Source organism: Nuphar pumila, chromosome 4 (assembly GCF_984573655.1).
Source record: "Nuphar pumila chromosome 4, dmNupPumi1.hap1.1, whole genome shotgun sequence".
NCBI lineage: Eukaryota > Viridiplantae > Streptophyta > Magnoliopsida > Nymphaeales > Nymphaeaceae > Nuphar > Nuphar pumila.
The window spans coordinates 123,897,199-124,041,377 of NC_143252.1; the positions used below are offsets into that span (position 1 = coordinate 123,897,199).

The window sequence follows — 144,179 nt, forward strand, 5'->3', positions numbered from 1 at the left end:
TCCTCTCTATTTTCTGTTTGGCTTGTACTAACACATTTCTTTCTTTATACTAGGCTTAGAAATGTGAAGTCTTAAGGGTTCGCCTTCTGGTGGATTCACCTGTGTGAAATGCGAGGTCTCTAAGATTCGTCATTTGGTAGACTCATCTATACTATAACTACACATCTTGTAACCCACCTAGAGGACTTTACTAGACAATTTTGCTACCGACATGAGTTGAACTCAGAGAACATCGAGGCCTTTCTCCTTTTTTGATCATTCATCAACTCATTAGGAATGTCAGTATCAACCCTCTCTTCTGGATCCTCATCGAATATGATGTTTTGCATCATATGAGGTGGCACCTCATACGTGGGATTCTCCAAAGGTGGTTCCTCTGGGATGGGTTGGATTTAGTATTTTTGGGTTTTTGATTGGGTATTTATTATACCCCAAGCTATTGGTTCACACATGCCTGAACAAGTAATGAGAGATTTTCAAAATTGATGGGTATCCTAATTTAACTCAAAAGATGTATCTATGAATCTGTGAGGTCTCTTTGAGTTTTATGGTTTAGGGTTTCTTCTCAAATCCAGGCTGATATACCCAAGCTAACAACTTAAGGGTACTAATGCAGATTATCTGGCTCCAATGGTACCACCACCGATGTACCCAAGCTAACAACTTAAAGGTATTGGTAGAGGATGCAAAGATCCAAATGATAGGATAAGAGATTTTTTTATGAAAAATCAAAATAAAAGAGAGGGTCTAACTTAAAAGAGGAGGGGATAAAAAAATAGATAGAGCATACAATGAATCAAACAATGTATCAATCAAAACCCTAACTTGCTGGAGGTGATATTTTCCTAATTTCTAATTGACATGGATTTTCTACAACAAGGATTTCTAAAATTATGATAAAACCTAAACATATTATTTATGCATGCACCTAATGCAAAAGGTCATATACTCGAGGCAAAAAAAAGAAAACCCTAAAATAAATAAAATTTATTGAAGAAACAAATGCAACAACCATATAGAGATAGCAACAGAAAGGTTGTCGGGTGGCAAGGCTAACAAACAATAAAGTACCAAACGACAAAGCCTGTGAACGGTTCTACCTGGGACAATACAGTCTAGGGCAGTCCTTCTTGGGATGACAAAGTCTATGATGGGGAAACCTAGCAGACGACAATGCTACCGAATAATAGTGCTAGTAGACAACAATGCTATTATACGATAGTGCGACCAGATGGCAAAACCCTAAAATTAGGGGGTTTTGTTAGATAGAATCTGCAAGTTAGAGGCTTTCAGATAAAAAAACCTTGCAGATCAGGGGTATGCAGACCGCATAAGTGTCAGACAACAAAGTGGCCAGGCGACAAAAGTGTCAAACGACAAAGGGGCTAGTCGACAAAAGTGTCGGACGACAAAAACCAACAGTCGACAAGGTATGGATGGCAAAAGGGTTTTTTGTCGTCCAAACCGAAGAAACCAAAATTTGGGGGTTTTGGGTTCGTTAGGACCCAAATTCTCTTGAAAATACAATTCTAACTATGAAAAATAAAAAAAATACAACGTCCCATCATGATCGCCAAAAAATTATCGATTAAAAATTGGAAGCTTGGAAAAGATCTGACTTGCCCATGTTTTGTGAATCCTCTTTGAAATATGTGGGGACATCGTATGCGAGTCTTGACCATCCTTTGTGTAATGCCTTAAAATTTCACCATAAATTTTCAATAAATTTTTTTATAGTAAACACAACAAAAATAATTTTAAAAGGAATGGTGAACATCTTGGGTGAGATACATGTGTTACCATCTAAATAAGACATTGAATAAAATAAATAAAAAACCGAGATTTATAACATTCAAATTTAAAGGAGTTATTACAATGAATGTATTCAAATGAGACAGACAATTGTTTAATTAAATAATCATTAGCTAGGATCCTCAGAGATTGTGTGACACATAAAAAATTTAGAATCATATCGATAATAAATTGATCGCATACCATATCAGTCATGTGTAGGCAAGATAATAAGATTTTGGATTAAAGATCAATATCTATGACAGGATCTCATGACTATCGTGCAATATAACTTCTCATGAACTAATAATCATAAATATTTAGATATGAAATCAACTTTCAAAACTTCAATAAGTTAAAAATTGATACACATAAAAATCAGTTATACTGTGACCCAACAAATTCATGACTTACTCTATCACACTCACAAAACATCCACATCTTCATAATGAATTATTTGGGATGGATCATCAACGTACTTCCGCAACATGGATATGTGAAATATGTCGTGTATCTGTGAATATTGGGGAGGTAATTCTACTCTATATATTGTCTCACTAGTACGTTTCAGTATCGCGAATAGTCCAACATACATGGGACTGAGCTTTCTCTTTTTGCCAAACCGAAAAACACTCTAGGTAGGAGATATTTTGAGAAAAATAAAATCTTCCACAACAAAAATGAGTTCCGTCCATCTCTAATCCGCGTAACTCTTTTGCTAACTCTGGGTTGTATGCAGTTTGTCTTCAATCATCTACACATGTTGTGTATAGTGTTAAGCACTATTGGTGACTCCAATATCCTTTCACCAACTTTCTCCCAATAAACTGGGGATCAACATGGTCGTTCATACAAAACTTTATAGGGTGTCATTACGATACTCACATGGTAGTTGTTGTTGTATGCGAATTTGGCTAGTGCTACATGCGTATCTTAATCACCCTTCTAGTCTAGAACACAAGCTCACAACATATCCTCGAGCATTTGTGTCATTCCTTTTAACTGTCCATCCATCTATGGATGAAAGGTGGTTCTGAATTTTAGCTTTGTACCCAAAGATTTCTGTAGTTGTCCCCAAAAATATGATGTGAATCGAGGATCCCAATTTGATATAATTGAGACTGATTCCCCAAGCAATGCACAATCTCTTGAATGTATAATTATGCGAGACTTTTCAGTAGTTGGTTGGCCCAAATAGGTAAGAAATGTGCCAATTTGGTGAGTCGATCGATGACCACCCAAATTGTATTACATTATCGTTGGGTCCTAAGTAAACCTGTCATGAAATCCAGTGTGATATCCTCCCATTTTCACTATAAAATGTTCATTTGTTGCATCATACCACCTGGTCTCTGATGCTCAATCTTGACCTGTTGATAGGCTAGACATTTTGAAACATACCTAATGATATCAAGACAATAAGCAATGTTATAATATTCCCAAAAATATTATAAAAATGTTCAAAAATCTACCCAACACGACTCACCTTGCAATCCCTCATTTTATTTTGTTCCACCAATACCTCCATTGTAGGTTCTTGTACATCTTTATACTCCCTGGATGTATGGTGTATTTGGATCAATGAGCCTCATCCAACAAATATTCTAACATCTTCCAGTCTTACCTCAATAGACTGGACAAGTTGCTTTCTCTCTTTCAACTTAAAGCATCAGCCATAACGTTGGCTTCCCAGGATGATATAAGATAGTGAACTCATAATCCTTTATAAACTCCAACCAACATTGTTGTTACATGTTCAATTCCTCTTGAGAGAATAGGTATTTTAGACTCTTGTGTTCTTTGAAAACCCCAAATTGCTCCTCTTATAGATAATGTCAACATATCTTCAGACCAAATACAATAACTGCCAATTCTAGATCATGTGCAATGTAGTTTCTCTCATGTGTCTTCAATTATCTTATTGCATATGTATGACCTTTTCGTATTGCATCAAAACACAACCCAATCCAGTTCTAGAGGCATCTGTAAAGAGTACAAATCTGCTATGTTCAGATGGTAATGTCACTACTGGGGTTGTGGTGAGTTTCTGCTTCAGAGTCTGAAAATGCTCCTCACATTTGTTATTCCATTCAAACTTGACGTCTTTCCGTAGTAGCTTAGTCTTGGGCAAAGTTATTCATGAAAACCTGGATGAATCATCTATAATAGCCTGCCAATCCTAGAAAACTTTTGATATCACTAACATTTTTTGGTTGTTTACAGTTCAACATTGCCTCTAACTATTACATTAGTCGAGGTTTATTCATTGGAGTTGAATAATTACAAATTGTTTTTGTACATAGTTTCAAGAGTTTATTAAGTACTATATTACCTTTGTAGGGTGTAGTAAAACACCATCCTTTGAGATCACGTGACCTAAAAACATGACTTGCTGAAGGCAAAATTCATGCTTGGAAAACTTTGTATACAACTGATGTTACTGAAGTGTTTCCAATACGGGTTGTAGATGGTCTCAATGTTTCTTCTTGTCTTTTGAGTATATCAAGATATCATTGATGAATATGATTATGAATGAATCAAGATATGGGTAGAATATTTGATTCATCAGATCCACAAATATAGTCAGAGCATTCGTCAGAACAGTATGACTACAAACTTATAGGTTCTATATCTAGTTCAAAAAACTATTTTTTGGATATCATCATCCTTGACTCAAAGTTGATGATATCTCAATTTGAGGTCGATCTTTGAGAACAACTTTGCATTTTGCAATTGGTCGAACAAATCCTCAATATATGGCAGTGGGTACTTGTTCTTGATGGTGGCCATATTTAACATTTGATAGTTAATGCATAGACTCATCGACCCATCCTTCTTTACAAACAATACAGGTGCACTCCAAGGTAATACACTAGGTCGTATGAAACCTTTGCCCTTTAACTCCTGCAGTTGTTTCTTCAATTCTTCAAGCTCAGTTGGCGCCATCTGATAGGATATGTTAAAAATATGTGCAGTTTTCTGCTACCGGTTTGGTAACGAACTCTACTTCTCATGTTAGAGGAAGTCCATGCAGATCTTTCGTAAATACTTTTGGAAATTCTTGGATAATCTCCACCTCATTGACCGGTAAGAGTTTTGGATCTATAATGGTCACACTGATATACTTTTGGGCCTTTAATATAGAGATGACTCGACTTCTCAAAATATATCTTGAGAGTTTGAACTCAATTCTAAGGCATCCAGGTCAGGACAATACATTCTTTCCTTCTTGTCACATAACACACGCATAGTGTTCGTATAACTTGTCTATACCCAATATCACATCATACTAAGTCATGTCGAGCATGATTAGATTAGTAGGTAGACTATGGCTCTCTAATTCAATATTTATATCGGGTACATAGGTCACACATATCGAATTAAAGTCTATAGGATTATCTACATCTAGTGTATGATTCAGTGGCTCTATGTGTACCCTAAGTTGTTTTGTAAAATCAAAAGTTATGAATGAATGTGTAGCTCTGCAGTCAAATGAGGCAAGTGACAGAGATTGTACCTTGCATCAAGTCACCCTTTTTCAATTGATTGACAAAAAATATTTTTAAGTAGAGCTTTTGATATTTAATATGATTAGGGCTTTCTTTTGATTTGATTATGTTTTTATTTCTTTGATTTTCTTTTATTAGGGTTTTGAATCAAATATCTTTAACTAGAGCTTTTGATATTTAATTTGATTAAAACTTTTTTTTTATTTGATTATGGCTTTTCTTCTTTGATTTTCTTTGATTAAGGTTTTGAATCAAGTTTCTTTAATTAGAGATTTTGATAAATATTTTGATTAGGGATTTTTTTATATTTGATTAGGATTATTTTTCTTTGATTTTCTTTGATTATTTTTTGAATTAGAGCTTTTTATATTTAATTTTACAGTTTTATTTGTGATTTCTTTGACTTAATGATTTGTTTTTTTATAGTTTAGGTTTTTTGGTTTATTTATGATTTATTTTCTTATATTTTAGGATTTTATGATTTATTTATATTTTTTGCATTTATATATAAAAAATAAATTTTTTATTTCTTCTCAAATTACCCAAAATTTAAACATTTTTTGGTACTTGGATTCAATTTGAGATCCATAATTGGGGTTAAAATCCATAATTTTGTTTATAAATTTTTATGATATATATTAAAGAATTTATATATAAATAATATCAATTATTGTTTTTTTAATTATTCAAATTTTAAATATTTTTTAGTATTTAGATTGATCCAAAATCCACACCTTAGACTAAAATCCATGATAAACATGTATAAAAACCAATACGGCTGACATAAGTAAAAAAAACTTCTTGTCAAATCCAAACAAACACTGAATGTAGTACAATTGTTAACATAATACGTACTTTGTTTGTTGTGTAATGTTGTTCCATCCAATATGAATCAGAACACCCTTAGGTTGAACCTTATCGCAAGAGATACTCAATTGCAAAGCAAGTTATATGCCCCCCCGAACACGCATGTGCATCTTTGGGGGTTCGAATGAGCGCCACATATGTAAGCATGTGGGGCTCGTATCTCCATGTGTGTCGGCATCAGTTAGCATCGGAGTCTGGTGTTGTTGTAAAGACTTAAGCACCCTTTCTCGCCATTCCCGCCATGAAACGACCATTCTAGAAATGGACAAAAATATCCTCCATCCAGAAAAAAGAGGATGATTTTAACTCTTTAAAGTTCAAATGTTTTGTTTTCACTTTAAGTAGTAAACTCCTCTGTTGTACCTGGAGCTCATCACAATATTTTGCCCTAAACGTTTTGGATCACCTTTTGACAACACACCATCTGCTGTAATAGGAGCTCCCTTTGACGACACACTCTTTGTCGTCATCTGCTGCCGTCGAAGCACCCTTTGTCATCGTCTGTTGCCGTCAGAGCATCCTTTTCCATCGTCTATTGCAGTTGGAGCACCCTTTGTCGTCGTTTGCTCATGAAAAATAATTGAACTACCAGATGAATCAACATTTTGTCTATTATTCATCATGATACCAGGGTGCAAGTGTCAAACTAAGTAGACAAAGAATAGTGATTTACAAAAGAGATAATGATGGTAGTGTCAAACTGAGTAGACAGAGAGTAACAATTAACAAAAGAGATCAGATCAAAGAGTAGTGATTTACAATAGAAATCAAATCAGAGAGTAATGAGTTACAATAGAAATCAGATCAAAGAGTAACGATTTACAGTAAAAAATGGATTAGAGAGTAGCGATTTACAGTAAAAATCATATCAGAGAGTAGCGATTTACAGTGGAAATCAGATTAGAGAGTAGCAATTTACAGTGGAAATCAGATAAGAGAGTAGCGATTTATAGTAGAAATCAGATAAGAGAGTATCAATTTACAGTAGAAATCAGATCAGAGAGTAGCGATTTACAGTGAAAATAAGATCAAAGAGCAACAATTTATAAAAGAGATGAGATTAGAGAGTAAAGATTTGCAGTAGAAATCAGATCAGAGAGTATCAATTTACAGTAAAAATCAAATCAGAGAGTAGCGATTTACAGTGAAAATCAGATCATAGAGTAGCGATTTATAATAAAAATCAGATCACAGAGTAACGATTTATAGTAGAAATTAGATTAGAAAGTAGCGATTTACAGTGAAAATCAGATCAGAGAGTAACGATTTACAGTAGAAATCCCTACTCTCTGATCTCATTTCTACTGTAAATCAATACTCTTTAATCTGATTTTCACTGTAAATCGCTACTCTCTGATCTGATTTCTACTATAAATCGCTACTTTTCGATCTGATTTTCACTATAAATCGCTACTTTATGATCTGATTTCTACTGTAAATTGCTACTCTCTGATCTAATTTTTACTGTAAATTATTACTCTTTCATTAGATTTCTACTGTAAATCGCTACTTTTTGATCTGATTTTCACTATAAATCGCTACTTTCTGATCTGATTTTCAGTGTAAATCGCTACTCTCTGATCTGATTTATATTGTAAATCGCTACTCTCTAATCTGATTTTCACTGTAAATCGCTACTCTCTCGTCTGATTTATACTGTAAATCGCTACTCTCTGATCTGATTTTTACTCTAAATCGCTACTCTCTGATCTGATTTTTACTGTAAATCGATACTTTTTGATCTAATTTTCATTATAAATTGTTACTCGTTGATCAGATTTTTAATATAAATCGCTACTCTCTGATCTGATTTATATTATAAATCGCTACTTTCAGATTTGATTTTAACTGTAAATCGCTACTCTCTGATCTGATTTCTATTGTAAATCGCTACTTTCTAATATGATCTCTTTTATAAATTGTTGCTCTCTGTCTACTTAGTTTGACGCTGCCATTATTATCTTTTTTGTAAATCACTATTTTTTGTCTACTCAGTTCGATGCTTGCACCTTGGTATCATGATGAATAATAGACAGAATGCCGATTCTTCTGGTAGTTCAATTATTTTTCATGAGCAAACGACGACAAAGGGTGCTCCAACTGCAATAGACGATGGAAAAGGATGCTCCGACGGCAGCAGGCGATGACAAAGGGTGCTCCGACGACAGCAGATGACGACAAAGAGTGTGTCGTCAAAGAAAGCTCTTGTTATAGCAGATGGTGCGTTGTCAAAGGGTGATTCACAACGTTTATCGTCGAGTTCATATACTGTTGCAAACCGATTTTATGTGCAACTGAGGATACATCATCTCCAAGTAAACGAGCTCATTAGTAATGGTAGCCCACTGCACTATTTTCTTCAGACTGAGGCTGATTCTTAGAGACTCTAGCAATGATGCCCTCTTGAAAATATGCTTCACAAACTTCAGCTAAGGCAATGTCCCTTTGAAGGATTCGATGAGCTCCGATTCAGGCAATAATAAAAGTTGCGAGAATATGCAAAACTATTAACGGGAGGATATTTTCGTCAAATGAATATCTATTTTATGAGAGGACATTTTTGTCAAATACATATCTACCTTTTTTATATGTTATTTTATTAAAAAATCATCTAAGTTAACATTAACATACGAACTATTGTGGGTCCCAAGATATTTTCGGGAAGAACACGCAACACCCTCACATTCAATTGTGTGTTTTTAATTTGTGACTTAGGGTTTTAGATTTGTTTTAAATGTGGAACTTCTTTATGGTCAGCTAGAGCATTTACCTTTCAAAGACCAACTATTAACGTTAAATTAGCCATCATAAAAGTTAAAATGAATATGGATGTGATTACACTGGATAATCAAGTCATTTTAACCGGGAAAAAAATGCGTCACAGAGAAGAAAATTCCTCTGGACACAAAAAAAAGGCATATATAGAATGGTAGATTTCCGAAGGAAAAAATGATCCTTGACAAGAAGCAAACCCACAAAATAAGCCGTTCCAGTTTGGAACACTAAAATGAGGAGAGTTTCGTAAAAAAGGCCTCAATATTTGTAGTTGGCGTCATTTCCTTTGAGGACTTGACATTAAAATTTCTGACCAATTATCCTACTAACAACCAGTACCAGATGATAGGGGTTTCTTGGTAATTCTCTAATCCACTTTTACTGCATATAAATGCGTCCTCGCGTGAGCCAACGAGAGGAAGGAGGGGGCAGGAGAGAAGGAAAACCCCGCGATCCCGTCGGTTTTCCGTCGAATCTCTGCAAATCCCTGGGAATTCCTCCGCATTGCCTCCGATCGATCCCTTCTTTCTCTGTTTCCCAGGATTCATCGCACTCTCCTCCGGATTCCGATCCCTCTCTCTCCCGATTTGCCCCCCTACTTGAGGGAACGTTCTCCTCTCTCGGGGATTTCTGGGGCTTTGGGTTCCGTTTCGCGGGAGGGGGTGAGTAGATGGATTCGGAGGACGACATTCACGACGAGACGGAGGTGGAGTCCCTCGATGACTTCTACAGTGAAGACACGGCGATGGCGAGCGAGGACGGCGAGGCGGACTACGAGTTCCTGGACAACGATAGCGATGATTCTGATGCTGCGGCAATCCGTAGGTCTCAGGTAGAGGGTTTCTTTCGATTATTAATTGTGATTTCCTTTTTTTCTTCAGAATTTTCTTGTTTCGATTAGACAGTGTTCGTTTATTGAAGCGATGCTCCCTAAAAAATTATCCTTTTTTGTTTTGTTTTTTGGGGTCTCGGTTGCTGAATTTTGTTAATTTGGGCCTGGACGACATAATTGAACTCTTCCCTTTTGTTCATAAATATTTGGAGTTTCTCTTGTAAAATTTGAAAATTTTCGCATGGCTGTACTATGGTCGGTGGACTAATGCTTCCATTAACTTATTGATGTGTGGCAAAGAACCCCATCTCTTATCCTATACGACTCCTCTTTGATCTTCTAGTTAATTAGGACATGTTTTGTCCATCACTGTAATAGTATGGTGCGTTCTAGTGCTTACTGTTATTAGGATTTGATAGAAGAATCCGGGACACTCTCGTTGGCTTTTAAATAAATGCTTTGAGAGTTGGAAACTTCGTACCTTAATGATTGAGTAGTGGTTGCTTTCTGAATTTTGATCCGCTAGTACGGTATGCGACGGATTAATTTTAGAGTTTATGTAGAGGCTGATGTTTTTTCACCACCTGGGTATTATGGGTTTCTTGATGTTCTAAACGTAGAAATATGAAGTGGTTCTGTGGTAGATGCCGCTTGTGTAAGTGTGAAATCAAAACTTGTGGAAACTTCAATGAGGTGCACAGGAGAGAGAGAGAGAGAGAGAGAGAGAGAGAGAGAGAGAGAGAGAGAGAGAGAGAGAGAGAGAGAGAGAGAGAGAGAGAGGTTAACACTCATTAGGGCTAATCTCCTCTAAGTTAAATAGAGAAAAGCCTAAATGAAAAATTACATACAAGTCCCTCCTTATATATAAAATATCAAATAACCCTCTTTTAAGAAAAATAAAGCTTAAAACCTCTAAAGGTCAATAAATCTTAATACTCCCCCTCAAGCTGGAGTATAGATATCAATCATGCTCGGCTTGCCACAACATTTTGAGAAACTGGGTCTAGCAAGAGGCTTTGTAAAAATATCTGCAACTTGGTCCTCCGACTTTAGATATTTGGTAGCGATATGACCAGCTTGAACCATTGAACCATATCTCTTACGTAGTGACAATCAACCTTAATATGTTTTGTCCTCTTATGAAAAACAAAATTATTCACTATATATGTAGCTGCCTTGTTATCACACATCATTATCATAGGAGATGAAACCTTCACCTGAAGATCATTTAGTGCGGTTCGAACCCACATTAATTCAGTAGCTGTTTGGGCCATAGCCCTATATTCTGATTCAACACGACCTAACAACCACATTTTGCTTCTTACTTATCCATGAAATTATGGTTATCTCTCATAAACACACAGAATCTTGTGGTAAATTTTCTATCCACTACAGATCCCGCATAGTCAGCATCAGAGTAAGCCACTATTTCCAGGGTTTCACCTTTCTTGAATAATAACCCTTTTCCAGGAGAAGATTTTAAGTACCTGAGTATCATTATTACAGCATTCTAGTGTACTTCAATTGGTTTGTCCATAAATTGGCTAACCTTGCTTACTCGTAAAGCAATATCAGGTCTGGTCACAATTACATATAATAGCTTTCCTACCAGTGAGCGATAGCTTTTGCTATCAACAGGTTTTGACTCCTCTGCAAACAACTGAACTTTATGATCCATGGGAATATTTGTTGGTTTAGCTCCCAACATTCCAGTCTCTTTTAATAAGTCAAGAACGTACTTTCGTTGAGACAAAACCACCCCTTCACGGCTCCTGACGACTTCTATACTCAGAAAATATCTAAGTGAACCAAGGTCTTTTGTAACAAAATGTTTTTAAAGATGAGCCTTTGTAGTTCAATATCTTTCATATCATCTCCTGTAAGGATGATGTCATCCACATATACCACCATAACAACTAGACCTGAGTTAGTTTTCCTAATAAATAATGTATGGTCTGCCGCCGACCTATTAAAGCCAAATCTTGACATCACTTCAAACAACTTTTGAAACCATGCACGAGGACTTTGTTTCAAACCATATATCACCTTTCTTAATCTGCACACCTTCTGACACTCCCCCTCAACCTCGAACCCAGGAGGTTGTTGCATGTATACTATCTCAGACAGATCCCCATATATAAATGCATTTTTCACATCTAGTTGACACAAACTCCATCCATGGTGAACAACTACGGAGAGAACAAGACGAATGGTACCCATCCATGCAACAGGAGACAAGGTTTCAAAGAAATCAATACCATATGCCTGAGTATACCCTTTTGCTACTAATCTGGCCTTGTATCTTTCAATTGAACCATCTTATTTGTACTTTATGATATATACCCATTTGCATCCAACAATGTCAGCATCCACTGGGGAATCAACTAGATCCCATGCATTATGTTGAGACAATAAAGCATCAATTTCTTCTTGCATAGCCTGCTTCCACCTGTTATCAAGTTCTGCCTGTTGATAGTTCAGAGGAATAGTTTCAGCAGATAAAGCTGAAATAAATGCTTTCATCTGACTTCCAATTCTGGCATCGAACACAAAATGAGATATAGGATATAAGGTATATTGTCGTGTCCCTTTTCGTAGAGCGATTGGCCTGTTATCATCAACATGAATGTCACTGTTGTCAGTAGCACTTACCTCAGGAGAAGAAGATGAAGGCACGGGAGGAGGTGGAGCTCTACGCACATATACCAATGGAGGATTATGAATCCGTGAGGAAGATAGAGTTTGGTCCGGTAATTGGGCCACATATTCTAAAGCAAAAGGAGGTACATGAAGTAGAAAAGAATCATCTAGATCAACTTGCATCTGAGTACCAGTACTAGAATAATATGGAATGAACTCCAAGAAAGATACATCCGCACTGACATACTCTCGCCGAGAAATCGGATCATAACATCGATACCCCTTTTGATTTTTGGATAACCTATAAACATACATTTTGTTGCTTGAGCAACTAATTTATCATGGTCAGGTCCAAGTTTATGCACAAAACAGACACACCCAAATACTTTGGGTGAGAAAGAGAAAAGTGGAGCATTAGGATTTAGGATATGTAGCGGAATTTGATCTCCCACGGAAGATGAAGGCATGCGGTTGATCAGATAACAAGCAGTGATAACCGCATCACCCCAATATAAAGCAGGAACAGTAGATTGAATCATAAGGGTACGTGCTACATCAAGGAGCTGCTTGTGTTTTCGTTCAGCCATACCATTTTGTTGAGAAGAATAGGCACAAGTGGTTTGGGGTTGAATGCCATGGTCTTGATAAAATTGCAACAAGGCTTTGGTTTTGAACTCAAGAGCATTATCAGTGCGAACAATCTTGACAACAGATTCAAAATAAGTTTTTATTTCAAGAATTAATGATTTGATAATACTGGAAACTTTAGATCTTTCTTTTATTAAGAATACCCAAAACAACTTAGAAAAATCATCAACAATAACAAGATAATATCGACACTGAGTTCTGGTAGGAATCTTACTAGGACCCCATACATCTGCATGAAGAAGTTCAAAGACCTTATGACTGGACTGACTCTGACTAGAAGGGAACGAACTCCGATGATGCTTGCTCAACTGACATGCTTCACACTGAAATGACGTAGTAGACGGAATTTGAGGAAAGACATAACGAAGCTTTGACAATGAAGGATGACCAAGACGACGATGACACTGAACATGACTGAATGAGTGATCTATTACAACATAAACATTGCCCACTGGATGATGTAGGTAGTAGACTCCATTTTCTTCGTAGCCTCCACCAATCTTCTTCCCTGTCAACAAATCCTGAAAATGACAACCCACCGGGTCAAATATCACTCTACAGTTTAGTTCTTTGGTAAGACAACTCACAGAGAGTAAACTTTGAGGAAATGAGGGAGCATGAAAAACATTTTTCAACTGCAAGAAAGAAGATATAAAAATATTTCCCTGACCAACAACTCATGAGGAACTCCCATCTGCTAATGAGATTCCACGATAAACAATAATATCCTTTAGATCTGAAAAGAAAAGCGAATTTCCGCACAGATGTCTGGATGCACCAGAGTTAATAATCCACTTACTATCATTTAGATGAAGATGATCCCCTGTTGAGTAGGCCACACCATCTACAGGAGAAGAGGAGCTTGAAGGACGACAAGCTATCAACTCATCATATTCTGCTCGACTAAGAGTGATACTGTCACTTGCAGAAGAATTATCATTTGCATTTGCTACCTCTAGTGTTGTAACATTAGCTTTTGGAACATTAGGCTTTGATGCAGAAGAGGTTGGCCGTCCATGCTTATCCCAGCAACGATCTTCTAAATGTCCAGATTTTCCACAGAAAGTACATTGAAGTTTGCCTCTGCCTCCCATACCTCTTCCACGACCTCATCCTCTAATATTCTGAATATTTCAACGTCCATAACCAGATGGGACAGCTAGAGCAGATGACTGGGACATAGGATGAGATTGTGGAAGAGAAATCACAAGTCTACTCAAACGATTGTATGCATCAACAAGAGTAGTTACATCAGATCTAGTCAACATTTGGACTTTTGCAACAGAGAATTATGAAGATAAACCTGTGAGAAACCGAGCAACCATAGTCTGTTCTTGATGATCCTTTTGCTTCGAACAACAAAGAGGCCTATGAGCATTGAGTCTTTCAAACGCTGCTTTGACGGAGGCATAATACTGGGCCAAGGTTTGATCTCCTTGCTGCAAATTATATCTCCTGTTCAACTTGCAGGATACGACTCACATTAGTCTCTTGTGAGTACGTATCTCGAAGATTATCCCATATCTGTTTGGTTGTATTATAGTAAATTAGACCATCTGCAATATGAGGTTCGACACTATTCATGATCCATGACATAACAATGTCATTATCTTCGTCCCAAGTAATATATTTTTCCACTTTTTCATTTGGTTCAGTTTTCAACAAAATATGTTTTCTACGATGTCCAGATACCGACATCATAAAATTTCTGGACCACCTGGCATAGTTTGTTTCATTCAATGTCACAGAAGAACCATACGAGAAGGGATTTGCAAATGCCTTATTGATGCAGGGCAGGTGGTACCAGTACCAGTACCATGTGACCCTGGCACGGCCAGGGAACCCGACCCACCAGTTGGAATGGACCATCGGACCCAGCAGCAGGGTCCGACCCCAAGTGAGTTGGCTCGATGCAGGAAGATAACGCACACCTACTCCAGAAAAGGGAAGACCCAGCTCAGCACCGATCCAGTCCCGAATTGAAAAGCCTTCTTGGGTCTAGGTCTGGGTCCGGGTCCGGACCCGGATCCAGTGACCATCTTTAAAAAGCACGACTTAGGGCTGCGTGAGAGGGGTCTTTGGAGAATCACTACAGTTTATTTTTCTTTTCTCAGCAGCCTTGTTTTCTTTTTCCCTGTCATTCGTTCTTTTTTCATTACAGTTCGTTGTTTACATTTTTTATTCAACTTGTTTATCAACAATCTGCCAGTGACATTGGGTATTTAATAAAATAAGTTTCAACTCACCATTTGGGTGAGATTTATTGCTTTTAAGCCTGTTCAACATCCGACTATACACAGTCGTGCCAGCCCAGCCTTCATCAAGGTTACGCGAGAACTGGAGTGCGCATCGACAAGCCGTGTCTTCACTGCTCTTATCACAGCCCTTTGAAGGCTGCATCAACTTGGTATCAGAGCCCAAGCCTCCTCCTTCAGCAGCCGCATGGCTCAAGAGGCGAGGGACGACCCGGCACGCGGCAAGGAATGGGAAAAAGTCGCTACCGAGGACCCAATGATGCGCATGATGGAGATGATGACAAAGATGCAGGAAAATATGCTGCGCATGAACAGAGAGATGGCTGGAATCACAAAAAAGATGGATGGGATTGACTGTCGACTCGTTGCCATCGAATCGACCGTAGGATCGAACCCAGCAACGACCCAACCAGTGGATACCACCGTGGGCGATGCTGGTATCCTCACAGCTGCAATGATCGACCCAGCCCAAGTGGGTCCTCAGCCTGCGGTATCTTAGGAGGGTTTTGGGGAAGGCCTGCGCCGGACTGTCTGTCGAGAGGCGCGTCAGCAAGGTATGCCCCCCCTGAACTTTGGTGCGACTGCGATGCAGCCGACCCCGGGGCCTTTTGGAGATCCTCCCCTCACTGGCGCAAACCCGCAGGCCTGGCATCGACCCACACACTTGGGAATGCAGGCTGGACCTGGCCTGCATGACCCGAGTTTGACGTCGAATCAGGCAGTGGGTGTGCCAGCGTTTGCCCGTGCAGGGAAGGGTCTGTCAACCCTCCCGGCACCTGTGCGCGGGGTTGTGGTTGCCGGCAGCTCGAAGACTAAGGGGACCGATCCCCTGTGGTCCGGACCTGAACCCTCAGGGACCGGTCAGGAGATTATTTTATTCGGGTCCAGACCCGATTACCGAGGACCACCCTTTGGGTTCTCAGGAGTGGGTCCGGGTCTGGCAGCCCCATACCCAGCCTACCCAGTTGGGTTTGGTTCGCAGTTCGCTCCGAACCCGACCCAACCCGTGATTTTTGAACCCCAAAATGGATCCCATACCGACCCGAACTTGTATCGGACCCGGACGGAACTCCAGCTTGATCTTGAGCGGGGTCAAAACCATACCCATACTCATATGGACAGTGGATCGAGTTCGAACAAAACCTTTTATCCCCACAACTCAATCCCCGATCCGACCTACCCAATTCTGGGTCTGACGAGTAGTTTAGGATTAGGCCCGATCCATATCCAGTCGGGTGAACCATCCCAGTCCTACCCCAACCCAACTAGATACCCGAACTCTAACCAACCCAATAACCCCTTCCCGATCTAAAACCCAGTACCTCGCCCGACCCTACACCCTTATCATAACCCAAACCCTTACTACCCCTTTCCTACCCACTTAGAGCCAGAGACCCAACACAACCCCCCACCTTTAGTAGGACCCCCTTACATACCAGTGCCACAACGACAACCACAGACGGCCCCTGCCCGCGGGCAAACCCGACCGCGACAATTTCAGCAGGGAGCGGCGCGACCTGAGCGTCGACCACCCCTCGGTGGAGTTTGTCAGCACCAGCATCCAGGCGAGCAGTACTGCATAAAGGACAATGAAGCAGCGTGGGACGACAACGCGTTCTGGAGCGAGTATCCTGCAGGAATGGTGGAGGCTCGTCAACAGAGAGTAGTGGAGCATCCCTCCACTTATGGGGTGAAACTAGACCTTCCGGAGTTTGCAGGTCGGTTCGACGCAGAGCAGTTCTTCGACTGGTCTTATGCCGTGCAGTTTTTCTTTGACTACCACACCGTAGCCGAGCACCGTCGTGTCTCTTTAGCGTCTACTCGGTTGAAAGGATTAGCACAGACATGGTGGGTGGAGCTGCAACAATCGAGGGAGCGGCAGGGGCTAGAGCGTATACAGTCGTGGGAGGAGATGCAAAGATTGATGCAATCAAAATTCGTGCCTTTAGATCATGTTGAGAGAGCCTACAAGGAGTATCTAACCCTGCGTCAAGGCACTCGTACTGTGGCGGAGTACACTGCCGAGTTCCATCGTCTTTCTCTACGGGTGCAGATCGAGGAAACTGCCCGCCAACAGGTCACGAGGTATATCTCTGGTCTCCGTCCTGTTATTTCTGACGACTTTAGTTGTATCACGGTTGAGACATTAGATCAGGCCAACAGTTATGCCATGAACGTCGAGGAAAAGTTGAAACGGAGGCAGAAATATAGGACCTCCCGTAGTGAACAGTCCAGTCGACTCAAGTCGAGTTTTCCAACCAGGGGAGCGAGCTCCCCTAGGAAGGAGGACTCAAAGTCTACCCCTAGAGCAGAAGTTAGTAGACCTGACCCATCCGGACTCATATTCAATACCCGGTCTAAAACCAAACCAAGTGAGTCTACCATCCGTTGTTTTAGGTGTCAGGAGCTAGGGCATGTCGCGTCTAGGTGCCCCACTGTGGGCAAAAACACCCATCTCGTCGAAGGTATTGTGGAGTCAGCATCCGAGAGTGAGTCTTTGGTCGATGAGGAGGATGAGAGGGAAGTCGTAGAGTTCGACGACAATGTCGATAATCTATTATCCATCCGCCATGTTTTGACAGCACCCCGAGAGTCGACCCCTGCCGAATGGCTACAAAACAACATCTTTAGAACCCGATGCAACTGTGAGGGTCACGCATGTGATGTTATTATCGACACCGGTGCTTGTGAGAACATGGTGTCCGAGAGTGTTGTGTCTACCTTGAATCTGAGAACCGAGAAACTGTCTCACCCCTACAAGATGGCGTGGTTCAAGAAAGGAAATCAGGTTCCCATCACCCAGCGTTGTTTAGTCCGATTCTCCATGGGGGAGCACTACCACGACGAGGTGTGGTGTGATGTAGCCCCTATGAGTGCGTGTCACATCCTGTTGGGACGTCCTTGGCAGTTTGATCGCAAAACCATTCATGATGGCCGTAGGAACACGTACTCGTTCATCTTTAAGGGTCATAAGATAATCCTTCTCCACATCAAGGAGACGGGGTTTCCCACGGTAGATAAGCCTGAGCGAGTTCCCCGGCTGGCCGGACTATCCTACCGGTCTTTCTTGAACCAGTGTCAGGAGGATGATTATTGTTATGCTGTGGTGGCTAAACCCTCAGTGAGTACGTCGTTACCAGTTCCTACGGACATCAAACCCCTTATTGAAGAGTTTAGCGACATTATGCCAAATGACCTTCCAGATGGTCTTCCTTCCATGCGTGTCGTGCAACATGCTATTGATTTTGTGCCAGGGTCGAGTCTCCCCAATCTCCTCGCATATCGTATGAACCCTTCCGAGCATGCCGAGTTGTTGAGACAGGTCCAGGAGTTACTGCAAAAGGGCTTTATACGTGAAAGCGTGAGCCCTTGAGCGGTACCCGCCTTGCTCACCCCTAAGAAAGATGGGTCCATGCGCATGTGTGTAGATAGTCGAGCCATAAACCGTATCACTGTCAAATACCGTTTTCCCATCCCTCGTTTGGATGATATGTTCGATATGTTGATTGGTGCTTCCATTTTCTCCAAAAATGATTTAAAAAGTGGGTATCACCAGATTCGTATCCGAGAGGGGGATGAGTGGAAAACGACATTCAAGACACGTGATGGGTTGTATAAGTGGTTAGTCATGCCATTTGGACTATCCAATGCCCCAAGTACTTTCATGAATATGATGACTCAAGTGCTACGCCCTTGTATAGGAAAGTTTGTCGTGGTATATTTTGATGATATTTTGATTTATAGTTCATCTTTGTCTGACCATTTGAGTCACGTGCGTCAGGTCTTAGAAATTTTAAGGAGAGAAAAATTGTATGTCAATGCGAAGAAGTGTGAGTTCATGACGTCGTATTCTATTCCTAGGCTTTATTGTGTCATCTGATGGAGTTGAGGCAGACCGCGCGAAAGTTCGTGCGATTGTCGATTGGCCTATCCCAAAGACTATTGGAGAGATCCGTAGTTTTCACGGATTAGCCATTTTTTACCGACGTTTCGTGAGAAACTTCAGCACCCTCATGGCCCCCATCACGGAGTGCCTCAAGGGTACTAGTTTTCAATGGACGCCTGCTGCGGGAAAAGCCTTTATGATCATCAAAGAGAAAATGACCAGTGCCCCTGTCTTAGCCCTTCCTGATTTTAGTGCAGTCTTTGAGGTTGAGTGCGATGCCTCCAAGGTGGGAATTGGCGCAGTCTTGAGTCAGAATCGCAGACCTGTTGCCTTCTTTAGTGAGAAGTTGATGCATGCCAGGTGTCAGTATTCCACTTATGATGTTGAGTTTTATGCCGTTGTACAAGCCCTTCGTTATTGGAGACATTATCTCATTTATAAGGAATTTGTCTTGTACACGGACCATGAGGCATTGAAGTATCTGAATAGTCAAAAGAAGTTGAGTGCTCGTCATGCTAAGTGGGTCAGCTTCTTGCAAGAGTACACCTTTTCAATTCGCCATCAATCTGGTACCCTGAACAAGGTGGCTGACGCTCTTAGTAGGAAGAACAACCTCCTGATGACCATGTCAGTGCAGGTTGTTGGGTTCGAACAGTGCAAAGAATTATATCCCACGGACTCGGATTTTCAACAAGTCTGGGAGGGGTGCATCTTTTCAGATCGCACCCTCGACCCCCGTTTTAGTATTCATAATGGTTACCTCTTCCGTAGGAACAAATTATGTGTGCCCGATTTCTCCCTTAGGCTTCAGTTGATTTCTGAATTACATGAAGGAGGGTTAGTAGGGCATTTCAGGCATGATTAGATGTTCGCTCTGTTAGATGAACGATACTTTTGGCCCAAAATGCGCAAAGATGTTGTCAAGTTCATCCAAGGGTGTCATGTGTGTCAAGTGTCCAAGGGTCATCGTCAGAACAATGGTCTGTATACTCCGTTACCCATTCCTGAACGGTCGTGGGAGCACGTATCCATGGATTTTATCATGGGCCTCCCAAGAACGCCACGTCGTTTTGATTCAATTTTAGTCGTTGTTGATCGGTTCTTCAAAATGGCTATTTTTGTCCCGTGTAAGCGAACCACCGATGCCTCTTTAGTAGCGTCCTATTATTTCAAGGACGTCGCTCGCTTCCATGGTCTACCCCACACAATCGCCTCTGATCGTGACACGCGTTTTATGAGCCACTTTTGGAAATCGTTATGGGTTTTATTGAAGACCAAGCTTCAGTTCAGTAGCGCGTACCACCCCCAGACTGATGGCCAAACCGAAGTTGTGAACCACACCTTAGGAATTAAAACCTGGGATCTAGTCTTGCCTCAAGCCGAGTTTGCGTATAATAGTTCCATCAATAGGTCCACGGGCAAGTCTCCTTTTTAAGTGGTTTATGGTCGGTCACCCACTCATGTCGTCGATCTAGCTCCAGTGTCCAATCTCCCTGACCCCGCCCCAGACTTCTTTGATGCCGTTGAATACATGCGTGATATACATAGGCAAGTCCGGGCCAAACTCATTGAGATTTACGAAGCGTACAAAGCCTTCGTTGACCAAGGTCGTCGCGACATTCAGTTTCAAGTTGGTCAGTTTGTTTGGGTTTACCTGCGTCCTGAGCGTTTTCCTGTGGGCACTTATAATAAACTGAGTCCTAAGAAATATGGTCCCTTCCAGGTCCTACGACGTTTAGGTTCGAATGCCTACCTCATAGAACTGCCTCACGATTGGAACATTTCCCCGATTTTCAATGTGTCTGATCTATATGCTTACTGTGGAGACAATAAGTCGTTGGAGCCGACTTCTTCCCAACCAGGGGAGAATGTACCAGTACCAGTACCATGTGACCCTATCACGGCCAGGGAACCTGACCCACCAGTTGGAATGGACGATCGGACCCAGCAGCGGGGTCCGATCCCAGGTGAGTTGACTCGATGCAGGAAGATAACGCGCACCTACTCCAGAAAAGGGAAGACCCGGCTCAACACCGATCCAGTCCCGAATTGAAGCCTTCTCGGGTCTGGGTCCGGGTCCGGATCCAGTGACCATCTTTAAAAAGCACGACTTAGGGCTGCGTGAGAGGGGTCTTTGGAGAATCACTACAGTTTATTTTTCTTTTCTCAGCAGCCTTGTTTTCCTTTTCCCTGTCATTCGTTCTTTTTTCATTACAGTTCGTTGTTTACATTTTTTATTCAACTTGTTTATCAACAATCTGCCAGTGACATTGGGTATTTAATAAAATAAGTTTCAACTCACCATTTGGGTGAGATTTATTGCTTTTAAGCCTGTTCAACATCCGACTATACACAGTCGTGCCAGCCCAGCCTTCATCAAGGTTACGCGAGAACTGGAGTGCGCAGCGACAAGCCGTGTCTTCACTGCTCTTATCACAGCCCTTTGAAGGCTGCATCACTTATATTCCCCAATAGTCTTATTTTTTGAATCAAATTTCGGAGCTTCACCCGTAATGAATAATACTAACAAGGTATGAGAGATATTTGATGCTAATACTGCTGCAATAAACCAGAAAAAAAATCAGATTCACTCTCTTGCTCACTCAGAATTAGAATATGGGATGTTCATCAACCACACACCAGCTGACACAGGAGCAGCGTATTTCATGATCACGCGTCAGCCAATTTCACGACCACACAAAGCTATTCAACCAACATTAGAAACAAATTTACGTCCACACAAGGCTGTCACGATCACACAACAGCCTATTTCACGACTACACAAGGTTATTCAACCCACATCAGAAACAATGATAGATCAGATCCGAAAAATAAATCTGAGAAAACCAGAACCGTGTCAAACACGACATCCAAGTTCACGACCAAAGATAAGATCATTTTGTTTATGATCTGATATGAGCAAAAAAAAAATCCCACGACACAGAAATCACGACAGCTTCATATATAAAAAAACTGCTTCCCACAACACAGGATTTATGGCAAGACAACAAATTTCGACATTCAGATCTGCTAGACTGCTACTGATCAATATAGGTTTTCTTCACTTCCACAAAAAAAATTCCTTTTTTTTTTTGCATCACCCAACTCTGCCGTAACCCGATCTTGTTTACAAGCTGTCACCGTGACCTTTAGATTTAATTACATATCTGTGTCATGACATTAGTCAGACATCAGATCTGTTATCAGATCTATGCAATTAGAAAAAGAACAGAATAAGCACACCTGTTTTCAATTTTTTTCGAGCCTTTTGGTGTAGATCGATCACGTGCTCACGCTCCCGAGATCTACTGCTCTGATACCATGTGGAAACTTCAATGAGGTGCACAAAGAGAGAGAGAGAGAGAGAGAGAGAGAGAGAGAAACTCATTAACACTCATTAGGGCTAATCTCCTCTAAGTTAAATAGAGAGAAGCCTAAATGAAAAATTACATACAAGTCCCTCCTTATATATGAAATATCAAATAACCCTCTTTTAAGAAAAATAAAGCTTAAAACCTCTAAAGGTCAACAAATCTTGACAAAACTGAAAAACAAAAAGACGAGGGAAGTTGTTGGTTGCATATAATGAATTTCATTGATACTTTAAATATCTTAAAGCACATTTTTTAATTTTCTTGTCCTATGAAAATTATCAGTTAAACAACATTGCATCCTTATTCTCAATGTTTATGCATTTTCTTTTGCATCCATGGTGCTGTTTTTAGTATTGATCAATCATAATTCTTCTCTTCTGGATGTTTTGCCTCCTTTTACATGCATCCACACAAAGACATGCACGGAACGATATTATACATGCACATAATATCTGGAATTGTGGTTACTGTTCATGTAATATATAGTACTTCTTTAGCTTGTTGCTTAATTTGATTTTTCCCTTCATTCCAGCAAAACTATACCATCTTGAGTGAAGTGGATATACGTCTGCATCAAGAGGATGACATAACAAGGGTATCTACTGTGCTTTCAATTTCAAGAGATTCAGCTAGTATTCTCTTGCGCCACTATAACTGGTAATAAGTTTACACTGCTGTGACACTTTGACTATATGCTTTCCATGTCTTGAGTAAGGGCAGGCAGATGCTTTGTCCTTGAGAAAGAAAAACTATATGACTTATCCACAAAGTGTAAAGGAGATTGTGCCAATCAAGCCAAGAAGAGTTCAATTAAAAAACCCTTTAGCTGAAAGTGTTGCGTTCTTTAGCTACAAGCTAACAATACCAAATCCCTTGAGGTGTATATATTGTCATGACGAGACTTATAACACTATTATGCCCATTCTCATGCATGCGTGAATGAATCTGTCTTCCATCATGGATTTTGGTTATCGGATGCATCATTTTTTTTGTTTGATAGGTGGTAACTTCACTATTTACATTTCTAACAGTTGTCTCATTTAGTGAATGCATCATAATTATGAACCACTGTTTGTGGGAAATACTGCTGAATTACAATCCATAGCCCCAAAGTTCTATTCAGTGAATCTACCTGTTTCACTTCAAATGTCTTCCAGGAGATACTTATATTTATAATTATCTGTTCTTTTATGATTTGAAGTGTATGTACTCAATGAGATGCTGGTAAAAATTTGATAGGTTCTTCCTGTGCCTAGGATCTCTAAAATGACTTGCAAGACTCTTATGTTTTTTCTTGGATTTTTGAATATGCAGGAGTGTCAATAAAGTCAATGATGAGTGGTTTGCAGATGAAGATAAAGTTCGGAGAACTGTAGGCTTGCTGGAGAAGCCAGTTGTTGAGATACAGCTGAATGCTGCCGAAGTAAAAAAAATACTTTCCCTTATATATATATATATATATATATATATATATATAGAGAGAGAGAGAGAGAGAGAGAGAGAGAGAGAGAGAGAGAGAGAGAGAGAGAGAGCTGAACATATTAGGCCCCATTTCTCGTTCTGCCCCATTCTGCTTCATAGGTTTTATGATAGATCTGAACCGTTAGATGTGTTTAGCATGCTCGATTTAGTGGGAATCGACTCTTGGATCATGTTTTTTGACGAAAAAACATATTTTTATGAGCCGGAAAAAACTGGTACCTTCATAGCCATTGATATTAGATCACCAGAAAAACCTGTATACAGGTCAGATTCCGGCGATCCAAAAGCCGGTTCCCACTGAACAAAACCTATAGATCACATCTACGGTGTTAGACGTGAGAAAAAATACTTAAAACTATGATTTTTGAAGGGGCCTAACGAGACCGAACAAAAAAGGGTTCCTAAGAACACATTACTCATATATATATATATATATATATATCGCCAACCCCAATTGTTTTGGGATGCTTTGAACCTCACCGAGGACATGGCATTGGATAAAAATGATTGGAGGAGAAGGATTCATGTGGAAGACCCAGAATGATTTTCTTTTTTGGTTCATATCACCGACCCCAATTGTTTTGGGATGAAGGCGTAGTTGTTGTTGTATATATATATATACCCTCACTTTTCTTATATATATATATATATCCCCACACTTTTCTTCCTTCTTTTTGTGTCATTTGAATTTATCATATTGTGGCTTTGGCAGCTTAGCTGTGGGATTTGTTTTGAAACTTATCCTCATGGAGTAATGCGTGCTGCTGTTTGTGGTCATGAATTTTGCACTGCCTGTTGGAGAGGTCTGTCTTTTGTCTCCCGTGTTTCTATAAGAGTAAATGTTCAATTGTTTATAATGCAAATATTTCCTGTTCCTAGGTATAAACAACAACAGTCTCAGTACAAAGTCCACATAAATAAAAAGTTCTCATGAATCTAAGCTAATTTAACATTCTGAGTCTTTTCTTGCTCATCTTTGAAAACAATCTGAGTCTTTAGAATTCAAAAGCATTGCATCACACTCTTTACCTTTCCCAATCGCATCTTGCCATAAATAGGTATTCACTGTAGGAAATGAGTTGGACATCTTGTACGAGTCATGGTTCCATCTTTTATTCCTTGTCTGGAGTTTAAATATTTCATTTAAAAATTGTACATTTGTACTAGAAACCAACATATTTGGTTATCCTGATCCAGAAAAAATATTATGTTTGTATGTCTGTGCTCACGCCAATGCCAAAGATTGTAATGAAACAATAACAAGAACAAGAAAGTGCCTCTTATGGGCTTACAATAACACAATATTCAAAAGCGCAAAGACCACTTATTGGCTCAATCACATAAACACATACACATAGGCCACTTAGGGGCCAAGAACACAATAGAAAATATAAGGATTTTTATATCTAAAATACTTGAGAAAACATAGGCTTACAAGAGGGGAAGCACCCCTATATATACACAAAGAGACACTCAAAGAGCCATTCAGACTCTCCTCAGCGGCTAGAAATAGAGCCGTTGGGGAGGTCCCAACGACTCTAATTCCCTTTTACATAAAAGCCCTCAACCCCAATCCTATTTACTAAGTTACAAAAAACAATAATAAAAAATATAAAAGGCTGTTGTACTCCTAATGGGCACAACCTATTACAACATTGTGAAAAGACTAAAATACCCCTATTGGGTATTTAACTATTACAATGATATATATATATATATATATACATTATATATATTTATATACATACATGTATATGCAAATATGCATATCTTAACAAAGATGGGAAAAAAGATAAGTCAACCATTTAATTTTTATGATTGTAATGTCTATTTATGATTACCTTCAAATGCTTACCTATTTTCAATGGTTTTGATCAAAGATAGCATATAAGAGTGCCAAGATCAGATTTTGTTCGATATCCAATCGAGTCCAACTCCCCATTTAGTTGGCTTGGTATGCCAAAACCATATCTGGTTATAATTGGATGCGGATATGGTTTTGATTTTTTGCTACTGAATCCGATGAACATTCGGATTTGACAAACATCCGAATCCGATTACATATAAAAAATCAGATTTGGTATGAACTTTTCACCATCCGAATTCGAATATGTTTAGCTAACATCCAACAGATCTGGTATTGGCCACATTCAACCAGAATCCAAACCATTTACATCCCTAGTAGCATATCTTAGGTTCCAATTTTCAGATGAGGGAAAATATAAGTCCTCCAAGTGGCATCAATGTGACCATTGTGCAAAATGCTTCTGAATATTCTATGTAGCTGAGTCTTTTGGTAATGGAAGCTTCATCCTGCCTGCAACTTCATAAGAGAGTAATATGCTGTTTTTTTTTTCTGCATCTCCTCGATAAAAGAGAGTTCCAAAGCAAGACAAAATAAATGGCAGTAGAATGTAGATCTGACATATCAATTCCACAACTTTGGTGCTAGGTAAGGAACTGTCAATAGTTAGGATAAGGCTTGATGATGATGAACATGTGAGCAATTCAGCGAGAATAGAAGAGATAGAGAATAAAGTGCTGAAGGTGACTGGCAGCTGACATTTTTCATAACCCATAACATGGTTGCTATTTTAGGAGCATCTTAAAGCTGACTATCCAAGTGATCTTGTGAGCTATACTTGGCCAAGTAGTCCAACTTAGCGCTCTAATTTTCGCCTGTATGGTTTAAATTCATAGACTATCTCATGACCTGTAGCTTTTGTTTTGACATTTAGTTGCTCTGGTGTATCACACTTAATGAGCAACATGTGTTACCTTGATATTGAATTAAGGCTACACAGACTCACTTGCAATAGAAGGTAATCATATGGAAAGCAAACGTTCTAGGCATCAAATGGCTTATGAGATGCGTGATGGACCTATTGACTCAAGCTCTCGATCACGTTCGCTTTGCTCTTGCAGGCAGAGTCTACACTCTAAGCTCTCAGTCTACTCTGTTGTTGGAAATCCAAAAGGCTAATAGATCCGTATACGCCGGAAGTCAAAGGGGACTCCAAACTCGTTACTGACTGGTTGCTCGTGGCAAACCAAACAAAAAGATGTCAATCAGAATAATGTAGTCTATAGGTTCGCTGAAGCATAACTCTATGCTGATCTACCCCACGTGCCTAGGCGGTTCAATGTCTGGGAGGACTGCCTGACACTCTAGCCTCTTTGGGAGTTATTTCTTCCTTGGTAGCTCATCACATGTACTCTTTTCCTGCTCATTTAGTATGGCAGATAACTTTGAAGAAAGCAAGAGTCTTAATTACCAAGAATCAAAGAAATCTCAAGTTAGTAACTTCAAATTGGCTATGAAGTTGCTTCGTCACATAAGGCAAAAACAGATTCATATTAAGAAATACTAAGGGCAATATAATTAGCCATTGTTGGGAAAATTTCGTATCCATTGTTTGGTACACCTGACAATTATCATGTCAATAAAGCAGATTCATTGTTTTTAAATGACGTCTTATAGAGTCTTGCCTAGCTTTTATAAATTGGAGTTCTTATCTGCGTAGAAACAAAATCTGAATAACATTACATGCCTGCTCTTATTTGTTGTACCTATGGTTGTAAATCAAATTCTAGTTACAGTTTAATTTTACAGGTTATATGAGTACATCAATAAATGATGGTCCTGGATGCCTGATGTTACGGTGTCCTGATCCTGCTTGTGGTGCGGCTGTTGGTCAAGATATGATCAAGTTGTTGGCATATGAAGAGGATAAAGAGAAGTACTCACGCTATCTTCTTAGATCCTACATTGAAGACAATAGAACGGTATATTATGTAATGAACTTGCTGCTGATGCTTTATTTTATATGCATAGTAATTAACTGTCATATTAGGTGTTATTTTAATTGGCTTTATTTTTCATAAATTGACGGGCATAACAAAGACATTTTTTTCTGGATATTCTTACAGGTTTTCCCATTCATACAACTTCCCCTTGAAAATTGGTTGCATTTGCTTCATATTCGAACATTACACTTATCACTTATCCCTCTAAAATCCCACTGCATTTTAGAAGGTGGTCTTGCTACTTGGATTGTACAGGGATGTGAACCTATATGAAGATCCATTAGAAAACTTTTGAGATTCTGAAACTTTGTTTTAGTTGAAATGAAAGTCATCCTGCATGCATGGAATATGGAGGGTTTTAGCCATGACACAAAGTTCATTGTTCCTTTAGGTGGCATTTGTTTCACCCCCTTCCATGCGAAAGTGGCCCCTTTTCGTATGAAATGGGGGTTCTTTCCCATAAGGGCTTAAACTAATGCCCCTGTAGGAGTTGGTGTGGGGCCCACAAATTAAATGGGTGTCCTCTGTTTTCAGATGAAAACAACATCACACTACTCTCCTGGGGACCCACTTTGGAGTGGTAGTGCTTCCCATGCACCATCCTGTAACTAATGCCTTTAATTTCTTTTGATTTTCTTGTTTCATTGTGGGATTCTAGTATTTTGTCATATGCTCAGTGTTTGGCTGAAGGTGGTTTCTGACTGATTATATTGTTTACTTAATTATTTCCATGTGTTCTCCTTAGAGTCCGGATGCGGTGCAATCACATGACACAAAATTTGTGCATTAAACACCTGATTGCCCTCCATCAGGCCTTGGGCCCCACAACTGACAGGCCCAGTCTTCAAGATGGAGGGTGATCAGATGCTTAATGCACAAATATTTGTGCAATCATATTGCACCTGATCTTTGTTTTTCCCCTTAACAGAGTTGCAGCTTTCTAATGAGTTTATTTGACTGTGTACTGTAGACATGGATTCAAGTTGCATGTTACACGCCCCAAGGGGGGTTGGCGCAGTGGGGTGGACCTTGGCTGCTAGACAGGTAGTCAAGGTTCGATTCTCATGAGTGTCGTCCCTCTGTGTACGCCAACACGTAGCATTGGTCCCGGGGGCTGGGGTCCTAGCCTCGGAGTTTTACACTGCTGGCACAACGACTGTAGGTATGGCAGGCTTAGCCAGCACGACCAGGTCTTCGTGCCAGGTGCAGTTTCTTCGGGTTATAAATTAAAAAAAAAGGTTGCATGTTACACTCTTGGTCGTATTGGTTTCTTCTAAGGCGAATATTTTGGTTGAGAACTTTTTGTGCATTTATGTTTGATTGGTTACTCTGTTCAATTACCTTTTTTCTTTTTCTCATTTAGTTTTTAAATTCTTATTTTGCTTATGCTGGGAGCTGTGAACATGGAGGGTTCTTTGGAGTTGTCTGAAATGTACATGGAAGCTAAAATGCCGGGGCATTTTTTACTTTTTGGCTAAAATTAAGTATACATAAATATGTCAATAGTATGTTCCGTTACTGTGTGTATTTACAAGTTTGCTGCTAACACAGACATGTTTTTTCCTTGGGGCATAACCTATGCAAAGTTACTAGGTGGTGGCAGTGAAAAAGTTATGGAACAATTTTTTTTTCTTAATCTCAAAAGACCTTTTACTTGGTTAAGTTTCACAGTGGAAACCCTTTAATCTGTTTTCCCAGTATTTCTTATTGTCCTAGTTGTAAATGCAGATGTTTTCTTTGTCGGAACTTTGATGACATAAATAAATTGCTTCAAAAACCTTAGAAAATAATTATTCATGTTTTTTTTATGTTTTTGATGGAGAAGAAAACTGAAACATCATTCCAAGTGAGGTTTCTTTCTGTTTTTTGTAACCTTTGATTTTCTCTTTTTGTTTGCATAGACCAAATGGTGTCCTGCTCCAGGCTGTGAGTATGCTGTGGATTTTGTTGCTGGCAGCACAAATTATGATGTTACTTGCAGCTGTTCTTATAATTTCTGTTGGAATGTAAGCGTGTTCTTGACATCATTTATGCAAGTTTTTTATACTCATTATTTGTAAATTAGAAAATGAGAAGTTTTAAATCTTTTCAAACTATATACAGTGCACTGAGGAGGCACACCGTCCTGTTGACTGTGACACAGTTGCCAAGTGGATCTTAAAGAACAGTGCTGAATCAGAGAATATGAACTGGTAAGGGACAAACATTTCGATGAATTTGCTGCTATGTTGGTGTTTTGTTGAATCAGTCATAGTTTTTCAAAATGGAGCTGCAAACAAGAGAGGTCTGTGGGCTTTTTCTTTTCTCTTTCTTTGAAAATGGGAAACTGGCCCAACAAATGCTAGGATGTGACAATCCAGATGTCAGGCTGCACCTGTCACAACAAGCTGGATAGTCTTGAACCATGAAGTTTCCTTTTTGTTAAACCAGGTTGTCCATGTTCGCCACACCTTTTCCTTTTTTGTGTGCTGAATGGGAGGCTTTCATAATGCACTGTTACAGTAACACGGGTGCCACCTTGTGACCTACTTGAATGGAAGAGTTGAATCTCCTTAAAAAAAATCATATTTATAGAAAACAATGATTGGGGTCTGTTACAGAGAGGCACCCAGTCTTATCCAAGTATTAGGCACATTTACTTAACTCAACCTTTTGTCATCAGCATAACTGTTACTTGTAGATAATGGGAGCTTCGTTAATAATTTTCATGTCTTAGCTGGATGAATGTTTGTTCTCACTGTTTTTTCATATAAATTTAATTGTTTCAAGCAATGTTTTACGTACTGTACCGTATCATATGATACAGTATGATACATATTGTTACTATGAGAAATATCAATTCGATACACACTCCTATTGCGATACGAGTGCGTATCATATCTGAATCATATGTTTCATATGATATAGGCCCGTATCATACAATATAGGGTGCATCATATGATACAAGGTGGGCACACTTAAAAAATGACTGAATAGTAATTTTTTTAGTTTTGGGTTTTAAAGACCTTTTGAGGTCTTACTCTCTCATTTGTGTAGAAGCCATTAGAGAGGTATCCACGCACCCTAGGACTCGTAAGAGCGATTTGAGAACCGATCTGTGTGCAAGTTTGAGGGCTTTTGCGTTTGCTAAAGTAAAAATGCATTTCCACCATTTTTTCACTCAAGGAAGTGGGTTAAGATAAAAACTATTTATTACGAGTAAAATTTCAAAGCTACAACAACAACAACTACGCCTTCATCCCAAAACAATTGGGGTCGGCGATATGAACCAACAAAGAAAATCATTCTGTGTCTTCCACATGAATCCTTCTCCTCCAATCATTTCTATCCGATGCTTTGTCCTCGGTGAGGTCCAAACCATTCGTATCCTTTCCTATCATCTCCATCCAAGTCTTCCTAGGCCTACCCCGACCTCTTTTAACTAATATATTTTCCCATTTCTCCATCCTTCTAACTGGAGCATCATTAGGCCTTCGCCGAATATGTTCAAACCACCATAAACGATTCTCTCTCATCTTATTTTCAATGGGTGCAACGCCTACCTTCTTAAGTATCTCCTCGTTCCGAATCTTATCTTTTATTGTATTTCCACACATCCATCTAAGCATACGCATCTCAGCTACACTCATTTTTTGAATATGATGTCTCTTGGCAGCCCAACATTCCGTACCATATAGTAAAGCAGGCATAATAGTCGTCCTATAAAACTTTCCCTTCAACCGCAATGACATTCTACGATCGCACAACACTCCAGTTGCACTCTTCCATTTCATCCACCCAACCTTTATCCTATGATTTACATCTCCATCAATTTCTCCATACTTTTGAATGATAAATCCCAAATATTTGAAAGAATCATTCACCGGGATTTCTTGCTCACCAAGCTTCACTACACTCCCATCACTACTTCATTGCTTACTAAATCGACATTTCATGTATTCTGTCTTACTCTTACTCAACTTAAAACCTCTTGCTTCCAATGTCTGTCTCCATAATTCTAACTTAGCATTAACCCCAGCTTTAGACTCATCAATCAAAACAATATCATCAGCAAACAACATACACCACGTCACATTTTCTTGAATTGATCTCGTAATCTCATCCATCAGTATAACAAATAAGAAAGGGCTTAAAGCAACCCTTATAGGAAAAATGGTTGTCACCCCTCCACACGTGCGGACATTGGTTACTACTCCTTCATACATATCCTTAACTATACTAATGTACTTGAGAGAAACACTTTTCTTCATCATTGTCCACCAGAGAGCGTCCCTAGGTACTCTATCGTATGCCTTCTCCAAATCAATAAAAACCATATGCAAATCTTTGTTCCTCTCTCTATTTCTCTCAATAAGTTGTCTAAGTAGATGTATAGCTTCCATAGTTGATCTTCCAGGCATAAAACCGAATTGATTCTCCGATATCATGACAACCTTCCTCAACCTAGACTCAATCACCCTCTCCCAAAGTTTCATAGTATGACTCATGAGTTTTATATCACGATAGTTTGTGCAATCTTGTATATCACCCTTATTCTTATATAGAGGCACCAAAGTACTCTTCCTCCACTCATTAGGCATCTTATTTGTCCGCCAAATCTTGTTAAAAAGATTTGTCAACCATTCTAAACCTTTCTCTCTCAAGCATTTTTAAGCCTCGATAGGTATACCATCTGGGCCAACTGCCCTTCTTGATTTCATTTTCTTCAAAGCCTCTGCAATTTCTTTCTTTTGAATCTTGCGCATGAAGTCGCGATTCATCTCATGAAAAGGAATGGACAAGTCTCCAAGATCTTGAGCATGATTTCCATTAAATAGCTTATCAAAATAATCTTTCCATCTCTTCTTAATCTCCTCATCTTTGACTAAAACCCTATGTGTTTCATCTTTTATATATCTAACCATACCCAGATCCCTCGATTTCCTATCTCTCATTTTTGCAAGCCTATAAATATCATTCTCGCCCTCTTTGGTATCCAACTCGTCATAAATCTCCTTATATACCTTATCCCTCGCGTTTTAAACTACTTTTTTAGCTTTCTTCTTTGCTATCATATACTTCTCCAAATTTTCATTATCACGACTCTTACTTAGATTTCTATAACATTCTCTTTTAACCTTAATAGCTAATTTGACATCCTCGTTCCACCATGATGTATCCTTACCTAGCGGTGCACCACCTTTAGACTCACCCAGTACCTCCTTAGCCACCTTTCTCATGCCACCCGCTATCTTATTTCACATTGATTCTAAATCCTCCTTGAGACACCAATCAACTTTCTTAACTACCTGCTCTACAAACATTTCTTGTTTAGCTCATTTCAGTGCCCACCACTTAATTCTAGGATGTATCCTATGTCTATCCCTTTTGCGACATTGCTAATTCTAAGATCTAAAATTAAGACTCTATGTTGTGTAGCTACCAATGTTGTGAAAAGCGTTGAGGCGTAGCGAGGCGCTCCACCAAAATTTGAGGCGAGGCGTAAGCCTCGAGGCGCAAAGCGTAAGCCTCAATTTTTTTTTTAAAACTTAAAAAAACTATAAAAATTATCTAAAATTATAAATAAATAAGAAATGCTTTATTGATGAAACACCAACCAACACAAAATAAAAAATCTCAAATAAATACGTAAAAAATATGAGATAATTAGTATAAAAAAAATAATGTCTATATTTTTTTTTATAGAAAGAAAAATTTAGACAAAACCTTAGCGTATATTAGTATCTTTTCTGGGGTACATTAATTCACGGGAAAATGGTAGTCTTTTCATGATGCACGTCAACAAGAATGCTAATTTTTTCATGATCTTGTAAACTAGGAATGAAGTTTTTTTTCAAGAAGAAAAGCAAAAGAAAAAACGAATATAGAGATCAAGATCACAAACTGACCTGAAGGTAGACTTGGTATATGAGATCATCGTAGCTCCCAGCCATCCTTCCTTCAGCATTCTCAAAGGGGAAGAAGTCGTAGGGAAGTGAGTAATTCAGGAACTTCAATACTGCCTTGAACTCATCTATGGAGTATCCTTCTACCTTGATCTCATTAGTTACTTTATCCCTTATCACTCCCACAAACTGTCTGTAACCATCTTTGACTGGAACTCCAATTCTCAACCTCTTCCCCTTTGTTGGAATCATCCAACCTCTTGGAACATCAGTGGTGCCGCCGGGCCAGACGACGGATTTAAGAACACTGGCTGGACATGAATAGTTTGTGGTCGTATTCATGTTCTGCCCGTTCAAACTTTGCGAGAGTCCGAGATCCAGACTCCAAAATCCAATCTCTCTTGCTCCCTTCTCCATGACATTGATAATTTGGAAAATTCTAGTCTGTAGCTGACCATCTACAAGCCGGAATTCACCACTCAATCCTCTGAATCTAGTCCCCAGCACTGCTTCCAGCAGTTTCGGACCCGAAGGGTAGATCCCCAACATCGAAAGGTCGGTCGAATCCCCAGTCATGTTTGGATTGATGAACTTGGAATTGCCAGCACCATTGGCTTTCTCTAATGCAAGAGCCAGGGCATATGCTGTATCATAGGCCCATACCCCAAAGCATTCATGGAGCCCAACAGATTCCCTCGCTCATATTGTAGAGGGAGAGAAGGATAAAGGGGTGCCCAAGAGGGAGAGAAGGAATCCTCTAGTGTCCTTTTGGGCGGTCAACTTTGGGATGATGGAGCCATTTGAACGGTCACCATATAACTCCTTGGTAATAAAATTAGAGAGATTCTTCCTCTGGGGGCTTGTGATAACCATTGTACATGGCTTCTCCAACCCTATAAACAAAAGGGAAAAAAGAAAAGAAAGCTTAACTCCAGATTCATGTTTCAGTTAAAGAATGATTAGAAAAATTGAGTATGTTTTGTATGTACCATTTCAGCCAAAATATAAAGTTTTAAACTAACGCTTGACGTTAAATCACATGCCACAGTCAGACCTATCCCATTATTTTTTTCTGCTTTCTTTTTGCGTGAATGGGAAAGTAAAGTAGGTAGCCCACCGGATTCCAAACCACTGACTCCCAACTGTCAGATAATGCGACTCTGACGATCCAGCTAGGAGACAACTCCGTATGACTCTAGTCGTGCCCCACAGGCGCTCCTTTCATCTGGTACGGGAGACCTGTGAGCGTCACCAAGTTCAGAGGAATCACCAAATTGGATGCCCAAATTACCTCTCAACTTAAAGGGTCCTCAGAGTCCCGTCTGAACCCTTTCTGAGGATCCTTAACTGGATAGGGGATTTGGGCATCTAATGGAGCAATGATTCTCCCAAGAACAGAGCAGAATTCCCAATTCTCCCCATTCTAAGTGGATAGGGGATTTTGGGCATCTAAATCGAGCAAGCAATAATATTCCCAAAGAACAAAGTAGATTACCCAATTCCACTCAAATCAGCCGTCAAAAATCATCCTAGTTCCTTGAACCTCTCAAATCCAAATGCAACCTAGAATACATACTTCTGGTTTCTCTAAAATCTCATATTTTCGCCAAGACTCTAACCTAAGCTCTTGATTTTAGAGAGAGAAAGAGAGAGAAGGGGGGGCGCACCGTTCTCGTTTGCGCACTGGGCAGCTATATCAAACGCAGTTTTGTGAGCACCAACGACAACCACCCTTTTCCCTTCTACGAGCTCCAGCGCGTCGGGCTCGTCCAACGCCAAGTATTCCTTGGAGTGCATCACCTTCCATTTGAACACATCCGACCCTTTGTTTGGTAGGAAAACAGGCATTTTCGGTGCATTGTTGAACTTCCCAATGCACACAATCACGAAGTCAACCTCATAAACCTGCTCACAAACATCCCTAGTGAGTTTGTGATGATCTAGACATAGTCTTCACTCATCATGCCATTGTTATTAACTAAAGTGAAGAACTTGGCACCAAGAGACGAAGGTAAGTGCACAATAAAGACCCGGGTCTGCATTGAAGCAAGCTGGTTGAGTTTCTCCTTGATGAAGTCATTGGTGGCTGAAGGTGGAAGAAGAGACCTGTAAGGAACTGCAACACCAATCTGCTCAAGCGCATCGGTTAAGAACGGGATCATCCCCATCCCGAAATTCGAGTCTTCGTAGACGGGTACCACTTGTCGCCATCCATACGCTTTAATTGTTGCGACGATTGCTTCTACTTGGGACGAATCGATCTCCACAGTCCCTACGAAGTAAGGAGTCTTAGTTGTTGACAACGAAGGGCTTGTAACAGAGAAGGAAATGATGGGAACTTGAGTGCTATCTCCCAATCGAGTGACGAACTCTGCATCTCCCGATCTCTGTAGTCCTATGATGGCTTCCACCTCCACATTCTTCAATAGATCGATAGCTAACATAGAGTAAAAAAAGAGGATTAAAGAGGGAGAGGGGCTGCGAGAGAGAGGGAGAGAGAGAGACCGTGAGAAATGGGAAATGGGCTGCGAGAGAGGGAGAGAGGCTGCGAGAGAGAGGGAGAGATTGTGAAAGACGAGAGAGAGAGAGAGAGGGGCTGCGAGAGACTATTTAGGGCCCCCGACCCTCGTTAGGGTCGGGGGCAAGATTTTAATTATGGTCAAATGAGGGCTTTGACCCTCATTTGATCATAATCATAAGGCGTGCGCGCCTCACCCTGAGGCGCGCCTCGCCTCGAGGCGTACACCTCAAGGCCTCTGAGGCGTACACCTCTGTGCATTTGCGCCTCAAGCCTACGCCTCAAGGTACAAAGGCCCTCGCCTTGAGGCGAGGCGCGCTTTTTGCGCCTTGAGGCACGTTTTTAATAACACTGGTAGCTACACTTTCTCCCGGTATAACCTTACAATCGATGCAACAACCCCTATCTCTCTTTCTAAGTAGGAAAACATTTATCTGACTCTTATTAACCTCACTTTTAAATGTTACTAGGTGAGACTCCCTCCTCCTAAACCAAGTATTTGCTAAGATCATATCATAGGACAAACAAAAATCTAAAATCCTTTCTCCACTTTCGTTTCTTTCTCCTATACCATAGCATCCATGGATACTCTCAAATCCATCCCTACTAATGCCTACATGTCCATTAAGGTCACCTCCGATGAAAAGTTTTTTTCCATAAGATATCCCTTGTACTACTCCATCTAAATCTTCCCAAAATTGACGCTTAATGAAATCATCTAAACCCACTTGAGGTGCATAAACACTAATGATATTAATAATATCCATACCTAATACTAATTTAATAAGTAAAATCCTATGTCACATGGATGCGGGTGCGACACGGGTGCGGCGCAATTTTAAAATTTTTGGACACGGGGACTCAGCTATATATATATGTATATATATATATTTTAAAAAGTGCACAGACACAACACAGTCTGTGACTGTGCAGTCTGTGACTGTGCACAACACAGTCTACTGTGCGACTGTGCACAATGTAGTCCACAGTGCATTTTTTCTAAAATAAAAAATATTCATTTTTTTAGGGACAAATAGACATTTTTGGACTCGGTCAAAGTTGACCGAGTCCAAAATGTGGACGGACTCGACCTTTACTCGTTGACCGAGTCCGACTCGGTGTTGACCGAGTCCGAAGTCGCATCCGTGTCGGGGCGTGTCGACTCGGGTGCGGCACCTCCCTAGCCGAGTCCGTGTGACTTAGGTAAAATCCTATCACCCTTCCTACGGACCTCAACTACATTATCTATAAACTTACGACTCATAACAATTCTTACTCCATTCCTATTTCTATTTATTCCTGTATACCAAATCTTATATCCCCAAGGTTCTATCACTTTTGCCTTCTGACCTACCAATTTGGTCTCTTGTAGACATAAAATATCAATCTTTCTCCTACACATAACATCTACTAACTCTACCAACTTACTAGTTAAAGACCCTAAGTTTCAAGTGGCTAACCTAATTTTATGGTCTTGGACTAACTTCTTTACCCCCACCCGTTCAACAAAGTGAGGGAACCCTTGCCTATTTGACACCACACTCGGGCGTCGGTGTGACACGTCGCATCCGGGCGACGACCTAGCAACCCTTGCCCATTTATCACTGCCTCCAGGCCTATATAGTTCAACGCGTCGCTCAGTAGGGAACGCCTCAACGAAATTCTCATATTGGTTCATATTCATAGGGTATGACTAAGTTTTTATGCTGTCTGTCACTGGCCTACCGCAACCCTTCTCCTTTATCCGGGCTTGGGACCGACAGTGTATAACTAAACAGTTATACACAGGCGGAGTTTAAAATTTCAAAGCTACCCCTCCAAAAAATTTCTGCCTTAGGAGGCATTGTCCTCTGCAACCCCCTGTCAACTTACTGCTAAGTTGGATCCACGAAAATTAGATACTTATATCAAGGTAGAAATTAGACTCCACACTCCTCCAACAAAGATGACATGAGATGATCCGTTATGACAATGGAGCACTCAAGTAATGAGTGAAAACCGATTGAAAATCGAGTGCAACTGTTGATAAAATATAATCCTTAATCTCGTTATATATATATATATATATATATATATATATATATATATATATATATATATATATATATAGAGAGAGAGAGAGAGAGAGAGAGAGAGAGAGAGAGAGAGAGAGAGAGAGAGAGAGAGAGAGAGAGAGAGAGATCTTTTACTCATAATTACCCGAAAAGGGTATTTCTGTAATTTCCTATTTTATGATTGTATTTTTTATTCCTTTAATTTTCTTTTCTTTTCTTTTTCTTTTCGTGTTTTGTGCCACCTAGGAAAGGCTCCCCAAAGAGTCGTTGGGGAGCCCTCAATGGTCACAAATGTGACCGTTGGGGGCTCCCAACGACTCCTTTGGGAGCCCCCTAGGTGGCTCCTCTTGTTATGTATAAATAGGGGATTTCCTCTTGTATTTTCTCAAGCTTGTGAGCTCAAGCTTGTGGCATTTCATGCCTTTGTGCATATTTGTACTGCTTTATGCTTTTATGCATATTTGTTCAAGTGTTTTTTGAGTGCCTTTGTGCACATCTCTTGCGATGAATTAGTGCTTGTATGCGTATTGTCTCTTTTGAAGACATTTTTACATGGTATTAGAGCTTGGTTATCGTGATTTTTTGTTTTTTAGGTGCCTTGAAAAACATGTCTGTGGCTTCTTGGAGATTGGAGTGAGGCCTCTCTTCTTTCAATATTTTAGAAGGGCATTTCAACAAGACTTATAAGCTATGTCACATGGGTGCGAGTGCGGGGATTCGGCACTTCCAAAAAACCCGGGTGTGGGGGTGCGGCAGGGGCAAAAATGTAATATATATATATATATAAAGGGGGTCGGGGGAACAAGCGGGTTTTTTTTTTTCAAATTTTGCAGCTGTCAGCAGCTGACAGACAGCTGCTGCAGCTGTCAGCAGCTGACAGAACAGTTGCTGTCAGCATAATTTTTTTTAAAAAAAATTTCGCAGCCCATTTGGGCATTTTTTTTAAAAAAAAAAATCCAAAAAAATGGACCTTAATGATCCTGGGTGCGGTCAACGCACCCAGGATCGTGTTGACCGCACCCGGTGTCGCACCCGCACCCGCACCCGCGTCGACGCGGGTGCGGCACCCTGCTAGCCGAATCCCTGTGACATAGCTTATAAGTCTTATTGTGGTACGTATTTCTTCCTTCTTTCTTCTCTAATGGGTGAAAATGAGTCTCATTTCTCTCTTGGATTTAAACTCAATGGCTCTAATTATCATGTTTGAATCAGAAACATGGAGTCTCACATAAAAGGGAAAGGTCTTTGGGGGCTATGGGGCAATCGCCTTGATGGAGAAAGGTGAAATTAAGATCCTTGAAGGGGAGAAAAAAACCAAAGCTCTTGAAGATTATTCAAAGAAGTATGATGAATGAGAAATGAAGAATTTTAAAATATTGTCTTGGATTTTTTCTTCTGTTGAGACAAAAATCAACGCTAATATTATCAAATTCAAAAAGGTTTCTCAAGCATGGGAGTATCTTGAGAAAATGTATATCTCAAGGGACTTGTCTCATAAATATTATCTTCAAAAGAAGGCTCTAACTCTTCTTCAAGGCGAAATGACTATTAGGGAATATATCTCCGAACTTTCTTCCATTTGGGACGAGCTTGCTATGCTCTAACCAAAATGTGGTGGAGAGGCGATTGAACTTCGCCACAAACAATTAGAAGATCGATTCTTCAATTTTTTGAATGGGCTAAGGCCCGAATTTGAGCAAATAAGGTCTTTTCTTTTGTCTTCTTTCACTCCCCCTTCTCTTGAGGATCTTCTCACCAAATTAAGTGGGGAAGAAACCCGTATGGGTATAAGTAAGCAAGGGTCAAATGTTCTTGCGGTTACATCCAATTCCGAAGAGAATGATGGGGTCAATGCGGTATCTAGGCCCATAAACAATTTAAACGCCTATCGTCTCCCTCATTTTAAAAATCAAAATCAAGGAGGTGGACAAGGTGAAAAAAAGGATTATAGCAAAATTGTTTGCCAGTTTTGTAAAGAACCGAGGCATATCAAACCCGTTTGTCCCAAGTGGAAGAAGTTGTTAGCCATGGCCACCACCTCTCATCCGCAAAATGAGGAGACTTCTTCAAGTGGATCCCTTTCACTAAACCAAATTGTGGAGGCACTTCAACCCCTTCTCAAGAGAGCCATTTCGGGAGCCGTCGTATCTACTTTCTCTCCTCCAGATAAAACTTCTTGGCTTTTGGATTTGGGTGCGTCTTTTCATATGTCCCCAAACATGTATTCCCTTTCCGAATATTCAAAAAATATTGCCCCATCTTTTGTCTCCTCTGCGGATGAAACTTCTCTTGAAATTAAAGGTGTTGGGAATTTTGAAACTCAAAACTTTTTCGTCCCCAAAATTAGATTTATACCAAAGTTAAACTTGAACCTTCTCGCCGTTTCTCAATTCTTGGACCATGGATGTGATATTAAATTTTTTTCTGATAAATGTTTAATACAGGATCGCCGGTCCGGGAAATTGATTGGGGAAGGCTCTAGAAAGGAAGATTTATATTATATAGACTCTCTTCAAGTTCCTAAAATTTCTTTTTGTAATGCTGTCCAACATAAAGATATAAATGTTTGACACAAAAGACTTGGTCATCCCAATATCACCAAGTTATCTTATTTGCATTTTGCTAAATTTTTTTGTAAAGATACATTCTCTTGTAATGACTGTATTCTTGGAAAAATGAGAAGTATGCCTTTTGAACAAAGATCCATGCTTACTTTTAAACCTTTCGAAATTGTTCTTTCGGATGTTTGGGGACTGACACCTGTTGTTTCAAAAGGAGGGTTTGCCTATTATGTGATTTTTGTGGATGATTTTTCTAGGTATTCTTGGATATATTTTCTTAGACATAAGCATGAAGTTTTTTCATGTTTTAAATCATACCATGTGATGATTAAAACTCAATTTAATAGCAACTTACAGATATTTAGAACTGATTTTGGAGGTGAGTATCTCTCAAATGAATTCAAGAAGTATCTTGAATATAGTGGTATTGTTCATCAAAGGTCATGCCCTAAAACCCCTCAGCAAAATGGGTTGGCTGAAAGAAAACATAGGCATATCATTGAAACCACTCGAACTCTTCTCATAGCTCAAAATATTTCAATTTTATTTTGGCCCGAAGCGGTTCTTGCATCTGTGTACCTTCTAGAAATTTGGGTAAAATCTCTCCTTTTGAAACACTATATAAAAGGGAACCTGATTATAATAGATTACGAATTTTTGGTTGCAAATGCTTTGTCCTTACAGCTAAGAATGACAAACTTTCACCTAAAGCTATTCCATGTGTCTTTCATGGATATTTCGAGACTCAAAAAGGATTTTGCTGTTACGATTTTAAAAACGATAAGTTATATGTTTCAAGAAATGTGACGCTTTTGGAAAATGAGAGTGGTTTTGAAAAAATGATTCTCACCACGAAAATGATGACTATTTTTTCTTATTTGACCTATTATCTAGTTATGATGACATGTCTAGTGATGATGAAATATCATCAAACCATGATAGTGATAATGAAGTAGTCACTAATGACTTCAACTCACCATGTACTAAAGAGGGTAGAACATCAAATGACCCAATAACCTATTCTCGTAGAGATAAAAATACTTTTAGAAGTGCAATTGAGCAATATAGTGATTCTATTCCATCACATGATCCCAAACGATCTGAAAGAAATAGGAAGCCTCCAACCAGATTTGTCTCTTTTGACTCTTTTTCACTCAAGTATAGAGCTTGTCTTAATGCCATTCATTCTTATTTTGAACCAAGAAATTTTGAGGAAGCCAAAAAATGTGTAGAATGGCAAGAAACTATGAAAAATTAACTCAAAGCTCTTAGGCAAGCTAACACACGGGAATTTCAAATTTTACCTTTTGGAAAGAAAACTCTAGGTTGTCGTTGGGTGTTTAAAGTTAAGACTAGGAGCGATGGATCTCTGGAGAGGTATAAAGCTCGCTTAGTCGCAAAAGTGTATGGTCAAGAATATGTAATTGATTATAAAGAAACATTTGCACCTATAGCACGGATGGTTACTGTCAGATGTCTCATCACTATTGCGTCTATTAAAAAATAGAACATTTTTCAAATGGATGTTAAAATTGTTTTTTTAAATGGTGATCTTAGTGAATAAGTTTATATGGATGCCCCACCAGGTATGAAAGTTCCTAAAGATAAAGTTCTCCGTCTTCGGAAAGCTCTCTATGGTTTGAAATAGACACCTAAAGCCTGGTATGACAGATTCAACAATGTTATGTTAGAAAATGGATTCTCTTCCTGTTATACAGACACTGCATTATTTATCAGAAAATCCAATGCAGGTATTATGATATTATTGTTATATGTTGATGATATGTTAACAACAGGTGATGATGTCAAAGGAGCCAAGGATATCAAATCCGTCTTGACTTCAAAATTTGAAATGTTAAACTTAGGGTTTCTGACATATTTCTTGGGAATTGAGGTTGCTTACTCCCAACATGATTATTTTCTATCTCAAACTAAACTTGCTTGTGAGATTATTGACTGGTCAAAAGTCTCAGATCACAAAATTTGCGAAACTCCTGAAATAGTGGGCTAAAAAATGAAGATCGATGACAGGATTCCTCTGACTGATCCTACTCCTTACAGACAACTGGTAGGCTCGCTAATGTATTTTAGCATCATTCGACCTGATTTGTCTCATGCAATCCATATTGCCTGTCAGTTTCAACATGCTCCCATAATGGTTCACATGAGTGCCGTTCTTCGCATCATCAGATACTTAAAGGGAACTACAAATAAGAGAGTATTTTTGTCTTCATCTTCTGAATTAAAGTTAATTGCCTATACTGACTCTGATTGGGGAGGTGACCCGAATAACCGCCACTTCACCAATGATTTATGTGTTTCCTTAGGTTAATCATTGGTTTCTTGGAGGTGCAAGAAGCAACAAAAGGTCTCTTTGTCCTCCACCGAAGCCGAATATCGAGCCATGGCATCTACAACCATAGAAATTATATGGATTCAGAGTCTTCTAGAAGACATGGGGGTCAATATTAAAGAGCCAACAAAGTTATGCTGCGACAATAAGAGTGCAATATATATTTTCAAGAATCATACTTTTTATGAACGCACGAAGCATATAGAGATGGATTGTCACTATGTCAGGGAAGAATACTTGAAGAAGGTCATTGATCTCTCGTATGCGACATCTGAGTGTTAGAAAGTGACTTGGAATACATTGGGTTCAATAATGAACCCATACTTATGCACGTGGAGTGCAAATATACCCATTAAAGGGAAACAACATAAGCACATAATGTGCTAACACATAAAACCCATAAAAAGGGAAAAATATGACATAAAGTCATAAGTTGCATATCATTGAAGAATAATGGAGAAGGGGTAAAAACCCCATTACAATGGAGCATAAGCTCCCTCAAGAATGCCAAATACAAAGGGGAAATCCCCTATTTATAAGCATGAAAAGGGACCACCTTGGGGGCTCCCAAAGGGGACGTTGGAGAGCCCCCAACGGTCACATTTGTGACCGTTGGGGGCTCCCAACGTCACTTTTGGGAGGCCCCCAATGTGGTACGAAATCCAAAAATATAAAAAACAAAAAATAAAAATAAAACAAAAATTACAATGCATATTCCAATTGGAATATGCGTAAAATGCTAATTTACAAGAATACCCTTGAGGGTATTTTAGGAAGATAAAATATATATATTTATATATATATAAATAGAGATATGTATACATATATATATGTATACGTATCTTTATATATATATAAATATATATATGTACATTTAAGGATCAACATATTTTAACACTGAGTACCAACTGGCTGATTTTTTCACTAAGGCTCTTTGTTCGCCTAAATTTAATTTTCTTCTTGGCAAACTTGCGGTTATCGCACCTTAAGTTCGAGGGGGGGTGTTAAAATGTAATCCTTAATCTCGTTATATATACGTGTATATACATATATATATATCTTTTACTCATAATTATCCGAAAAGGGTATTTTGTAATTTCCTATTTTACGCATATTCCATTAGGAATATGATTGTATTTTTTTATTCCTTTATTTTTCTTGTTTTTTTCTTTTCTTTTCTTTTTCTTTTCGTGCTTTGTGCCACCTAGGGAAGGCTCCCCGAAGAGTCGTTGGGGCTCCCAATGACTTCTTTGGGAGCCCCCTAGGTGGATCATCTTGTGGTGTATAAATAGGGTACTTCCTCTTGTATTTTCTCAAGCTTGTGAGCTCAAGCTCTTCCTCTTTTCTAATATATTGTGGCATTTCATGCCTTTGTGCATATTTGTATTGCTTTATGCATATTTGTTCAAGTGTTCTTCGAGTGCCTTTGTGTACATCTCGGAATTAGTGCTTGTGTGAGTATTGTCTCTTTTGAAGACATTTTTATAACTATTGCCATAATATTTGTGTTTAACATGAAAGTATGAATTGTGGCAAGTTCTTAATTGCAAGATATGTAATATTTTGCATTATTTTTGTGAGATAGTTGATGTTTGATGATGTCTTATGCAGCTCATCGAGACATAAATGCTTCATATGTGATTTTATGGTTGTATTTTGTATAATTCATCATTGTTTTGTGGGTTATTATTTTGTTTAGAAATTTTGCAAGTTTTTTTTTCTGTTTTTCATGATTTTTTTGGAATTTTAAAATTTTTTATTAAAAATTACAATTTTTTACGATACAATACATATCTTATTGTGGGCCCGACTGATACGGTAACGACAACCTTGGTTTCAAGTATCTGATGGATAATATTTTACTTTGAGCCTTCTTCCTTTGCCATGACCATAATGTGATTCATGAGCATAATGTGATTAACAACTCTGATGTGTAATATTTAGGATATTAGCAAATTCCAAGCCCTGCCCAAAGTGCAAGCGACCTATTGAGAAAAACCAGGGATGCATGCATATCACTTGCACACCACCTTGCAAGTTTGAGTTTTGCTGGTGAGGCATTTCACTTGTTAATTTGAGATGAGTTTTAACTTAAATATTTAGTTTCTATTCTTTATTTAAATGACATGTTGCAATTTGCAGGCTTTGTCTTGGCTCATGGTCTGAACATGGTGAACGAACTGGTGGTTTCTATGCATGTAATCGTTACGAGACTGCAAAGCAGGATGGAGTGGTATGGATGTTTTCTTTGTATATGCATGGTATAAAAGTTTTTTATCATGAATTGGGAGTGTGACCTGTATGTTGCCTTGTTACTATTTGCTGGTTTTCAGTATGATGAAACTGAAAGAAGAAGAGAAATGGCTAAAAATTCGTTGGAGAGGTATACCCATTATTATGAAAGATGGGCTTCCAACCAGTCGGTATGTAAAATTTCCATATCACCATCTTATTGTCATTGTGTTTAGCATTTATTCGATCTTTTTTGAGAATTGCATTTATTCAATCTTAGATACATCTTTTTGTGTCTTGGAAGTCCCTTGCCTTTATTGTGTTGTATTAATTTCTTAATTGTTGGTCTTCAATTGCATGCGAAGTTTTCATGGATATAGGTCTTTTTTATTGATTCTTTATTTTTTATTTGCAGAAGATTTTGCATTCTAGTTGGTTTAGGTTAGTTTATGTACCTTGGATTATTCATATCTAATGAAGCATCTGCTTAAGATAGAAGTACATTGAAGACAATAAATGTCATAAAGGACATGGGTGCCTCACTATTGACATGGTTAATTCATAAGGAGACCCAATCTTTGGTTGATATGTCATTCATTGACCAGAAGCTCCAAAAAATTAATGGTGATTTTTTGTTGTTCTTCTCTATTGAACACCTGCTATTGCAGTGATGAATACATGGTACATGCTTGTTAAATATATATATGCATATATACATAGAAATGGGTAGGTGCGAAATTGGTACGTGCGTGCTAACTGGGTTTTTCTGCCCTTCTGGTATTTTTTTTGCAGTTTGGACCCCATAAATGTGTTGGGCATGGTCGATTTACGAGGAATCCACACCTGGATCATGTGTTTTAGATGAAAAAAATGATATTTGGAGCCTCGAAAATTTATGAAGATTTTGGACCGTTGATTTTTCGAACCTTATAGAAACCCACCCATGTGTCGGAATCGAACACTTCAAGAGCTGATCCCTATAAAATCAAGTACATAGATCACATTTGTATGGTCAGAATTTAAAAATAAAATGAAAAAACCCTGAAAAACTCATTTAGCACATATCATTTAGCACCTATCATTTCACACCTACCCATTACTCTCTCTCTCTCTATATATGTATATATTATTATGTCTACTTGCATGTATATGTTTGTAATAAGTTTTGCACTCTAGGGGCATTTTGATCTTTTTGTATGACTATAATATGTTCTGCACATTAGGGGCAGATTTGTCATTTTTATTTTTCTTTTTCTGTCCTTTATTTTTGTATCAGGGTCAATATGGTTTTTAGACCATATTTCTTGCCATTGGGAGCTCCTCAATGGCTATGTTTCTTGCCCTTGGGAGCTCCCAATGGGTATAATGGCCCTCTATGAGCCCTTGTATCTTCTCTATTTAAGGTACTTCTTGTCTCTGATTTGCCCTTTGTGGCTTTGTGTTTGTGCTTGCCTTGGGGCGTCATTACAATTCTGTTGCTGGTGCGTTCACTTGTTTGATATCTTTTTCGTCATCCATTGCCTTCAACAAAGATCTCTTATTGGCTTATGCACTTGGTGTTTTTAGACATGCATGTTTCATGCGATGCGGCTGGCATTTGGGGTACGTTTGGTTGTGTTTTCGAAAAGTGAAAACGCTGTTCAAAAGAGATTCAAAATCTCATGAGACTTCATGACAAAGTTACTTTCTAAATCTTACTTTTGGGTTATGTGTCAATTCAATTTTTATGAGCCTTGCTTTTTGGGGTTCTGCGCTAAAACAGTTTTATGTTTGGATGCTTTTGAGGTACTGTTCAAATGAGATTCACTTTCTAAAGTGTACTAGGAAGTGAATCTCATGTCATCGAACCAAACATACCATTGAGTGTTTTTGGCTTGGTATCATTGTTAATTGGGATATCCCACTTTTTGGTTAGATCTTTGGTACATGGATTATGTTTAATTTATTGCAAATGAATGCCTTCTAACACATTAAATGCACTAGTATATGTCTGTGGTTTTCATGTGTTGCACCAAATTATAATTTTTTTTTAATAGCTTGCATTTTTGTATAGAACATAGACATAGTGTCATACCTGATAAGCAGTTGTTATTATGAGTAATCCATGCTTCTAAAACGTCTCCATTGTTTGCAGTCAAGAGCAAAGGCACTTTCAGATCTGCATCAAATGCAAACTGTTCATGTAAGTAGTACTTTGGAGAATAGCTGCAATTAAAACCTTGATCCTCTAATGGTATGCTAGTCGACAACACAATTCCATAGAATCACCCTATAGAATGGAGTTTGTGTGGATTGAATGCAAATCTCTCTCTCTCTCTCTCTCTCTCTCTGTTTGTGTATCATGAGCTTTTAGAATTTGGTTAACAAACTCCAAGTAGTAACTGTAATCTCAAATTTACCACCTATGGTACAAGGATACTCCATTTTGCCCTCCGTACCCATGTTGACATGCGTTGACACCTGGACACACCATTTTACCCTCGGTACATACAAGTTTGTATTCAATTTAGAAATTATAATTATATTTTCAGTATATAATATATATTTTAGATATAGCATATATATTTAGATTATATTCATTTTATTTTGAATTTATTTTGTATTTGTGTTTTTTTTGGCAAGTGAAGTTAACCGAGCTTGCCATGGGTCATCATCATCATCTTCAGAATCTGGAACAATGGTTGAAATGAAATGTATTCTTCTTTGTAATTTTGCAACCTTCTTTTCTTTTAATTTTTTCTAGTTCAGCAATAACATCACGAAAAGTGACATGAATAGATGGATGAGAACATGGACATACTTTTTGAGAAAGACCTGCAATATATTGCTTAAACTTATGCGGTCCACCTCTAATAATATAACCACAACATATCACCAATGTGGTAAGCGGGGTCCTGTGTCAAGCTGAAGACCCCCGATCGAATCCCTCTGCCGCATGGGGCGACTGTTGTTTTGGTAGGGGTCCGCCTAACCCCAACTTAACTTAAAATAAATAAATAAATAAATAAAATAATATATATATATATATATATATATATATATATATATATATATATATATATATATATATATATATATATATAACCACACATCTCAATGATGACCTTGGTCCTGATACATTATCAATGCTTCTGCAGGTATTCAGACATTTAATGATGACCTTGGTCCTAATAACCACAACATACATCTCATGCAGGCAACATTGAAAAATCTAAAATAAAACATTATCCATTAACCACCAAATAAAAATATAGGCATACAAATATTTAACAAGTCTACACACACATAACAAACTTAACTAAGTTAAAAAGAAAAAAATCAAGCAAGCAACTTAGATGTCAAAGGCGGCCAATATGTAACACATTCAAATATATTTGCAAATATATAGACATTCTACACTATAAGTGCATTCAAGTCTAAAATAGTTAAATAACTCCAATACGTTTATAATCAACATATTGCTCATCTTTTTCAGTTTCTGCAGAGCTAGCTCTTCCTCTTCTTCTTCTCCTCACCACGTTATTTCCTTTGTCGGTTCTTTTCTTCCTTAGATCTAGTGTAACACACTTTTTTTTAGTACATACACATATTTATATATAAATGCAATATATAATATATCATATGCTGAAATATAATATTATATATGTTGAAATACAATATATATAATATAATTGAAATACAATATAATTGCTTGGTTCCTCTTTTTTTTTTTTGCAAAAAGAAATGCCTAGCAAGGTCTTTTTGAGTGTACATACCTTTCATGAAGAACCATACTTCCTTTGCTTTCTTAAATTTGACAAGATTGGCTCAAATTTTGAGTTCCACGTTATTCATGAACCATGCTAATATTTTGGCATGCTTACTTTCCCCATCTTCAACTTTAGATTGGTATTCTTGAATAGCTTTGGCCTTCTCGCCTTCGTTCAAGGCTTTTTCTTCATTTCCTTCTTTTATAGTGAGCCTCAATTGTGGTTCCGGAATGGTTCCACATATATATTCTCAAAGTCTCTTACCTTTGAGGTTGTTTTCCATGGCGGCCTCCCACATTCTATAGTTGGTTCCATTCAATTTGAATGAAAGATCGATCTTTATATCTTTATCGGCCATTATGTAGGGAATTGAAGGACGAAAGTATGATACTTAAAACTTACTCAAACACAAGAAAGAGTATCCCAATGATGCTTTCACAGCCAAGCCTTTATACCATGTAATGAAACACTAATGAAAAGAGGCAATGTCACTAAGTGACTAAGATGCACAAGCATACAAGCAAGAGGCCATTAATGGGCAAAAATACAGTAGGCCACAAAGTGGAATTGACAAACACACAATATGAGAGAGAGAGAGAGAGAGAGAGAGAGAGAGAGAGCTCTAAAAAATAGATAGAAATCTTATTGAGAAAAGCTTAAACAAGCTTACAATGAGGTGGGGGAAAGCCCTTTATTTATACACAAAAAGGAACCAAAAGGGGCTCCCAAAGAGTCGTTGGGAGCCCCTCCAACGGTCATATTTTTGGCCGCTGGAGGGGTCCAACGACTCTACGGTGGACCCCATTTTACAAAAAAAAGAAAGAAAATAAAAAACGAAATACAAAAATAAGAAGAAAGAGAAAAACATATCCCTAATGGATATGCGTATTTACAAGTGAAAAGACCAATTTACCCCTAGTGGGTATTACAATATATATAGATAGACACATAGACATATATATATAAAATATATATGTATATATGTCTATATGTCTATATATATAGATATATATATGTATAACATCTATATATTTTAACATATGGTAGGTATGGGTATAGGTGCTCTGAGTACCGTAGCATTACTTGTGTGTGTGTGTGTTCATTGTCTAATTTATGACCTATGTAAAGATATTTACTCTCTCTCTCTCTCTGTGTGTGTGTGTGTGTCCTTTTTTGGCACTAGTTCATAATCAGTCAAACTAGTATTATAAAATAGCAGTCAAAGGGAAATCCTTGATCAGTCAAGTCTAAAGCTAGTATGTTCCCTATGGTTATTGAAAGCTATGGAAGGTACCAACTCTTTGGTTTTTTGAGAAATCAGTGCTAGTAAGAGGGGCAGTATATGCCAATGTAACCTTTATACATTAGCAGCTTTCAATTGATTTAAATAACTAAACGTCCTCAAAATTGTTGGCATTTTTTAAAATATGAAGTTACTTTTTAAGGTAAAAAAGTTACATTTAACTTTTCAAATTAGATTTATAAAAAGTACCCATTGTTACATTACATTTTTTGTCCTCCAAAACAAAACATGCAGTACTTTTAAAGGTAACTATGTATTTTCAAAACTGCTACCACTTTTGAAGTTTTTTTTTATCATTTCAATCAGTTCAACACTATTAAAGTTAGTATATATGGTTTAAATTTAGAAATCCATTAAGTACATGTGCGTGTAGTCACATATTGCTGATATTTTTTGAAAACATCAATGATGTCTTTACCACAAAATAAAAAAGATATTTTCTTGTTATGTTTTTGATATTCTGAAAATAATTTTTGAAAAATATTGCAATAGTATCATGATAATGTACGGAAATATTGAAAATTCTGGGGAAATATCTGAAGTGTTTCTTTCTAATTTAGATTTTATTTTCTATGTTATTAATAGTTTCTACTTTTTTGTCTTTCTTAAAAATCACTAGCAAAAAATATTTTCTTATTTTTCCTATTTTCCTTAAAGTATTTTCTCTATCTTTTCCTGAGATTTTCTTAATACACTAGTTGCAGAAATTTATTTGCTCGTATATTCTTAAGATCAATATTGTTGGATGTGTGTGTGAGCGCATGTGTTCACTTGTGTGTACCTGTTTGTGCATTTTTGTGTGTGCATATTGTTAGAAAATGACCTTGAATGCAATAGGTTAAAAAATGAACAGATAAACATGCACATAAAGTGCGAATACACAAACTCATTAAGGGGTAACCAAATGCACATAAAGTGCAAACTCATAAACCCACAAAGGGGTGAAGCCAAAAGGGCTAAAAGAATGAGTCTTTGTTAAGAGAGAGGGTAAAAACCCTTATTAATTTACAATGGGGCAAGACCCCTATTTATAAGCCACTAGGAGCCCCTTGGAAGGGGCTCCACTAGTCATTGGAGCCCCTCCAATGGTTAGAATTCTAACCATTGGAGGGGGTCCAACAACTAGATGTTGGACCCCATTCCAAGGTTGACTAAAGTCAACCAAAAGAAAAATAAAAGAAGAAAAGAAAAGAAAAGAAAAGAAAAGAAAGAAAAAAAAGAAAAAAAAGAAAAGAAAAAAGAAGAAAAAAAAATTAGTCATATTCATAATTATGAATATGTGCAAAAATGGGAAATGACCAAAATGCCCCTGAGGGCCTATGATTATATATATATATATATATATATATATATATATATATATATATATATTAAGAGATACAATTTAACACATGTAATTGGATTGCCCCAATGTAAGATGAATTTTATGTTACTTATGCTAAAACTGGTGATGCTACTTTTGTATGCTGAGTTTCTGTTTTAAATATTTCCCTACCTTGTCCAGATATGCAAGGTTCTTATTGTTTTTGAAACTTTAGGATTTCTTTTGTAGCTTATGAAGTATATAATGATCCTGTGTGATTGTGCAGCTTGAAAAGTTGAGTGACAAGCAATGTCAACCTGCATCTCAACTGAAATTCATCACTGATGCTTGGTTACAGGTATTTTGTTTTCTTTTTTTGAATAAAAGGGGAATTATTATTAAAGCTAAACAAAAACAAAAAAAGGGTAACTATATGTTACCCTAAGGGCCTGTTTGGTTAGCACCAAATATCCAGATATTTAAGATACTGGAAAAATAAAAATTGGGAGATGTAATTTTCTACCGATTGGATAGCAAAACCAGATTTCTCAAAATCAGATTAAAAAAACTAGGACTTTATTAATCCAGCAGATAGCTGGATTAATAGAAACCAGAAAAAAAAATCAGGTTTCCATTTATCTTAAAACAAGGGGCATACCCCTCTCAACCCAAACCCTTGACCTCTCTCTCTCTCTCTGTTGCCCTCGCCTTCTCCTCACCTTTCTCTCCAAGAAAATAAAAGACCCAAAATGCTGCTTTCTTCCTCCACCTTAAACCCATACTTGGTCCCTAGGGTTTATCTGCTGAGGGTTCAGCGGCCATTGCTATGGCTGTAGAACTCCAAACCCCTCTCTGATGGACTCTCTGCCAATATATGGTGCACAGCCATCCTCTTTTGAAGCTGCCCATCTTCGTCTCTTGCCATTCTGGTCGTCTAGAATGATCAGGAGATATTCAAAGATGGTGTCTTACCAATCAACGCCAGTCATCAGTTTCACCAAATCCACTTGTTGGTGCCCTTCTAAGATGAGAGCAGGGGAGGCGTTTATGGATGGACTAAACGTGAGAGCAAGGGTGGCATTTATTGATGAACTAAACATGAGTAGGAGAGACATTTCTTCTACTTTGGTGATTGTTTCTTTGTGGGTTATCTGAGGACTTGGAATGTGCCCTTCAACTGTTTGTTAAATTGGCTGAGACAAAGATGTATGAGATATGGTGCAGGTTGACCTATTGGCAACCAAGTGTGCATGTGAGTTTCGAAGAGAGAGTATTCAACAACAAATTAATTAGTTGGGGTCTAAACTCTAAATAACCAAAAGAGCCTTCTATAACAAACAAAAGTCCAAGGAACAAAGTGGTCAAGCATAAAAAGTGGTCACTACGGACACACTCACAAATCCCACAAGGGAATACACAAAGAAAGCTCACAAACATAAAAAAATATTAATTTATTAATAAACCAAAAATGCTAGAAGCATTAAGTTACAAGAGGGGATTCATCCCCTTTTATATACAAGAGAGAGCAAAAAGAGTTGTTGGAGCTAGTCCAACGACTCTATTTGTAGTTGTTGGACTAGCTCCAACGGCTAGTCAACCTTGTGTTGACTAGTCAAATGACAAAATATAAGAGAAAAGAAGAAAAATATTTACAATAAATATATACATATAATATATACGTATACACATATGTATACATATATATACACATTATATATAAATATCATTATTAAATATATTTTTAACCAACTTATGAAAGTTTTGAAAATGAGAAAAAACTTCAAATTTATGTTTAAGGAAGTAAATCCAAGTATACCTAGTAAAGTCATCTACAAATATAACATAATATGCATATTCACCTTTTGATATAATTGGTGCATGACCCAAAACATCCAAATGAACTAACTCAAGTGGTCTAGATGAAATAAACATTCTATCATTAAATGGTAATCTTATCATTTTTTCAAGAACACAATCTTCACAAGTAAAGTCATTAATATTACAAAATTTTTCCGATCTTGGAAAAATATTGAGTTTTGGATACATCTTGTTGTTCTAATCTTCTATTCCATAAATTTAAATCTAATTTTTAGACATTACAAAAATCTTTGGGTATCTCCAAAAACTCCATAAAGTAGCGAACTTCTCTATGACCTTGCCCAATCAGCTTCCCTGACTGGCGATCCTGCACCCAACATTTATTTGAGGAGAAAAAAATATTATAACCATAATAAGATATTTGAGAAGCAAATAAAAGATTTAAATTTAATTTGTGAATACATCTAATTTTTGGGATAATTTTTTTTTGTATTTGAAAGATTTTTCTCAAAATTTCTTATGCCTTTGATTTCAAGAGATGTACTATCAACAATAAAAACATTTGACGCACTTGAGTTATTATGACATTCATATAAAACATCATGATTTGGGGTCATGTGAAAAGATGTACTAGAATCAAGGAGTCAGAAAAATTTACCGAGGTTGAAGTAGGATGATACTGCGGTTCTAGTTGAAGAAGATGACCCTCTTAAAATTCCACCGATTGAGATAAGGATTTAGCTATTCCAATGGATGCGTCTTGAGAGTTATCAACGTCCTTAGTCTCTTGAGGTGTTTCAGCCATAGCAAATTTCTTTTCCATATGTTTTTTTCCTCCTTTCTTCTTAGCTTAGGGCATAGGTTTAATATGCCCCGATTCATGACAATAATGACAAATAATTTTTCTTTTATTGTCATAGTCATTTTCTTGTTTCCCAAAGTGAGGCGGTCTATAAGTGCGAGCATAAGATTCGGGCCTAGAGACAGTCAACACGTATTCTTCATAATTTTTTAGAGAACTTTTCTTTAACTTATTCTCTTTCATACTTAGTTCCTCTATTGTATCAAACACTGTTGTATCGTACCGTATCGTACCATATATTGCACAATACATATGGTTACTTTGGGCCTAATCGATGCAATACACACCCATATTGAGATACAGTTGTGTATCATACTTGTATTGGGTGTATCACATGATACACCCCATGCATCTTATGATACACCCCGATAGTTGAACTGAGATTTGGACCCGTGCATTTTATGTTGCACTCAATTTGTTTTTTTTTTTTGTGTTCACTCCTAAAGAACTTGAGAGTGATTTAGGGCTTGATTTTCTTGTAAGAAGAAGTCTTCATTTTTGTTTGAACTTAAAAAAATTTGGTTACTTAAAATGTTTAAGGATTTAGAAATACTTGGGGATTTTGTTTTTGTTTAGGTAAACATTCACTATTATGGCTCTTATGACTTGTTAGCTTAGTACAAACAATAAACAACAACAACAACTACGCCTTCATCCCAAAACAATTGGGGTCGGCGATATGAACCAAAAAAGAAAATCATTCTGGGTCTTCCACATGAATCCTTCTCCTCCAATCATTTTTATCCAATGCCATGTCCTCGGTGAGGTTCAAAGCATTCACATCCTTTCCTATCATCTCCATCCAAGTCTTCTTAAGCCTACCCCCAACCTCTTTTAACTAATATATTTAACCATTTCTCCATCCTTTTAACTTGTTAGCTTAGTGTTATTGTTTATTATTTCATAATTTACATTTTTCTTATGAGATATGTATAATGAAATAACAGAAAATACTAAAACAATGCCACTAAGGGCTTTACACAATCACAAAAGTGCATAAGCACAAACAAAGGGCTTACAAGATCACAATCGCAATGTGCACAAGTCCACTATAGGACAAAACAATAGCCAACAAGGGGCGACAACACAATCACTAAGTGCATATAAGACATTAAGGAACTAAATAGAAAAATACAAAATATAAAATATTCATCTTTATTGAGCATAAATGCTTAAGAGAAGCATTGAGAAAAATGGGCACAAGTAGTGCCATTGTATACAAAAGGACCCAAGGCATAAAGACATTGGGAGCTTGTGAGCTCCCAACTGTTATAAATGTGACAGTTGGGGCTTTCAACTACTCTATGGTCCCAATGACCATAAAGCCCCTATAATGCAATAAACGGTGAAATAAAAATAAAACAAGAAAAATAAAAAACAAAAACTAGGGACTGTCCCTAGTGGACAAAATTTATTATAAAAAGATGAAAATACCCCTAGAGGTTATTACCTATTACATTAATATAAATAACATACACACACACACACACACACACACATATATATATATATATATATATATATATATATATATATATATATACAACTTAACACTCTCCCTCAAACTTACGTTGTGATATACTGAAAGTTTAGAAATATAACAAAGATTTAATTGGAAGGATTCAAGTCTTCAAGTGACTTCAAGGAAAATCTTCATCTTTATCACGTTGAAAATTTTGCAAATACAAGTCTTCAAATGTCTTTATTGGTGATCATCCCCAAACGTTTTCATCGGCTATTTTCATCTTTATAATATGATGCATCGAAGATATCCTTCCTCAATCTACCACATCTTTAAGAGTTTGTTGAGAGAACAAACCAAAAGGTTCCAACTACACAAGGAAGATATCCTAGCCCAATAGTTATAAATTTTTTTAAAACCAATATATTTTAAACAAAGAGTAGAATTTTCAAACAAAGCGGTAATACTTTTTAAAAACGTTAGATAATCATTAAGAAGAAAATTTGATCATTCAAGGACATATGAATCATCAAGAAGAGATAGACAATTTTGCATAAATAATATCCTAAGCATTTCAAATAACAACATGCATATAAAATATAATAAGTCAAAGGGAGACCTCAAGAAAAGATGAGCTAATTGAGTTCATCTATACAACAATGAGAACAAGATAATCAATATAAAACACACATATATCTAACATATAATTAAAGCATATTTAATGCACATAAGACGACAATAAAAATAACTAATTTTAATAACATGTATGATTTTAGGGTAAAAAATCAAATAGCTTTCAATTACGAACAAAAGTGTCCACCAATATCAAGTGGACAACACAAGTGTTTTCGTAAGGAACACACTCTCAACACTCACAAAGGGGTACACGCAAGAAGGCTCACAATATAAAGAATAAGATTTTATTAAACATCATAAGTATGTAAAAAATGCTTAAAATTTTTATTCATAAACATCTTTCATACAAGGAAAAATAAGTAGTAAAAGTTTAGAAATTTCAAGGAGAGATTTTAAAAAATCTCACCTAACAAAAAAAATGATATTTGCAAATCAACACTAATTTGCGAAAAATATGAAGAGATTTAAATTCTCACAAATATCAAGAAGTGATATTTTGCAAACTTCAACAATAGTTTGTTTGACCACCACAAGCAAACATCTCACTAGGCCTCTAAACCTAATAAATCAAGTCTATTAGCGACTAGAACAAGAGCATAATCACCATGCCAATAAAGGACAAAAGACATATATGAAGGTAGGTATAAATATCTCTTGTCTACATATAATGACACTCAAAACAAGTGTATCAGCGACTAGAACAAGAACATAATCACAATGCTAACGATGAGCTAAAATCACACACGAAGGAGTGAATAAACATCTCTTTTCTACATATAATGACACTAAAAAATCAAGTATATCAACAACTAGATCAAGGGTATAATCATAATGCCAACAATGAGTTAAAAACACACACGAAGGTGTGAACAAACATCTCTTGTCTATGCAAGTGTATCAACGACTAGATTAAGAGTATAATCACAATGCAAACAATGAGCTAACAACACACACGAAAGTGTGAGCACACATCTTTTGTCTGCATATAATGACACTTAGATAAGAGGCATGATAGGAGAAAACACCCAAGGTAAGAAAACTTAAATGCCATAAGAAGACAATAAATAGTCATGGAAATCATTTTCCAAATAAGTGAGTTTAAATTTAAGAACCGATTTGAAAAAAAAAATCAAAGTTTCAAATCAAATTCAATAACGGTAGATGGGAAAACTTAGACTAAAAATAGTGCAATCACATGCACAACAAGATGTCAATTAATGCAATCATAACCATTGTTAATATAAGCAAGCTATATAGAAAGATAGCTTAATCTAGATTATAAGTCTACTATGAGACAATCAATGCCATATAACATTAAAGATGACCAAAACATATATAGAGATTCTCAAAGAACCATATAGAAAACCAAGTGCATACACAAGTACAACTAATCGTGGATATATACAAAGAGATTAAAAAAAATCATGGATATGTAATAATCTAAATAGCTTAAAGCCACATATCTTATACAAAAGACATGTAGAGGAACAAATTTAAGAATATATGCAAGTGACAAATTTAAGGCATTAAGGGCATAATATAAAAATTTATATTTTATAAATAACAATTATGCAATGAATCAAGAGTCTTTAATCAAGGACACACATGTCCACCGAAGATCTAAGTGGACAAACACATCCATCAATAATGGACAAGTACTTAGTTAACCATGAGGGAAACACTTATAACACCTACGAGGGAAAACACAAAGAAGTTTCTCATGATTCTCAACTTAATATTTTATGAAAAACTAAGTGTGCAATATAAACATAATATTTAAATCCCATGCAAAACATACAAGATAATGTTCATTAAAGAACCATGAGATTAAGAAAATAACATAATCATAAGGAACACAAAAAGGACCGATAAGAGAAACAACCAATATCATAACTGTAGAAGGAAGGTCGATGAATCAGCCACCTGTGGAGAGAGAGAGAGAGAGAGAGAGAGAGAGAGAGAGAGAGAGAGAGAGAGAGAGAGAGAGAGAGAGTCGGCTGCACAAAAAATAATCTCGTTACCTTTGGATTAGGGCTTCTCTCTATATTAAATAGAGAGAGGCTAAAAGGAATAATTACATCTAAGTCCATTATGAAAACAAAATTTCAAAAACCTCTAATATAAAAGGACTTAAACTAAAAACCACCTATTCTCAGCACTCCCCCTCAAGCTGGAGCATAGATATCAATCATGCTCAGTTTGTCACAACATTTTGAGAAATTTGGCCTAGCAAGAGGCTTTATAAACATATCTGCAACTTGGTCTTCCGACTTTAGGTATTTGGTAGTGATATGACTTGCTTGAATCATCTCTTACATAGTGGCAATCAACCTCAATGTGCTTTGTTCTCTCATGAAAGACACGATTATTTGCTATATATGTTGCCGCTTTGTTATCGCACATCATGGTCATTGGAGAGTAAACCTTCACCTGGAGATCATGAAGAACAGTGCGAACCCACATCAATTCAGCAACTGTTTGGGCCATAGCCTGATATTCTGATTCTGCACTCGACCTGGAAACCACATTTTGTTTTTTACTTCTCCACAAAATCAAGTTGTCTCCCAAAAACACACAGAATCCTGTGGTAGATTTTCTATCTACTACAGATCCAACATAGTCAGCATCAGAATAGGCTACTATCTCCAGAGTTCCACCTTTCCTGAAAAATAACCCCTTTTCAGGAGAGGATTTTAGATATCTGAGAATCATTATGGCTGAATTCCAGTGTACCTCAGTTGGTTTGTCCATAAACTGGCTAACTTTGTTTACTGCTAAAGCAATATCCGGCCTGGTCACAGTTACATATAATAGCTTCCCTACTAGGGAGCAATAGCTTTTGCTATCAACTGGTTTTGACCCTTCTTCAAACAACTGAACTTTATGGTCCATGGGAATATTTGCTTGTTTAGCTCCCAACATGCCCGTTTCTTTTAATAAGTCAAAAACATACTTCCGTTGAGACAAAACCATCCCTTCACGGCTCCTAGCAACTTCTATACCCAGAAAATACCTGAGTGAACCAAGGTCTTTTGTAACAAAGTGTTTTTGAAGATGAGCCTTTGTGTCTTGAATAACTGTCACATCATCTCCTGTAAGAATGATGTCATCTACATATACCACCATAACAACTATGCCAGAGCTAGTTTTCTTTATAAATAGTGTATGATCTGCTGCTGATCTATTAAAGCCAAAGCTTGACATGACTTCAAACAACTTTTGAAACCATGCACGAGGACTTTGTTTCAAGCCATAAATCACCTTTCTCAATCTACACACCTTCTGACACTCCCCCTCAACCTCGAATCCTGGAGGTTGTTGCATGTAAACAGTCTCAGATAAATCCCCATATAGAAATGCATTTTTCACATCTAATTGGCACAAGCTCCAACCATGCTGAACAACTACTGAGAGAACAAGACGGATGATACCCATCCGTGCAACAGGAGAAAAGGTTTCAAAGAAGTCAATACCATATGTCTGAGTATACCCTTTCGCTACTAATCTGGCCTTGTACCTTTCAATAGAACCATCAGATTTGTACTTTATTGTACATACCTATTTACATCCAACAATGTCAGCATCTGCTGGGGAATCAATTAGATCCCATGTATGCTGAGATACTAAAGCATTCATTTCTTCTTGCATAGCCAGCTTCCAGCGATTATCAAGTTCTGCCTGTTGATAGTTCAGAGGAATAGTTTCAGCAGATAAGGCTGAAATAAAAGACTTCATATGATTTCCAATTCTGGCATCGGAGACAAAATGAGATATGGGATATAAGCTACATTGTCGTGTCCCCTTTCGTAGAGCAATAGGCCTGTTATCATCATCCTGAAGATCACTATTGTCAGTAGAACTTACCTCAGGAGAAGAAGAAGATGAAGTCTCTTGCGGAGGTGGAGCTCTACGCACATATACCAATGGAGGATTATTAAATCTGGAAGATGATGAAGTTTGGTTCGGTAATGAGGGCACATATTTCAAAGGAAAAGGAGGTATAGGTAATAGAAAAGACTCAGCTGGATCAACCTGCAACGGGAAACCGGAAATAGAGTAATATGGAGAGGATTCCAGGAAAGATACATCCGCACTGACATACTCTCGGCGAGAAATAGGATCATAGCATCGATAGCCCTTTTGATTTTTTGGATAACCTATAAATATGCATTTTGTAGCTTGAGCGGCTAATTTATCACGGTTAGGGCCAAGTTTGTGTACAAAACAAACATCTAAATATTTTTGGTGAGAAAGAAAAAAGTGGGGCATTAGGTTTTAGGATATGTAATGGAATTTGATCACCCACAGAAGACGAAGGCATGCGGTTGATCAGATAGCAAGCAGTGGTAATCGCATCACCCCAGTATAACGCAGGAACATTGGATTGAATCATAATGGTCCTGGCAACATCAAGCAGGTGCCGATGTTTTCGCTCAGCCACCCCATTGTTGAGATGAATAGGCACAAGAAGTTTGGGGTTTGATGCCATGATCTTGGTAAAATTGTAACAGACCTTTTGATTTAAACTCGAGAGCATTATCAGTGCGAACAATCTTGACAATAGATTCAAACTGAGTTTTTATTTCAAGAATTAGGGATTTGATAATACTTGGAACTTTAGATTGTTCTTTTATTAAAAATACCCATGACAACTTAGAGAAATCATCAACAATAACAAGATAATAACGACACTGAGTCATAGTAGGAATCTTACTAGGACCCCATACATCTGCATGAAGAAATTCAAAAACTTTATTACTAGACTGACTCTGACTCGAAGGGAACGAACTTCGATGATGCTTTCTCAACTGACATGCTTCACACTGAAATGATGTGGTGGAAGGAATTTGAGGAAAGATCGAACGAAGCTTTGACAAAGAAGGATGACCAAGACGACGATGCCACTGAACATGACTGAATGAGTGTTCCACTGCAACATGAACATTACCCATTGGATGATGTAGGTAGTAGACTCTATTTGCTTCATAGCCTCCACCAATCTTCTTCCCCGTCAGCAAATCCTGAAAATGACAACCCATCGGATCAAATATTACTCTACAGTTTTGCTCTCTTATAAGGCAACTAACAGAGAGTAAACTTTGAGGAAAGTTTGGAGCATGAAGAACATTTTGCAGCTGTAATGAGGAGGATATAGAAATATTTCCCTGACCAACGACCGGGGAGGAACGCCCATCGGCTAATGAGACTTCTCGATGAGCATTAATATCCTTTATATCTGAGAAAACAAGTGAATTTCCACACAAATGTCTGGATGCACCAGAGTCAATAATCCACGTACTGTCAGTCGGATGAAGATGATTTCCGGTTGAATAGGCAACACCAGCTACAGGAGGAGTGGAACTCAAAGGGCGAAGAGTTATCAACTCATCATATTCAGCACGACTGAGGATGATACTACGGTCACTTGCAGAGGTATTCTCCTGTACATTTGTTGCCTCGATAGTAGTAACATTTGCTTTAGGAGTATAGGACTTTGATGAAGAAGAGGTTGGCCGACCATGCTTATCCCAACAACGATCTTCTAAATGTCCAGATTTTTCACAGAATGTACATTGAAGCTTTCCTCTGCCTCCCATACCACGTCCACGTCCTCGTCCTCTGATATTCTGAATATTTCCACGCCCATAACCAGATGAGACAACAAGAGCAGATGACTGAGTCACAAGCTGAGATTGTGGCAGAGAGATCACAAGTCTACTCAGACGATTGTATGCATCAGCAAGAGTGGGAACATCTGATCCAGTCAACATTTTAACTTTTGCAACAGAAAATTCTGAAGAAAGACTCGTAAGAAAACGAGCAACCATGGTTTGTTCTTGATGATCTTTTTGCTTCGAGCAACAAAGAGGCCTGTGAGCATTAAGTCTTTCAAACGCAGCTTTGACAGAGGCATAGTATTGGGCCAAGGTCTGATCTCCCTGCTGCAAATTATATATCTCCTGTTCTACTTGCAGGATACGACTCACATTAGTTTCTTGTAAGTATGTATCACGAAGATTGTCCCACATCAGTTTGACTGTATTATAGTAGATCAATCCATCTGCAATATGGGGTTCGACACTATTCATGATCCATGACATAACTATGTCATTATCTTCATCCCAAGTAACATATTTTCCCAATTTTTCAAGGGGTTCGTCTTCCAACATAATATGTTTTCAACGATGTCCAGATACCGACATCATAAAAGTTCTGGACCACCTGGCATAGTTGGTTTCATTCAACCTTACGGAAGAGCCGTACGAGAAGGGGTTGGCTAAAGCCTTATACTCCCCAATATGTTCCATTTTAGAATCACATTTCGAATTTTCAGCCTTACTGCTCACTTGAACAACAAGTATTCAAGTAGAATTTTCCAACACTGTAAGGAATCAACCCTGCTATTTCCAAAAAAAAAATAGCCCACAACCAGCATGGAATTACTCCTGCTGCTTTCACGACAGAGGGATAACTTAAACTAACACAGCACGAAACAAAACTCGACACAACAGGGAGTCACGACCATTGCTGCACCCAAGCACACCACGACCAACGATAATATTCAGTTGCAAAACAGATGATCACGACAACTGCCGTTCTCCAAACATATAAGGCATAATAGCCAATAAGTCTTCAGAGGACAATTAAATAGATCAATCATATCTCGATCACACACAACAAGCATAGGAAATAAATTTCAGAATCACGGCAGGCACACAATCAGCACAAAAAAAATGAAATCACGGCAGACACGCAACAACACAGAAACTTGCTGCTTGACCCAAACAGCAGGAACAACCAACAACACAGCAATCACGACAGACACACAACAGCAGGAACACAACTCGTCAATGTCCAGGAAATCACGACAGGAGATCACGAAGAAAAAAAACTCCAGATTCCAAAAGAAAAAGGAGGTTACGGCTCCAAGAAATCCTCGCTAGGAGCTCCATCCTTAGATCTGACGACAGATCTGGGTAACATCCCAGATCTGCTATCAGATCTTCCACAATCGTGCAACAAACCTGATTTCACGCAGTTGGGTTTTTTTTTCTCTCGTTGGTAAAGATCAGTCCTCTCGTGATCACGCTCCCGAGATCGAGGGCTTTGATACCATATAGAAGGAAGGTCGATGAATCAGCCACCTGTGGAGAGAGAGAGAGAGAGAGAGAGAGAGAGAGAGAGAGAGAGAGAGAGAGAGAGAGAGAGAGAGTCGGCTGCACAGAAAATAATCTTGTTACCTTTGGATTAGGGCTTCTCTCTATATTAAATAGAGAGAGGCTAAAAGGAATAATTACATCTAAGTCCATTATGAAAACAAAATTTCAAAAACCTCTAATATAAAAGGACTTAAACTAAAAACCACCTATTCTCAACAATAACAATTGTCCCACAAAAGGGCTATAAAAAGCATTTATTAAAGTGAATGTATTCCCATAAGAAATTATGCTCAATGCCTTATGAACGAATAAACAATTTTATTCATCAGGTATGGCAATCATAAGTGCATAAGAATATAAAATCAATATAAAAATTATTATTATTTTTTTATAAGCTAAATCATAATTTGTAACCCTTCATATGATAATTTTTAATACACCAAGAGTAAAGAGAAAGATTAAACACAAGTTTAAGCAAAATTTCCTAAGATCATACTTATGAAATACAAGCAACACCATTATTTTAAAATTTCACAAATCATTTTAAAATATATGACAAATTTTCAAGAAAGAGCAAAACAAAGTTCAATAATAGAACAAAAGCCAACAAATGCTCAAGCATACAAAATTGTATACATATATATCAAATAAAATAAGTTTTTTTGAAAAATTAGAATTCAAACATGATTTAAAAAGACATACATATATCTAATTTCACAAGATTAAACAAATAAACTTTATAAGAACAAGTCCAACAATAATAAAAAACATTCAAAGTTATTTTTTGGTTTTAATAAAACAAAGGCAAACATATATATATATATTTAAGGATTAAAGAAAATAAGTGTTTCCTCATGTATAATGCATGAAAAAGATAACACAAGAAATGCTTAAAGATATAGATATGAGATACATACCGGTGGGGTGGCAAAATCTGACCCGACCCGCCAACCCGCTTCTTAGCCGGGTTAGGGTTTGGCTTAAACGGGTTCGTGTCGTAAACGGGTCGACCCGCCTAACCCGTTTATTAAACGGATCGTGTTCGTGTTAGGGGTATGCCAACCCACCAACCCGTTTGACCCGTTTAATAAACGGGTTAGGCGGGCGAGTCAATCCGTTTACATGAACCCGTCAACCCACAACCCGTTTATATATATATATTAACTTATCTAACCCTAACTCCTAACTTTACACTTTAGTCACCCACCTAACTCCTTCCTACCCAGCCGCAGCCGAGAGCCCGAGACCTCTCCTCTCCACCTCGTTGCCATCACCGCACAGGTGCACACCACCACCCTCTTCTCTCCTCCCTCTTGTTCCTCCTCTTGGTTTGACACCCAAGCAAAGCAAGCCCAACGTTTCGTCTCTCCCGCTGAAGGCACCTCATTTTTTGATCTTGAAGAAGGGGTTGGAATAAGTAATAGGTACTTATTCTCATTTTCTTCTCTGTGATGAGGTTTTCTTCTTTGTTTTCCTCACTATGATGAGCTCTTTTGGTGATTAGAGAATGACCCATATTCGGGTCGGTTATCGTGTCTATGTTATTGGGTCGACCCGCTTAATAAACGGGTCACCGTGTCGTGTAATCGTGTTGTGTCGTGTCGACCCGACCTGTTTATTAAACGAGTTAACCGTGTCGTGTCAGGTTACCCGTTTAATAAATGGGTCGTGTTCGTGTTTGCCATATCCGACCCGTTTAATAAACGGGTCGTGTTCGTGTTGAGGTATTCTGACCCGTCAACCCGTTAACCCGACCCACCAACCCGCCGACCCGACTCGATTGCCACCCTTACATACCGGGTCTAGTTTTCTCTTGAATCCAAGCCACACAATGATCATGAATCATTCACGAAGCACAAACTCGAACCAAAGTATCCCAAGACCCAAAAGTGGCAAAATGCTATGAAGAAATTCTTGACTCTGAAATAGCGAAAAATACAAAAACAATGCCACTAAGGGCTTTACAAGATCACGATTACAAAAGTGCATATGCATAAATCAATGCCACTAAGGGCTTGATCACAGTCAGAATGTGTACAAGCACAAGTCCACTATAGGATGAAACAATAGCCAACAAGGGGAAACAACACAAGCACTAAGTGCATATAAGACATGAAGGAACTAATTAGAAAAATAAAATATAAAAATATTCATCTTTATGAGCATAAATGTTTAAGAGAAGCATTGAGAAAAATGGGCACAAGTAGTGCCATTATATACAAAAGACCTCAAGCATATAGCCATTGGGAGCTCACATAGGAGTCATTGGAAGCTCCCAATGACTATGGTCCCAATGACGATAAATCCCCTACAATGCAATAAAGAGAAAAATAAAAATAAAAAAAATAAAAAAAATAAAAATAAAAAAGCAAAACTGTCCCTAGTGGACAAAATCTATTACAAAAAGATGAAAATACCCCTAGAGGGTATTACCTATTACATAAGTATAAATAGCACATATATATACATATATGTATGTATATGAATATATATGTACAATATAAAGCAAATATATATATATATATATATATATATATATATATATATATATATATATATATATATATATATATATATATATATATATATATAACTTAACAATATGCATTCCATTCATAGCAGCTCATGGAGACATAAATGCTTCATATGTGATTTTATGGTTGTATTTCGTGCAATTCATCATCGTTTCATGTGATATGATTTTTTTAGAATTTTTGGAAATTTTTTCTGTTTTTTTTGGAAAATTTCTATTAAAAAATTAGGATACGATATGATATGGTGTTACTTTGGGCCCGATTGACACAGGTAACAATACAATACTTACAACCGTGACAATAGATGAAATTTTACCTCTATGCAACATAGCCGATTTAGTGGATTCAAATTCCGACATCAATCCATTCACAATTTGATAAAAACGTTTCACATCGATTTGTCTTTGGCGGAGCTCAATATCTTTGGGAGAATGCCACTTTGATTCAAGAAGAGCCAACTCTTTCCAAAGTTCGGATAACTTGTTATAGTATTCTCTAGTGCTTTTGTTGGCTTGAGTTATAGTTCAAATTTTGTGTTGTAAAATGCACATATGTGCAATATCCTTAAGGGAATACATTTTTTTGAGGTATCCCAACCTTTTTTTGGCATGCTCAAATTTTGCAAGGCTATAACACTTTTTGATGTCTACACCGTTGATGAGCCAGGACATAATCTTGGCACATCCTACACTATTTTCCTTTTTGTTTCATAATTAGCTATAGTTTTAGTGTTAGAATCCAAAGAATTATGCGTATGAATCTCTCTAATGAAACAAATAAGTATAAAAAATACAGATAAGATTCATGCAATAATTTAGAGGGATATATTTATGACAAATTCGTAATTCAATTAATCATTTATGCAATAGAGAATAATTGTTAAGCATGATCGACAATTTAATAATCAATAAGAATCACAAGTTAAGCAATATAGACATTTAATATGCAGTAGGGAAGAAACATCATGCATTCATCAATATATCACAATTAAGGAAATAAGTAAATAGGCATGATCTAATGCATAACAGGAGTATGCATGATTTCAATGCATATGCATGAATAAATTATTATCTTTTATCATAACACTCTTTATAAGCATGTCTCTATTAGATGCACACAATTTAAGTTTCTCTTTTTAATTACCGTTGATCGCGGATATAACAAACAGGTAAAATCATCGAGGTCAAGTTAGGTTTTCAGGGTAGCTTAACACACAATTTGTATTTTATTACTTGGTTCCAAACTTAGCCCTCAACCGAAACAACTTTCAGAACATTAGACCACCCATCTAATGTCGGGGACACCAGGGATCACCCATCCACAAATTTCACTTTTCTTGGTATACCAAAACAACAACTGTGTCTACACACCACTCCAGACAAAATGGCAGATTCTTCCTAAAACCGTGAAAAGGAGAAGAACCCCAATATTGAGTTGAAGGGCAACAACAACGCACACAGAGTTTTTGTATCCTCACAGTTTTCAAACCGCTAAGCTCAATATTACCTTTCTTTAGAAGGAACATCAAGGGATCGTTAATTACACTGTTCTCTTTCTTATTTTGTTATTAAAATCAATTCCATAAATTTATAAATCAATATGCAAACATAAGCTCGCAAGTCAACATGCACAGCTCTTCACGGTCTACCACCCGTAACAACAATAAAATAATGCAATTAAAACCACAATATCAAATATGACTTTTGCAATGCATAAACAAGTAAAGTAAGGAGCACACCTGCTTAAGGCTTCTATAGCCTATGACAATTCATCTTGATCATCTATGCATTCCTATGCAAAAATCTTAAGGAACATGCAAATGCATTCATTACATATCACGTGCTTTTCTATCCACAGCCATGCATGTCAAATTAATACCACAAATTCGCATTGTCAAATGCGAGACTCATCACAGGGCTCCAGCCCGTGTAAAAATGCAGAACAATGCAATATAGAGAAAAATGTCAAATATGATTTTTGCGATGCATAAAAACAAGTAAAGGAGCAATCCAGCTCGGGGCTTACCAGGACCACGATGATCCATTGATCATTGATACATTATATGCAAAAATGGTAACATGCCAAATATGCAATGATGACATCATGTTTTTCAATGCACATGCATATATGTCAATCTAACAATATGCATGAAACAATATTAGTCATGTGCACATGCATGAGTTCATACATTCATGTTAAGTGTACGCTTCTATTCGATACATGTATTTATGTCACACGCATTCTTTCGTCCATGAATCACTCTCATTGAATATGTAGGTATGCACATGCAAAACCTCTCTATCACATGATTCACGTGTGTGTGTGTATATATATATATATATATATATATATATATATATATATATATATATATAACAACATTCAAATCACATAATACTTAAGCATATCACATAAATTCAAACACAAGGTAAATCCTCATTCACAACATGTATCATAACATAAATCTGGAAATTTATATGCTTATAAAAACCTCGAATTCCAGATTTACGAGAACACAAGTGTTCCATCTTTAAATATAAAATTTCGTTCTTTTGTAAAAATAGGCCAGCAGAACATACATTCACCCCTTTCTTTTCTTTTTAATATATGCAAAAGCCAATGGCCCAGCCCACCCAGTCGGCTGGGCCTGACATGGGTGCCACATGGCCTTGCTAGGCCTGTGCACCCCCTTGCCATGCTGCCAAGGTATGGCAGCACAAAGCTTTGCTTTTCGAAATAACACTTCTTTGTTTAAAACCCTTTTTTTTTATGACAGTGTGCAGCCCCAGCCAAGCCGACTCGGCTGGGCGCCACAGACACTAGTCATTAGGAGTGGAAAAAAAATTCCACTAGTTAAGACAGAGGTGTAAGATCAATGATACACTCATTCTGGAATGATATACAGAAGACTGGAGTTGTAAATCATAAGCTTGGTTTGATGGATGAAGTCATTCAGATAAGTGTTAAGGGTAACTCAAACAAGACCGATAATGGTGGCATTTCGGCTACTTTCTGATAATATTCTGTTGTCGTCCATGCAGTTTCAGACCATTTATTGCTCTTTTGTTATGCACACACAAGTTCGTCACTTTGTTGGGGTAGTTGTACAGCACATTCCTATATTTCTGATTATTCTCAAAATAAGGTGTATACAATAAAAAGTTTAACAAATCCACTATATGCTCACTGAAAGTTCTGTATGATGGCACTTACCTCATAGATAACACCACGGATTCCTATGCTGCCAAGGTTATTTTAAAGTAGTTAATTTCTTACTTCTCACAGTTAGAGATTGCACACATGCAACTGGACAGTACCTACTGGTATCTTGTGATATTCAATTCTCCTTATAGCTCCTGAAACATTATAAGCACCTTCAAATATTATTTTTTTTAAGGCTCACCAATGATACACCAGACGAGGAAGAAACACAGTAAGTGTTGTGGTAAGTGTTTTTTTTTAGTCATGCTGGTGGATAGATAATCCCTGTGGGATTCAACCCAGGACCCCCTGGCTAATGATAGTACGACGTAATCATCCGCCTATCTCATTCTAGTCTTAATATCTAGGTTAAGATATTCTCTCTCTAGTCTATGTATCTCTCAAGTTTCTTCCAAAAAAAACAAAAGCTATAGTTATCATGAAATAAATTTTTGTTTTAACAAATGACAAGCATGTACAAAAATTTTATTTTCGATCAGTTGAAAAGAATCAACAATACAACCATGGAGGAAGAACCATTAATTATCCTCCATGTGTTTCTGAGAAAACATCCATATTAACACTTTTCTCATGGATTTTTCATCAAAATATTGCATAGACGTCCAATCTATATCAATTTCTCACTTGATTCAAGAGAGAAAACCCATACCATGAATTAAAAACTTGAAGAAAAACGATGGTGGATGTTGAAAAACGTGGGTAAATGGTTGGAGATGGCCCAAACTCCTCATCTTCTTCCTCACTTTATCTCTCCTCTTTTTTTTCCTTATCTTTCTCTTTTCTCTCTCTTTTTTTGGGGTCTTTTTATAGGCCCCATAGGGGAGGTCACCCCTCCCTATTTCTCCATCCCTCTCTAAGAGAGTTTCCAAAAGATGAAACTCTCTCTCTTCCTTTGTTTCCTAATTTTTTTGAAACTCTTTTAAATGTTTATTTTTTTTCAAAATTTTGTTAAAAAAGAATTCTTAGTCTCTCAAATCCTCTTGAACTCTTTCATAGGTGTTTAAAGGGCTCTTTCAAGAGTCCTAAACAAACCTCAAATTAAATTTTTGGAATTGCATTAAATTAATTAATTATTTAATATTAAATTATAAATAAATTTTCAAAAGTTTCAAAAAATTACCAAATTAATGTTGGAGGCTTATTAACATAAATAAACCCCAATTTAAAGGTTTTTGAAGAATTTAAAGTTAGAAAAATTGTTGGGTATGGATTTGGATCTGGATCTGTATCCAAGATTCAAATCTATATCCGAAATCCAAATGGGTTTTAAACTGGATCAAATCCAGATTAATATGGGTCTAGGATAGGGTCCAAATCCATATTAATTTAGATCAAATCCTTCATATCCGGTCCTATCCAAGTCAGGATCCGAATCGATAAATTGCTCAATTTCTGAAAACTGTGATTTTCGGACCAACCGTAACCCGAATTTAGAAAAGTAAAATAGCGTTGCGATCATAATTCTGAGATGCATCCAACGACATATTACAAGAATATCAAATTCTGAATTTCGCCTGAAAATAATCCGAATTTTGCTCGAAGTTCGCTTGAATTTAAAGGTCAAAAATAAACTTTTTATCACGTTTCGATTGTCTCGTTTAGACCTAGTTGATGAGACCTGGGTCAAACCCAGATTCAAAAACATCAATCTAAAATCGAGGTTCAAACGATTTTTCTCTCAGACTTAGCCAAAATTTCGAAAATCTCATATTTAACTAAGTGTGAAAATACGCGATATTACATTTTATAAATAAGTGTTATTACTCATGAATGAAATTAGTGAATTTTATTGAGAGAATTCTATTATTTACTTTGTGGTTCACATTTTGCCTGAAGGATTGAGTTTCTCTCTTTACACGTATCCATCGCACACATGCCGTCGAGATTGATTGTCTCCTTCCTGCCTTGCTGTTGTTATGCCCTAGAACAATCTCAAGCATCCCTTCTTGGGAACCGTACTAGGTCAGTCGCCCCTTCCATTTTCTCTTGCGTTCTTTTCATTCAGACAACTCAAAGTACAATTGCTAAAATCGATCCCTTAAGAGGGTAAGTTTAACCAGCCTTGAAGCGCTACCATAGAATCCACCTCTTCTTAGCGTTGGTTCTAATAGAGATTAAAAAGAGTCGTTGAGCTAGTCCAACGACTGCTCTATTTGCAGTCATTGGACTAGCTCCAACGGTTAGTTGGCCTTGTGTTGACTAGTCAAATGGCAAAAAATAAAATAAAGTAAAAGGGAAAAAGGAGAATTTTTTACAATAAATATATACATATCATAGTCACTTGTATCGTTAAAGGTAATTTCTCAAAGAGATTTTCAAAAGCTTATAAATCTCGGGAATATCTCGGGAATATCTTGGGAGTTTAATTGAAAAAAATATAAATAACAACAAAAGAGCTAAGAAAATAATAAGTTTAATTTTCGTTCAAAATATAAAGAAACATGTTTTAAACAACAACAACTACGCCTTCATCCCAAAACAATTGGGGTCGGCGATATGAACCAACAAAGAAAATCATTATGTGTCTTCCACATGAATCCTTCTCCTCCAATCATTTCTATCCAATGCCATGTCCTCGGTGAGGTTCAAAGCATTCATATCCTTTCCTATCATCTCCATCCAAGTCTTCCTAGGCCTACCCCGACCTCTTTTAACTAATATATTTTCCCATTTCTCCATCCTTCTAACTGGAGCATCATTAGGCCTTCGCCGAATATGTCCAAACCACCGTAAACATTTCTCTCTCATCTTATTTTCAATGGGTGCAATGCCTACCTTATTACGTATCTCATCGTTCCAGATCTTATCTTTTATCGTATTTCCACACATCCATCTAAGCATACACATCTCAACTACACTCATTTTTTTGAATATGATGTCTGTTGGTAGCCCAACATTCCGTACCATATAGTAAAGCGGGCCTAATAGTCGTCCTATAAAACTTTTCCTTCAACTGCAATGGCATTCTACGATCGCACAACACTCCAGTTGCACTTTTCCATTTCATCCACCCAACCTTTATCCTATGATTTACATCTCCGTGAATTTCTCCATACTTTTGAATGATAGATCCCAAATATTTGAAAGAATCATTCACCAGTATTTCTTGCTTACCAAGCTTCACTACACTCCCATCACTATTTCGTTGCTTACTAAATCGACATTCCATGTATTCTGTCTTACTCAACTTAAAACCTCTTGCTTCCAATGTCTGTCTCCATAATTCTAACTTAGCATTAACCCCAACTCTAGACTCATCAGTCAAAACAATATCATCAGCAAACAACATACACCATGACACATTTTCTTGAATTAATCTCGTAAGCTCATCCATCACTATAGCAAATAGGAAATGGCTTAAAGCAAATCCTTGTTGTAACCCAACCGTTATAGGAAAATTGGTTGTCACCCCTCCACAAGTGCGAACATTGGTTACTACTCCTTCATACATATCTTTAATTATACTAATGTACTTGAGAGAAACACCTTTCTTCATCATTGTCCACCAGAGAACGTCCGTAGATACTCTATCGTATGCCTTCTCCAAATCAATAAAAACCATATGCAAATCTTTGTTCCTCTCTCTATTTCTCTCAATAAGTTGTCTAAGTAGATGTATAGCTTCCATAGTTGATCTTCCAGGCATAAAACCAAATTGATTCTCCGATATCATGACAACCTTCCTCAACCTAGACTCAATCACCCTCTCCCAAAGTTTCATAGTATGACTCATGAGTTTTATACCACGATAGTTTGTGCATTCTTGTATATCACCCTTATTCTTATATAGAGGCACCAAAGTACTCTTCCTCTACTCATTAGGCATGTTATTTGTTCGCCAAATCTTGTTAAAAAGATTTGTCAACCATTCTAAACCTTTCTCTCTCAAGCATTTCTAAGCCTCGATAGGTATACCATCTGGGCCAACTGCCCTTCTTGATTTCATTTTCTTCAAAGCCTCTGCAATTTCTTTCTTTTGAATTTTGCGCACGAAGTCACGATTCATCTCATGAAAAGGAATGGATAAGTCTCCAAGATCCTGAGCATGACTTCCAGTGAATAACTTATCAAAATAATCTTTCTATCTCTCTTTAATCTCCTTATCTTTGAGTAAAACTCGTTGCGTTTCATCTTTGATACATCTAACCATACCCAGATCCCTCGATTTTCTATCTCATCTTAGTAAGCCTATAAATATCCTTATTGCCCTCTTTGGTATCCAACTTGCCATAAACCTCCTTATATACCTTATCCCTCACGTTTCGAACTACTTTTTTAGCTTCCTTCTTTGCTATCATATACTTCTCCAAATTCTCATTATCACGACTCTTACTTAGATTTTTATAACACTCTTTTAACCTTAATAGCTAATTTGACATCCTCGTTCCACCATGATGTATCCTTACCTAGCGGTGCACCGCCTTTAGACTCACCCAATACCTCTTTAGCTACCTTTCTCATGCCACCCGCTATCTTATTCTACATTGATTCTGAATCCTCCTCGAGACACCAATCAACTTCCTTAACTACCTGCTCTACAAACATTTCTTGTTTAGCTCCTTTAAGTGCCCACCACTTAATTCTAGGATCTATCTTATGTCTATCCCTTTTGCGGCATTGTTTAATTCTAAGATCTAAAATTAAGACTCTATGTTGTGTAACTACACTTTCTCCCGGTATAACCTTACAATCGATGCAACAACCCCTATCTCTCTTTCTAAGTAGGAAAAAGTCTATCTGACTCGTATTAACCCCACTTTTAAATGTTATTAGGTGAGACTCCCTCTTCCTAAACCAAGTGTTTGCTAAGATCATATCATTGGACAACCCAAAATCTAAAATCCTTTCTCCACTTTCATTTATTTTTCCTATACAATAGCCTCCATGGATACTCTCAAATCCATCCCTACTAATTCCCACATGTCCATTAAGGTCACCGCCGATGAAAAGCTTTTCTCCATAAGATATCCCTTGTACTACTCCATCTAAATCTTCCCAAAATTGACGCTTAATGGAATCATCTAAACCTAATTGAGGTGCATAAACACTAATAATATTAATAATATACATACCTAATACTAATTTAATAAGTAAAATCCTATCACCCTTCCTACGGACCTTTACTACATTATCTATAAACTCACGACTCATAACAATCCCTACTCCATTCCTATTTCTATTTATTCCTGTATACCAAATCTTATATCCCAAGGTTTTATTTACTTTTGCCTTCTCACCTACCCATTTGGTCTCTTGTAGACATAAAATATCAATATTTGTCCTACACATAACATCTATTAACTCTACCAACTTACCGGTTAAAGACCCTATGTTCCAAGTGGCTAACCTAATTTTATGGTCTTGGACTAACTTCTTTACACCCACCCGTCCAACAAAGTGAGGAAACCCTTGCCTATTTGACACCACACCCGGGCACCAATGTGATGCGTCGCTTCCGAGCGACGACCTAGCAACCCTTGCCCATTTATCACTGCCTCCAGGCCTATAGAATACAGCGCGTCGCTCAGTAGGGAACGCCCCAACGAAATTCTCATATTGGTTCATATTCATAGGGTATGACTAAGTTTTTATGCTGACTGTCACCGGCCTACCGCAACCCTCCTCTTTTATCCGGGCTTGGGACCGACATTGTATAACTAAACAGTTATACAGAGGTGGAGTTTGAAACATGTTTTAAAGGTTTTAAAATATAAAAGAAACAAAAATATAAGAAATGAAAACTTAAAATAAAATTTTGTTTTTTTTTTTCAAAAAATATTGCGATAATATCATGATATTTTGAAAATATCGTGATATATTTGGGCTACCTTGAAATAGTCGATAATATCTCGATATTTTCAAAATATCGGTGATATCAGTGACGGTGATATCAGTGACCATGATACATAATATATATATATATATATATATATATATATATACACACATATATATATATATATATATATTGTCTATATACACATTATATGTATATACAATTTTGACATAAACATGTCCAGATCAAAACCTGGTCATAATTTCGAGCGAACAACTAAACAGGGGAAGAATCTGGATATTTTTTCCAGATATTCAGGTGCATCCAAACAATTAGAAAGCCCAAAACTGCCGAAATCTAGAAAACTATAATTCTGGATTTGCATCCAATAAGCATTGTGAAATCCCAGAAGAATGACATAATCAGCATTCTGCCACTTTGCCAAAGCGTAAGGGTAGATCAGATTTAATGTGTCTATGCTTGTTTGACCAGTCTTTCTTCTGTGTTATTTTGCTTTGGTATACAAGATTTATTGTGTTTGTTATAATCTGCAGATAGTTGAGTGTAGGCGAGTATTGAAGTGGACATATGCATATGGATATTACCTTCATGAGCATGAACATGCAAAGAGACGGTTTTTTGAGTACCTACAAGGTATTTCCATTTATTGTCTGATTACTTTTGTCGCATGTTATATCCATTATGTCAGTTTTAACATGCATATTTGTATTGCAGGGGAGGCGGAATCTGGGTTGGAACGACTGCATCAGTGCGCTGAAAAGGAATTGCTTGCTTTCCTTGATGGTGAAGGACCATCTAAAGAGTTTAATGAGTTCAAAACTAAGCTGGCAGGCTTAACCAGGTAAAATTTTCTAATTTACGTATTCTAATGTGTGTAGATTTCATTATGAAATTGTTGGTTGACCAAGTGAGAAGCTCATCTGATGGTTTTACCAGTGGATTGCGAAAAACCTTTGATCGCATCTGATTGTAGTTGAAAAATAGTGTTATGGTCAGCATCATTGCATAAGTTTGTCCAAGATGCAAATGGTGCCCTATTTCGAAAACCCTTTGATTTGTGACTGCTTATTCAATCTCAGGCAGAACTTGGACTAGTGAACTTATTTTCTTATTTGGATTGTGATAATTTTATTTTATACGGACAAATAGTAAAAATAGTGTAAATGAAAATTTTGAAAATGCTAGTAGAAATATACCTAACATTAATAAGTTGGCATGTAACTGCAATTTAGTGATGTTACTTCTAACCGAATGTCAAAACATGCAAAAATTCGAATGGAGGTTATCATATTTTTGAGACTATACTAATATGTCAGGCATCGTGGTCAACTGATAACAACTGTGCATAAAATGTTTTAATGATTCCACAGAAAAAAAACCCAATAGAAAACCTCCCAAACCTACCCAATAAGAAACATTTATCGGATTTTCGGTGTTTTTTCGAAATTCTGACCTTACAGCTGTGATCTATGTTTTTATAGGAATCAGTTCTTGAAATTTTTTATTCCGATGTATGGATATGTTTTTATAAGGTTTCAAAAATCAATGGCCTACAGTTTCATAAATTTTGATTCCGATGCATGGATAGGTTTTTATAAGTTCCAAAAATCAACGATGCACAATTTTCATAAATTTTCGAAGCTCCAAATACCATTTTTTATACAGATCAGAATTTTGAAAAAAACACCGAACAATTTTCATTTGGTAGGTTTGGGACCGTTTTCATTGGGGAGGTTTTCATTCCCCTATATATATATATATATATATATATATATAGGGTGCTTCTATGGTGGTTCTGGGGTACACACTTGATTTATATAGAACTAAACTTCAAAAGCAAAATCTAACCTTTGGATCATGTTCTATTTATTATTTTCATGTGTTAAAGTTGACTCAAATATGATACTACAACAACAATAACTACGCCTTCATCCCAAAAATTTGGGGTCGGCGATATGAACCAACAAAGAAAATCATTCTGGGTCTTCCACATGAATCCTTCTCCTCCATTCATTTCTATCCAATGCCATGTCCTCGATGAGGTTCAAAGCATTCATATCCTTTCCTATCACCTCCATCCATGTCTTCCTAGGCCTACCCCGACCTCTTTTAACTAATATATTTTCCCATTTCTCCATCCTTCTAACTGGAGCATCATTAGGCCTTCGTCGAATATGTCCAAACCACCGTAAACGATTCTCTCTCATCTTATTTTCAATGGGTGCAACGCCTACCTTCTTACGTATCTCCTCGTTCCGAATCTTATCTTTTATTGTATTTTCACACATCCATCTCAGCATACGCATCTCAGCTACACTCATTTTTTGAATATGATGTCTCTTGGCAGCCCAACATTCCGTACCACATAGTAAAGCGGGCCTAATAGTCGTCCTATAAAACTTTCCCTTCAACCGCAATGGCATTCTACGATCGCACAACACTCCAGTTGCACTCTTCCATTTCATCCACCCAACCTTTATCCTATGATTTACATCTCCGTGAATTTCTCCATACTTTTGAATGATAGATCCCAAATATTTGAAAGAATCATTCACCAATATTTCTTGCTTACCAAGCTTCACTACACTCCCATCACTATTTCGTTGCTTACTAAATCGACATTCCATGTATTCTGTCTTACTCTTACTCAACTTAAAACCTCTTGCTTCCAATGTCTGTCTCCATAATTCTAACTTAGCATTAACCCCAGCTCTAGACTCATCAATCAAAACAATATCATCAGCAAACAACATACACCACGACACATTTTCTTGAATTGATCTCGTAAGCTCATCCATCACTATAGCAAATAGGAAAGGGCTTTAAGCAGATCCTTGATGTAACCCAACCGTTATAGGAAAATTGGTTGTCACCCCTCCACAAGTGCGGACATTGGTTATTACTCCTTCATATATATCTTTAATTATACTAATGTACTTGAGAAAAACACCTTTCTTCATCATTGTCCACCAGAGAACGTCCCTAGGTACTTTATCGTAAGCCTTCTCCAAATCAATAAAAACCATATGCAAATCTTTGTTCCTCTCTCTATTTCTCTCAAAATAAGGGTGGTTTAAAATTTTTATAAAACATCATTGACTCAAATATGATGTTTTATAAATTTTTTAAACCACCCTTATTTTGATGGATTGTGAGCCATTCATTTTCATCATCTCAAAATGAGATCCTATAGTGTATTAAACATGATAAAACCTTCTAATATACTAAATAAATCATGCTAAACCGATCTGTATGGTTGGATTTACCATTTGGCGGTTAGATCTATGGAAACAGGAGTGTGTACCACTGTGTGGTATCATGGTACCCGTGTCGACATGCTTATACTTGTGTTGACACTCATTGACACCTGGGGACACCATTTTACCCTCCGTATGTACAAGTTTGTATTCAATTTATAATTATATTTTCAGTATATAATATATATTTTAGATATATAATCTATATTTAGATTATATTCAGTTTATTTTGAATTTATGTCATATATATATATATATATATATATATATATATATATATATATATATATATATATATATATATATATATATATATAGGGTAACTGGAATATGTAAACCAGCAAAATATGCACCAAGATTTGCATAGTTTTTTTTTCTTTCTAAAATTTCACCGTGCGAATGCCATCTAGATACTTGGTTTTATATAAACAAACTTTTGGATCATCTGATTACAATGTACAAGAAGGATCTTTTAAGGCTTGAAAATCAATGGCTCAGAATTTTTGTAAATATTCAAGCATACAAAATCACATTTCTTGATCCGATTATGATGGTCCAATAGTAGATTATAAGTAAATGGACCATGCCAAATGCATTCACAGGGTTAGATTTGCAAAAGCCCTACGAAAATCTCGGTTCATACTAGTTTACATATTTTGCTGGTTTACATATTCGAGTTTTCCTATATATATATATATATAGCCGTTTCCCCTTACCCAGATTTTTTGGAATTTCTGTGTTGTACCCTTGCTACCCACACCCATACCCAAGTGACAGCATGGTACAGAACCACCATATATTTTTCATATATATATATATATATATATATATATGGGAAAATATTGGATGCCCTCGAGTGTACCTAACCTCTAATAGAAACTTCCATTCCATCACATTTTCTTGGTTTTTTGTGGGTCACACCCTACGTGTGTAATGAAATAACGAAAAAATACAAAAACAATGCCACTAAAGGCTTTACAAGTTCACAGTCACAAAACTGCATAAGCACAAACAAATGCCATTAAGGGATTACAAGATCACAATAACAACGTGCACAGGCATGAGTCCACTATAGGACAAAACAATAGCCAACAAGGGGCAACAACGCAAGCACTAAGTGCATATAACACATGAAGGAACTAAATAGAAAATAAAATATAACAAATATTCATCTTTATTGAGCATAAATGCTTAAGAGAAGCATTGGTTACGAGAGAGGGGTTCAACCCCTATTTATACATAAGGGGAGAGCATGAGGCTCTATTGGGGAGCTCCCAATAGAGTCGTTGGGAGCTTCCAACGACTCTATGGTCTTTTAACCATAGAGCTCATTTTGTTTACAAAAAAGACTTAAAATAAAAAGATAAAAAATAAATAAGAGAAAAACTGTTCTTAATGAACAATACTATTACATGAGTAAAATGACAAAAATACCCTAGAGAGCATTTACTTATTACATCATTATATACATATATATGAATATATATGTATATATGTACAATATGAAACAAATATGTATGTATGACAGTAAATACATATACATGTACGACTTAACACTCTCCTTCAAACTTATGGTGAGATGCAATGTTTTAAAACCTAGTGATTCATTACTCGGCTCGTCCTTGAGTGACTCGTGACTTGGTCGGGTCAACTTGGTGACTCGACAGAGTCATGTTAACTTTTATTTTATATAAAATATATAAATATATGTATATATTATCTATATTTTATAGTATTTTATCAATATATTATATATAATATATATTATATGATATTTGTTTATAATATATTTAATGTAGAATTATATTAATACATATATATTCATATTTTTATATATAATATACATAATATTTATATTATATTTTATATAATATATGTAATTATTATATAAAATATATTATATATGTATATATATGCATGATTCGCCCATGACTCGGCTGAGTTTTGTTAAAGTCGGGTCACACCTGGTTTTTGACTCGATGATTGGGCGATCCGAGCCGAGTCAACTGAGTCACCGGGTTAACCCGGCAGGTTTTTAAACCATGGTGAGATATACGGAAAGTTTGGAAATACAACAAAGATTCAATGAGAAGTAGCTAAGTCTTCAATGAAAATCTTCATCTTTATGACATATTGGAGAGTTTTGCAAATACAAGTCTTCAAATGTCTTTTATTGGTGATCATCCCCAATCGCTTTTATCAGTTATCTCTATCTTCATGATGCATCAACGATATTCCATTTTCAATCCATCGCATCTTTAAGAACTTGTAGAGAAAACAAAACAAAGGTCCCAACTACAAAAAGAAGGTATTCTAACTGAATAGTTACGAAGTTTCGAATCAAATATAGATATTTTAAACAAAAATAACACTCAAGGAAATTTTGTTTAAGCAAAGTAGTGATAACTTTTAGAAATATTAGATAACCATTAAGAAAGATAGGAGGAGCATGCCTCAAAAGAGGAATTTTTATGAAATCAAATTTAGACAATCATAAACTCAAAATCAACATATTTTTCAAGAAAACATAAATATTGATCACAAAGAAACTTAATCACTAAAAACATATTAATTATCAAGAAGAGATAAATAATGTTGTATTAACTATGTCATACGGACTCGGCTAGGGAGGCGTTGCACCCGAGTCGACACGCCCCGACACGGGTGCGGCTTCGGACACGGCCCATACTCGGTCAACGAGTCGAGGCCGAGTCCGTCCTTGTTTTGGACTCGGTCAACGTTGATTGAGTCCAAAAATGTCTATTTTTATAGCAAAAAACAAAAAAATTATTATATATATATATTTTTAAAAAAAATATATAACCATATTGTGCAATGCAGTTGCACAGTCACAGACTGTGCAATTGCAACTGCACAGTCACTGCATTGCACAGACTCACAGTCTGTGCAACTGTTAACGTATACAGCAAGATATCTGGTACTCACTTAGAATGTTATCAACATCAAGACGCATGATCTTAGTCGTGTCTCCTAATGGGCTATAAGCCTATGGCCGACTTATTATTATATATATATATATATATATATATATATATATATATATATATATATATATATATATATATATATATATATATATAGCCTAGTCCCCGTGTCCAAAATTTTTCAAATTGCGCCGCACCCGTGTCGCACCCGCACCCACACTCGCACCCGCACCTATGTGACATAGTGTATTAATAATATTCTAAATTTTTAGAAAAACTCTTCAATTAAAACAAATCATCAATTTATACTAAAACAATATGCATATAAAGTATAACACTAAAAAAGAACCCTCAAGAAAATAGGAGTTAATTAAATTTATAAATGCAACAATGTGAACAAGACACACAATAAAAACATATTTAATGCACATAAGATGACAATAAAAATAACTATTTTTATCAATAAAATGTACTTAAAATGTATGATTTTAATATAAAGAATTAAATAACCTTCAATTACGAACAAAAGTATCCACCAATATCCAGTGGACAACACACAAGTGTTTTCGTAAGGAACACACTCTCAACACCCACAAGGGGGCACACCAGAGTTGCTAGTCGGGGAAGCAGGAGCAGGAAGCGATTTGAGAAGCTGAAGCGGAAACCGAGGCACTTCCAAAATTTTAGGAAGCGGGAAGCGTGAGACAACTAAGAAGCGAACCAGAAATCGGCTTGGAAGCTACCTAGAAAGCGAACTGTAAGCGACCTAGAAAGCAAGGGGGAAGCAAAAAAAGAGAAAAAAGTAAGGGGAAGCTTGCTTCTCAAATTTTTTTGGCGCTTCCCATCACATTTTGGAAGCGCTACGTTCGCGCTTTCAAAACACGTTTCGGGGAAGCACACTTCCCCATATACTATGGTACACACAAGAAGGCTCACAATATAAAGAATAAGATTTTTATTAAAGATCACAAGTATGCAAAATCCATGAAACTATAGAACAAAACAATAGCCAACAAGGGGCAACAATACAAACCCTAAGTGCATATAATACATTAAAAAACAAAATATAAAAAATATTCATCTTTATTGAGCATAAATGCTTAAGAGAAGCATTAGTTACAAGAGAGGGGTTCAACCCCTATTTATAAACTAAGGGAGAGCATGGGGCTCTATTAAGGAGCTCCCAATAGAGTTGTTGGGAGCTCCCAACGACTCTATAGTCTTTTGACCATAGAGTCCATGCTCTTTACAAAAAGGACTTAAAATAAAAGATAAAAAATAAATAAGAGAAAAACTGTTCTTAATGAACAATACTATTACACGAGTAAAATGATGAAATTACCCCTAGAGGGTATTTACCTATTACATCATTATATACGTATATGTATATATGTACAATTTGAAACAAATATGTATGTATGACAATACATACATATACATGTACTGTAATGAAGTGCCGGAAGTGATATCTCCAAGGGCAAACAAGGAAGCACGCACATACACAAGTGGACACTAATGGGCAAGATTACACCAAACCACAAAAGTGGCAAAACACACAAAAGAAGAGGAACAAATATATTCCACTCAAGAGAGGCTTCAAAGAAGCATACTTTACATGGGGGAGAACCCCTTTATTTATAAGCAAAAGAGAGGGCCCTTGGAAGGGCTCCTAATGGACGTTGGAGCCCTTCCAACGGTCATATTTATGACCGTTGGAGGCTCCAATGTCCCCTAAGGGGGGCCTGCCCAAGGAAAAAGGAAAAAAATAAAAGGAAAAAGAAAAAAAAGAAAAGAAGACAGAAAAATACATTGTGCGTGAAATAGGTAAAATGACTATTTTACCCCTAGTGGGTATTACAAGGTTTATATATATACACACACACACACGTAGATTATGACACATAGACATATATATGTATATGTGTATGTGTCATAGTCTATATATAACATATTTTAACATGTACAACTTAACAATATGATCTATATAGTTTGTTTTGTCAAAATATGTTTTTGATGTCTGATTGCAATGTATAAGCAGATTTTTAGAGGCTTCAAAATCCAACAGTCCACAATGTATAAAAAATTCAAAATTGAGAAAATCATGTTTTTACAACGAAAGTACTTGATCAAAGGTGCATTCCCCAATAAAATGACCATGCTAAATGCATCTGTGGGGTCAAATTAATGAAATAAAACTTGCACCTACGAGTTTTAGTTAGAGAGTATGATACTCTAGAGTGTAGCAACTATTTTTCATGTATATATGTACATGGGTAAATATTTGTTATTAATGAAGGTACAGAACTATTGAGCTGGAAATCATAGGAGCAAGTTGTATCAACTCAATCTGCCCACTTGGGTTGTGTTTTTCCAATGTAAGATCTTTTACTTGTGGGTAGATTTGTGCTTCAAAAGTGGGAATAAACTAACCTTTTTGGCTTTGAAAAGGGGATCTACACACTACACGTGTTATGAGGGATGAAACCAGAACACATCTGTGTTTTTGAGTTATCAAGTTTTAGTACATTGTGGGCAGTTGATTTTTGATACTCTTGAAAAACCTGCTACCATGTTGCAATTACATGATTCAAAAGTCAAAACTCATTTTCTATTGAAAAGAACCATGCAGATCTCATCTGTAGTGTTTGATCTATAAAAATAAAAAATAATAGAGTGAAAGGTGTTTTCTAGTCAATAGTTCCATACTTTCATTAGTTGCAAATATTTACCCCATATATATAGTATAAAGTGATGAAAAATGCTAAATGAAACACTCGTAACAAGGTTTTTGAGTTTTTTTGTCGTGTTTTTTACAATTCTGACCCCATAGATGTGTTCGGCATATGGTTGATTTACCAGGAACTATGTCACATGGGTGTGGGTGCGGGGATTCGGCACTTCCAAAAAACCCGGGTGCGGGGGTGCGGCAGGGGCAAAAATGTAAATATATATATATACATATATATATATATATACATATATATATATATACATATATATATATACATATATATATATCATGTATAGTGTATATGTATGAATGTATGGTAGGCTGGTAGCTGTTAAGGTCCATGACATTTATGCATGTTAGCACGTTCACCACAATTTTATGCCCCTAACAAATTTAAAAATTGATATGGTGATTAGGTGTATTAATTGTCACAATTATGGATGTTTTAGTAATTTTTATTAGGAAAACATATTAATAATTGTGCATTTTGAATGCACAGCTAATAAGTGTGTAACTTATTTTTACACAAAATTGCAAAAATAGCTACTGGTGTCCATTAATGCATGGAACCGCCAAGTCATTTTTAAACTTCAAGGGTGTATTTTATGGTCATTGTTTTTGCCCTTGCAGGAAGGGGGGTCCGGGGGCTCCCCCCTGCGCGGTCAGCGGGTGGGGGTCCAGAGGGCCCGCCCCTGGCGGGGGGTTATAGGGGGGCACCCCCCCCCCCCCCCCAAAGAATTTTTTTTAATTTTAATTCCGCAGCCCATTTCATAGGGCAAATTTTAAAAAAAAAATCCAAAAAATAATGGACAAAAATGACCCTGGGTGCGGTCAATGCACCCAGGGTCGGGTTGACCGCACCCGGTGCCACACCCGCACCCACGTCGAGTCGCATCGACGCGGGTGCGGCACCCTGCTAGCCGAATCCCTGTGACATAGACCAGGAAATGAGTCAAATGACACATGGATCATGATTATATTTGGAGCCTTAACAATTTATGAAGATTTTGGGCCGTCAATTTTTTAAATCTTATAAAAACAAACCTGTGTGTCAGAATCAAATGCTCCAAGAGCTAATTCCTATAAAATCAAGCATGTAGATCTGTACACTCAAAATTTAAAAATAAAAAATATATCAAAAACCCATTGAGCATGTTTTCATCACTATATATATTAATGATATGGTGCTCCCGGAGTACCTACTCCCTCTTATTAGTCATTGGATCTTTTGAGATCCAACGGCTGTGATGCATGCAGAAATTCTTTAAATATGCATGCAATTCCTTAAATGGCACTCTCTCTCATCCTTTTTCATGCAACTGCCTTAAAAATTTTCTCTTTCTCATCCTTTCCCATGCAAGTGCCTTAAATGACACTCTCTCTCTCTCTCACAAATAGATACCGTGGACATGGACATGGACATGGACATGGACATGGACATGGACATGGACATGGACATGGACATGGACATGGACATGGATGATGGCTCTTAAATGACTCTCTCTCTCTCTCTCATCCTTTCTCTCACACACTGCATGGATGATGGCGTGTGAGCACATGTCATCATCCATGTTCATGTATCTCTTTTGTTTAAAAAAAAAACCATTAGTTTCCAACTCTCTCTATATACTGCTGGACGAGAGCTCCACCCATCAATAATGCTTAATGTTCCCTCTGCATCATATCAGATGTGGCCCACTAGTCCTATTCTAACATTAGTTTGTAAATCAAGAATTGTCTTGTGCTCCAAAGTTACAACAATGAAAATAAAGTCCAGGGCTCAAGAGAAGAAAAACAAAACATGCTGCAGTTGGAGAGTAAATCCTATTGGATGTTCCCGGACTAAAAATATTCATCTTAATGAAACTGCACTATTATTTCCCTTCTACTGCTCTCCACTCCCACCAAATATGGTCACTAGAAAATAAGTGAGAACTATTAAAGATTCACAACACAATTAAAAGGTAAAAACATGGGACACTCATCACGTTTTGGAAACGGTATACAGCTCGCCAAAAATTACAAAAATTTATTTTTCTCAGTAAAATACAGTATAAAGAGAGAGAGATGAGAGGAGCTCTCGTCCAGCAGGAGAGAGAGAGAGAGAGAGAGAGAGAGAGAGAGAGAGAGAGAGCTAACATTTTTTTAGAAAACCAAAAGACATACAACTACATGGATGATGGCACGTGAGCATGTCCAATATCCACCACCTTATCTATTTGTGAGAAAGGAGTGCCATTTAAGGTATTGCATGCATCACAGCCATTGGATCTTTTGATAAGAGGGGGTAGGTGCTCCGAGGGCACCGTATCATTACTAATATATATATATATATATATATATATATATATATATATATATATATATATATATATATATATATATATATATATTGAGGTTAGGCAGCCCCCCACCAGTTATACAACCGTATCATTGGGTTTTGAATTTGCAATGTCCCAACACAAGGTGACATGCACTAACTTATCCTACCAGACAAACAGAGCCCCCGTTGATATATATGTGTGTGTGTGTGTGTGTGTGTGTGTGTGTGTGTGTGTGTCTTGAGTTAAAGCAATAAAACATGCATATCATCTCAAGTGCAAACTCTTAAATAGAAATTCTTGATTACTATAATTAAAAATATTAAATTCTAGTAAATACAAAATAAATAATCAAGATCACAGAAGAAAATAGAGTTAATGACAATGTTGGCTGTCTGACACTCATTTGACTGTGTCAATGAAGTGTCTTGGTGTATCTAAATATCGTGCGGTGTTGACATGGGATATGCATGCTAAGTGTCCTTGTGACATAGGTATTGCCTTATGGAATGGAATCGTATCATTGATTGAAAGAGATAAATCAATGTGATTATGCAGTAGTTTGTTGTTTTCTGGTAATAGGAGAAAAACACTAGTGTTCATTGTGTCCAGAATTGGACTGATAGTCACGCATCCAAGACACATGGGCTATGTCATGAATGTCTTCCAGTTAGTGCTTTGCTCTTGTGAACTGTGTTATGTCAGCCCAGAATGGAGTGCCCTAGTGGACATAGTGCAGTAATCTTCTTTCTTCTTTTTGAAGCAATAGTGAAGTTCCTTATACTGTATCTGGATTTTGTATCCCTCCATGTCCTGTTTTGTTGGTGATGCAGTGTGACCCGCAATTACTTTGAGAATCTAGTAAAAGCATTGGAAAATGGGTTGGCGGATGTTGATTCCCAGGGAACGAGTAGTCGAACAGGGAGCTTCAAAAGTGTTCCTAGTAAGGGGAGGAGTGGGAAGGGCAAAGCTGCTAGTTCGAGATCTGGTTTCACTAGGGGTTTGGATGAGACAGATCACTGGTCTTGCAAACATTGCACATTTGCGAACTCTAATTCAACAAGCACTTGTCAGATGTGCAACTGCCATAGGTAACAGCAGAAGCCATGTGCACGTTCATGTCATAGCTATGCTTTCTCAGTTTCAAGGTATGGGCATTGGAAGACTTCCCCCTCTGAGGATTAGCCAATCTGCATTAGCCTGTTGCTTATTTAGTGGAAACCATGAATGTGCTCATTTTGTAAATATCCTTGTGTTGATTATAGAGAGCCAAAAGAAAATGTAAATGCAAACATTTATTGCTTCCTTGCTCTGTTGTGAAATTTCGGGTGATGCTAAGATCCTTAAGATCTGATACGTCTGTGAGTGTCATAATCCTAACTATTTAAATATTTGTTCTTTCTCTGTGAAGGTAATGGTGTTAGAATCTGTTCATGGATCAATGCCATGTGCCCCATATGTTATCACGGTCAATCCTGTTCCTGTATAGAGATTCATTGTATATTTTTGATCAATAGCACATCCTTTTTTTTCAAATTTAAATTTTCTGTACTTTATGCTCTGAACTTAATCAACCTATAATGGTCTTCTCTTATTGTTTATGTTTTGTCCTAGTTGGTCACTCATTTATCAGCTTCTTTAGGAAGCAGTGGAAATATGACAGTTCACAGTATACATCAGCTGCGTTGTTACATTAACTGCATTTTATATATTTTGTCTCGCACAAATTTCCTTCTATATGATGGTACTCATGTTATACACTAGTCCTTTCTCTGATGTTACACCTTAAATGTTACTTGAGACCAGAATAGATTGCAGATCCACTTAAGAAAGTTCGTCACATGCTAACTAATTATTAATAAAGTTTTATGTTTCCGGGCACTTTATGATCTTTTAATGATCTTTGAGTTTCACAGTGCTTAAAATGGATTCATTGCTCTCAACCTATAATCTACAACAACAACAACAACAACAACAACTACGCCTTCATCCCAAAACAATTGGGGTCGGCGATATGAACCAACAAAGAAAATCATTATGGGTCTTCCACATGAATCCTTCTCCTCCATTCATTTCTATCCAATGCCATGTCCTCGGTGAGGTTCAAAGCATTCATATCCTTATCACCTCCATCCATGTCTTCCTAGGCCTACCCCGACCTCTTTTAACTAATATATTTTCCCATTTCTCCATCCTTCTAACTGGAGCATCATTAGGCCTTCGTCGAATATGTCCAAACCACCGTAAACGATTCTCTCTCATCTTATTTTCAATGGGTGCAACGCCTACCTTCTTACGTATCTCCTCGTTCCGAATCTTATCTTTTATTGTATTTTCACACATCCATCTCAGCATACACATCTCAGCTACACTCATTTTTTGAATATGATGTCTCTTGGCAGCCCAACATTCCGTACCACATAGTAAAGCGGGCCTAATAGTCGTCCTGTAAAACTTTCCCTTCAACCGCAATGGCATTCTACGATCGCACAACACTCCAGTTGCACTCTTCCATTTCATCCACCCAACCTTTATCCTATGATTTACATCTCCGTGAATTTCTCCATACTTTTGAATGATAGATCCCAAATATTTGAAAGAATCATTCACCAGTATTTCTTGCTTACCAAGCTTCACTACACTCCCATCACTATTTCGTTGCTTACTAAATCGACATTCCATGTATTCTGTCTTACTCTTACTCAACTTAAAACCTCTTGCTTCCAATGTCTGTCTCCATAATTCTAACTTGGCATTAACCCCAGCTCTAGACTCATCAATCAAAACAATATCATCAGCAAACAACATACACCACGACACATTTTCTTGAATTGATCTCGTAAGCTCATCCATCACTATAGCAAATAGGAAAGGGCTTTAAGCAGATCCTTGATGTAACCCAACCGTTATAGGAAAAATGGTTGTCACCCCTCCACACGTGCGGACATTGGTTACTACTCCTTCATACATATCCTTAACTATACTAATGTACTTGAGAGAAACACTTTTCTTCATCATTGTCCACCAGAGAGCGTCCCTAGGTACTCTATCGTATGCCTTCTCCAAATCAATAAAAACCATATGCAAATCTTTGTTCCTCTCTCTATTTCTCTCAATAAGTTGTCTAAGTAGATGTATAGCTTCCATAGTTGATCTTCCAGGCATAAAACCGAATTGATTCTCCGATATCATGACAACCTTCCTCAACCTAGACTCAATCACCCTCTCCCAAAGTTTCATAGTATGACTCATGAGTTTTATATCACGATAGTTTGTGCAATCTTGTATATCACCCTTATTCTTATATAGAGGCACCAAAGTACTCTTCCTCCACTCATTAGGCATCTTATTTGTCCGCCAAATCTTGTTAAAAAGATTTGTCAACCATTCTAAACCTTTCTCTCTCAAGCATTTTTAAGCCTCGATAGGTATACCATCTGGGCCAACTGCCCTTCTTGATTTCATTTTCTTCAAAGCCTCTGCAATTTCTTTCTTTTGAATCTTGCGCATGAAGTCACGATTCATCTCATGAAAAGGAATTGAAAAGTCTCCAAGATCTTGAGCATGACTTTCATTAAATAGCTTATCAAAATAATCTTTCCATCTCTCCTTAATCTCCTCATCTTTGACTAAAACCCTTTGCGTTTCATCTTTGATACATCTAACCATACCCAGATCCCTCGATTTCCTATCTCTCATCTTTGCAAGCTTATAAATATCTTTCTCACCCTCTTTGGTATCCAACTTGTCATAAACCTCCTTATATACCTTATCCCTCGCGTTCCGAACTAATCTAGAAGAAGAAAAATAAAGTACATTAGCTCCCGTAATCTGGGAGGTTCAGCACCTGCAAGTAGAGGAGACTCACTATTAAACTGTGTATTGTCTTTTCATATGGATGGCATTCCACACTTAAAACCAATATCACAAATCATGCTATCGGGGAAATAATAGTTATTTCATGATATTTTGAAAAATCTATTTAAGAAAATCTTGGGAAAATATTAACAGGACAAAAAACAGGAAGTTTTCAAAATATCACTTAGGCTCTGTTTGAGAGCCCACGTCGGAAGGGAAAATGGCATGTAATGAAAGTTTAATTAATACCACTTAACCTTACAAGTATGTGGGAACCCTGATTTGGGAGATGAGAATGGTGTTGAGGGTGAAGGGGGGTGGAGATTGGAGTTTTTTCAACTACATCCTTACATGGAGTGTAGTTGACAACTCCTGCCTCATCTCCGATTTTTTCCTCCACTCCCATCCCTTTCTCATCCCCCAAACAGAGCCTTATATCGAAAATGTCCAATTTGGCTTGGCTTCTGAAAGTGTGATGAATGTGAGGCAATATTCGTGTAGTTTATAACTGCTGGTAGGTCTGGGTGGAAACAATCAAGCATTCTCCGATTAAACCCATCTTCAGACCATGTGTAAGTTCATTATTCCATCATATCTTGTAAATTCCCTTGTGGTTTGCTCCGATCTTGGGAGTTGGATTCTGCATCCTTCATGTTTTCATATATATATATATATTGAAAGGTAAGCTGGGGTTAGGCAGACCCCCACCAGTTCCACAACAATACCATTGGAGTTTGAAGTTACCACATCCCAACACAAGGTGACATTTACTCACTGCTCCTACCAGACAACCGGAGCCCCCTATGTTTTCATATATTCAACTTCATGCAATGGAGAAGCTTCTGAAAAACCTTAAAAAGTTCACTTCAGAGTCTCGAAGCCACACTTTTTTCATACTTTGAAAACTTTATGAGCAGAGCCTTTTGTGGGTAAAATTTCCCATTAGTTTCTCAATCGGCTTTTCATATCCCTTCTAGTCATCTTCAAAAGTTCAAAGGTCTTGACATATTGATTAATTTTCTCTGTCTGATACGGGGGCCTTTTGATTAGATGGTTGCTGCTAGAGCTGGTAAAAGAGCCGAACAAGGGTTTTCTATGCTCGGCTTGTTTACACAGCAAGCCACTGCTCAGCTCAGCTCATCTAGCTTGTGCGAGCCGAGCGGAGCTCAGCTGAGTCACGAGTTGTGTCGTTAAATTAAAAAAACTACTTTTTTATAGGGTCTATAGTGAAAATGGAAACCCTTTGCCTACATACCCAACTAAACTGATTAAGCTTCTGCATGTTTTTAACATGTATCACACATAAATCCCATATAAGCTCGTCTAAACGGGCCTAAATGAGCCAAGCTGAGACAAACACCCGTTGTTCATGCTCGGCTCCGTTTACATAATCCTTTATGAACATCAGTGAGACAACATTTTGTAGATAATAAAAAGGACACCAAAGTTTTAGATATTGTTAAAAACACATTTGAGTTTATGCTTCATTAATTGAAAATGTATTTCCGTCATTTCAGTTGTGTTCTCGTTAACCAAGTTAATAGGAAAGTTACTGGTTTACCCTCGCCTGAACCTATGGCACTGGGTTCTGGATTTCCATCTTGGGCATGTGTTCCATACCCCTTGCCCTAATCCTCCTTGGTAATAATCCGGCAACAGATGGACCAAAAACTGTCAGAACAGTAATATTCAGAACAAATCTACACGTAACCAAATCCAGTCACTATATTTTGTTTCAATATATGCATTTGGAAGAACCGATCGATTGAATCTAACTGATCCCATCACACCTCACTTGGGAACAGGGCCTTTCTTGAGATCTGAATTGGGTCAGCTTCCTTACAAGGATGAAAAACACTTTGCCTCCATTTGGGGGCTGGTCGCAGGGAAAGGAGTTTATGCATTTGACAGAAACTTGGTTAAACTGCTGTTTTGAAGAATGATGTTGAAGAGGTGTCCCTTTTGTATTGGCACTAAAAACTGGATTTGGTAACTACCACCTCCTAGAGGTGGTAGCTGCCAAATCAAGGAATTAGTAGCTGTCACTTTTCCAAGTGCATAAGCTCCCTCCATTGCCAATTCCCAGGCATATACCTTATCATATTCTTAAGGATTCAATATTTCTCATATCTTTGTTGCATTTATGTTTCAAACTTGTCCCCAACAATTCGTGGACTCAAAGACAGTGTTGTGAGAGGCGTACGCCTCAGTACCTGAAGCGTACGCCTCAGAGGCGAGGCGCACGCTCAAGGTACTGAGGCGTTGCTGTGATGCGCCCCTCATCAACCTCCGACCAGTTGTGACCACCGACCACCGGAGTTGCTGTGCTGCAGCTGCTGCTCAGTCTTCTCCGACCACCGGACGACCGGCATATCCCTCGCTTCCGTACCAGCTGGGCGCGTGGTCCTTCTCTTACTACCTCCCCTCCCACCGCTTCACTTCCATACCAGTTGTGAAAGGCGTACGCCTCAGAGGCGAAGTGCAGGCTCAACGCCTCGCTTCGCCTCATCGCATTTAACAACCTTGCTCAAAGACGTCGGAATCGACTCGACAGTACAATTTGTTTTTTAAAATATGGGACACGGTGGCATGTTTTATTTTTAATCAAAAAAATATTTTTTAAATATTTTAACATTAAAAAATAGGTTTTTATTGAAATAAATTTAAAATATAATAAAAATGTATTTAAAAAAATTAAAATAATATCACACGCATCAGTGTTCTCTTGTGTCACCAGGGACACAGCCAAAATGTCGTGTCCCTGTGACATAGGTTCCAAAGCTACATACCAAGAGCTGCATAAGCAAATATTCATTGAACCAAATGCACCCCTTGAGCGAAATCTTCTACGGCCAATCGATGAAAATGAGGATCCCAAATGGTATGAGCAATGGGTCTAACTTGCCAGGGGTAAAGCATGTATTTAATAGGTTCTCAAAGGACAAAGAAATGACATTCTTTTTTCTCTAACATCCAACCCGGACCCAGACGACTGAGGCAAGATTTGGTAACATAAACGGGTTGGTACGGGTCAGATCGAGGTTGACATCACCCACTATCTATTTCCTCAAAATCAGACATGAACCCATACCCAAACCCAACTTAGGTCTCATAATGTGAGCCTTGGTTTGGATCACATTTGGATTGTAAATATTGATGACAGTTCCAGAGATGTCCTTTTTTTTTGAACGAAAAATATTTATTAAACCAACGATTAAATTAAAGGTGGATAAACCCAACAGGAGGCCGTCAAACAGCCCGGATACATGGAGGACAAAAACCCCTAAATCGCGTGGCTAGCCAACGATAAGTTAAACCATGAAGAGACCCAACCATCCCGGGTCCAACCGGATTAGGACATGGGTATGGGTTGCTTCTACCAACCTTTTGCTGAGAAAAAGAAAAGCAAACCATCAAAGGAGCAATATGTTGTCAGAAGTTAAAATACTGGTACAACCGCTATATTTTCAAAGTATCATGATTTGTTTGGCTGATTGTACATTGATTTTGTAGTGTTATATAACATTCTTATTGGTAAAATTTTGTGATTTTTTTTTTCATTTGACCTTCATAATTTGGAAAAAATTTAAACATACTTTTTGCTGAGTTTTTTTCTAAAGAGCACCCTAGGAAAAGAATCAGACGGATTTGTAAAATTGGCACTATAGTAACAACGATATTAACATGAGTTAGATCAAGGTCAGAAATCCGGACCATTTGCAAAATTTGGGGCATGTTTGGTAACGTCTCATGAGTTTCAAATTCTCATACAAATGAGAAAGTGAATCTCATTTGCACAAGCAACCAAAAGTCAGAAAGTGAGATATGAGAAGCGGACTCTCATTTGACCTCATGTGATTCTGAATCATATGACTCCAAATCAAGTTTGATTTGAAGCCATATGGGGCCCAGCAAAACCAAACGTACCCGATTTGAAGTCATTTGGAATGACATGATTTCAAATCACAAGAAATGCAACCAAACTTGCCCTTGATTCCATCTACCATGTCATTCAGAATCATATGATTCAAAATAGCAAAAGTGGGGGTGGGGGATGGCGGTCACATGAAAAGTGAGTCAAACGTGCTTGAATGTAATTTCAAATCTTATGCTTCATTTTCTCATGTTTGCTTGCACATGAGAAATGGGGCAAATGAAAATCATTATCTCACCATCTCGAGAGAATGTTCATTTGGAGCCAAGCAAACGTCAATCCTAACTTTCTCTCTTTTTTTAACAAGTGACCACCCCTAGAACTAAAACTGTTCTTTTATGTTGTTAGCCTCAACAATTACCATTGCACTAAGCATGGACCTCATATCTAACCCAACTTAACCTTCACAATCAGCTCAATCTCCATCCCAGCTTGGGCACACTCACAAGCTCTTGGCATCAAGTTGGTCAAAATAGAAGCATTTTGTTTTTGAAAGGAAAGACCCCTACCAGAACAACAGCCGCCCCATGTGGCAGAGGGATTCGATCCTGAGCCTTCAGCTTGACACAGGACCCCACTTACCACATGGGGTGGTCAAAATAGCGGCATTTACATTCACTTGTTGATAGAAGGAACATACAACTTTTCATCTTATGCTTGCTCCCTGTTTATGAAGGAGCAGCAGATCCTTTGCAGCTCACCCAATCATCACCTACAAGATGCTTAGATGGATATGTGTGTGTTGGACTTTGTGGTGATGAGTAGCTTGTCAGGTTGAAAGCACTACTCTTGGGGGTTATCTCACATGGATATGACTGTGGACACTGGGATACGGCCATTTTATGAGGTTTTCAATATGACTAGTACATAAGTGGACATGATATGGGGGTCAAAATGGAGTATCCATGTGACAGGTTAGGAGAAGCCGTGAATAGGAGAGCAAGCCTCTAAGTTGGTTACTTACACTTCAAATCTCTTGGTTAGTTACCGAGATACTATCAGTTATAGTGTGTTAGAACAGTTCAACAAGGCAATGCTGCTATCAATGAATAAAGGACTTGAACTATAACTGTCCGTGAAAGAGGTTGAACTCATGGTGAAACATGGATAGGATACTAGTGAATTAAAAAAGCAGTAAGAAATACAGGGGGAGTGTAGGGTGTGATGAGATGTCACGCCCACTACAACAGAAAAATGCAAATAGCCGGAACAGGCCGGTTACAATCCAAACAGCAAACAGAAAAAAGGACCTACAGCAGTCCAAAAACAGAGTACAGGAAAAAACCAGAAACGCTGGGACTGTAATTGAGAAACAGCCCTGCAAAGCCATCAAACGTGAGCTCTCTTCCTCCCAATCCCTCCTAATAAAATACCTGGGTTTGGCCCCTGCACTTAGGGATTTCAAGGGAGCTGCATTGAAGTACGTTGGAGGATCGTGTGAGGGAGAAGACCCAGACTTATGCCACACATGTTATCAAGGGTGGTTCTTACAAATCTGTTGAGATTCAATATATTTCCTATGGTTCTTTATTTTTTGTAAATTTTAAGGTTGCCAACAAGATGGAGAAGCGATCCAAAGCTTTCTTTCAACGCTTCATATGGACAAGTAAAACTGAGTGCTCACACACCTCTCTGGTGAGTTGGTCTACTATTTTCATACTTCTCATCTTGGGGGTCTAGGAACTCAAAACCTCCATATTTTTAATAAGGCACTTCTAGCGAAATGGTTAGGATTGCCAATATTTTCATTGAAAAATATGATCTTAGTGGTTGGCCTTCTAATTAGACCAAAAATCACAAATGGAAGAACTGTTTGGAGATTTGGAAAGGATGGGTGATGGCCCTGAGTTTTCTCAATACCACCTTGTTTTGGCAAGACTAGTGGTGGGGTCATGAACTTCTCCGGGATGCTTTTCCATACCTCTATGAAGTGACAAGAGGGAGATTTTCAAAAGTTAGGGAGGTCTGGTCACAAGAGGTGGGCACATGGAACATTACGCTCTATAGAAACCCACGGATTTGGCTTTCTTTCAGTGGGCGACACTCATGAGCCAACTGTGAAACTTTGAGCTTGTGCAGTGGGAGGATCATCCAAGGTGGACATTAGCTAGTGATGGTATTTTCTCAACCTCCTCTTTATACAAGGCTTTGGTTAAATCATCTCCTCAATGGCTCCCTAAAAAGGCATTGTGGGCGGGAAGTCTTCCTCTTCGAGGTTCTCTTTTGACATAACAAATTTTACATGAAAAACTCAACATGGAGATCAGACTTAAGAGGCTTGGGTTCACTTTTGCTAGTTGTTGTATTTTATGTAAGCAAGAGGAGGAATCACTTTCCCACCTATTTTAGGAATATGATTTTTAAACTTTTTCTATATTAAAATAGTTTATGTTCCTCTTAGAGGTTCTCTCTTGGCAGGAAAAGGAAGTCTTCCTCATGTCAAATCTAGAAAATTGACATAGACATGAGTATTTTAGGATTTCCCACAATAGGGAAATCAAAATCTCAAGAAAATACATATATACATAGTTTTGAATCTGATTTCCCTTTCCCATCCAAAATTACACATGAACCTGATTTAAAATTGTTTCTTCCAGTAAGAATCTAGAGAAGAACCCGTACGTTAATTCGAATGTGAAAAAAGATTGGAAAAACAATGGATGTTTGATGAGAAAGTTGGATTTTCTCCTCTCCTTCCTCTTCTTCTTCTTCCTTCCTTTCTTTCTTTTTCCTTTCTCTCTAACTCTCTCATGTATGTGCATTGAATCATGCATCTTTATTGTTTTGTATTAGTTCATGCATTCATGCTTATTCTATTTCGCATGATATTTGTTATTGCATGATGCTTGTTTAAATGCTTGAATGATAAGTTGATTATGAAATTGTTGTGATATTCCTCTGAAATTATGCATGAATTTAGTTTATGCTATTTCTTTACTATTTGAGTTTTTAGAGGAATTCATAAAAAGGACTTTGGTTCTTACTCGTTTTCAAAAACTATTTTACAGGTCTGGGTACTCAGTGATGGTTTGACTTGTTAGTTGGAGATTGCGCGCCTTACATAACTAGTTCAGAGTTCTTGACAGAGTGGCTCCTTGTGATTGATGATTTTATTATTTCAGCTTATTTGATATTTATTTATTGATTAATAAAATTGATTATTCTTCTTTTATTCAATGCACATACTAATAGTGGTTTGGTATATTAAATCTGTGAGACCCAGATCATTGAGTTTGTTTTCGCAATTATTTAAAAAAAAGCCACTATTTTTACAAAGATTAGTTAGGGTCGTTCAGAGTTGGTATCTGAGCCAACCGCAAAAACTATCAATTAAAATATTTTGAGATATCAATTTGTCTTTGTATAAGATATAGTTGACATTTGAGCCCCGTTAGATTTATCAGAACCATTATTAGAAAGTCATGACTCATCCTTGAGAAGCGGACTACATTACTAGTAAGAGCTATATCTAAAATTTATCCTTATTATTGTGAAATTATTGAATTTTTATATTATCGACTGTAGGGATAATTTTTATTTAATTCTATATGTGTGAATTAAATTGTTGTGTTTGTATGATTGTGATTGTTGTTGTGGATCAATCTTAATAGAGTAGGTTTGATCGAGGTATAAATTTCTAATAAACCTTTATGTGATAGATGTATACCCGTGCCTGCACTTCGTCTTCTGGCCCTCCAACTGAGTGGCAGGATCCGAGGGACTTTCTCACGAATGCCATCAACACCCTAGCGGCGACCGTAGCAGACGACATATGTCTATCCTACCGAGGTTACTCTTAACCCCAGTGATGTGACCTTCGAGAAGTTCCTAAGGTTGGAACCGTCAACCTTTTTAGGAAAGGCCGACCCAGAGGCAACTGAGAGCTAGGTCGAAGAGATAGTGTGAATGCTCCGCGTCCTGCCTGTATCCGAGGATAGGCAAACTGATTTTGCCACATATCGGGTGAAGGGCGATGTCAAGAAGTGGTGGGACACCCTACGACGAGTGAAGTATGCAAGTGTGGAGGATACCCCCTAGGAGAAGTTCATAGAAGATTTTCTGAATGGCTATTTTCCTTCATATACCCGGGAGTGCATGCAACAACAGTTCCTCGAGTTGGTTCAGAGGAACATTAATTTAATGGACTACACTACCGAATTCCAGAGTTTGGAGTGCTATTGTCTGAACCTATTCGTTGACGATAAGGCGAGGACAATGAAGTACGTTCATGGTTTGAAGGACGGTGTTCGGGTTTGCATGATAACGAGCCATCCTACCACATTGAGCGATGCAATAGAGTCTGCATCCATCCTGAACGAGGAATGAGAGCAGTTCAAGGGTGGATGGCAGAAAAAGAGTGAAAACGGGAGTGGCAACAATAGTAGCACAAGGAAGAACCCACTTATGGGCAACAAGGCACAGGGGGATAAGGCGAAGAAGTAGAGAACCCATCAGAAGAACTAGCAAAGTCAACCCCAGTAGAGAGACAACATCAGGGAAAGGCTCGGTCTGTGTGTCAAAGGTGCAACAAGAGTCATCCTTAAGTCTCTTGTTTGCTCTTCAAGGGGGGTTGCTACTAGTGTCAGCAGCTCGGACACATCACATCCTATTGCCCAAATAAGCCAACAGCTCAGAGCGGTCAGTAGCAGCAACAACAACAACAGAGACCTTAGTAGGTGCACTGAAAGACAAATGGGAGAGTATATGCTGCCACAACTACCGAGCAGGGTGATCAGGCCGACCTAATTTAAGGTATATTTGTAGTCACTAACCATCTTGCACATGTTATGATCGATTTAGGTGCTACCCATTCATTTATTTCTTCGTCTTTTGTAGGTTTGCTTGACCTCGTTCTGTCTAGCCTAGAAAAGACTCTTAACGTTATGTCTCATATGGGCGTGTCTACTGGTTGTGAGAAGTACTTTTCTATAGTTTGAGTAGTCATCGAGAGGCATGAGTTGTCTGCCGACCTGATCATACTAGACATGACATTATATGATGTCATTCTAGGTATAGACTGGTTGTCCAGACACAATGTGACCCTTCAATGTCGGAAAAAGAAGGTTTTGTTGGAGCGCCCCAACTTGTCTGCGCTGGTATTTCAGGTGACTAGGCCTCTAAGTGAGGTGAAGATCATCTTGACTATGAAGATCTTCAAGTATCACAAGCAAGGTTGTATGGTGTTCTTGTCTAGTGTGTCCACTATGGACAGTCAGACGACACCTTTAGAATAGTTGGACATTGTTTATGAGTTTTCAGATGTCTTCTTCGAGGACTTGTTGGGTTTGCCACTTCACAGGAAGATTGAGTTTTTGATTGAGCTAGTGCCTGGCACGACACCAGTTTCTTGTGTGCCGTATCGCATGGAACCTACAGAGCTTGTTGAGCTGAAGTAGCAGCTGGAAGAACTTTTTGACAAGAGTTTCATCAGGTCGAGTGTGTCACCTTGTGCTACACTGGTTCTTTTTTGTCAAGAAGAAGGATGGGACCATGTGACTCTGCATAGACTACCACATGTTGAATGAGGTAACCGTAAAGAACAAGTACTATTTGCCTAGGATTGATGATTTGTTCGATGAGTTACGTACGACAAAGGTATTCTTTAAGTTTGATCTTCATTTTGGGTACCATCAGTTGCAGATCAAGGCAAAGGATGTTTTGAAGACTGTGTTTAGGTCTAGATACGGGTACTACGAGTTCTTGGTGATGTCTTTTGAACTCACCAATGATCCTGTAGCATTTATAAACTTAATGAATTGGGTCTTCAGTTTGTGGTTGGATTCGTTTATTATCATGTTTATTGATGACATTCTGATATATTTTGAGAGCGTGGAGGAGTACCAAAAGCATCTTTGGATTGTGTTGTGATCATGCATACATTTTTACATTTTATTCATACTATTTTATGGGACAGCTCATCGAGACGCTTAGCAGGCGAAGCGAGGGGTTACTGCCTAGTCAATTGGTGGTTAACCCTAGGGGTAAGGAGAGGACGCATGGCCTGCACATGACATGTGCCCATCAAGAGCAGGCTCAAGCAGTTACAACTCTTAAGAGTGGAAAACAATACCAATCAAGAAAGGCTATAGAAGAAAGTGAGAGATCTAGTGTTGAACAACCAATCCCTACTGTCATACCTCAGGAAAGCAAGAGGGCTCCCTCATCTGAGCCTTTCAAGTCCTTTATACCAAAAGTCCCCTTTCTCGAGGCGTTAGAGAAGCCGAAGTCATTCGGCAAGCAAGGGGTGAAGATACAGAAGATACTTGAGATTTTCAAGCACGTTCAGATAAACCTCCCTCTGCTTGACGCCATCCAGCAGATCCCTGCATATACAAAGTTCTTGAAGGAGCTTTGTATATAGAAATGAAAGTTGTGGTCCAATGTGTCGAAGAAGATTTATTTGACTGAGCAAGTGAGTGCAGTGCTCTAGCATCAAACTCCACCAAAGCTCAAGGACCCAGGGTCTCCTATTATCGCTTGCATCATAGGAGACATTACTGTCGAGCGTGCTTTACTCGACCTTGAGGCAAGTGTGAACATTCTGCCAGGTTTTTTTTTATGATGCATTCAGGTTAAAGGAGATGAAGTTGACACCTATGACTCTGCAGCTGGCAGACTGACCGATCAAGGTGCCACGAGAAATTCTTGAGAATAATCTGATAAAGGTGGAGGACTTATACTTCCCTGTTGACTTCATTATTTTGGATATGGAGGGAGTGGATGATGTGAGATAAATGCCCATTATTTTAGGTCACCCATTTCTGGCTACTGCCAATGTGTGCATCAATTGTTGCACTGGTGCAATGGATGTCTCATTTGGTAACAAGATGAGGTTGAATATATTTAATGTAGCAATGGGCCCTGCAGGAAATGATACTTCTTTCCAGGTCAATTTTGTTCAGGACCTGGTGGAAGCAGAGCCGACACAGACGTTGAGTGATCCACCTCACGAGGAGGAGGATGAATCACTTGAGGGAGATAGCCTGAGATTGATTGCTATAGGGTCAGGTGAATAGACATGTATACCACACAACATTGTCAAGATCTAGAGGGGTAGAGTGGGAGGTAATGTTGTAGGCAGGGTCATAGATAAAATCATTTTCTTCAGACCTCCTGATTGAGCATGACTTTGCGTCCATTGATCTCATGGACGATGAAGGGTCACCAGAAATTCGTCTGGATGAAGACATAAAATTTAGTGCTCTATGGGAGGCAACCTATATTAGGGTTGTAATATTAGTAGTTTTGCTATTTTTCTGTCATTTTCCTTGTTCATGTGCATGAAAGATAGATCACGTATGCATTGAATTTTGTGCATTTTTATGAGTTATATACATTGAGACATGTGGAATCTCTATAGAGCCAGTACAGGTAAAAATCTACAGTGTAGATCAGGTGACTTCTACTACTTTCCTCCTATATTTTATGTTTTTCATGTGCATTCATATAGTTTCATGCAAGCATAGGGGAGTGCCACTGAGGACAGTATCATTCAAGTATGGGGAGATTATAGTTTGCACACCCAAATCTTTTTCTATCTTTGTACGTGCACATGATCAAAACTCATAATAATTAAGCTTTTATGGAATGAGTTTGACCTTATATGAATGCTTTACATAATTTAATATTTTTAGAGAATTTTTAAGCCCCATGAAAAATTATTCTGACACTAATATAGAAAAATATGGTTATTTATATGGATTTCAAAGAAATGATGATAAATGCATGTTAAAGTTTATTTTGAATCATAAGTATGAATATGCACAGTTGTATTTTTGAAAAACTAAGCAAATGAACAACATTGAAAATAAGAGCTCAAAAGTGAAAAAAAGAGCATATGTTTAGTTGTGCGATCTCTTTGTATTCCTCAGTAGTTGGGCTAAGACACAAGTTGAAGTGTTTGATTCTCATATCAAAAAGGATAATGAAGGAAGTCACTTCTTTGTCTAAGTTAATATATGTGGCCTATTTTGTTCGAGCGAGTAGAACCAGAGAGGTGTTTACACCTGGTGCCCTAAAGTTATCTGGTTTGGGAGCCATCGGCCTGAAAGCACGTTACATGGACTTTATAGAGAGCTTAATAGATATTGACATTGCACATAACAAGAAGCAAGCTATACGTAAAGCTATGAAAATGGAAGGTCTAGTGACTCAAGCAATTAAGTCCAAGGGATACTTTGTATCTGGTGCCCTAAGGTCATCTGGCCTGGGAGTCACTGACCCAAAGCTTGTTACACGGGTCATGAAAACTAAAAATTTGATATAGTGCTCAACAAAAAAAAGAAAGAAAAAGTGTGAAAAAATTGAAAATCTAAAAAAAAAATGCATAAAAAAAGTTCACTGCTTAGAAATAAGTATTGAGAAAACTTGTGCAAAAAACATATAAGTGAGGATAAGTAAATAATGACATGTGTGTATTTGAATTTTTGAGAATAAAGCATAAATGATTATGGTTTTTCTTAGAAAAGTAAAAGAAAAAGTTTTATTTTGTGGTGTCCTGTAAAAGACTTTAATTATGTTTTAAAAATGTAATGGCATGAAATATTTGTGAAAACAAACTCCTTAATTGCCTAATGTTTTTTGAAGTTGAATTTTTATATGTACATGATGGATATTTGTGGACAATATCACTGTAAACCTTCTTGAGACCTTACTCATCCACTAGGGTAACCCAGGGGTTTAAAGAGCTTGTTGCATACGCTAAATGCAACCATGATTCCTACGAAAGTGAGTTAGGTTTTTATTTTGTTTGTCTTTTACTTTTTAGGTCAATTTGCTCGAGGACTAGCAAATAATAAGCATGGGAGAATTTGATCATGCATATATTTTTATATTTTATTCATACTATTTTATGCATGATCCATAAAAAAATTGCATTAAAATCCCATTTTTATCATCAGTTTCAAGAAATCGTGTTAAAATAGAAAATATCAAAAAATCATCAATTTCAAAGCTTACCCTATATTTTTTTAGTATTTTATTTAATTTAGGACTTTTTAATTTTTAGTCTAAATTAGATTAGGAGAGTCGCTACTAAGTTTAATTAGTTTAAAAAAAAACCTCTTTTAAAAAACATATTTTTAAGGAAGACTTGTTTTGGAATTTTTAAATTTTTTCTGGACATCCATAGCAAATCGTGTTTGACCTAATTTTTATTATAAATAGATTTTTTCCAGCAGCAGCCCATGTTTTTTCTTTCTCTGTAGCCTGCGCCCCCCTCTCTCTCCTCTCTGCCTCCTCTTCCTCCTTTCTCCCCCTTGTTCGATCAACTGATTGCCTACCTCTTTCTTCTTGCTTCTTATGCTTTTTAATCCTTCTTCTAAACTCTGTCGTCGTCGGTTCCTCACATCCCCTCTGTCGGAGAGAGAGTGGAGTTTGTTTGATTGCAGTGGGAAAGACTATCTTCTTCTCAACCCATCGGTCGGAAGTGGATCGTACGGTTTGCTTCTTCTCTCTCGTTTCACCATAGTTTTAGTTTTTCGATATCATAGATTATATCATTGCATGTAGCATCGCTTGATCATCACATATTAATCATATTTAGATTAGATTAGTTTTAGTTTCATTATCTGAAAAAGAAATATATAGAATAGTTTAGTTGGCCAGTTTTCTTGATTTTTGTGTAGAGTAGTATTATTTTAATTGAATCAATGCATGTAGTTAGGTGTTTTCCCACAACCACCATAGATTTTACTTAGATTAGATCGGGTTTAGTTTATATTTAATTTAGATTAAGTTTTTGTTATTCGGTAATTAATTAGATTAATTAATTTAGGTTTCTTTAATTAGCCGATTTAGGTTTTTATAATAATTTTTTATTCTTTTCATTTTCGGTAATTAGATCTAACCTTAATTCATATGTTCATGTTCAATAGGTCAATCAGTTCATGTTATTTTTAATTCTAGAAATTTTGAGTTTAGCACTTAGAATACAAATTAGTTTTTCATTCATTAATTATCGTTTTTAATCACTTAGATTATTAGCCGAGTTAGATAGATTGTAATTAGTCTCTTTAATTAGTTGTTTTAATTCACGTCAATTGTTATTTTTACAGTAATTAGATTAGTCTGGTAATTAAATCAATTTGTTAAAAAAAATTAGTTCAGAATAGATTATTGTAGTCGATTTACTCTTTCATCGAATTGTCGTTGTCGTTAATAATCATGTGTTTTCTTTTGATAGTTTAACTTAATTATAATTTTTTTTGCAGATAACATTAGTTCAGACTTCTTAAATTAAATTAGATTAGATTTATTTACGTCAATTTTAGTTAGTTTTGATTTTTAATTTTTGGTAAAATAGTTAGCTGATTTCTTGATTGCTTGCCTTTTGATTTCAATTTATTAAATTACATAGTTTAAGTTAGTCATTAAATTAGTTAGATTAGTGTTAGTTTGTTATAAGATATATTTTCTTAAGTGTTAGTTTAAGTTCACGTTTTGTTTTATGTCCTACAAAGTAATTGGTTTTATTTAATTCAAGTACTAGTAAATTTAATTCACATTTTTCTTGTTTCAATAAGTAGTTGTTTCATTTGCTTTAAGTTAGTTACTTAGTTGCATAGTTTGTTAGTTCCATAACTTATTAGTTGTTATAAATCAGTTTCTTGATTGTCAATTAGTTTATTTTGCTATTTCGTCTTTTAATATAGTAGTTAGTTACATGTTATGACTATTTCAAGTTAGTTAAATTTATGTTTTTTGTGATTTTTAGCTGAAACTAACCTTGAATTTCTCATAAATTTCTTTCTTTGTTTTGTATTTCATTTTTTGATTTTTTCAGAAAAGTGTTTGAACATGCGATGAGCCCTCGAAAGTACCCCTAAAGAGCCCTTTGAGGTCCTTAAAAAGTCCTCTCAAAAGGCTCCTCAGGGAGCCCTCAACTCTATCAAATAGCTAAAACACCAAGGGACAAGAAGCTCAAGAACTAAAGACTCTTTTATTTTCTTTTTAGCTTAGGTTTTTATTTAATTTAATTTAATTTAATTTGGGTTTATAATAAGGCACTTTATTTTTTTTTGTTTAAGCTCTCTTCATGGGGCCGTACTCTTAGTTAATTAATTAATTATTTTTATTTTCAAGGTAATAAAGAGTTGTTTAGTTTTTTGTGGAATACAAAGTATTTTTCCTGTTCCCTGAGATCAACCCGGACTTTACCACTAGTGTGAACCAGTTTTTATGATTTGATGCATGATTTACACAAACATTTTTATTGAAAATATATTTTTAAAATGCTTTATTGAAAAAGTTGCATCATGTTGCAGACATTGAGAAAACATAAGTTGTATGCTAAGTTCTCAAAGTGTGACCTTTGGCTTGATAGAGTGATGTTCCTCGGCCACATGATTTCAGAAAAGGGCATTGAGGTGGATCCAGCCAAGGTGGAGGCAGTATTGGGAGCTGCTAAAGGTGGTTTTAAAGATTAAAAATTTCTTGGGATTGGTGAGTTACTACTGTCAATTCATACAGGACTTCTCTCAGATAACTGCTCCTATGACTCGGCTTTTGCAGAAGGGGTGAAGTTTGTTTGATCACCTCGGTGTAAGAAGAGCTTCTAGAAGCTGAAGAAGAGGTTGACCTCAGCCCAAGTGTTGTCTTTGCCTTCTAGAATGGGCGAGTTCGTAGTGTACAACAATGCTTTGGGTGCCAGACTGGGTTGTGTCTTGATGCAACATAGGAAGGTCATCTCGTATGCTTCTCAGTAGTTGAAGGTGCATGAGAAGAACTACCCCACGCATGACTTAGAGTTAGCAGTTGTTGTCTTCATATTGAAGATCAGGTGTTACTACTTGTATGAAAAATAGTTTGAGGTCCTTTCTGATCACAAGAGACTCAAGTACATTTTCATGCAGAGGGATATGAATTTGAGGCAATGCATGTGGTTAGAGTTTCTCAAGGACTATGAGTTCACCATCGCCTACCACCCTAGTAAGGTGAATTTAGTGACAGAAGCGTGAAGCAGGAAGACATCAGTCAGCAGCTTGATTGGTCGCAGTTGAGACTTGATTAAGTTCATTAAGTGGTAGTTGTTTGCGAATGATTTTGGATGCATCCTTTGTGCGAGGTTGAAGGTGCATCATGAGATTATAGACCGTATTGAGGAGCTTCAATTGGTCGATTTGAATTTCGACAGGTTATGCATAAGTGACGAGAAATCAGATGTGCAGTTTCGCTGTGAGGAGGACGAGACCGTTATGTTTGGAGACAGATGGTAGGTTCCAAAGGCATTGCGGGAGGAGTTGATGAGTGAGACCCACAGGTCTAAGTATTCTATTCACCCTGGTTCTACCAAGATTTTTAAGGATCTCTAGTGAACATATTGGTGGAACGAGATGAAGTGGAGTATTGTGGAGTTTATGTCTTAGTGTCTCACCTGCCAGTAGGTGAAGATCGAGCATCAGAGACCTGGTGGACTTCTTCAGCCGTTGGACATTCCTAAGTGAAAGTGAGACAACATCTCGATGAATTTTATCGTGGGTTTGTCAAGGACCCATCGTCAGCACGATGCCATTTGGGTAGTTGTGGACCAGTTGGCGAAGAGTGCCCACTTTTTGCCTATTAGGGTCAGTCAGGGTCTGGAGAGCTTAGCAGATCTTTATGTGAATGAGATTGTCCAACTTCATGGAGTTCCATGTTCGATTATGTCAGACTGAGACCCACATTTTATATCTCGATTCTAGAGCCAATTACAGAAGGCCCTTGATGTCATGTTGAAGTTCAACACAATGTCTCACCCATAGACTGATGGGCAGACAAAGCGCATGATACAGACGCTTGAGGATATGCTTAGAGCGTGCACACTGAATTGGGCAGAAGAGTGGGATAGACATGTGAAGCTGACAAAGTTCTCATACAATAATAGTTACCATGTCAATATTGGTATGGCCCCGTATGAAGCTCTGTATGGCAGACCATGTAGATCCTTGGTATGCTGAGATGAGGTTGGAGTGCGAGTAGTGGAGTCTCCAGAGGCCATCCAGCACTACTCGGACTAGGTGTGGTTAATTTGGCAACGTATGGTTGCGCTGCAGAGCAAGCAAAAGAGCTACGTCGATTAGTAACATAAGGAACTTAGTTTTGCCATGGGCAATCATGTTTTTGTTCGGATCTCAGTTACAAAGAGTGTTTTCAGGTTTGGGAAGAAGGCAAAGTTGAGCCCTCAGTTTGTTGGGCCTTTCGAGATTCTTGAGTGTGTTAGTGAGTCAGCTTACCCTGTGGCACTTCGTTAGTTTTTCCAGATTCACAACGTCTTCCATGTCTCGATGTTGAGAAACTATGTGCCTGACCCCTCACACGTGATCCACTATGAGATGGTTGATGTACAACCTGGCAAAGTGGAGATTATGGATTGCCAGGAAAAGACACTTCGTAGTAGGATGATCCCGTTTGTGAATGTGCATTGGTAGAATCACAGACTTGATGATTGTACCTGAGAGCTCAAGGCTGATATGCATAATCACTACCCACATTTATTCAGTATGTTTTAAATTTTACTGACAAAATTCTTTTAAGGGGGTGGGAATGTAATATCGTGTGTTTTTTCATGATTTTTAATTTCAAAAATTTTGATTTTTTAACTAAGTATTTAATAAAAATAATAAAATTATGAGAAAATATCCTTAAATATGGGTGACGTTAGCTGGGTCTCGGTGTGGCTCAAAGCTCACCGACAAGACCAAAATGAGTCAATTAATATTTGAGATTTTTTTTGTTTTTAACCTTTAAATTTGAGCAAAAATGAAGCAAAATTCAGGCAAAATTTGGAGGCAAAAATTAAGTATGTATATCGTTAGATAATTTTGAGGACGTTGGTGCCTTATTTTTCTGAAATCAAGTTACACTTGGCCCAAAAATTGTGTTTTTCAAAAATGATTCGCCTCTATTTTACCTTTTTTTGGATTGAATCAGACTGGATCCACTTTGTTTGATCCAAGTTGATATGGATCCATACCCAATCTAAGACTCATATTAACTAAGATCTGATCAATATAGGATCCATAAAGATTTGAATTTTGGATCTAGATCTGGATCCAAAATCCAAATATGACCAATTTCAAACTTTAAAATCAATTTAAAAGTTAAATTGAGTAGGTGAAGTTCTACTTCGATTAGAACTCTACTATAGGAGGACTTTCAGAGGGGGGCAACACCCTCTAAAATATTCTTATAATATATTATTTAATAATTAATAATTAATAATTAATAAAATAATTAAATAAATTTAGGATTTATCTAATATACAAGGTGGAATTCTACATGAAGTAGAACTCTACCTAATTGGGGTCTCTAGTGGGGATGTCACCCTCTAGAGAGACCTTTTAGATAAGGTTTAAATTAAATAATAAATAAAAATAGAAATAGAGGATAAGATAATATAAAAGAGGGGTTGGACTCCCTCTCTCTCTAGGATCATGATTCTAGAGAGAAAGAGAGAGTGGGAGAGAGTTAGAGAGAAAAAAAAGAAAGAGAGAAAGGAAAAAGAAGAAGATGAAGATGAAGAAGACAAAGGAGAGGAGGAAATCCAGCTTCCTCTTCGAACATCCATTGTTTTTTTGATCTTTGTCTACATTAGAATTAAGGTATGGGTTTCTCTCTAGATTCTTATGAGAAGAAACAATTTTAAATTGGGTTCATGTGTAAGTTTGGATGGAAAAGGAAAATCAAATTCAAAACTATATATGTATTTTCTTGAGATTTTGATTTTCCAATTGTGTTAAATCCTAAAATACTCATGTCTATGTTGATTTTCTAGATTTGACATGAGTATGCCATTGATTTTTCTATTTAAACATGTGTTCTACTTTTATTGATTTTTGGGTATGCGAATCGTAAGAAATACATGTTGTCGATTTTCTTACATAGCTCTTTTTGCTGAATATATATATATATATATATATATATATATATATATATATGTGTGTGTGTGTGTGTGTGTGTGTGTGTGTGTGGCCTGGTTGATTTTGGCATATCCTGATTTTATTGTTCATGTTTAAAAGAAAATAGATATATATATTATTTGAGATTGGTTTGATCAAATTTAGGTTTACCAATTTTGTTATTTATATTCTAAAATAAATTTATGGTTCAGATCAGTTTTGATCTGTTTGGCTGATCCCAACATATGGGCAAACCCGACTAGGTTTGCCATTACGCTGTGATTCAGTTATCTGATCAGACCAACCGATGACTATGTGTGAGCAGTTTGATTAAACCAGCCAAATCTAATTATTTTTCTGTTATGTTGTTGCCTATTAACAAACTTATATGTGTTAGATGTGGGTTGTTATCAAACCCGATGTCTAGTCATTATATTGACTGTTATTGGGTTTGATTTCATGTCGACTGTCATCAAAATCGATCATATGAATTTTATGATGGTTGTTATCAGACTTGATTACACACTATTTTTGGATGTTGATCAAGCTTGATTACACGTTGTTGATGCTGATTAGATTCAACAATCTTGATGGTTGTTATCATATTAACTATGCAATTATTTTTTATAATGGCTATAGGGTTTGACTATATATTAATTTGATAAACTGTTGTAAAATCTAATCTTACGTTATATTATTGATTGTCATCAAATCTGTTCTTGATGTTGTTATGTTGACTATCATCAAATTTGAACTTATGTTGTTAATTGTTACCTATTAACAGATTTGAATACAAGTTCTTTTATGGACTGTTAATAAATTCAAGTTCATATTACTCTGATGATTGTTATCAAAGTTGATTTCTTATGCTTTTATGTAGACTGTTCCTGATTTGTCTATACATGTTTGCTGGTTGTCAACAAATCTGATTATTTGTTAAAAGTGTGGCTTGTTATCGGTTGCATATAGATGAGTTTTGTGGGTTGTTCAGGGCAACACATTATTGCACATTTGTGCAACAATACCACACTGTCAACATGTTGTTGTGCATATTTTGCAACAACAACATGCTGTTGACATTATGTTGTTGCTCATTTTCGTGCAACAACGATATGCTGTTGACAACATGTCATTGAGTAGGGTTATGCATTGAAAAATTAGATTTGTCGAGTGGTGGGTTATGTGTTATTTTTTAGATTTGATATGCATGTGCAAACTGATCAGATTTCCATTGTTCACACAAGTGCAATTTGATCAGATTTGCTACTCTTTACGTGTGTGCAATCTGAACCAGATTTGCCACTTGCTGCTTATATATAATCTGATCAGATTTGTCATAATTTTTGCGCATAAAATTTGATCAAATTGGCCATGGTTAGAGCATGTGCAATCTGGTCAAACTGCTAATTATGTTTGATGTTTGCCATTTGATCAGATTGACAGTGTGTTGGATGTTGATTTTGAATAGTTTTGCTATGTTCAGACCTGCATTCATATAGACTGTAGGGTGATATATCTGATGTAATTTGATTGTGCATGCTTATGCATTCAAATACTATATTGCAAATGTGCATATCATACATATAGAAATTTTGAAGTTAATGTTGATGTTTGTATAAGTATAATCATGTGAATGTTTGGGTGTTTATGCATGAAATTAATCATGATAATGTGTGTTGCAAGTATTTGTTCGCATGCATATGCAATTGACTTTATGTGCATTCATGTTGTGTGTTGAAATGTGCATTATGAACATGTTTTGAAACAAATTATGTGTTGCATGTTCACTAAAATTTTGAAAAGATGCATAAATCACTTTGAGATGCTTTTGTAATCAGTTGTGAACCACTGCGACCATGTGGGACAAGAGCATGTGTTGCTCCAATGTTGTTGATTTTAATTTATGCATTGCAAAATTTATTTTTGAAAATTATTGGTTTTCTAAAATTAATTATACTTTTAAAATTGTGTGGGCGAGGGCCTAGAATTGGTTTTGCATGTTGATTTGCAAAACATTTCCTGTGTAAAGAACCTGAATTTTTTTAAAATAGTAAACGTGACCAAACAATATAATTAATCTCTTCCTTGATGTCCCTTCAACAGTGCAGGAATTTTGGATGGAAATTTTGGAAAAATCATGAGAATACTAAAACTCCGTGTGCGATTATGCCCTTGAACCCGATATAGTACACCTTTCAACCACAATTTTAGAGAGATTTAGCCACTTTGCTAACTCAGTTGTATTGTTATTGGTATACCAAGAAAGTGACATTAGTAGATGCTAATTATCCTGATGTCTCGACATTAAATATTGATTTCTAATATTTCAATGGATGATGCTGATTCTTGATATCGGTGGAGGAACGAGTGTGAAATTCAGTAATAAAATATAAATTGTGTGTTAAGCTACAATTGAAAACCTTACTTGGACTTTATAAATTTGTGCCCATTTTGAGTATTCACAGGTTTAAGGAAAAGTAGAAACTAAAATTGTGTGCATTTAATAGGTACATGCATGCAAAAGCAACTCTGATAAATAACTTAATAAGATATTCATACATGTGCATTGAATCATGCATCTTTACTGTCTTGCATTAGTTCATGCATTCATGCTTATTCTGTTTTGCATGATATTTCTTATTGCACGATACTTGTTTAAATGCTTGAATAATAAGTTGGTTATGAAAATTGTTGTTGTGATATTCCTCTGAAATTATGCATGAATTTGGTTTATGTTATTTTCTTACTGTTTGAGTTTTTAGAGGAATTCGTATAAAGGATTTTGGTTCTTACTTATTTTCAAAATCTGTTTTACAAGTCTGGGTACTCAGTGATGGTTTGACTTGCTAGTTGAAGACTCGAGCCTTGCATGACTAGTTTTGAGTTCTTGACAAAGTGGCTCCTTGTGATTGACAATTTTACTATTTTAGCTTATTTGACATTTATTTATTGATTAATAAAGTTGATTCTTCTTCTTTGATTCAATGCACAAACTAGTTGTGGTTTGGTATATTAAATTTGTGAGACCCCAGATCCTTGGGTTTCTTTCCGCAATTGTTAAAAAAAATCTACTATGTTTATGAGGATTAGTTAGGGTCGTTACATAATGTCTATAAAGAGAAAGCTGGAGATACAACCACCTGTTATGGCAAGAGCGAGATGAAGATGGTGCATATGAAGAATAGAGGAGAAGGATCCTATATAAGGTCGGAGGAGGTACCTCAACAAGGAGATAATATAAACCCTAAGGTTGAGGTTAATGTGAAGAGTATTGATAAAGTGGAGGTGAATGAGGGTCCTTTGGTTATATTAAATGCTCAACCAAAGATTGAGGCTACAACAAAGAGTGCAGAGGAGGATGCACATGGGGTTATTGAGGGATCAGATAAGCATCATTAGGAGTCTGAGGTTGATGTCTTAGTAGATGATCCCTTAGACACGAGGAGTCCAAGAAAGCGGTTGTAGCAGAGAACGGGGTTTATTGCTTGTGGACATGTACTTTGCACACAAATGTTATTTTGTATATATATGTTTGTAAGATGTTTGCAATCATTATCAATTTGACATTCAATGATTGATTAAATTATCACACACATATATATATATATATATATATATATATATATATATATATATATATGTTTGTGTGTATGCGTGAAGCATATTTTTAGGATGACTAGTTAGATTCTTGTAGTTCAATATGTAAAATGCTATATGTGTATATGTGTAAAGCATGCTTGTCATATAACCACATTGAGTATTGTAATTCATTGATTAATTTGAGATATATGTATGCAGTATATTTATAGAATAGCTAGTTTGAATACATAAGTTCATTAATTTGTTACATATATGTTTGTGTGTGAAGCATGTTTGTAAGATAACTACGTTGAGTATTATAATTTATTGATTAATTTGAGGTATATGTTTGCATCATGTTTATAGGATAACTAGTTTCAATATATACATTCATTAATTTGTTACACACACACAGGGGCGTAGCTAGGATTCATGTGATGGGGGGGGGGGGGCAAACATGGGTGTAGCAAAAAAAAAATTATTTGTGCGATAGTCGGGGGTTCGGGGGCAGCGCCCCCGAAAAATTATTTTTTTAGATAAAATAAAAAATGGCTACAATTATTAATAAAAATCTATTTCATATGGACAAATCAAACTATTTGCTGCAGTCAGGGCTGGGATGGGCTACAAAAATGGATAAAAATCTATTTCATATGGAATCAGGGCTGGGCTAGGACTGGGCTTTTAAAAAAAAAATGTTTTTTTAAACTGTTTCGAGAGGGAGGACTGGGCAGTCCTGTCCCCCCTAGCTACGCCCCTGCACACACACACACACACACACATATATATATATATATATATATATATATATATATATATAAGTGTGTGAAACATATTTTTAGGATAATTAGTTTGAATATATACATTCATTAACTTGTCATATATGTGTGTACGTATGAAGTATATTTTTAGGATAATTAGTTTGAATCATTATAATTAAGTAATTATATTTGTGTGTGTCTAATTTAATGATTAATTTGATTGATTCAACAAAAATAATTATGACTACAAGATCCGCAACAAGAAGATTCAAAGGATCCAACAAGCCACATGCATTGGTTCTATTGACTCCAAGCACACGAGTGGTTCTTAAAACTAACGGAGGAAGAAAATGACATATTGGATCATATGTTGTAAAACCTCTAAATTTTGGATATTATTAATAAATAAATAAATAATGTTTATCTTCAAGTTACAAATATATTTTTATCATTTAAAACTCTTTTATTGGTATTTAAATACTCAATTACTCATTTCTGGCTAACAAGGATAAAATTAGTATTTTTAAAACTATTTTCGATATTTAACAATCAATTATATTACTTCTAATCAAAAACATATTTTTAAGAGTTTTGTAAATGATCATGCATATATTTTATATTTTATTCATCTTATTTTATGCATGATCCATAGAAAAATTGCATTAAAAATATATTTTTATCGTTAGTTTTGAGAAACCGCATTGAAATTGAAAATATCAAAAAATCGCCAATTTCAAAGTTTGACCTGCATTTTTTAGTGTTTTGTTTAGTTTAGAATGTTTTAACTTTTAGTTTACTTAGATTATGAGTAATTAATTAATTTTAGTTAGTTTAGAAAAACCCCTTTTGAAAAACACATTTTTTAGGAAGACTTGTTTTGGAATTTTTTATTTTTTTTGGACTTTCATAGAAAATCATGTTTTAAGCTAATTTTTATTATAAATAAAATTTTTCCAGCATCAGCCAACATTTTTCCTTCTTGAAGTTGATGCCCTCTCTGCCTCTCTCTCTCTTCCCTCTTCTTCCATACCAGTTTCTTTCTTCTCTTCTTCTCTCTTATTATTTCTCTTCTTCTTCTTGCCCCTATCTTCGTCATCTTTCTTTCTTTTTTATCGGGAGGTGTTTGCGACAAGTGAAAAAGTCATTTCTTCTTCTCAACCCATCTGTCAGAGGTAAACCATAGATAAACCTCTTCTACCCCATCTCTTTAGTGCATTATAAGTATCAGATTTGGTTTTAGTTGTTGCATCCCTATAATCATGTTTAGATTTATATGTAGCGTAGAGAAATTTGTTTGCCGCATCGTTACAAGTAGCATAGCGCTAGATTTATTAAGTAGTTCATTTCTTCTTCTTTTTGTTTGCAAAGAATAGGCTACGTCGATTTTTTTATCTCTATATTTTTTTTGGAGTACATATTGCGGTAGTTCTATCTGCGTGAGAGCCAAACTGGGTTTGTCATTGTTGATAGATTCGATTGCTCTGCATTTTTCAGTGCTCATTACATCGACGCAACACTGGGCTAATCAAAGTTCAATCACGTCTTTATTGACCCAGCTATTTATTGAGTTCAGTTTGTGCACGCTCAGAACATTGTATTCTTGATCATTATGCTGCAGATCATGCACTTTTATGTGATCATCAGAACTTGCGTTTATCAACAATCACATCTGGTTTATGTGTTTCATCAGCACTTTTATGTGTTTCATCAGCACAATCACGTTTTATATTGTTTTCTTTGCTGTGTAAGTAAAAAAAATTATGCAGTATAACCCGAGCATGCAAAGCACATACACTCATGCGTGAACAGTTAACATTTATTAATGCCAATCATGCACCAACGTGATTTACATTAATAAAACTGTTAGTATTTTTTTTCCAGCAAGTACTTCATAGATATTTCACTGCTATAGTTTTTTTTTTTATATTTTGTTATTGCTGCATCTTAGTTAAGTTAGACGTTATTTCACTGTTTTACATTAAAAGTAGCAATCTGTTTTAACGATTTTTATAGTAGTAGTTAAATAAGTATTTTTTCGTCAAATAGCTAGATCAAAATTTATCCTTCTAGGTTAGCAGATTGGTTTACATTGGGGAGATAGTTGCAGAATTGATGTCTGGTAGTTAGTTTTTCTCAAACTGTAATCATTATCATTAAATAGTGCATAGTTAGTTGACATTTTTCTTAAGCGATTCCTTGATGTTCATGTTTTTAATTAGTTAAGTTAAAATTGTAGCTAGTGTAGATTCAGTATTTTATTTGTGGTTTATAAATAGTTAGTTTTGATTTAACGGGTTCTTGATTTTAGTAGTTAAAGCTTGTTCATTTTATTTCATTGTCAATTAGCTTTCATTAAGTTTAATCAATTAAGTTAGATTCATTTACTTTATTGTTTTAATTGCTAGTTTAAATTCATGATTTTCTTGTGTTGATTTAGTTAGTTGTTTTTAATTTGTTTCAATCTTGTTAGTTAGTTAGTTAGTTTTGCTATTTTGTCATTTAGTGCTTTAGGTTGTTACATGTAGTTAGTTTGTTCTTAGTAGTTAGATTTTTGTTTTTGTGATTTTTTTTAACTAACCTCGAAGTTTTGTTTTGTTTTGTTGTGTTTCATATTTTGAATTTTGCAGGAAAGCGTTTAGATGTGTGGTGAGCCCTCGAAAGTACTCCTGAAGCATCCTCTGAGGTCCCTAAAAGGTTTCATCAAAAGGCCCTTCAGGTCCCTTAAAGACCCTCAGAGAGCCCTCAAAATAGAGAAAGGACAATAAGCAGTTGAACAAACACCAAGGGACTAGAAGCTCAGAGCACCGAAGACTCTTTTCTTTTCTTTTTATCTTAGATTTTTTATTTTATTTAATTCAATTCAATTTGGGTTTCTAACAAGGCACTTTATTTTTATTTGTTTAATCCCTCTGTTGGGGCAGTACTCTCATTTAATTAATTAATTTTTATTTTGAAGGCAATAAAAAGTAGCTTAGCTTTTTTGTGGAATACAAAGTATTTTTCTCGTTCCCTGAGTTCGACCCGGTTTGCACAAACATTTTTATTAAAAATATATTTTTAAAATGCTTTATTAAAAAAGTTGCATCAGTAAAATATTGATATGATATCATTGAATTTTGGATATTACTAGATGAATTTAGCAAGTTAAAAAACTTAATTTATAACTAAGGGGCATTTTTGTTATTTTAATCAAAAATACTATTTAAAATATTTAATCTATGTTTTGCAGTAACCAAATTTGGTGAGATGATGATCTTCGTGTATGCAACAATTTTTGCTCAACAGTTAATATTTATTAGTGATTTACCCTATCTTTCTGGATTTTTGGGAATTTCATATTTTTAGAGCTTTTGACATTTTCAACTGCTAACCAAGTATCTAGTGCATCGTTGCTTGAGCGGTCTTTGTGAATTTCAAAACTCCTCGGTCTTTTGGGTTTTGATTTATTGTTATTCACATTATTAAAGTAAGTTTCCTTAAATGAACTTGTAGAGAGCATGTTTAGGCACTAATTGCGTAAGCATGATGTTGTTGTGCTAAATACTTCATTGAATTACAAATACAAGTTATGCGTACAAACCACATGTAGTTGTGGATATCTAGGGGTGCTATGGTTGCCTATATGTTTAACTGATTTGAGTGCAGGATATACTAAAAATGTGATACTTACGCTAAGTATCAAAATAGCTATAAGCCAATGTGCATTGAATGCAATGCAAAATACAAATTGGATAAATGTCTGTAGTAAGTACATGGTGCAAATGCATCATCTAATAAATTTATTTTTATTATATGCAATACTTTCCTACATACACACACCACTTAGTTGTGGATATCTAAGACTCTTGTGATTGTAGTTCAGAGATCATAATGAGCATGATTTAAATGTATGAAAATAGAAGTGATTTTCTTGTTGTAGTTTGGAGATTATGCTCATCATGATTTTAGATAGCAGAATATGAAGTATGTTTGTTGCAGGTACACGTTTGAGCATGCATTTTTGTAAATGAATGTTGCATAAATTGATGTGTTTGATATGACCATATTGAATGCTAGTGCAAAATAATAATTGTGTAATCATGCATGAAAGCATGAGCGATAAAATCATGTTCATGATAGGATTATGCAAATACCGTTATGCATGAACTGATACATCCCGTGCTCTCATGAATGAACCATGATTTGTGTGAATGCTATTAATATATATAATGTGTGAGACACATTATGCATGAAATGATTGCTTTGCATAAACAATGCATATATGACTCGAATCTTGTATGCATAACTCAAACTACGTAAGAGTTACATATGTTGAGGTTTAATTATTTCATATTATGAAATGTGCATGTTTGTGTATGTATGCATAAAACTCAAATTTTGTTTATGCATGCTTCGATGTTTAATTTACGAAATGCAATATTCCTTGTAGTGATGATATGATGCGTAGGATAATATACTTCTGTATAATATGATTTAAATGTCACGTGATATAAAATTATGAATGCATGCGATAAATGTTTAAGTTCAATAGTGAACTATGGTTCATAGAACTTTATTGGTTAAATGTGTGATTTTATAATTTAAAGATCATATAAAGCGATGTATGATGTGATGCATATTTATTATATACATGCTTGCACCCGTGTTGGTGACTATCGACCCTGAGAGTGATCAATTGTATTGATACATGTATTACAATAATTTTTACTGGATATGGTAGCCATTGAGAAAATGTTCATAAAGGATTTCCTGTGAGGGTGTGCATGACCAGATCAGGTAATCCGGCTAGAGCGGTAAGTCTCTATGAGAAAGTGCAATGTCCAAGAGCGGGTAGCCTGAGAAGACGATATATTTCTGTGAGGAAGTGTATTGTCCAAGACCAGGTAGACCATCCGTTTAGGACGATAACTCTTTGTGAGATTGTACATTTGTCAGACTAGGTGATCCAACATGGATCTTGTGAATATTTATATGATTAAATAAAATATTATGATGAATTATGATGATCTTCTTAGTTGATTGAGATAAACAGTTATGAATCTATAGATTTGGCTTTTCTGTTGTAGCATGATTATATACTGAACTTAGATGTGAGAATCAGATCCTTATTGATTTTAGATGATATGAGGTTATAATTGTGACACTTATGTTAGCCTATAGGTGAATGACACATCACGTCTATAATTGACTAGTTTTTTAACTTATTAGGTTAATGATACATCACACCTACATAGTTTTATTGTAAATGATTGCATTATGATTGTCTGAGTGAATATATCATACCTATGTATCATGATTGATGTGTATCATGAATATCTAACTAAATTACTTAGAAGGTATGTGCTTGTGTTTCACGCTGGAATGGTCAAATGTGATTTGACTTATTGTTTATAAGAATTATGAATGCATATGAAAATGATGCAATGATCTTAATGTCATATATATATATATATATATATATATATATATATATATGTGTGTGTGTGTGTGTGTGTGTGTGTGTGTGTGTGTGTGTGTGTGTTGACTTGTATGACTTGAATGCATATAGATTATGCTTTATTATGTGAGTTAAGGTTGAATAAAATACTAAGTGATGAAATAAAATGAATGACTCATAGAACATTGTTCCTTTGTCTATCACTTGATGATTGATGAATAATATATCATGTCTTTACCTTTAAATGTTCAATATTTTTTTTTTAAAGTTTGAATTTGGGTTGCTTTACCAGACTTTAGCGAGTTTGACCCCATTTTATGGGGGACATGTAATGCAGGTAAAGTATAATGAGTAGTTGGAGTGAAGGACTGATCGAGCTTCATCCTCGAGGGTCAACTCTACCCTTGCAATCTTGGTAGACATGATCTTTTCGTTTTAAGTACATGATCATATAGAGACTGAACTATTATTTTTATACTCTTATTTGAAATGAAATTCAAACTCTTCATATTTCAGTCTTATATTGTACGTGGTTTGAAATGTATATATCCCATGCATTTTGATTTGATTGTTATATTTAGTGTAACTCCGCCCAAAGTCTTAACCATTTTTTAAAATTGTTTCTGCATTATAAGATCTGATTTACTTATACTTATAAAAAAAAATGGTCTCGAAATTTTAATATTTGAACACTGATTAAGGTTAACATTTTAGGGGTGTTACATATACATTTTTGAATTTTTTTTTAGATCACATCATGAAATATCAGTCATAGCCTCCAAGAGATTGTTGTGCGGTTATGAAATCTGACAAATAACATAATTTAATTCAGAGATATTGAGATGACCATCACGATGGACACAAATCACTAGATTTAAGTATCATGGGAAGCTAGTGTACGTATCAGTGGAGAAATTTTAAGCACATTTTAGGTATTTATCTACAAACGGATGAGGATGTGTTCGAAAGAGAAAGGCTCAAGTTATTATAGTTGAAAAATCACTATGATCCTAGTAAGGTGAGGAGAATGAAGAAAAAACTAGTGTGTGTTGGAGGGAAAGGCAGTTCCAAGGTGGACAAGGAGGTTACAACAATGTTGTACTTTTCTAGTACATGCTTATTCATTGACATTGATGGAAAGTCTATCTATGCATCATACTTTGAACTATTGTAAGACCTAGATTGTGTCAATGAATACGTATGGTGAGTAGCCTCACTTGCACATCTATATACGAGTTTGAGTGCACTGAGGTTTGTAAGAAAAAACATCTACGGCTTGTTGGTTGTGTTGGAGTTATTTATACCTTCATTGTAACTAAACTTTTGAGTTATTTAACATTGTTGATATACTATACCTCTTAAGACTTTTACTAAAAGTTCATGATTCATGAATTATATGATTTTGAAAGACTAACTCCTCATTTGACAGTACTAGAATATCAAAGAACCATTCTTAACACATTATTGATTAGGATAAAAGAGATTTATATATTATATTTTGGAGCAAAGAACAAAGGCTAAAAAATGTTTTAAAAATGATAAGTTGTGTATAGAGGAAAATAAAAAGGATTAAAGAATAAGAATAGAATGTATGTTTTTCTATCTTGCTAAAACATTAAATAAAAGAGATTTTTTTTTCTTTTATTAACTTGGAATAGCTTTCTTTGTTTTTTGGGTTTCAGATGATTTTTTTCCCTTTTCTATTCATAAGATACCTTAGTTAATTAATTCTTCTTTAAATGATTAATATTGTTTATTGTTTTCTTATTATGAGTGTAGCTGAGATGCGGATGCTTAGATGGATGTGTGGAAATACAATAAAAGATAAGATTCGGAACGAAGAGATACGTAAGAAGGTAGGTGTTGCACCCATTGAAAATAAGATGCGAGAGAATCGTTTACGGTGGTTTGGACATATTCGGCGAAGGCCTAATGATGCTCCAGTTAGAAGGTTGGAGAAATGGGAAAATATATTAGTTAAAAGAGGTCAGGGTAGGCCTAGGAAGACTTGGATGGAGATGATAGGAAAGGATATGAATGCTTTGAACCTCACCGAGGACATGGCGTTGGATAGAAATGATTGGAGGAAAAGGATTCATGTGGAAGACCCAAAATGAATTTCTTTTTTGGTTCATATCGCTGACCCCAATTGTTTTGGGATGAAGGCGTAGTTGTTGTTGTTGTTGTTGTATTGTTTTCTTATTATGGTATATAATATTTCATAAATATATGTATTTAGTTATACTAAAAGTGGTCGACCCAATAGCAGGAAACTGGTAGGGTTTCTCTACCTAGTAATAGGCACCAAAAAATGCACTCTGGTAAGATTTTAGTGTTCACAAGGCTACATTATAAATAAATATCATTTTTGGTATTTTTGGTATTTTTAAGTATGTCAAAACTTTATGCCTCCAAATATATCAAGACTTACAACTCATTGTTGCCTGGTTTGTCCCAAAGTAATGAAAAAATAACTTGTCAGCGAAGCTATAAGGTAGCGATTACAAAATAATAAATAAGTCAAAGTGACTGATGAGATGTAAGGCAAAAACTTTTGTTGAACCAACAGGGCCTCCCCTTCAGGAGCAATTAGTGCACGTCACCTTGTGTTGGGGGCGTTGCAAGTTTGAACCCCAAATGGTATGGTTATATAACTGGTAGGGGTATGCCTAACCCCAGCTTTCTATGTCGAAAAAAAAAAAACTTTTGTTGAACATTTTCTCTTTTCATTGGCATTATTGTAGTGGGATTTTAAAGAAATGAACTTCATTTTTTAAGCATCTCATTACCCAGAAGAGTCCAACTGCTGTTAGCACCTTTCTTAGTATAATTCCTTGACCCAATCCATAATTGTTTTGGGGCATTAAGCTAGGAATGCGTTTATTTGCCGGTCATGGTTCAGTAAAGATTTTAAGTGAGTCCATTTGGAGTATGCTATGTATGAATAATACTATTTTATAGGAGATCTTGGTTCTTTATTTGTAGTTCATGCGTTAACTGGCACGGAAAATCTTAAAAGACACCTCATTATGTCTAAACTTTTAAAACCCGTTATAGAATCCCTAAATTTTTAGAAAATAAAGAACTTTAGGTAAAACTTTTAGTGTGTTGTTACTAAACTAATTTTGTCTTTTGAATTAACTTAAATCTTTTTGACAAGTTTTCTTCTTCTTTTTTGGACAGAGAAAGCTGAGGCTAGGCAGACCCCTACCAGTTATACAACCATATACCATTGGGATTCGAATTTGCAACGTCCCAACACAAGTTAACGTGCACTAACTGCTCCTGCCAGACAAGCGGGAAGCCCCGTTGGTCGACAAGTTCACTGTTGGGTGCGTTTAAGTTGAAACCTCACTCTCTTGGTAACGGCTGGTTTGTCAGTGCATTTAACGTTTATGGGGGCATAGCAGATGGCCTTCAAAACTTTTCTTAAAAGCAATAAGCCAACAGAGAGTCACAAGATGTATCTGTTAAAAAATGCCAAATTATATTTTCCCACATGTCACTGACGTAGAGAACGTAAAATACATGTGGTAAATCTCTTCATGTTAGGCCTATGCGTTAAGACTCCTATGGTACGTATGGCAGCAAGATTTGACAGCCAAATGTGTTGTGCTATAATTAGAGCATTAACCATGACCATTATTTTTGGTATATATTGGTTGCCTGGTGAAGATATCATGCAACGAGAGAGAGAGAGAGAGAGAGAGAGAGAGAGATTTCACCATTAGTTCATTCAACTCCTACTCCTGGCTTCTTTCTTTCTTTTTTTTGGGTAATATCCTTTAAGGTGAGAACCTAAATTCTCTGTATGGTAGTCCGCATCTTATATAATCGTATCAGTGAAATCAAAAAAATGGTTTTTGCAACTTTGTGAAAATTGTGCAGGGATTCTCTGCGACATTTTCAATGTATAGGTCAAAAGGCATGGATGAGAAGAAAAACATGAGAAGTGTTCAAGACAAGGACAATGTACATGACCAAAGATCACCAGATGACAGATGCATGGAAGGTTCACCAAGTGAGACCCTGTAGCTCATCCACCTATGCCTTGGGAATAAGATCATGTTCAAAACCTTTTTCATTGTTTTGATCATGGTAGGGAAGTTGTATTTTGTGGGGGTTTTCATGTACAGCCTATTTGTATTTTTATAAGATTTATGATGCAAGAAAGGTTCATCACATACGGGTTAAAGATCATCCATTAAGAGATTGGAGATTAAAAATTTTAGATAATGGGTGCATGGTTGTGGCCAAGTATTGATGGTGTTCTTGTTTTGGAATCAAATGAAAGGATCACTAAATCAAAACATGGAGTTTGCAGCTTTTATACTATTTGCATGGTTATGACCATGGTAGAGAATCATCAATTTTGTTACCTCTCTCTCTCTCTCTCTCTTTGAGTTTGATAGTTTAGAGTATTAAAAAGTTATGTATCTATGAGAGAGTGTTATTAATTGATTCTTTACAAAGTGTGAAGTAAATAGAATTGTTTAATAATGCTCAATCTTAATTATAATATGCAGCATAAATTGGTATTAATGATTCAATAACTTTTTTTTTGTAGGAATTAGTAGTGAAGGGGATGATATTGAGTATCTAAGGGGGAAAAAAAGGAGATTGACAAATCTTGCAGATGATGTAAAGAGTGAAAAGTTGGAAGAAAGTGAAGAGGAAGAGCTTGAAGAAGGCGAAATTCCAAGGGAAGAGGTAAAATTAAATGGGAAAATGTAGAAAATTTAAAAGAATTATGAAAAAGGTTTCTTTTGGCATTAATTTGTTAGAATGAAGTTTTCTAACATCTTGTTCTATGTCCTTTTATTTTCATTATTTTTTGTCTGGATGGAAAAAAACATCAGATTTACATAGGAAGTCATCTTTTACATTTTACTTAAAACTTAATTTCAGTTTCTGGAAGAGATTTTTATTAATAACATTTGGTATGAGATCAAGGCTTATATAAGTGTTGGCTTTTCAGTCCAACCTAACTTTATAATGTAAGAGTTGCCGAGAATGTGAGATTTAAATTTTTTTTCTAAGTTTAAGAAGAATAATGTTTTCAATCACCTATTTGAAAATTTGAGTCTATTTTAACTTAAAATTGAAGATGAAAATTTGGCTTTTAAATAAATAAAATAAATTTGTTGCCGCCATTGAATAAAAAGTTGTGTTTTGCATTTACAAAAACTAAGATGAAAATCTCTTTACTGGCCTCCACTTTGAGTTGTCTTCTAAATTGTCTCAAATATGATTGCAGTTATTATTAGTGTCCACATTATTACCATTTTTCTTTACAATTAATCTTCTTGGTAAAAGTCATGCTATACTATTGATGGTTCCTTAGCATTATTAGGGCTTAGCCCTTGCATGTAATCAAACCATTCTTTATCTATGTTTCCTTAACTGAGTGGTAGAATCAATGAAACAATTATAAAACACTTGCTATTTGTTGGCTTCAATTGTTCTATTTTTGGACAATGACATAGATGACACTAATTTTTGGCAGAATATAATGTATGGCCGCAAACTAGAAAATGTGATAAAATGCCAATTTATTTTCCTTGATAGTTTTGCCCTTTAGTCGCTTAAAAAATCAAGTGTATTGTTGAAAGCATGGTGCCTGATTTTTTAGGCGACAACTTAAAAAAGTAGTTTTGACCAAAGTGTTTAATTTTTCAAGCGACTAAAGTTCAAAACTGTTAAAAAATTCATTTTCCAGATTTGTTATATTTTCTAATTTGAGGCCAATCTCGGTATTATATCTAAAAGCTAGTGCCATCTATGTATTTATCTGTTCTATTTTTTATTTCTTTTTAAAAATACTGAATCAAAATAACATTTTGCATTTGACAAAAAAGATGCTGAAATTTGTATTTTTCTACCTTGGTGTTTGATTTGCTTATGTCGTCATCATTGTTATTATCATTACAATATAGAAGTTATTGGTGTCATTAAGATTATCTACAACAAATTATATTGTTATCACTAAGGGTAGTAGTAGCATAGTCTATATTAAGTTGCATTTATCTAGTGATGGCGTTTCAGCACGGTATCCCATCATGGTTATATGTCATAAATGGACTAACGAAAGTTGCACTAATGGCATCCAACTATTTTCATATTTTCCCACCATGAAACGAAAAACTATTAAAATTTATTTTTTATGCCATCTAGGTCTCATTCTATCATTATTAAAGTACTACATGGGTATATGCAGTTAAGGAGTTGAATAAAACATTTGGTGTCATAGAATTAACAAGGGAAAGCTTTGGCTAGTTGTGATAACATATGAAAACAATTGAAATGTATGGGACTCATGTCCAACTACAGTATTTTCCAGCGCACACTTTTGAAAGAAGTTATTGCAAATTGGGATATTAATGGTACTTAAAACTAGAGTTCATAATTTGTTATTTAGGAAATAAGAAGGTTTTTTGGAACGTCAACTGTTCCTTTTTAAACTTCTTGAGCCTTTCACAAGTAATAAGTTGAAGCCTTAATTCGTTTCCTTGTATATAATAATACCATGTATTTTTTTTTCTTTTGAATGTCCATACCACCATGTGCATATTCCTTCTCAAAAAGAAACTTCTTGTGCATATTAAACATTACCAATTTAAATTAAATACCAATCTTTTCCTTTTCGCACTTTAATCATTGGAACTTCATTTCTACTTTCATAAAAAAAACTAGAATATGAAAATTACCTATCAATGGCAGAAAGCTCTCGATGGACAAGATGCTTCTGTTGTGACAAATGGCAACATGTCATTGTTAGACATATAGAACTTTCTATTATTGTTAAGGTGGTAGTGGGCTGGAAAAAATGAGATTTTAATAGGCACATGATTCCTTCTTCGTCCAATTTTTAAAATAAAACCATCAAAAATATAGATTGCACTAGCTTTCCGGGCACAGCACCAAGATTAAGCGCAAATTAGAAAATATGACAAATCTGGGCAATTAATTTTTTTAACGATTTTGCCCTTTTGTTGCCTAAAAAATTAGGCACCTTGGTCAAAATCACTTAACTAAGTTTCTCACCTACAAAGACAGGTGACTTGATCGAAAAAATCATGCACCATGTAAGTTCTTGCCTGAAAAAATTAGGTGCAAGGCAAGTGGTTTTTCAGGTGACAAATGTGTCAAAGAGTTAATTCTCAAGATGTGTTGTATTTTTTTAATTCATCGCCAGTTTCTGTATTGTGCCAAAATTGTTAGTGTCATCTACATCATTGTCTGGAAAATAAAACCATAAAAGAACATCTGTTCTTATCATTAATCTCTATACATGTTTCTTCCAGATTTTAAGAAAAAATTTATTAGACCTTCCTACTCTCTCTCTCTCTCTCCACCTTTACATATAGACAAACAAAAAGATCAAGTAATCCAACTTTTTAGGGTGTCTTTGTTATTCAATTCCTTAATTATTGTCTGAATCAACCTTGCTTTTTGAGCTCGTCCGTTTGGCAGGCCATTTAACTAGCAGTTGTCGTTTGCAACCGAATTCTAGATTCTGCCATTGGTGGGGCCATGTCAGTTTTTTAAGTTGGCCAACACAGCTTAAATGCCTCCAGATCAGTTGCTACTTTGAAGAATATGAGCGCCAGGAATTTAACATAGCCTGAAATGGTCAATCTCGTCTATTGTCCAATATGGCATTTGCAAGGCTTTTGGATGTCATTGTCAGTGTTATGATCATCATCAATTATTCTTGTTTCCTGAATATTATGATTTTCTGTGACTTCATAATATCAGGGATCCAGTTCTGGCACTGTGAGTGTGGCTGAAGGGACAAAGCTTGAGTCCACAGATGCGCAGGGGATGTCATCTTCTGCAAGGCCAGAGCAGTTTCAGAGTGGATCAAGCTCACCCAATCAAGGCATTACTCCAGGTATCAGAAAAAGCTTATTTCTTTCCAAAATGCTGCCACCTCCTTTGCTCCAAGTTTGTCTTTCCAAGCTGCTGCTCTACAGCGGCAGCAACCAAGTTTAGTGCCAGTCAAAATGGTTTAAGTAGACAGTAAGGGCCTAAATTGCATGAAATCTCTTTGTGAAGTGCAAGAAATGCATGAAACTTCAAGAAATCATTTTAGGCGAGATATATGGCAATAAAACAAAGTGCTCAGTGACCTGAATTTTTTTCCTAAGAAGCTTATCCAATTATTTCATAAAATCATAGCTGAGGTCATGACATCATGATGAATAATAGTTGGCAGTTTCACATTAGACGGCCAAGTCTTCTACAAAGAAGGGAAACCTATGATTTAATTGAAACTAGTGATATCCATACATTTTTGTCATAAGAATGGGTGTCTTCTATTGCCATTTACAGTTAAAATTAAAATCTTCTTAGTCCATCAACAGAATCATTACCACACTTGAACTGTTCAACAATAGATACTGACACTAACAGTGTTTGAAAAATTAACAAGGAGATCTGGAGCACGAACAAGCAACCAAGCTGGAGATTTCATCTTCTATCCCAGACCTCAATGCTCCTCTAAAGAGTAGTCCTTCAGACCTGCCAAGCTTCCTGCCAAGTCCGACAGATGAACATCATGTTGCTCCGTCAGAACCAGAAGGCACACATGAGTCAGAAAACATTTATGATCTTGCAATCTACAAGTGAATGTGAACATCTCTGTCTTGATCAAAATAATCATTCAGGACATTTTTCTTTGTTTTCAGTGTCCCCTCAGCATGTGAGTGTTCCTGCGAGAGAACAAAGATTGACCTCATGGTAACCAATGATTTTCCCTTGTTTCATCACTTATGAGGAGAGCATTTCATTACTATTAATTTCTGAATGCCAACTATTTATTTTCCTACACATGCAGAAACCCCTTGAAGAGTGTTACCATGAAGAAAATGGAGATGTAAGTACATATTCTATCATACTAATCCTGTAGCACGACTTATAGTTTGTAATTAAGAACCAGGTTTCCCAAGCAAGGATCAAGCACTTCCTGTTGGGCTTAGTCCAAGTTGAGCTGTCCATGCTAGTCAAATGACCAACCCAACTAGAATTACTTAGCTTTATTTAATCATGAATTCTGAAGGACTTGGTCTAAGTGGTCCCACTCAATTGGAAAGCTCAGCCTTTGTGGAATGAGATGACATCTATTCCAACATTATTGTAATGAGTTGAGAAAGGAAATGGCAAGTGAGAAAAGCCAGTTCCATTTTTAGAGTAAGCACGGTTCAGGTGATTTGATGTGCTTGGACAACTGAACAAAGGCTTAGTCAAGTGATTACTTCTGTAACCACTACTTGAAAACTGGTGGCATTTCTTTGAAAGGTAACCTTGGTTGATTTTTTTTCTTGAGGAAGATATATTTTTTAGAAAAAGAATTGATGTAAGTCACCTAGGTTGATTTTCGTGCTATCCTTGTGTTTGAATGTTGGATTTCTCAATCAATTTCCGCATGGAGGATTAGTTGGTTTCTCTGTACTATTTTGGTTTTTGATCTGTAGAAGATCTGATGAGCTTCCTGATTCTTCCGACTTTGATGCAGTGTACGCCTCGTGATCAAGAAATGGCACACAATGCACAGTTGGAAAATGAGCAGCAACATGTGGCTCCTTGTGTTGCGGGTGGATCTGTGGTAGTCAACATAACCCGGTCATTCGATCTCAACCATTTGCCTGATATGGAGGAAGAGGTACTTGACTATATATATATATATATATATATATATATATATATATATATATATATATATATATATATATATATATATATATATATATATATATATATATATATATATATATATTTGGTAGGCCAAGGGAAATCTCCATCATCGGCGGCACATTGGCAGGCCGCTGATTGATAAAATCCTTGAGGTCACCCCCGTCCACCGAAGAATACACTCAGCGTTGACCTTGTGCCAAGAGACAACCCGGCCCCCCCCCCCCCCCCCCCCCCGGCGTGGGCATTTCAGGTGACAAACCATGGTTGCCCTTAGCCAGCAAGGTTGAGCCCTACTTGATACAATTGAAAGATGATGTTACACAAGCCTAAGCTATCGATTATTCTAGTCCTTCTTACATGAACTGCCATAGGCGGAGCTCGGGGGTGGGGGGGGTTAAAAAAAAAAATTTAAAAGCCCAGTCCTATCCCAGCCCTGATTCCATATGAAATAGATTTTTATCCATTTTTGTAGCCCAGCCCTGACTGCAGCAAATAGTTTGATTTGTCCATATGAAATAGATTTTTATTAATAATTGTAGTCATTTTTTATTTTATCTCAAAATCCATATGAAATAGATTTTTATTAATAGTTGTAGCCATTTTTTATTTTATCTAAAAAAAAAAAATTCACACCAAATTTTTTTTGCTACACCCCTGTTTGCGCCCCCCCCCCCCCACACACACACATGAATCCTAGCTACGCCCCTGAGAACTGCTCAACCTGATGGAGTTTGAGTATGCATCAAGGGCCACTCTGGACTTGGAGACTCGCATCGATCTTCTTGGCCATTTTTGCAGATTTTATTTGTGGCTCAACCTGTCCATATAACCGATTATTGATCATGTTCAATCCCGACCACACATCTCACTTGAGAACTGTGTTTCTTACTTGGGAGCTGTGAGAGGGGGGCCTATGCACACCATCAAGTTTGAGATGTACGGTGGGGATTGCGTGTAACTGATGAATAGTTTATATACAATATGACTTGATCTGGCCTCATCGCAGAGGCCCAACCTGGACATTTTTTCCAAGCTTTGTTTTCCAAATATTTCAGAAACTATTCACTGTGGCACGTTGTAGACTGAACAACCATCCCAGTTTTAAGCAAATCTACATTGGCATTAAATCTCAGCTCAAGACTAGGTCATGTGTTCGATTGAGAGGGTACTTGGATTTCAAGAGTCGGCTACGCCTATTAGGCTCTGTTTGGGAGCCGTTGTTGGGAGTGGTGATGACAGTGGTGACGAAATCGGTAGATTTGGCAACATCCTCGTGAAGACGTTTTTAAAATCCACCCATTTGTAACACCATCTCCCCTCCCAACACCACTCCCATGCCGGTCTCCCCGTCCCAAAATGGTGACTCCAATCAACAGAGACGCATGGGATTTTGTGAATCCGCAGTCATCACTCCCAACTGCGGCTCCCAAACATAGCCTTAATGGCTTGAAACTAACTCAACTATCTCAAGGCAAATCTTAATTAGCCCAAGTTTTTCAAGACCTATGTCACAGATATCGCCAACATTTTGAAAAATATTGATATTTTCAATGGTCATTGCCAACAAACTGTAATATTTTCAAAGTATGACCTATTTTAATACTCTGTGTTTGATCGTGGTGTTAACACAATAGAAACAATTTCTATACTTTTTATGTACTAGTTTTTACTTATACTTTTATACATTTATATATTTTTATATATGGTATTATACAGAGATTTTCCCAAAAAACAGAATTTTCAAAATATCGCAAGATTTTCCTGGCTGGATGCAAGATACGTGACAGTAATCCAGACCTTGAGTTGGGGCTCTGACAGTAATTAATTGAATAATTCAGGCCTCAAGTGGATGACCTCAGACGTTAGATGCTTACTGAGAGCCAACTTTATGACAGGACTTGCTCATGAGCATATCGAGTGCTGGTGACACCAGAGCCATTAGAGACAGAAGCAGCAACACTGCCACGAGAGAGCTATTTCACAGTCCAAACTGCAGTGCCTTCTCTCCCTATGAGTCTGCTAGGAGGCACTTACCCAACATGCAGGCTCAGAATGTCAAGCAGCAATCTCAGCCGGCAACAGCAGCTCAGGCACAACCACCTGAAGCTTCCACCAGGATGGGACCTGTGCTGCCTCCAGGCTTCATTCTGTCCATGAGCACTGCATCTTCACCCTTTGTAAACATGGTAGCAGCAGTTGCTCTACCTCCTATCGATGGCAGAAGAAGACTAGTTACAGCTGGACCATCCATACTTAGGCCCCCACTTATTGCTAGAGCGCGCGGATCGGACGTGGTGCATCAGCTGATGCAGGCTCCTACCGTTCGCCTCTTTGTGAACTTTGGCTCAGCATACCAACAAGGGACACACACAGTGCCTCAGCTGCCGGAGGGAACAGCTACTGCTGTGACTCCTCAGGACCATGGTTCAGCAGATAGGATGGTGGTTGCTACAAACAGTCAGTCAGAGCCCATACATCTTCAGCAACAGCCGCAACCAGAACTGCAACAACTTGCATCACCAATAAATGGTGCAAGCTCTGTTCCACCTTCGTTAGCAGTCGCTAGCCCCGGTGTTTATCCTGGTGCTGCTGGAAGCAATGCAGGCATCCATGGTTCTGAGACCACAAGCTATGCAGTAGCAATAGCAGCAGAAGCAACAGTGCCAACATCTAACACACAATCATTGCCAACTCCGCCTGCTTGGTCAACCGAATAAAAAACCAAAGTCAAAGATTCATGCCTCTGTTGTTGCCAACTTTGCAAGTTCCAAACCAAGAATAGTTCTTAACTGTCAAGAAATGTCACCGAGTTCTTGAACAAACTAGATTTCATTTCATATGATCAAGTTCATCAAGTACAGTCCCTTAAATTGATTATGATATAGTACCAAGTGTTAGGTGTAAGAAGGGTGGGGAGAGAGAATTCAAAAGAAGAAACCTGGGCTGTTTGGTAAAGTTTGGTTTTGATGACGTGAAATAGTCCCATATTGATGGTGTTTGAGTTTGTTGTGGACTTTATAACCCACATGTAAACTCTTACACTTGTTCCTGAGAACAAGAGGTTGGAATGACTACTATACACACGTGCCTGCTCGTCGTGTTGTGCAGTGCTGGGTCAGGCCGGGTTTGAGTAATTGGCCCTTTAGGGCCATATCCAATTAAGACCAAATTATCTTTTTGCTCAAAGTTTTTGTGGATATTTAGATTCTTTAACGGGATATGAAAAATGATAACGGGTCACAACTTCTCGTAGTCCGTGCCTATTATGGCTCTTCGGATTCCGTTAACGGATCTCGACTCTTTGATTTTCGTTAACGGGTCACGTCTCCTCGGATTCCGTAACGGGTTCCTTCCACGCTTTGTAACCATTCGTGGTTATAAAAGCGTGGTTAGGGCTGAGGTTACAGAGATCCCAGAAGCACTGATTTCTGAAGAAGAGCTCTACGGTTTTCTATTTCTCTGTTGCTCTCTCTATCTCCTGAGTTATCCCGCAAGGGGTTTGTCTGTAACATTGGTTCGTAGAGGTTGTTTTCGAAGGACGATCCGTCGGAGTGCACCATTCTGATCGTCGAGGCTATTGTAGCTTGGGGGAAGGACGTCGGACCCTGTTTGCACTGTATGTGGGGGCAAATCTTTTCTAAGGGGAGTACTTTCGTACGCCTTATCCTTTTACACAGTATTAACATGATTTTCTTGTTTTTATTGTGTTCTGTGCATCTGTTTGTTCATATGTTGCTGTCTGGATTTTGAAACCGCCATACTTGCTCCATGTTATTGTTTCGATCGACTGTCAATCATGATTTCAATACTGTTGCATTTTCTGCTTTATGTCATGATGTTGATTGTGAAACTGCGTAATCCGAAATATGATACAACACCAAGTTCATGATGTTCATGAACAAAATCTTTTGCTCAACTTCATAAACTCCAATAACTTACTAGTAGAATTCATAAACACGAAAACCAACCAAATTCATAAACATGAAGTTTGAATGTAGCTTGCTATACATGGCTCATGGAAGAAGACATGCAATGAGTATGGGATGGACATGAAATGGAGAACCACAAAGGAAATCCTGTTAGGGACTGCTTTTCCACCAACGACACATGGTGTAGTCGAAAGCCATGAAACTTCTTTTGCTGACATTTTAACTTTTGTATTTTTAGATATATTATAAATTACTCTCTGTGCTTGTTGAGCAGGGATCCAGGAGCGGCTATGTGCCATGGCTAAGTGCCATAGCCAATGATATGACAACATTTCATGTGGGGCCTACACTCGGTAACTGTGGGCCCCATGCAATGTTGTCATGTGATTGGCTATAGCACTTAGCCATGTCACTTAACCGCTCCTTTGATCTCAACTCGTAATTGTTTGCTCTTTGTATATACAACTAGCCTGCAAGCCATGCTTCCTGTAGTACTCTTAAGCTTTGTTTGGGTTAATTAGCAGGAACCTTCTTTAACATGGAGAGCAGATCTAATGATCAGGCCTCAGTCTGAGGAAAGGTATTCTTGCCCTAAAAAATGCAACATGTCTCCCCTGCATTGCCTCTCGCATGCCATGGACATTGTGGCAACGCTTACTACAAGTTTCTAAACATACCAGCGATTTTCAAAATTGGTTTGGTTAGGGATCTTCAGGACAAGATCATTGTTTTTCTTTTTATGACCAAAACCGAGTTCCGCTTCCCTCATCCCCTATGTCAACCCCCCCCCCCCACCCCATCTTCATAAAGCAGAACAAGTAGTAGAGAAGAGAGAGGAAGGCAAAAACATATTTATGTGGTTCGGTTGAATGGTTGAACCTACGTCCATGGGATAAGGGCTCTCTATCTCGTTATTTTATTCAATATCATGGCAGAAAAATATATACAGCTGCTTAGAAAAACAAAAGGAAGAAGATGTTTCAACAAAGAGAAGCAATTTCTCAAGAATTCAAAAATCAACTTTTTTTTCTCACATACTGCTGCTTACTATATTCTTTCCTTCTAATTTTTCCTCATGTTGTTTATTTCCATGCTCAGTTGATTCCCCTAGGTCATTTTTGTAACACTCTGATCCAGGACCTCTCGAGTCCGGGTTCGTGGGTATTACCTCTCAGAGAGAAAACTGCAAAGGAAGCGCAAAAAAAATATGGCATAATTTTTTTTTTTTAAATTAAAACATCATAATATCATAACCAAGGTCATATCAGTTACATCATCCAACTCAAAAGCACATATTTATATAAGGTTCAATAAATAAAAACAATAAAGTGACTGAACGACTCTCCAGCCATTTACAAACACCTGTAAACGGAAGCAACTACGTCGACCTGCCTCAAGTAGATCTTTTAGAATCTATAATTATAATTATTAAGGAGGTGAGTTTAAAACTCAATAAAGAATAATTATAAACAATTTAAGACTCTGATTTACAACTGTAGTGGACTTTAAGCTCCTAGTCTTAATTTAGTTTTTATCACAAAATACACAAGTTTGTCACTTTTAAATTCTCCATTAACTTTTTCAAACTCACAAGTTAGCAATCACTCAATGCTAATTACTATACCAGATTGACTATACCGGTAATAGTCTATTATGAGCACTGCAACCTTTATAGAATGCCTCAATTCTATGGTGTTGATCAGACTATGAACCACTCTAAGCGATCCCGACCAGGATCACTAGGCACTGCAGTGAAAAATGACCCACTGATAGCTAGCCGAAGAGTTAGATTGAGGAGATATACCTGCCGCTAAGGTTCTTAGTTCATGCTACATCCTAATCTGCCTAGAGTCTTACTCATTATATGAAAATAACTCCTAGAATATTTTACTTTTGCTTTCTCACGTGAACTACCTCAAGTTCATTTTCTCTCTATCTCAAGTACATTTCTCATAATATTCCTAGGGTTATGATATTCATAAATATTTAAGCATGCAGAAGATGTAGTGTCTCTACATCGATGTAGTGTCTACATCAATAAATCGTCGGTAACCCACACTTATGGCGGCTTTCACTCTTACGGTCATCAAGTAGCCATTTTCATTTGGTGCCTCTTCCAGGATTTATGGGGTTAAGTCTAGCATGCTAAGATAACTCGAATCTTGCAATAAATATAAATGAAAGAAGGGACTCAAGGAAATTACTCAAATACTCAGTTCTATTCTCATGCATGTAATTTTATGTTCTCAAATTTTGTATATGTATTTTTGTCTAAAATACAACATTTTTCTAATCATGCATATTATATTGAAGCTCAAGAATACATGAAATCATTTTTTGCATGGTAGCTAACTCATATGCATTCATTCTATCTCTCAACAATGCATAATTTCTAAAAATATAGCTACATAACATGAAAGGTAAAGACTACATTCTCAAGTATAATTTCATTCAATTATCTCATACATGCAAACAAAAGTATTGTTTATTATTTACTAGACATGCTTATAATATCTCTTACCTCCAACACAAGTGTTGAACTCTAACTTGCAATCAAGTGTCTCACTATAGTAGTCGAGTCTGTACATTACACAAAGACTCATTTAATTACTAAACCATATTTCTTATATTTTATAAAATTTCCAAACTCTTCCTCCTGAAGGTGGTCTTTCTAACCTCGATTTTTGTGCTGCATATGTGTTCATGAGATCAGAATAGGCAGATTTTTCTCTGTGTCTCAATTTTAATGAATCAAACAACACCCAATTCTGAGTTCGGGGTAAAGAGTTATGATCATTTTATTAATCCCATATCATAAGGGTATTTGTCTTTCAATGGGCTCGTTTTTTAAGTCTATTTCCTCTCCCAATTGGCATCTACTCTTGCTCAAACCGCTCACACACCCTGATGATAGAACTGGTGAGTTTCACGATCATTGGGTTGTGGTTGCTCTCTTCTTGCAGAAAGTGGTGCTTGAAGACCTCTCAATAGGTCCTCAACCATCCCTTGAACTAGGTGCCCCATGTCCAATTTAGTCAGAGTTGTTAGGAACACCACCACGACGATGTGGTCTAACCACAATGATGTGGTCTAACTGAGTAAATGCATTGTTCCCATTGTTATTTGGGTTCTTCATTCCTAATCAAGAATTTAACCCTAGTCAATAGGTTTCTAACTAATAAAGACTTGATCTTTAGTTTATTGAACCAATACAACTTTTATAACAACTTGACTTTGATATCTATTTGTAATACACTGATCCAGGACCTAACGAATCCAGGTTTGTGAGTATTACTTCCTAGAGAAAAAAGTGCAAAGTGAGCATAGAAAAAACATGGCATAATTTTTTTTCAAAATTAAAACATCATAATCTCATAACTAAGGTCATATCAGTTACACCATGTAACTCAAAAGCACATATTTACATGAAGTTTAATAAACAAAGACAGTAAAGTAAAAGTCTCTACATGGCGATTTGGCCGCCTATGAACACTTTAAGATAAAAGCAACTACGTTGACTGGCCTCAGATAGATCTTCTGGAACCTACAATTATAATTATTATGGGGTGAGTCTAAAATTTAGTAAAAAAATAGTTATAAATAATTTAAGACTCTAACTTACAATTGTAGTAGGCTCTAAGCCCCTAGTCTTAGTTTAATTTTTATCACAAAATACGCAAGTTTGTCTCTTTCAAATTTTCCCATTAACTTTCTCAAACTCACAAGTTAGCATTCACTATAACGCCCCAAAATTTTAACCCTAAATTTTAGAAAAAAATAAACTTTTTAAAACAGAAATAATTTTTTTCTTTAAGTTAAACATTCTGGGCGGGTTAGAGTATAATCAATCATCATAACTGAATTAAAATATGAATAACATTAAGATTTAATTTAATCTCAATAATTTAAAATGCATATCAGAGTATTTTGATAACAATGATTATTTCTTCAAAACTATCCCTGGGAAAGGAAAAGACTGGTTCTCGACGTCGCCTAAGCATTATGCATCCGCTTCACAGTTGCACATCATAATTTACCTAAAACCCCATAAAATGGGTCAGACTCATGAAAGCCTGATAGAAAATAATATACTTTCAATAAATGCATGATATCAAAATACATTCAAATGCAGCCTCGAACATCAATCATTCACTACATATCTCAGCAAGAAATAAACATAAAATCATGCTAAATAACAAAATAGCAAGACAACTTAGTACATACTAATTTATTCTAAGATTTACAATAATGCAACAAATCATGTGCATGCACGAACATTTACAAGAATGCATGAACATATACAAGATGCATGAGCTTACCATTTCAGTGATACAAGTCCTTCATGCATGAGTAAGTTCTTATCTTCAATTACCATTTTCTTGCTTAAAATATACATGCAATGTTCTATCGATATGTATTTTATATTCTTGTTTCACTTGCCAATATCACATATATTTAGGTATAACACATATTCTCACAGTCTGTAGGTATGGCTCATGTTTGCATATTCAAGCAATTGTATCTTATTAACCTGTGTGATGCCCCAATACTGGTATTATCTCTAAAGAAAGAAAAAAAATTAGAGTTAGTTCTCAACCTCCTACAACTTGATAAATCAGTTTTTTCTCATAAGACTTATATACCACACCGCAAACAAGTCATGGTAGTTTCTCCTGTCACCAACTTTGTGGATGGGAGACAAAGCAATCTTTCATGCTAAAACAATATCTCCACAGAGTCACTAAGTATCATGCTTACTCTCTTAATAAGCCACAAGAGAATTAATTTCACTTTGATTTCTTAATTAACTCTCATATTAAACGTGTCAATGCAAACATGCAACCACATTCTTGGTTCATATGCAATAATATTCATAACACTTTATGCATGCTTTTGATTAGTCTCTACCATAAAATTATATAAGTAATGCAATCACCATGCATTTACACAGTCAGAGTAGACTAATCATTCATATTTATCTATGTACAATTCAAACATGACATTTATTCACAATTCACTTCATGTATGAAACTTATTCATTTCCAGATTATGTTATCTTACAAGCATATCATGTATCAATTTGTGCATATATTCAATCGTAGACATATCAAATGCAAATTTCATGCAATTATATATCGCACAAATACATTCAGACATTGCCAATTTTATGCCTCATTAGACTTATTGTATAATCAGATTACCAGCATCAAATATCATAATTTATGCTTCATGTATTGCTTAACATAAATTGTTAACTGAAAAAGACTTAGGCATATGAATAAACAAGTGAGGTAACTTCGAACCTCTGTTTACCTATTTTTTGTAAAATCAATCAGAAGTCACAAAAAATATATTCAACTTTTACCTTTTTACTGAATATGCCATAATATGTTGAAAAAACAATCCAATAAACAGATCTCGAAAATCAATGATACAGAATTTATAAAAATTTTGTAATCGCATACTGTTATGGAAAAACAACAAAACAGTTTTTACGATCTGCAGAAATTTTTTCAACTTGAAGATTTTTCGTAGATTTAGTGATAACTCTTTTTACAAAATCCTTTTTACAGTATTTTCTATATGTGATGGATCTATCACAAAATTTTCATGATTTTATTTGATCTAATTTGAATAAGTTTTCACGACTTTCAAAATACCTGGTCAGAACAACCCTATAACCAGAGTAATAAAACTATGATCTGTTATAGTGGGTGTTTCTTCCTTAAAACAAACCCAAATCAAACAAAATAACATTCTAGAATCAAGCCCTGATGTGTAAAACATCATGATATTTTTATTTATTTTTTCTGAGCTGCATTCTATGAGAAACTAAATTATTTTAAAAATTGGTTGGGTCATAAATGAAAATAACAATCCTGAGTTATCAGAACTCTTGATGAAATCATAAACCATAGGCTAAATGTAGCATTAAAATATGATTCATCATCATAGATGATATTATAACGTGAATACAATAAATACACAGTAATATTTAGCCCTTTTTCATGTTGACCCATCATTAAAGATTCATAAATCTTATTGGTAAAGCATAATACAACATGAATTTAATGTTTAATCTATATTTAACACTAATCACATGATAAATAAACTAAATGAAAAAAGATTCACATGAAAAAGATCGAAGCTCTGGATCAAAAGAGGGTATGCTAATGCATCCCGAAATCGAACACCATATAAGTAGAAATCCCCTACCAAAAACATTTTTCTCGCAATGAAACCGCCACTTTTTTCTCCACATGCACCTTCTTCCAAGTTGATTTTGGTCTTCTCCAAGGTGGTTGCAGGTCTCTAATGAAGGTCTAGACCACCTCAAAGGTTGGGAGGAAAAAGAAAATATGAGGAAGAAGAAAGAAAATGTGCACTTTAATTAAAAGAGGTAGGTTAAATAGCTCCATAGGGGGGTGTCTTCTCCTATTGGGCTTCCCTCTAGCTTTTAGAGATAGAATCCTAATTCCAACTAACTATAGGTAGGCCCTATTAAGTGGGGCGTCCCACTTAAAAGGCTCTATAAATGAGTAGTCAACCTCTATTCAAACTCCTTTTTGAAAATGACTTTAAAACTCTCTAGGTCTCTTAAGAGTTTTTCTAGAATAAAACATTAATCTTTAATTAAATGTGGGGTTCACTAGGGGGCGTCTAACTCTCTCAAGATGGTTAGAGATCCTCTTTCATGAGGTCTCTAGACGATAGAGTGGGCCCCACCTAGGTGGCACCCCTCTTGGGTCCAATCTTAATGATCTTGATCCAAAAACTCTGGACCGAATACAATCCAAGTTGGATTGGATCCAGGTACTAAACATTAATTTCATATCCAACACTCAAATTAAATGTCCATATCCATAAATGAAGTTCAAACTAATATTGAATCTAAATATTAAAGTTTGATTCTGAATATGACTCATCCAAGATCTATAAAAAGCCATTGGTCACTCCTGAACCCCTTTGGGTCACCACGTCGGCACATGACACCCCAATTGTAATTTCCCCAACTATCACAAAAAATCATGATATTTTTTTAAAAAATTGCAGAAAACCTCTCAAGGACACGGAGCACATCATAGATTTATTATATTCATTCCATAAACCATTCCATGCATAGAGTCAATTAAAAATAATAATTGAACTTTATTTGATTAATCAATAAGTCAAAAGTCTAAAATATAAAATCGACTCAATCAAATCATGTACACACGTCAGAACCCAAGTCACCAAGTCACAAAGTTTTGAGTCCTTCAGCCAACCAGTCCCACGCAACATTGAGCCTTTGTGCCTGTTAAACAATTTTAGAAAACAGGTAAAAATTGAAGTCCTCATACGAATTCCTCTAAAAATTCAACAGTAAAAAAAATAACATAAATTAAATCATATATAAATTTAAGAGAAAATCACAAGAAATAATTTACCAGAACTAACTTATCATTCTAGCATTCAACAATATCATGCTAAATCAAATATTAAAAAATGCATGAAACTAATGTTGAACAATAAAGGATACATGATTCAATGTACATGCATGAATAACTTCTCAAGTTATTTATCGGAGTTGCTTTTGCATGTATGTCCCTATTAAATGCACACAAATTTAATTTTCACTTTTTCTAACAAACCCGCAGATACTCAAAATGGGCAAAGTTCTCGAGTTTCAAGGTAGTTCCCAGTTATAGCTTAGTACACAATTTGTATTTTTGAATGAGAAGAGAATTAGTGTAAGTTGATTTGAGCATGGTTTTAGATAAAAAAAAAAGAAATCTAGTCATAAACATATGTATTTTATTGTTTGCCGATTCATGTTTATGAATCTGATCAAATATATACTTATTTTGCAGTATGCCGATTTATGTGCATGAATTTGTTATACATATTTTTTAGTTTGCCGATTTATGTGCATGAATATGTTATACATATTTTTTAGTCTACCGAATTATGTGCATGAATCTATTATACATATTTTTTAGTCTGTCAATTTATGTGCATGAATCTGTTATATATATTTTTTCCAGACTGCCAATTTATGTGCATGAATCTATTATACATATTTTTTCCCGATGGTTGATCATGTATGAACTTGATACATATATATTTCAGATTCATGTATTTGAATTATATATATATATATATATATATATTGATCTTGTGTTGAATGTGATATATATATATATATATATATCAGTCTGCTCATTCATATGTTTGAATATGATATATATATTTCAGATCATGTATTTGAATATATATATATATATATATATATATATATATATATATATATATATATATATATATATATATATATATATATATTAGATCGTGTGCTTGAATCTGATATACATATCAATTTGTCAATTAATGTGTATGAATCCGATATATATTTCAAATCATGTGTTGAATTTGATTTATATACATATCAGTTTGCTGAATCATTGTTTGAATATGATTTCATATATATCTTTTAGTTAGTCAATCATGTGCATTAACCTGATGCATATATATATATATATATATATATATATATATATATATATATATATATATATATATATATATATATCATGTAGTTGATCATGTGTATGAACCTGATGCATATATATGTATTTTTCAGTACTCGATCAAGTGGATGAATTTGATGCATATATATGTATTTTTCAGTAGTCGATCATGTGCATGAATCTGATGCATATATATGTATTTTTCAGTAATCGATCTTGTGCATAAAGCTGATCATAGATGTAGATTTTCTGTCAGCTGATCATGTACATGAATCTAATCAGAATATAGATATATTATTGTCAGCTGATCTTGTGTATGAATCTATTCGTAATATAGATATATTTCTGTTAACTGATCATGTACATAAATCTAGTCACAGTGGCTGACTTTTCTATTTGTCGACTATGTACATGAATATGATTTTAAGTAGCTAACTTTTATGTCAGTCGATTCTATGCAGAAGTATATATACTTTGCTATCAGTCGATCATATGCATGAACATAATCATAATTTGCTAATCATATGCATAAATCTGATCATAAGTAGATCATTTGCATGTTTGCTAATCATATGCATAGATCTGATCATAAGTAGATCATTGGCATGTTTGTTGATCATATGCATAAAACTAACCATAAATAGATATTTGCATGATTGTTGATCATATACATAAACCCGATCATATGCATAAATCTGATCTTGAGCCGATCATTTGCATGTTTGTTAATCATATGATAAATTTGATCATAAATAGATAAGTCTGTAAGGTTTTTATATATATGTGTATGTGCTTAGTCAAATGTGCATTCTTTTTGCGAACATAAATTGTGAAACTGTGTGTGTTTTATGTTCACTGACATTTTGCAATGGCATGAGTTATTTTGAGATGTTGTTAGTGGTTATGTGTAAACCATTGTGGGGCCTATGTAGGCCAGAAGTATGTGTTGCTCATGTACTATTGAAACTATTTATGCATTGCAAAATAATTTTTGAAAATTATTGGTTTTATAAAATTAATTACATTGTTGAATTATTAGGATAAGGGCCCGAAATTGTTATTGCATGTGAATTTGCATAATTGTTCTTGTGTAAAGAACTTATAATTTATTTAAATGATAAAAGAGATCAAAACTGTGTAATAATGATTTTCCTTGATGTCTCTTTTATAGTATGAGAATCTTAAATGACGATCGTGAGAGACCATGAGGATGCTAAAACTCTGTGTATAATTGTATTCTCAAAAACCCGATGTAAGGTTTATGTTTCCGGTCATGGTTTTAGGAAACTTTCAACTACTTTGCCTTTGGGTGGTAGTGTTGACTTTACTATAGTTATTTTTCACTAATTTCCTTCTCATTCAGATTTAGAGAAAAACTTGTACCTTGATTTTTTTTTTATCTTACAAAAAACTAGGACGAAAAATCATTGAGTAAGCTCTTCTTCTTCGCTATTTTCTTTTTCTTCACTCTTCTTTCTCTCTTTTTCAACTCATATTTTCTCCTCTTTCTCTCTCTCCTTTTCTCTTCCTCTCTCTCTCTAGAAAATGATTTCTAGAGAGGGGTTTCAAACCATGATTGAATCAACTTACACTAATTATCATCAACATGTTGATGATGATAATTCTCGTCGTCAATATGTTGATCATTTGTGATCTCTTGACAGTATAATTATGGATATATAAATGAAAGTAAAACATTTTTCAAAGGGTTGAGAAGGGCGAGGATGAAATGTATTGGGGACATGACTTATTTGTATTTGTTTGTCATCTATTAACATGCAAACAACGAACATAGGCGAGGATGAAGAAGTTTGCGTATATTTTATGCGGACTTGAGAAAATCTACATATATTTTATGCGAACTTCCTCAAGTTCACCTATATTTTATGCAGACTTTCTCAAGTATGCCTATATCTTATATGAACTTTCTCATCTTCATCTATATTTAGTGTTTGAATGTTTAGGGAACAATCTATCTTCTATATTACGTTTCTCCCCAATCGCTCATTAGAACAGTGAAAAGCTAACATCCTATCTTTTTTTTTCTTTTTCTTTTTTGGATTTTTGGTGCAGATGGCTAGAAAATAGCATAGAACATATGAAAAATGTATAACTCTAAAGAAGGAAGAGCATATTTTTATTGTGGTTTTAGAACTCAAAAATAAGAACCCTAAAAGGGTTTTTATTCTAACTCAAAACATGAAAGTTATAAGCCTGTATCTCAACTTTTCAACGACTAAAAACATAAGTTTTTAATATCGGATCGGAGAGATGTAGATACAAGAATAAAAATTGTTTTACAAAAAATAATCACATATTTAAGAAAAAAATTGCATATTTAAAAAGTTCACGTGTGAAAGGTAAAAAGGTCATTTTAAATCTAAATATTTATGATTTTGAATGTAAAAAAAATATTAAAAAATATAGGATTCTTAAGAAAATACATCAAATTACCCATACAATACAATCATTTTTTGTTTTTTTAAGAAAAAGGTGCGCAATCAGTTAGGCTTTGACCCTAACTAGTAGACTCGAGACAGATTTTGTAAAGCAAACTTGTTTAGAAAGGAATATAACGGAATCAGATTGCTGATTGGGATAAGACAAGGGGTCCTGACCAATGTTGCCAGTATCAGAATAGGACCTGTATCGTTTGGCCAACGATTCAGGTGAATGGGCCTATACCGATTCTCAAGTGAATCATTCTGAATCAGCCAAAAAATAATTAAAAAATATTATGCGTCAATCAAAAAGTGACTCATGTTAAAATAATATTAAATAATATTTAAAAAATAATTTTCAGCTACTTTTTTCATTTATTAAAAAATAGCTATGGTATCATTTTTCTGGCGATATGATACGTATCAGCCGTTTCAGGCTGATATGCACCGATACTGACAACACTGGTCCTGACCTCAGGGCACTCCAGTGGCATAAGAAAGATCTGCTATTGTACCATCTGTTAACATTTCTGAACGAAGTGCTCCAAAGCATGAAAATAAGGCATGTCAACTGAGTCGAGTCAGGAAAATA

General features: G+C 36.5%; 2 protein-coding genes across 4 annotated transcripts; both read left to right on the plus strand.

The window, feature by feature from the left end:
- The first annotated feature begins 9,355 nt into the window (after positions 1 to 9,355).
- Positions 9,356 to 88,105, plus strand: LOC149840902 (putative E3 ubiquitin-protein ligase ARI8). Of its 3 annotated transcripts, none has more exons than XM_090003443.1 (15): positions 9,356 to 9,774; positions 23,110 to 23,234; positions 23,892 to 24,000; positions 24,772 to 24,862; positions 27,673 to 27,854; positions 29,768 to 29,872; positions 29,970 to 30,058; positions 45,182 to 45,289; positions 45,380 to 45,470; positions 45,571 to 45,660; positions 47,604 to 47,651; positions 52,111 to 52,182; positions 75,849 to 75,948; positions 76,030 to 76,156; positions 87,403 to 88,105. In XM_090003443.1, exons 1-15 carry the CDS (start codon positions 9,613 to 9,615, stop codon positions 87,662 to 87,664), a joined length of 1,761 nt encoding a protein of 586 aa, XP_089859569.1. In that variant the 5' UTR covers positions 9,356 to 9,612; the 3' UTR covers positions 87,665 to 88,105. The 3 variants fall into 3 exon arrangements, with proteins under 3 accessions (XP_089859569.1, XP_089859570.1, XP_089859572.1); XM_090003444.1 differs by having other exon boundaries at positions 27,673 to 27,845; XM_090003446.1 differs by lacking the exon at positions 52,111 to 52,182 and having other exon boundaries at positions 87,403 to 87,891.
- Positions 88,106 to 99,875: 11,770 nt separating this feature from the next.
- On the plus strand, positions 99,876 to 107,014 carry LOC149840903 (uncharacterized). The gene is made up of 12 exons (XM_090005159.1): positions 99,876 to 100,094; positions 100,276 to 100,641; positions 100,792 to 100,887; positions 100,933 to 100,990; positions 101,112 to 101,369; positions 101,722 to 101,732; positions 105,626 to 105,770; positions 105,831 to 105,882; positions 105,970 to 106,042; positions 106,166 to 106,294; positions 106,388 to 106,572; positions 106,849 to 107,014. The coding sequence occupies exons 1-12, from the start codon at positions 99,876 to 99,878 to the stop codon at positions 107,012 to 107,014; spliced, it is 1,758 nt and encodes a 585-aa protein (XP_089861285.1).
- Positions 107,015 to 144,179: the final 37,165 nt, after the last annotated feature.

Coding starts and splice junctions, on each gene's coding strand:
- LOC149840902 (XM_090003443.1), top strand. CDS start 9,613: ATGGATTCGGAGGACGACATTCACGACGAGACGGAGGTGGAGTCCCTC. Junction 47,652..52,110: donor ATCAAATGCAAACTGTTCAT/GTAAGTAGTACT, acceptor GTGATTGTGCAG/CTTGAAAAGTTGAGTGACAA. Junction 52,183..75,848: donor TCACTGATGCTTGGTTACAG/GTATTTTGTTTT, acceptor TATAATCTGCAG/ATAGTTGAGTGTAGGCGAGT.
- LOC149840903 (XM_090005159.1), top strand. CDS start 99,876: ATGTTGAATGAGGTAACCGTAAAGAACAAGTACTATTTGCCTAGGATT. Junction 100,888..100,932: donor GTGCTTTACTCGACCTTGAG/GCAAGTGTGAAC, acceptor TGATGCATTCAG/GTTAAAGGAGATGAAGTTGA. Junction 106,043..106,165: donor TCTTGATGCAACATAGGAAG/GTCATCTCGTAT, acceptor TATGAAAAATAG/TTTGAGGTCCTTTCTGATCA.